The sequence below is a fragment of the Sinohyriopsis cumingii genome, chromosome 1, assembly GCF_028554795.1.
Source record: "Sinohyriopsis cumingii isolate HCF-2022 chromosome 1, ASM2855479v2, whole genome shotgun sequence".
Taxonomy (NCBI): Eukaryota; Metazoa; Mollusca; class Bivalvia; order Unionida; family Unionidae; genus Sinohyriopsis; species Sinohyriopsis cumingii.
The window spans coordinates 170,962,066-171,075,015 of record NC_142961.1 but is presented as its reverse complement, the minus strand read 5'-3'; the positions used below and the strand labels follow the sequence as shown (position 1 = coordinate 171,075,015).

Sequence of the window (112,950 nt, the reverse complement as noted above, 5' to 3'; positions counted from 1 at the left end):
TGGAGGGAAATCGTTGTTGAGTTGGCTAGCGGTAACAACTGATGCTAAAGAGGATAACGTCGCCGATACGTTTACATGGCACCTAGCATCAAAACAGGGTGTTTCAGCCCCGCGTCATATATTCATAGCGCTACAGAATAGGGAACGATTGGGTAGTCAAGAACGCAGCCATATGATATTTGATCAATTAGGAGTCAGGGATGTTTCGCTGAGAATAAACGGACAACAGGAACCATCCGAGGATATACAGCTTAATTACGGCGACAACCATATCGCACGTGTGTACCATCGATTGCTGTCGTATATGGGCCGTGATCAAAACGTCGACACTGGTTTGCAAATATCACAACTTGATTTTAAAAACCTGTATCCGATTTATTACTTTTCGCTGGAACATCTTGATTTAACGAGACAGTCCGTCGTTGATATACACTTCCGAGCTCGTATAGCCCCGGGTGGTGTTAATTATAGAGCGGTTGCTGTCATTCTCAGCGATAAATCAATGCTGTTGGAAGGTGTTGGTGGACGAATGAGAATCGTTGATGCACCAGTGGAAAACATGTAATTGAAAACATAAACGCGTTTACAATAAAAATGTCGTATAGTGTTGTCGGTGTAGAGTTGACCGATGGTCAAGTCAAGAAATTACGATCAAAGTCGGCTAAACAATGCGGGACCACAATAACGCTGAAGCCGTCGCAGATGGCAGGTGGTAATCATAAGATATCGTTGACGGCGCGTCAAATAAAACATTTCAATGATGCGATGAAGAATAAAAAGGGGGTTCAAATAGATTTTTCCGCCGCAGCAATTAAAAACATGGAAAAGACCGGTGGGATATTTCCGTGTTAGCTGCGATTCCAGCGTTGATTGCCGCGGCCGCACCAGCAGTGGCTAAGGCGGCGGCGTTAGGGGCCGTTGGTACCGCGGCGGGAATGGCATTGAAGAAGGCAACCGGGAAAGGCTACAAAAAAAAACGACCCGTGGCCGGAAAGGGTCTAAGACTACCGGGGACCCCGTATTCATGGTATTCGGGAAAGGGTCTAAGACTACCGGGAACCGTTTATTAACGCAAGAGTCAATGACTCCTGAGTCTATGACTCCAATGTCTAATTTTGATTTAATAGACGCCGCAAACGCGCTAGCGATAAAAAACTTCAGAGGTGTTTTTATGAGGGATCAATTACCGGCGGTACCAAGGAATATTGAAACCGGCATAATTAACCTCGATGGGTCCTCCGGAGCGGGAACTCATTGGGTTGCATACGCGATTGATCCGCGTGCGATCGTCTATTTTGATTCATACGGGTTAGCCCCGCCGAAAGAGTTCATGCGGTATATCCGGGCGTGTTCAGCCCGGGCGTGTTCAGCCCGGGTTTTTTATTCCACGCTGCCAACACAGCGATTAAGTGACCCGCCGATATGTGGCCGCGAGGTATTGAACGTACTCGCGGCGATTTCATCATCGCGAAAACCACCTCATGTGGTTGTAAACGAATACACTAGTGGGGTCGTAGAAGCTCAACGGATTTTAGAGAATAACATTTACAATAATAATGATTGATATCTGGGGGCGACCGGTTTCGGCGCTAAAAGAATCCACGGAAACGGTCGCCACCGATGACATAAAAAAACTAATTGAGGATGAAATCACTGATATGTTGAATCTAACAAGTATTGACCCGGGCGAAATAGTTGTATTTCAAGACCGCCAGGGTAAATTGAAATCCGGTAATGTGTCACTGAATGACGTTTTAATACGACAGCGTGATACCGCCGAGGACACTATCGCGCTGTATACCAGCGACGGACGACTCAAACCGGGTGAATCCATCTTGACGATAAATGGAAAAATAAGTACACTTGGCGACAATTATATAACCATGTCAAATTCGTTAAAGGGTTTACGTGGTGAATTTAACTTTCATGGAGAACAGTTCAAGTCGATGATAACGCACGTCGGCGAAATGCGAGACATTGTTTATAGATTTTTTCGGGGATCCACGACGGCAGACGAACCAAATCTTGTAAAAATAAAAAATGCTATTTCGGATTTTATGGAGATGTCGGCCAATTTATCCCCGTTGCGAAAAAATGTTAACAGGATCGATGACAACTTTGATAAATTCTTTGGTAAAAAAAATACCAAGCCGGATGAGATTACAATAACTATAAATGATATCACTGCGTATGGACAGGAAATAAAAACAATCAAAACTGATGTTGCAACAAACAAAAGGAGTGTAGACGCGCATGAACAGGAAATAGAAATAATCGGCGCTAATGTTGCAACGATCATAAATAATGTAGACTCGCATGGACGGAAAATAGAAACAATTAAAACTGATGTTACAACGATCATAAATAATATGGACACGCATACACAGGAAATAGGAACAATCAAAACTGATATTGAAGCGAACAAAAAAAATATAGACGCGTATTGGCGGGGAATAGGATTAATCAAAACTGATGTTGCAGCGAACAAAAAGGGTATAGACGTGCATACATATGAAATAGGAACAATCAAACTTGATGTTGCAGCAAACAAAAAAAGTATGACCGAGAATACACGGGAAATAGAAACAATCAAAACTAATGTTGCAGCGAACAAGAATAATATAGACGCGCATTGGCAGGAAGTAGGAATAATCAGAACTGATGTTGAAGCGATTAAAGACGGGCTACCGAGAGTAGCAGAGCAATTCGAAAAAATAAAAACCCCTCATGAGAACATCATCAACACAGTATACACAATTCGGCATGGATCATTCGATTGGACTCCTACACAGAATACAGTAAATATTACCGCAACTATTAAGGGTATTTATCGATTGACACTGGTTTCAATGATGCAGTTTAATATATTATCGTCGAGTTCATCCGGGTTTAACAATACAATATCAACAATTATAGACAAGAACGCAACTGAACTGTTTACAATTTATGCCGTTGATAGAAATCTAGCCGGGGCAAACATTACATGGTATGTGGAATTTGTAGCGAATCTAAGTAATTAAAAACACTAGCTCTTTTAAAATAAAAATGACCACCAAGGAAATTGAATCAGAGGTATCACCGACGTCACATCAATATCGATTCGATACCGCAAAAGAATTTTCCGCGAACTTAAAAACGCTTTCCGAACAATACCGTGCAAAAATAAAAAAATACCGTCGTAAAATAACCACCATCGACGCGGTCGTGTACTCAGTGTCGGGCATAGTAGCTGGCGCCGGTGTTATTTTATCCACGGTAACTACGATAGCCCCGATCGCTGTTCCAATCGCTGTCTCCGCGATGACAACAATTACTGGAGTCGCCAACGCAATCACTAGGAATATATCATCGTGTTTTCAGAAAAAACTCGACGAGTACACAGTAAAACATCATATAGTATCCGACGCGTACTCGAAATTATCCGGGTTGATCTCGTTATCGATTGATAATTTGTTCGTATCCGATGTTGAATTCTCCACGATGGTCCAGTTGTATAGCTCCGCGATGTCAAAAATCGAGGATTTTCAACTGGAAGCCGGAACCACCTCAATGGGCTCTGGTTATTAATATTAAACACTAAAGACAACAAATAATAATAATGTCGCTGAACCCCGAAGGGTTTCAATTACTTCAGCGGATCGCGGAGAACACCACTCCGGTACAAACAAATATGATATCAATAACGTCAACGAAACCCGAATTCAGTGTGAACTTCCCGTCGCCGGTTCCAGTGAAGGAAATAGCGCTGGCAAAATTGCGAGTATATCACAGTTGGCCTAATATTCGAGCGGACGCATTTAACGGACAACAACCTAATAACTCGCTGGTTTTTGCACGGACAAATAAACCCGATGGGACCCCAGACTGGGAGGAGGTTACAATACCAACTGGGTCATACCAAATAGAACAAATCAATAAAGAATTTCAACGCAGAATAAAATCGATCACAGGAAAAGAATCAAAAATCGCTATTACGGTTCATGAACCGACGTTATCGTCGACGATTGAAATAAGCACACCGGGGTATATGGTTGATATTTATAACAGTTCAATAAGAACCATACTAGGATGGCCTAAGGAAAACCCCGCGGACTTGCACACGAATGAGAAATCGTATCATGAAATTATTACCAGTTATCGAGATAAATTATTTATTATAAAAAGCACGTTATTACCCAGTTGGTTTATATTTCAAGACGGAAATGCCATGAAGTGGGAGTTTCATCATGACAAAACCCCTGAATCGGTCGTCACATTAACAGTTAATTTAAATGATATCACTGATATTTTTAGCGAGATTAATCGTATTTACCAATCACAACTAGAACAGCTACGGGAGACAAAAGCACAAAAACACGTTGAGGTGTTAAATCAACTTATATCAGACATGGAATATATCAATGAACGATTAGTTAAAATGATATCCGATAGAAGCGATAATGATAAACAAAAATTCCTAACCGAGTATAATATCACAGAAGCCGATTTACCCGATTTCAAGTTTCCAGGATACAACGCGCCAGAACTAAGAAAGTCTCTTAATGATTTTCTCGGTCCATCAACTTATATCCTCAAACACGATAACGGAGATGGTGGTAGGCATATTGCTCCATACAACGTAAATATTGCATCGGTGATAGCGATTAATCTAGTGTGCGATGCTATCGAAGGGAGTTACCAGGTGGATACCAAGCAATCAAATCAAGCTCAACAGGGGTATATCCTTTATTCATTTTCACCAACAGCCCCTCCGGGATTTTTAATCGTTGAGAGTCCGATTAATCCGGTCTATATGCGATGCCATGATCGGTTTTTAACGAGAATTAATTTTAGACTTACCGATCAGTCAAATAACCTAATTGATCTACAAGAGGAGGAGTTAGTGATCACTCTGTTTGTAAGATCATTGTAAATAACCACTTAGCAGCAGGGGGGGGGGGGGCGATGACATCGACGCGGTCGTCGATGTGCTTACCGGACGCTGACGACGCTGGGGATCGGCGCGCAGAAGGTGTTAATTAAACCAAATGACGTCACCATCGTGTAGGATGGACCGACGTCGTTTTTTTTTTACCAGCGCTGATTACACCGGATCCGCTGAGTGCAGAAGTAATAATTAAGCAAAATAACGATTGGACAAAATGTCCGATTCGCCCCCCCTGCTGCTCGAAGTCATTAACACAAATCTTTGGAATAATGTGCCACTTCTTTTGTCCAAGCCTCAAAAAAAAAAGACTTTTACGGTCACGTACATCTGGCCAGTGAGGGTGTATGTCACAAACTATACCCATAGCTACGTAAACATCATCAGTGACTAAAAGTTGACGAATCTTTTGTTCCCCCGTAGATGTAGAGAAAAGCATCGAGATGAAAGCACAAGGCTTTTAACAGAACGAGTCTCTCGTGCTCAGGTAAAGGAACCACCCTCAAGTTTTTATGGTAGGTACAGATCGTAATGAGCCCACAAGGAATCGGTTGGTAAACGAAATTTTAGAAAGGAAGTCAATAAGACACACACCACACGACTACCAATATTCAATGGATTCTGCTCTCGTAAAAAGTGTTTGAAATCACCCACTGTCGGAGTAGTATCATTGACTTTCTTCCACTGAATCTGTTGTATCACTACTGATAAAGTCGTGGCATGGTAGCGAGGTTTCATACCCTCTTTTGTTGAAGGTAATAAATGTACTTTTGAGCAGAAGCTGTTTTATTTCAGCACCGTACCAAAATTGTTTAGTCGCTAACTGACACACCTCACGCCGCACAGAATTTCCTCTTGAACCATGATTTGTTCGCGCAAAAGATCTTGATAATCCTCTAAGTCCTCCTCTGGAATTCGGTGTACTATGGTCACCTTTTGTAAGTAAAATGAGTAGCATCCAAATCTTTCTGAATCTCTTGTGATTCATCAATGTCTGACCATTGGAATACTTTGAAATGAATCAATCCTCTTATACCATTCAGGTACCAGTTTTTCCAACATCGGTGACGTAAAGGATGCATTTGTTCTCTGCATTTCACTTGTATTTTGACATACTCTTGGTAAATACGTTCTCTCATCTCCAGTGGTAGATTCTGAATGTACTCTTCTAAACTAGGCATTCACAACGTCTTTCTTTTGTCGAAGGTAATAAATGTACCTTTTGCAAAGAACTAATCTTACTTCAGTGGCGAATCCAAATTGTTTAGTCACTAGTTCACACACCGCACACCGTACAGAATTTTCGTCAACAGACAATATTTGTTGTTGTAAAAGATTTTGGTAATCGTCTAAGTCTTTCTCTGGAATTCGTTGTAGTATGGGCATCTTGTAAGTAGAATCAGTAGCAACCAAAGTCTTCTGGCCCTTGGGTAACTATCAATGTCTGACCATTGGAACGCTTTCAAATGAATCAGTCCTCTTATATCATTCAGGTACCAGTGGTTAAAATATTGATGACGTAAAGGATGCAATTGTTTTCTGCGTTTCACTTGTTTATTGACGAATTCTCGGTAAATGCGTTCTCCTAACTCCACAGGCAAAACACGAATGTTCTCTTGTAAAGTATCCATGAAGAGATGAAGTAATCTTCCTAAAGGTAGGTAGCGACAGTGCGGAGACCATCGAGCATGTTCCAGGTAACCTTAATCTTTCTGCTCCCATTCGTGAAGTGACACACCGCAACTGAAACAGCTGACATTATCGCCTTCGCCCAAGTAGATAAATCTGACTCGGGCTAATTCTTCGGAGGTAGGTCCTCTCTAAGATATTCAGGCCACTTTCCTTGAAAGGTTTCGAAACGAGTTTCAAATTCGCAGTATTCAGACAAACGCACAGGGAACGAATATTCTTCTTTCACAGGTTCATTTAGATGAGAGAGCGGCTAGCAGCGCTTATAAAGTTTATACCGTTACGAGATAGAGTGAGAGAGAAACTTCAAACGCGACAACAAATGCAAACTGATTTTGCTGTTGGAAGTGAACAGTTATTTGCCCCGGTAACTAAAGCGACTAAGGATGTTACGGCGGCAACTGTACCCGTTCTTGGTGCGCTTGAAAAGATAGCGGCAGAGACAAAACAAACAAAAAGGTCTTTAGAAACACTCCCTGCAAAAATAGCGGCTGCTACAACACGGAGGCCACCACCACTCGCTATAACCGAACCACAAGAACCTTATGTTACAATGGCCGACGAAGAAGAACTAGGCGCTACTGCGAAAGAACCAGAAGAAGAAATACCAGAAGAAGAAATACCAGAAGAAGAAATATCGGAAGAAAAAGAGGGGAATATACCCCGTATTGTACTCAAGAAGAGCACAATAGATCAAATTAGAGGCTTCAGCAACAGGGAAGAATTAATTAATTTTGCTGCCAACAATTTTGCTAAGAGCATACGAGATAAGAAGCATATCAATAGCGGTTACGAGAAAAATATAAAGTCGTTAAAGGACTGGGCAAGAATAGTGTATTTAGCAAGTAAACATAAAGATGCATTACCACATCGTAGTAAATCTGATTACGACACATTTCACAAGGAAGTTAAGAGTATAACACCAAAAAAAGGAAAAGGATACCCTGTTGGTAAAGAATCCTACGGCGTTACCTGCCCTAATAGTGTTCTCAGTGATATATCACGGCTAGAGGTACTAATTGGAGGAAAACGAGCCGGAAATAACTCTACGGAAATAATCAATGAGGCCGCTGATATTTGCAAGCGGTTATTTGCAGGCGGTATTATGGACATTAATGCATATCGAACGCTCATAGACGAACTCGTGGATGATTAAAAAAATTATAAAATTATAAAATTATAAAATTATCGTTTTTTGTTAATTTTTAACCGTTTTTTGACTGTTTTTGACCGTTTTTAGTCATTTTTGGTCGTTTTTTGACTGTTTTTGGCCATTTTTTGAGGGCAGAAACCCAAGGAAATCATTTAGAGAAAATCGATGTTTTTCTGAAAAATCGAGAAAAAAACGACTATAGGCAACAAAAAACGACCAAAAATGACTAGAAATCAAGAAAAAACCAGAAAAAAACCAGATTTTTATCGAGGGCAAAAACCCAAGGAAATTTTGATAAAATTTATTCCGGTTTTTGATTCGGTGGGGGGAGGTGATCACAATCACTGGTGATTACAATCACTGGTGATCACAATCACTGGTGATCACAATCACTAATTGGAAAACTAGTGTTTTTAATAAGGATGATCATACACTACAACCATGATAAACCAGTACTCGTCTACGTGGTAAACTCGCGATTGCCTGTTTACCGCGCGTACTATGGAGATGGTCTCGGTAGCACCATTGCGGGGTTATTTACAAGAATGGCTCCAAAAGTAGCGCCGTTAGCCAAACAATTAGGAATGAAGGCTATTGATGTTATTCGTGATAAGGGAATCAGCGCTATTGGAGATGTTGCCGGAAAGGCGCTTTCAGCCGCGCGGGACAAACTAATGTCATTGGTGAAATCCAAGAGATTTTCAAAAAGAAAACAGAAACCACCGGTAATGCCATCAACGACAGTGATGCCTGCGAATGTCAGTAAAGTAATAAATAACGCCGTGGAAGAAAAATTAGAGTCATTGGCGACGACTCAGTCGTTGGCGACGACTCCGTCGTTGGCGACTTCGCCATCCGCCGATGCGGCAACCAACGCGCTCATGAACGCGATAGCGGGAAGTGGTCTACGACGAAAAAATCGCAATTGAAAACACCAACATGATAAATAATAAAATGTTTGCGCGTACCGCTGATCCCGCGTTTGATATGGATGCCCCAGTGCGCAGGGATGATTCTGTCCGTGATTATCAATATTATTCTTATTATGCAGCGCAACCTGACCTACGATCGCGAATTGAACTTCAAGTCCAAGATACCAGTAAATACTTTCTGCCGTGTGAAGCGTTTATCGAAATCGAGGGAGAACTCGTGACAAATGCCGCCGATAATGCACCATACGCAGATGACCATCGTGTTCGAGTTGGCTTCGTCAACAACGGTATCATGGCGTTATTTGAGAGCGCCAGATATCTTATTGACGGTAGAGAAATTGAATCAATAGAACGCGAGGTTGATGTTGCAACGACGATAATTGGGTTGGCGAGATACTCGGATGATTATACAAGATCGGCGGGCCCATCTATAATGTTCGCAAAGGACTCCACCGATAACGCTGACCATCTTCAGTACGTTAACGTGCTGGTGGAAAGAGATACCGCAACTGACCCACAGGCTGAAGCAGCCAATCCAGACCGCAGAGCAAGACCAGGCGCTAATTTCACTGTTATAAAAAGCACCAACAATGATTACAATCTAGGATTCGCAACACGAGTAGGGATGTTGCAAGGACCACGCCGACAGTTTTCATGCGCGATTCCACTCCATCACATATTTGGATTCTGCAGAAATGTCAGGAAGGTTATCTATGGGGCTAAGCATACAATCGCGCTGACGCGAAGGGGCGATGATAACAATGCAATATGGCATGCTGCTGGCGTCGCTGCCGGTAAAGTCATTTTAACTAAAATGGCATTGTGGATGCCGGTGCTGACTCCATCAGTTACCACGGAAGCACGATTGTTAGCATTTATGGAACAGGGAGGGAAATCGTTGTTGAGTTGGCTAGCGGTAACAACTGATGCTAAAGAGGATAACGTCGCCGATACGTTTACATGGCACCTAGCATCAAAACAGGGTGTTTCAGCCCCGCGTCATATATTCATAGCGCTACAGAATAGGGAACGATTGGGTAGTCAAGAACGCAGCCATATGATATTTGATCAATTAGGAGTCAGGGATGTTTCGCTGAGAATAAACGGACAACAGGAACCATCCGAGGATATACAGCTTAATTACGGCGACAACCATATCGCACGTGTGTACCATCGATTGCTGTCGTATATGGGCCGTGATCAAAACGTCGACACTGGTTTGCAAATATCACAACTTGATTTTAAAAACCTGTATCCGATTTATTACTTTTCGCTGGAACATCTTGATTTAACGAGACAGTCCGTCGTTGATATACACTTCCGAGCTCGTATAGCCCCGGGTGGTGTTAATTATAGAGCGGTTGCTGTCATTCTCAGCGATAAATCAATGCTGTTGGAAGGTGTTGGTGGACGAATGAGAATCGTTGATGCACCAGTGGAAAACATGTAATTGAAAACATAAACGCGTTTACAATAAAAATGTCGTATAGTGTTGTCGGTGTAGAGTTGACCGATGGTCAAGTCAAGAAATTACGATCAAAGTCGGCTAAACAATGCGGGACCACAATAACGCTGAAGCCGTCGCAGATGGCAGGTGGTAATCATAAGATATCGTTGACGGCGCGTCAAATAAAACATTTCAATGATGCGATGAAGAATAAAAAGGGGGTTCAAATAGATTTTTCCGCCGCAGCAATTAAAAACATGGAAAAGACCGGTGGGATATTTCCGCTGTTAGCTGCGATTCCAGCGTTGATTGCCGCGGCCGCACCAGCAGTGGCTAAGGCGGCGGCGTTGGGGCCGTTGGTACCGCGGCGGGAATGGCATTGAAGAAGGCAACCGGGAAAGGCTACAAAAAAAAACGACCCGTGGCCGGAAAGGGTCTAAGACTACCGGGGACCCCGTATTCATGGTATTCGGGAAAGGGTCTAAGACTACCGGGAACCGTTTATTAACGCAAGAGTCAATGACTCCTGAGTCTATGACTCCAATGTCTAATTTTGATTTAATAGACGCCGCAAACGCGCTAGCGATAAAAAACTTCAGAGGTGTTTTTATGAGGGATCAATTACCGGCGGTACCAAGGAATATTGAAACCGGCATAATTAACCTCGATGGGTCCTCCGGAGCGGGAACTCATTGGGTTGCATACGCGATTGATCCGCGTGCGATCGTCTATTTTGATTCATACGGGTTAGCCCCGCCGAAAGAGTTCATGCGGTATATCCGGGCGTGTTCAGCCCGGGCGTGTTCAGCCCGGGTTTTTTATTCCACGCTGCCAACACAGCGATTAAGTGACCCGCCGATATGTGGCCGCGAGGTATTGAACGTACTCGCGGCGATTTCATCATCGCGAAAACCACCTCATGTGGTTGTAAACGAATACACTAGTGGGGTCGTAGAAGCTCAACGGATTTTAGAGAATAACATTTACAATAATAATGATTGATATCTGGGGGCGACCGGTTTCGGCGCTAAAAGAATCCACGGAAACGGCCGCCACCGATGACATAAAAAAACTAATTGAGGATGAAATCACTGATATGTTGAATCTAACAAGTATTGACCCGGGCGAAATAGTTGTATTTCAAGACCGCCAGGGTAAATTGAAATCCGGTAATGTGTCACTGAATGACGTTTTAATACGACAGCGTGATACCGCCGAGGACACTATCGCGCTGTATACCAGCGACGGACGACTCAAACCGGGTGAATCCATCTTGACGATAAATGGAAAAATAAGTACACTTGGCGACAATTATATAACCATGTCAAATTCGTTAAAGGGTTTACGTGGTGAATTTAACTTTCATGGAGAACAGTTCAAGTCGATGATAACGCACGTCGGCGAAATGCGAGACATTGTTTATAGATTTTTTCGGGGATCCACGACGGCAGACGAACCAAATCTTGTAAAAATAAAAAATGCTATTTCGGATTTTATGGAGATGTCGGCCAATTTATCCCCGTTGCGAAAAAATGTTAACAGGATCGATGACAACTTTGATAAATTCTTTGGTAAAAAAAATACCAAGCCGGATGAGATTACAATAACTATAAATGATATCACTGCGTATGGACAGGAAATAAAAACAATCAAAACTGATGTTGCAACAAACAAAAGGAGTGTAGACGCGCATGAACAGGAAATAGAAATAATCGGCGCTAATGTTGCAACGATCATAAATAATGTAGACTCGCATGGACGGAAAATAGAAACAATTAAAACTGATGTTACAACGATCATAAATAATATGGACACGCATACACAGGAAATAGGAACAATCAAAACTGATATTGAAGCGAACAAAAAAAATATAGACGCGTATTGGCGGGGAATAGGATTAATCAAAACTGATGTTGCAGCGAACAAAAAGGGTATAGACGTGCATACATATGAAATAGGAACAATCAAACTTGATGTTGCAGCAAACAAAAAAAGTATGACCGAGAATACACGGGAAATAGAAACAATCAAAACTAATGTTGCAGCGAACAAGAATAATATAGACGCGCATTGGCAGGAAGTAGGAATAATCAGAACTGATGTTGAAGCGATTAAAGACGGGCTACCGAGAGTAGCAGAGCAATTCGAAAAAATAAAAACCCCTCATGAGAACATCATCAACACAGTATACACAATTCGGCATGGATCATTCGATTGGACTCCTACACAGAATACAGTAAATATTACCGCAACTATTAAGGGTATTTATCGATTGACACTGGTTTCAATGATGCAGTTTAATATATTATCGTCGAGTTCATCCGGGTTTAACAATACAATATCAACAATTATAGACAAGAACGCAACTGAACTGTTTACAATTTATGCCGTTGATAGAAATCTAGCCGGGGCAAACATTACATGGTATGTGGAATTTGTAGCGAATCTAAGTAATTAAAAACACTAGCTCTTTTAAAATAAAAATGACCACCAAGGAAATTGAATCAGAGGTATCACCGACGTCACATCAATATCGATTCGATACCGCAAAAGAATTTTCCGCGAACTTAAAAACGCTTTCCGAACAATACCGTGCAAAAATAAAAAAATACCGTCGTAAAATAACCACCATCGACGCGGTCGTGTACTCAGTGTCGGGCATAGTAGCTGGCGCCGGTGTTATTTTATCCACGGTAACTACGATAGCCCCGATCGCTGTTCCAATCGCTGTCTCCGCGATGACAACAATTACTGGAGTCGCCAACGCAATCACTAGGAATATATCATCGTGTTTTCAGAAAAAACTCGACGAGTACACAGTAAAACATCATATAGTATCCGACGCGTACTCGAAATTATCCGGGTTGATCTCGTTATCGATTGATAATTTGTTCGTATCCGATGTTGAATTCTCCACGATGGTCCAGTTGTATAGCTCCGCGATGTCAAAAATCGAGGATTTTCAACTGGAAGCCGGAACCACCTCAATGGGCTCTGGTTATTAATATTAAACACTAAAGACAACAAATAATAATAATGTCGCTGAACCCCGAAGGGTTTCAATTACTTCAGCGGATCGCGGAGAACACCACTCCGGTACAAACAAATATGATATCAATAACGTCAACGAAACCCGAATTCAGTGTGAACTTCCCGTCGCCGGTTCCAGTGAAGGAAATAGCGCTGGCAAAATTGCGAGTATATCACAGTTGGCCTAATATTCGAGCGGACGCATTTAACGGACAACAACCTAATAACTCGCTGGTTTTTGCACGGACAAATAAACCCGATGGGACCCCAGACTGGGAGGAGGTTACAATACCAACTGGGTCATACCAAATAGAACAAATCAATAAAGAATTTCAGCGCAGAATAAAATCGATCACAGGAAAAGAATCAAAAATCGCTATTACGGTTCATGAACCGACGTTATCGTCGACGATTGAAATAAGCACACCGGGGTATATGGTTGATATTTATAACAGTTCAATAAGAACCATACTAGGATGGCCTAAGGAAAACCCCGCGGACTTGCACACGAATGAGAAATCGTATCATGAAATTATTACCAGTTATCGAGATAAATTATTTATTATAAAAAGCACGTTATTACCCAGTTGGTTTATATTTCAAGACGGAAATGCCATGAAGTGGGAGTTTCATCATGACAAAACCCCTGAATCGGTCGTCACATTAACAGTTAATTTAAATGATATCACTGATATTTTTAGCGAGATTAATCGTATTTACCAATCACAACTAGAACAGCTACGGGAGACAAAAGCACAAAAACACGTTGAGGTGTTAAATCAACTTATATCAGACATGGAATATATCAATGAACGATTAGTTAAAATGATATCCGATAGAAGCGATAATGATAAACAAAAATTCCTAACCGAGTATAATATCACAGAAGCCGATTTACCCGATTTCAAGTTTCCAGGATACAACGCGCCAGAACTAAGAAAGTCTCTTAATGATTTTCTCGGTCCATCAACTTATATCCTCAAACACGATAACGGAGATGGTGGTAGGCATATTGCTCCATACAACGTAAATATTGCATCGGTGATAGCGATTAATCTAGTGTGCGATGCTATCGAAGGGAGTTACCAGGTGGATACCAAGCAATCAAATCAAGCTCAACAGGGGTATATCCTTTATTCATTTTCACCAACAGCCCCTCCGGGATTTTTAATCGTTGAGAGTCCGATTAATCCGGTCTATATGCGATGCCATGATCGGTTTTTAACGAGAATTAATTTTAGACTTACCGATCAGTCAAATAACCTAATTGATCTACAAGAGGAGGAGTTAGTGATCACTCTGTTTGTAAGATCATTGTAAATAACCACTTAGCAGCAGGGGGGGGGGGGGCGATGACATCGACGCGGTCGTCGATGTGCTTACCGGACGCTGACGACGCTGGGGATCGGCGCGCAGAAGGTGTTAATTAAACCAAATGACGTCACCATCGTGTAGGATGGACCGACGTCGTTTTTTTTTTACCAGCGCTGATTACACCGGATCCGCTGAGTGCAGAAGTAATAATTAAGCAAAATAACGATTGGACAAAATGTCCGATTCGCCCCCCCTGCTGCTCGAAGTCATTAACACAAATCTTTGGAATAATGTGCCACTTCTTTTGTCCAAGCCTCAAAAAAAAAAGACTTTTACGGTCACGTACATCTGGCCAGTGAGGGTGTATGTCACAAACTATACCCATAGCTACGTAAACATCATCAGTGACTAAAAGTTGACGAATCTTTTGTTCCCCCGTAGATGTAGAGAAAAGCATCGAGATGAAAGCACAAGGCTTTTAACAGAACGAGTCTCTCGTGCTCAGGTAAAGGAACCACCCTCAAGTTTTTATGGTAGGTACAGATCGTAATGAGCCCACAAGGAATCGGTTGGTAAACGAAATTTTAGAAAGGAAGTCAATAAGACACACACCACACGACTACCAATATTCAATGGATTCTGCTCTCGTAAAAAGTGTTTGAAATCACCCACTGTCGGAGTAGTATCATTGACTTTCTTCCACTGAATCTGTTGTATCACTACTGATAAAGTCGTGGCATGGTAGCGAGGTTTCATACCCTCTTTTGTTGAAGGTAATAAATGTACTTTTGAGCAGAAGCTGTTTTATTTCAGCACCGTACCAAAATTGTTTAGTCGCTAACTGACACACCTCACGCCGCACAGAATTTCCTCTTGAACCATGATTTGTTCGCGCAAAAGATCTTGATAATCCTCTAAGTCCTCCTCTGGAATTCGGTGTACTATGGTCACCTTTTGTAAGTAAAATGAGTAGCATCCAAATCTTTCTGAATCTCTTGTGATTCATCAATGTCTGACCATTGGAATACTTTGAAATGAATCAATCCTCTTATACCATTCAGGTACCAGTTTTTCCAACATCGGTGACGTAAAGGATGCATTTGTTCTTTGCATTTCACTTGTATTTTGACATACTCTTGGTAAATACGTTCTCTCATCTCCAGTGGTAGATTCTGAATGTACTCTTCTAAACTAGGCATTCACAACGTCTTTCTTTTGTCGAAGGTAATAAATGTACCTTTTGCAAAGAACTAATCTTACTTCAGTGGCGAATCCAAATTGTTTAGTCACTAGTTCACACACCGCACACCGTACAGAATTTTCGTCAACAGACAATATTTGTTGTTGTAAAAGATTTTGGTAATCGTCTAAGTCTTTCTCTGGAATTCGTTGTAGTATGGGCATCTTGTAAGTAGAATCAGTAGCAACCAAAGTCTTCTGGCCCTTGGGTAACTATCAATGTCTGACCATTGGAACGCTTTCAAATGAATCAGTCCTCTTATATCATTCAGGTACCAGTGGTTAAAATATTGATGACGTAAAGGATGCAATTGTTTTCTGCGTTTCACTTGTTTATTGACGAATTCTCGGTAAATGCGTTCTCCTAACTCCACAGGCAAAACACGAATGTTCTCTTGTAAAGTATCCATGAAGAGATGAAGTAATCTTCCTAAAGGTAGGTAGCGACAGTGCGGAGACCATCGAGCATGTTCCAGGTAACCTTAATCTTTCTGCTCCCATTCGTGAAGTGACACACCGCAACTGAAACAGCTGACATTATCGCCTTCGCCCAAGTAGATAAATCTGACTCGGGCTAATTCTTCGGAGGTAGGTCCTCTCTAAGATATTCAGGCCACTTTCCTTGAAAGGTTTCGAAACGAGTTTCAAATTCGCAGTATTCAGACAAACGCACAGGGAACGAATATTCTTCTTTCACAGGTTCATTTAGATGAGAGTACGGTGAAACCTGAAGTAGTTTACGCAGGCATGGATGACATCCGTAGGGTGGTAACCACATGGTTTCACATTTAGGATGAAAACCAGTAAAGCGTCCACGATACGTAGTAGCATCGCTGTCGCATCCGTCAGGTTTGATATGCACATCATCACTTTAAATGGTAGGTGTAGTAGTAGCAGTAGTCATAGCGAAGTTCCCATGATGCCGTGCTTAATCGCTGATGTCACAGCGTAGGCACCCCTGCAATCGCAAGGCACAGCATTGCACTCGACTTGAGAATGATTGAACTCTCGTTCGACATTTGTAGTCAAAATGAACTATCGGTCTGGGACATTTTCCCTTTTTATATGATGACCAATATCGGCGTGTCCGTACGGCAAAATTAAGTGATTGGGAAGTCGCACTTGCTTCTGGTACACGATTTGATAGTTTTTCTAAGGGTCGACTGACGATTTGGTGTGTGGATGAACGTACAATCTTGTGAGGTGGTCGCTTTAAAATGTTGATCCTATCCAGATTGCAAGGTTTCTTTGAGCTCGCCAACGTTCACCACTTGATTGGTGCAATGATTTAGAGTCAATACGTTCACTTTGGACTCGGTGTGCACTTCTCCTCGTTGGTCCCTGTATTCGTAGCCATAATGTTTTGAAACGCCGCTAGCAAAACTTAGAATCTTGTTGTCGGGGTGCTCCTCAACAAACTCCAGTTCTTCTTCGTAGTTGACCAGGATCAAGGCTTCGCGAATGACGTCCACGTGTTTCATGTATTTGGTTTTGTCGTGAATCATCTGGAAGTAGCGGGAAGGTTCTGTCAAATACTCAAAACGGTAGTTGTGCAATTTTTCCCCACAAGCAATTCAACATCACTTTGGCAAACGATCGCCTTCCTTCGTTTTCTCGATGTGTTCTAAAGTGATGCCTTCCTGCTCAAAGTCTTTCTCTTTGAATTTCTTTCGGTCTTCGGGGGTTTGACACCAGAAAGGATAACCGCTGGCTTCTTGTTTCAGTTTCAAAAAGACATCCACGTAATCTGCCAAAATGCCTTTTTGTTTCTGTGTGGAATCTTGTCGATGATTTTGGAAAGTGTTAATTATGATGGACTACTAAACTCAAACGGGTGACTTCAGACTGTTGTGATAAATGGAAAGTGTCAAACGATCGTCTTCGTTGGTTCCATATTGCCGTTACAGTGTGGTTAACAAAGAATCCCACAATCGAATGTGGTAGTAGTTTTCAGTTGTTACTGATGGTGGACTTTGATTAGACTCTTTAGGTCTGTATTCTGAATCACTCATGTAATCTTCAAAATCGCTGGCATGGATTTGAGACAAGACTTCAGCTACTGTGCGAGGCGATAGATCACGTGTCTGTCTCTTAATTTCTTTTCCTTTCTCCACGAAATGATGAGATCGTTTCATCTTGATTGCCAAATGTCAAATGTCTACATTTTAAACGCCATGGTCCCTATATATAAAAGTAAGGTCAGTGTCTTCCCTACATAAAGGGTCAGTGTTTTCCCTCAAAATATTCAATTTACTCTCAATCCTACAAGAAGATGGAAGAGCCAACACAGATCGAACTTCTGATCAAAACTTTGCGATGTATTTTCCGAAGGTTTTTTTTAGAGAAGCCGACGAACTACTCCCCTTCCTTTCGAGATAAAAGTCGAGACACATGCTATATCTGTCAAAAGAAAGGGCATTTGTCTTCAGAATGTTCACAACGTCAAAGCAAGACAGGCGTTAAGAGAGACAAAGGTTAAGATATCTGTTATCATTGTCGGGAGAAAGGACATTGGTCTTCAGACTATCCTAAAAAAACCCAGAACGGATCCAAGAAACAAAAGAAGCAGAAGGAGAGGGTTTAAGAACAGGAAGAAGATATACCCCTCGAAAAGGACGAAGAACCCATACCCGTAAAGAAATAGAAGAAAAGAAGACGAGAAGAAAGTGAGAAAAAAGAGGAGGAGAAGGCAAAACCTGTGACAGTAAAGAAATTCAAATAATAAGAGAGTGATAAAAAAAGAAGGAGCTACTGAACTTTTTAAAGTGATGTGGTGTGAAAATTGATTGCAGCTTCTAAGAGAATATACCAGAAAGTAAAACGTAACTGTCTCTTGGTTTTGATTTTTATATTATTAAGGACCTACACTCACACACGTACATTATATGAAAAAAGGGATTTCAGTTTGTTTTGGTTTTGGCAAACGCTGAGCAGTTTCTTTTCTAGAGAAGTGAGTGGCCCTGAAATGGACCGTTGGATGTTTGTTTATTTAACAAACAAACTTGGGAACGGGAGGCAATGCGCTTTAACTGTCTAATCCCTTTGTTTGTACGGCCAATGCCCTCATCTTGACCCGCTACTGTCGATGATTTTGTAGAAATCACTAGGGTTGGTATCTCAGGTGTAGTGGGAGTGTTGACGGGTTTGAACTGTTTGGCCCGGGAAGGTCTTCTTTCTCTTGGGTCGTATTAAAGAAGTCTGATACATGTGTTTTATACTCTTTAACTCTGCCAAAATGTCGATGAGTACCGTTACTATTTGACTTTCACCGTCCTCCTTCTCTCCTAGACCTTGTTTCTTCTCTGCTTCTTCTTCTTCTCTGTCATTTTCTTATTGCCTCTTCTTCTTCTCGCTGTTACTGTTGAATGAGAAAGGCTTGTTCTGCTTCTTTCTGCTGTTGCAACATTTTCTCCAATTCTTCTTTCTGCTTCTGTTTAAAATACTCAATGTACGGTAAAGAAGGAGAAGGTGGCGAAGGTGCTTGTACCGGAGCAAATTCTTGTGAAGAAGAGAGAAAATCCACTAAATCCCATGTAAAATCGTTCTCTTCTGGAAGTATGACTTTGTTTGCTTTGGTATCCGCTACCATGCCATCACTTCTTGTCTCCACAGCCAGTAAACCCCAATTCATCTTCTTCGTAGTTTCCGTCATGTTCTTACTCTGCCGCACTGATTCAGTGCGCACAGATGTTAGTGCAATTATATAGGGAATGTGACGTTACAGATAGCTCTCTTTGGATTGGAAGACAGACTCCGCACTGTGACTGAACTGTATAACGCGCGTTAGGATTGGTGAAAGAACTCAATCCGTTTCGATCCGCTCTTCCACTATAAATAACCGCGGTTCACCTCATTCCATTCACCTGTTCTCGTCACAAGATGTGGACTAACGTAGAATCATCTACTCTCCTATCGTCGATGCTGTTCAACCCAAACTAGCCCATGTATGTCAGATCATCATGGGTTATCACCAATATCACCGATACGACTCTGGAAACGAAGACTTTTTGGGGGGATAGGCAAGGCTGTCTGAAGAGTCTTAATATACGGTCAAGAAGTCAAAGTCTGGGGAAGAGAAGAAAACCTGTGAAATGCACTCTATGTTAACTGAATGGTGTTAACAAAAAAACAAAGGCCCTTTCGAGTAGGGTATATGTCTCGACAAGATGTATATTATCTTTTACCTTAGTAGATTGCATAGTTGTTTGTTTGATAGATTTAGGTAGATAAATCTATGTATGTCTATTTTCTATGTCTCTATACATGTCTCTATGTCTATGTTTCTACTGTATTTGTCCCTACCTAGAGTAGCACGTATTCAGGTCAGCCTCTTGCAACACTCTTCCTCACAGATTCACCCGAATGAGGTCAGCCACTTGCAACATTGTTAGAATTGTTTCCCCAGTGTCCAGTACCATGAGTTCACCCCTATTCAATTCCTCTTGTCCCTAGACAGGCCCAATACATTGTCACTATACATTCCTTATGTTAAATTTCCATTGTCCCTATGAAGGCCCACAATGATAATTTCTCATTGTCCCCAGAGTGCCGGGGCCCTGTTTTTAATGGTAAGTCCCATTGTCGCTAGCGTGCCCCACATTACTACTTACGGATCATGTAGTCCGTTTTCCTTGGTTCGGATCTTGTAATCTGTTTTACTTGGTACGGATCTTGAAGTCTAGTCGTACTTGGTACGTATCTTTTAGTCTGTTGTACTTGGTACGGATCTTGTAATCTGTTTTACTTGGTACGGATGGTGTAGTCAGCTGTACATGGTTCTGATCTTGTAGTCTGGTTTACTTTGTACGGATCTTGAAGTCTAGTCGTACTTGGTACGGATAATGTAGTCAGTTGTACTTGGTATGGATCTTGTAGTCTGTTGTGCTTGGTACGGATAATGTAGTCTGTCGTACTTGGTACGAATCTCGTAGTCTGTTGTACCTGGTAAGGAACTTGTAGTCTAGTCGTACTTGGTACGGATCTCGTAGTCTGTTGTACTTTGTACGGATCATGAAGTCTGTTGTACCTGGTAAGTAACTTGTAGTCTAGTCGTACTTGATAGGGATCTTGTAGTCTATTGTACTTGGAACGGATTTTGTCGTACTTGGTGTTCCTTTCCATATTTATCTATTATACCACAATTTTGATTGGCTCAGTCTGGATTCTTTCTCATGTACCATCACAAAGAGTCGTTGAACGACCATTAAAAAACATGTAAGTTTTAAACCCATGGAGTATTTTGATCAACATGTATATAATACATATTGACCGAATTCCCTCCCCTACAGTGCCCCATATGGACCAAAAGCGACATCCAATACTATCCCTCGCAATCCCCCATATTCATCAAAATCATCATCCAATGCCATTCCCCCCCAATCCCCCAAACAAAAGTCCTATCCAAAGTCCCCACAATCCCCCCATATTGATCAAAAGCCAAATCCGATTTCCGTTCCCATAATCCCTCATAGTGACCGAAAACCTCATCCAATTCCCTCCCCCATAATCCCTCATATTGTTCAAAAGCCACATCCAATACTCTTCTCCACACTATCTTATAAAAATCAGGAGATCTTCTAGAAATTAAGATAAGACCCTGAACAAGCCATAACTCAGTCGATGTCGCAGATATTGATCTTGACTAATTTAGCATGATTATTTTATAATCTTATCACCGCAACAACAAAAAAGGTATCTACGTTTTTGGAGCCATCATACCAATCTATTTCAGGTGGAAATGACACCATATCAGGTTTTCAGCATGCTATGATACTTCCACACTTTAACATATTAACTTGAATCTTTTGAATGACTCCCTGTGTGGTTGCTTGCTGCATGCCTTGTTTTTACTGCAATCACTGTTTTTCACATTAAAATTGACAAGTCTGAATTTAATGATGCAGACGGGAATAAAGCTTATCTTTACTGATTTTAATGGTTATGAACCTGTGTAACTGAATCGTCATGTGTCGCTTTTAACGTGATTAAAAGAATAATTACTTACAGAAAACCCATTCAAGCAGAAAACAATAGTAAAATTCATCAAGCAATCCACTTGGAGTTTTCTTCTCGTGGGTCGGTGGTTCTTCCCGGGGTTTTCACGGGTTCTTCCTCCACCATTAATACTGGCCGCCATGCATAGTCTATCGTGTGCTGAAAAATGGCGTTAAACCCCATAACAACAACAACAACAACAGCTTGGAGTTTTCACCCTTTCAGTAATAGATGAAGAAATGTCTGTGAAACGCAGTATTCAGAGTACGACTGATCTTATTAATTTTCGTGATGATATCATATCAATCAATAGGCTGCAGATGCAGTAGAAAGTTAGGAAAAATAATTGATATTTCTTGTGAAAAACTACCCCAAAAGATCGTGGGCGTCGGGGAAATGGACAACTTCTCCCTCCCGGGGACTTTTAAAAACTCTATTGTGCACTATATATATATATATATATATATATATATATATATATATATATATATATATATATATATATATATATATATATATATATATATATATATATATATATATATATATATATATATATATGTGTGTGTGTGTGTGTGTGTGTGTGTGTGTGTGTGTGTGTGTGCAAGAACTTTAGAATATATGCAAGAATTTCGTCCCTTTCACAATGGTTACGGCTCCCTCCTCCCGACCTACACACCCATGTGTCTATGATGAATCGATGTGGGTTCTGAATCAAAGGTTCGAGATCGCGAAGCGTGCACTCGATAGGTTTCAAATTTATCCAGAATTGATCCAGCGCAAAACACCGAAAAGCCCACGATAGCCTTCCGTGAGAATTAAAGGTTGTCGGAGGAAACCGCAAGAACTAAAGGTTTCAACGCAGTTTTGACCACCTGGTTCCGTAGCATGTGCTTATACCTGTGGAATGAAGACCGAGATTATTTATGAAAACACTATGAGTCGTTATATGTCAGTTAGAAGCATACTGAAAACTTGTCGGACATGCAGGTATGATGTCCATCACTTAACATACTGTCAGAATACAACATATATTGACTCAAACGGTCATAACTTCATCACTTTCAAATAGTTTAATTAAACTTTCGGCATTTGCTAACATTGATACTGTTTATTATGCGAGTAATTGTTAGTGTACAATACTTTGATTTTGTTGATGAGTTGAGCTATTTAATGTGTGTTTGCTGATGCTTTGATATTTTTACGGTGTGATTTGCTGATGATTTGGTATTTTACGGTGTGCATTGCTGGTGAGTTGATTTCTTACGTTGTGCTTTGCTGATGAGTTGATTTTTACGGCGTGCTTTGCTGTTGACTTGAATTTTTAAGGTGTGCTTTGCTGGTGATTTGATTTGTATGGTGTGCTTTGCTGGTGAGTAATTTATATAGCGTGCTTTGCAGGTTGAGTTGATTCTTTTACGGTGTGATTTGCTGATGAGTTGTTTTTTTTAAGTTGTTTTTTTTTTTCGATGATATTTTAGTGTGCTTCGCTGATGATTTGTTTTTTAACGGTGTGCTTTGCTCATGGTTTGGTTTTTACTGCGTACTCTGCTGGTGAGTTTATTTATTATGGTGTGCTTTGCTGTTGATTTTTTCTTATTTTTTTACGATGTGCTTTGCTAGTGAGTTAATTTTGTATGGTGTGCTTTGCTGGTGAGTTGATTTTGTTTGTGGTGTGCTTTGCTGGTGAGTTAATTTTGTATCGTGTGCTTTGATGGTGAGTTTATTTTTTACGGTATGCTTTGCTGGTGAGTTGATTTTTACGGTTTGGCTTGCTATGATTTGATTATTTATTTCGGTGTGCTTTGCTGGTGAGTTGATTTTGTTTACGGTGTGCTTTGCTGGTGAGTTAATTTTGCATGGTGTGCTTTAATGGTGGGATGATTTTGTTATGGTGTGCTTTGCTGGTGAGTTGATTTTTACGGTTTGCTTTGCTGATGATTTGATTATTTTTTACGGTGTGATTTGCTGGTGAGATGATTTTGTTTACGGTGTGCTTTGCTGCTGAGTTAATTTTGTATGGTGTGCTTTAATGATGAGATGATTGTTTTATGGTGTACATTGCTGGTGAATTAATTTTTTTACGGTGTGATTTGCTGGTGAGTGGACTTTTTACGGTTTGAATTGATGACGAATTGGTTATTTTTTACTGCGAGCTTTTCTCGTGAGTAGGTGGAGTTAACACTGCTCTGTTTATAGTTTCAAGGCTGTTTCTGACAGAACATATAATAGCAGAATATAAATCGTTTACTTAAGATTACTCTCAAAGAAGCATTTATATGTTCAGAAGATTTTGGATAATAGCCAATCTTTTGATTTATAGATATCTATGATATTCTGCTCTCTTATGTTAGTTATCATGATGAACAATTTGAAGCTACTGGCGTTAATATTGTCCTGCCGTTTATTCTTCATGCATCATTTCCTGCATTCAGCTCTTTCCATTTAAATATTGGAATATGCTTGATCGGTTGCTTTGTTTGCCTCACTGTTTCTTGTCAATCCAAATTATGCACGGTGTTTTTTGATTTTATCAGTCAGCTGTGATGTGAACGTCAAATGGCTTCTCTGTAATTCAGGTTGATTTATTTTATAAATCACGTGTAATGTTGGTTAATTTCAAGATGAACACAATGGATACATCAATTTTCAATCAGTAAGCATTTAGATTATCATGCTTTTGCGCAGATGTATTGCTGGTGTACAGACTATGTGGTGTGAAACAGATTCAATGCAACCGTTTCCCCTTCCCTGTTCTTAGTGCCCTTAGAAATCATTTCTTTGCGCAAACAATGTAGATAGAGTAGAATTTGGTACGTCTGTATTCATAAAATTTAAAGTACCAACAGGAATGCATGCATTGAGTGAATTGTGTAGTAACGCGTGCATTAAATGAAATCTGTCGCAATGTAAAGCATGTTTTTTTAAACCTGAATATGAACCAAGGTAAACTTATTCCAAAAGTGTTAATACTCTTTGTGGATTTAAATTTCAAGGCGACGTCTAAACAGCAGACTTACTATGCGTTAAAGTAAACTTGCGAGAGAAACGATATGTCATCTGTTCCGTTTTCGAGTTTTCTATTTGTACTGCGCGTATTTCATTCGATTCAATCCTTTATACTGATTTATCAATGCCCTGACACAGCCTCGAGACAAAATCGGTTTACTGATGCCTTCTTCTACTTGTGTTAATAAATTCGTATTCAGTAACCTTTTAAAACATTTAAAGTAAACAACCCGTCTTTAATAAACCAACTGGACAAAGGAACACGTCCAATAATGTATATTTATTGCATACATTTATTGTGTTAAAGACGCCGATAACATGCTAAGCCGGTGCTTTGTATATCATATTAAAATTTGATTTGATATCTGATCTACCATTAATGCATGTAATTTCAACCGGCTATTCAAACATTGTATGAAGAATGGACATTTAACCTAGATCTACTTCTGGTTAAAGTTCTTGTCCCAAGCAGGCAAAATCCACATGGATTAGTACAATAATACAAGTGCGCAAAATCCACATGGTTTCGTATTAAAATACAAATGGGCAAAATCCACATGGATTAGTATTAAAATACAAATAGGCAAAGTCCACATGGAACAATATCAAAATACAAATAGGCAAAATCCACGTGGATTAGTATTAAAATACAAATGGGCAAAATCCACATGGATTAGTATTAAAATACAAATGGGCAAAATCCACATAGATTAGTATTAAAATACAAATGGGCAAAATCCACATGGATTAGCATTAAAATACAAATGGGCAAAATCCACATGGATTATCATCAAAATACAAATAGGCCGATTCTACATGGATTAGTATCAGAATACACATCGGCAAAATCAACATGGATTAGTACTAAGTACAATGGGCAAAATCCATGTGGATTAGTGCTACAAGTGGGCTAAATCCACATGGATTAGAACCAGAATACAAACTAACAAAATCTATGTGGATTAGTACTAGAATCCACATGGACAAAGTCATGTAGATTTAGTGCCAGAATGCAAATTGGGCACAATTATATAATACAATTTGTATTTAAGTCTTTTGGGTTAATGGCATTTATTTTTTAATTCTTTAATTCTGTGGCTGGACTGTGCTATAAGAAGTGTACATGTATATAATATTCCCATTCATAAATCAGGGTCGAGTTGCCGCGTTCATGTTAACAACTAATTCTGTCAAAGTTGAATGTAGGTCATGCCAACATAGTGTGAACTTGGGAGTACATTTTTACTGTGGATATATTATGCATGTCATGGTTGTTGATTAGCTCAGTAATTAAAAAATGTTAGACCATGACTGGTAAGATGTTTCATTATAAAATGATTTAAATGTTAGGGAATCTTTTCTAGTGATTCAGACTTGTTTATTTGATACGCATTAGGTGACTATATAAGATAATTAATGCAGCGCGTTATCATTTTTCAGTTATCGTCAGTTCTGTACGAGTCGTAAGAGTTAATTTGATTTATTTATAATTTGTTCATTGAAATTGTAAGAGTGGAAAATATTCTAAACAGACAGTACCTCGCTAGACTATTGAGAAAATATTCAAGGACTTTGATATTTAATTAATTTCTTCGGATTATGTGAAACATTAAAGGACTTTAGTGACATTTAACTTTCACTTGATTACCTTGAAGTAAAACTTTTTTGGAAATTAGAACAGTGTTTTATCAATGTGTTGGCATAGTACATACATACTTTAGAACCTTAATTTGGAATACCTTTGTATCATTTTCGGAATACTGTGAAATTGATAGTGCATTTATACTTTAGAACCTTAATTTGGAATACCTTTGTATCATTTTCGGAAGACTTTAAAATTGATAGTACATTTAGGATAATATTTTAGAAATTCATACAATCCTGTAAGCTATTTTCACTTTTTCACTTTGTTTGATTTTATATTTTAGGGAATAAATTTATATTTTAGAAAATTGAATGATTGTTGGGTTTTACCATATCTTGTTACATTATTTAAGCCCCTAGGACGTAACAGCATGGTGCTGTGCTCAGCTTGAATGTTGTTTTATAACATTCATATAATCTTTTTCACATCTTTTTCATAATTTATTGGTTAGTCTTTTTTTCTGATCCGAAAGGTTTTAAAGTTGAAAAATATCCCTCTCCTATCATATTTTTAGTCATTTGATATTAATGAGTCACTTCAGTAAGCATGCTTCCTTTAAAATCTTGCGCTGTTATTTACAATAAATACTGGTCCACTAATCAATTTCTTTTTTTCATTACTATAACGAATATGCAAGACATGTTTTAAAAGTTATGAAAATTTTCTGTTTTATACGAAATTTGTCGTATGCAGATGCTATAAATAGCACACAATCATAATGTTAGAAAAGTACGTGTATGTGTGTGATGGACAAGTGTATTGTTATGCAGAATCGATCTTATCCAGACTATTCTAAAGTTTATATGATGTCTGTGATTAAAGAAACGATAACGAAAATTACAATCACTTTTTAGTTGTCTCTTTTTAATGCACCAAACCATCTCAATTTAAATATAAGCCTCATGGAGGCGTAATTCAGTGAAAAATGTATTGATTATTTCAAAAGCGTAATTGTTGGTAGGCATGATTAAGACTTCAAAATGATATGGCCTGTCCGGGTTCACTGTCAACAACAACAATAATTATAATAGTAATAACCAATATAACAATAACATATTGTAATAAAATATTCACGACACACTGTAAATCACGAAACTGTAAGGACAGAATTAACTAAGAGTCAAGACATACAAAACTAGAAACCCTACCCAAGTCTTGTAAAGTCATTTAATTTGTGTAAATTGTTAAAACCAAACACTATTAACTCATTCTAAAATGCCGAATACCATGTTCGTTTTTTAAATAAAGTTACGCTCACACACACACACACACACACACACACACACAATATTTTGAAAATTTATTACCAAGTGCAAAGTCTATGTTCAACATATTTCGAGCCTAAGTGATCTGAAAATCCACAGCTTTATCATCAGTAGGAATGTATCATTTTTATCTTAGCCTTTCGACTGTTGTGTGCCTGACGATTGTATCTAAACCGTTAATATATACCTTTTTACATGCAGCCAATCCTTCTAGCTATATGTCTCTCACCGTCTATCTATAAGCTATGAAAGTTAATTGTTTTTAAACTTGCACGTCAATCTGTCCGTCAGTATATATTCGTCCATCCTTGTTTCTATATATCGATCTACGTGTCTGTACATATGTCTGGGTGAGAAAGAGTTCTGAATGTTCATGGAGATGAGTCTAAGTGAAGTTATTTTGTGGACATTTAAAATTGTTCGAAACAAAACTGCTGTTTGCGCATTTGTTCCAATCCATAAACGGTCTCACTGAATCCAATGATGACTTTCCTGTCAATTTTCTTCAGGTGAGTTCTCTTTAATGTTACGATACAATTCTTGAAATTTTGCCTTTGTAGTCGGCAATCCATGCGCATGTCATTTTTATGGAACATTGCAGCTTTTTTAGATATAGGATTTTATGTAAAGTTTGAAAATGCCTTAAAAATCGTTTAAAGAAAAACTCCAAAACAAAAGCAAGGAATAATACTGCTTTAAATACAATTAAATAAACCTGTTTTGTTTATGGGTTTTTTGTACTAAAATAGAGAAAATGCATTATCAATATTGTAAAAAGCGTAACCTCTAAACATTTTAACAGGAAACAATTTTTTAGCAAAAAAAAAGAAGTTCACGGGCCCCTAAATGAATGACCCAAAAAGTTACTCCTTACTGATTCAAACAATAGCATCAATCTGTTTGTTCTAAGCTTGCAACAAACGTAACCAAGCACAAACTGTACAATATCGTTATTAAAATGAAATCACTGATTAAATTTATAAGTCCAATCCAATCGAATTGTTTAAAAGCAGTCATGATTATTTTTCATTATGAACGGTTACAATCATGCTGATCTCCATGACACCAAATTGTTGGTTAAACAGCAAGCAAAATTTGTCCTGTATCCAATTTTGATTTCCGAATACAAACGTATTTTTTTTAGAGATCTTCGCTCTTTGGTACAGCATAAAACAATCTGATAAATATTTTGTTAGTGATATTTTATCGGGAGATAATTTTTTAAACACTAACACTTCTTGGATAGGACAAAAGTGGTCGTAAATATTTGCACAACGTTATATGCAGAACCTTTCATCTGACGTTTTGTTCTATTTCGCTGAATTGTAAAGGTCTTTTAACAGTGTTTGGTTCGAACGTCGTATTTAGAAGATGGACAAATTTTGTCTTAATATGAAAGTACTGTTTTAGTTACACAATAATCTTTGTGACTTTTATCAGGAATTATTTTATCGTCTCGATGCAGGCTATATGCAGGGTGTTCCAAAAGGTTTGGTTATTGGACTTCTTATTTTTTATTCATATCATCTCAGATAAAGTGTTATTCTAATCCACAAAATGCACATAAGATTTTGAGTACTTAGCTTTCAATCTAGAACCTTTGAGCACGAAAGTTTCCACGTAACTTCTAAACACATACAACTGGTTATTCTACAAACGGTTACAGTTTTATAATGTCGTTACCATACCATGAACACCTTGGTCGTACCTTTTCAAATGGTCATGTCAAACTGATAATTTAATTAAATTAAAATTGAACGGGATAACTATGGGATAACTGTTTGGAAAAAGAAGCAGAAAGATGTTTTAAACAAATAAACTAGATGCAGTTTATTTATTGTTTCTTTCGAGGGAGGATACTAAGAAACAGGATGTTAGGAAAGAGGTTGAGTATCAGTTGAAAACAGACGATGAGTGAAAAGGAAACAATAACGTATTTAATTTGTAATGGACAAGGACTAAGGTATTTGACAGACCCTCTGTCATACAGAAAATCTCACTTAACAAATATCAATTAAAGAATTCACTAAATATTATACTGACAATGACTCAATTATATCTTTCTAACTTATTCATTTCCTTCACAGATAGGTCATAGAATTATCTTCCTGAAGATCAGTCGAATTATTTACAAAAGTTCATTTCTTTGCTTTTAGGATAAGGGCACTGAACTTTATCAATATCTAATTAAGCCATGCATTTGGTTCATTGAACCCTAATTTTACAGGGTTTATCTTTGTCAAATTCTTCTGTGGGCCTGAACAAATATAAAGGAAAACGAGTAATTGTTTTAAAAATTATATCGCCACTTACACAACGTTTGCCGAACTGCTCTATTTTGATCCAATTTACAAATAACATCTGAAAATATTACACACCCAACTGTACTAATGGGTGTAATATATATCTATTTAAATCAGAGAAAATCATCCATTCACTGAAAATACTTAAATACATTTTTAGTATCTAACAGTGTGTGTTTAAGTATGCCCAGTTATAAGAGGTTATCAACGAGATCAATAGAGATGGTGAATCATTTCAACCAGTTATCCATTTTTTTCAGAGTAAAATAAGTTGGTAATAGTTTGCACGTCAAAGCGTAGTATTTTATATCTCTATTTTGTTTCAACTGGTTAGTTATCTTTAAAGAAAGAAATTATTTTTCTTTGTTGTGGGATTAAAAATAAAAGAGAAGGAAAACAAACAAACAGACAACAAAAATCAACAGCAACAACAACAGCAAAGCCAGTATTACTGTTACAGATTTGACTTAGCTGGTCATTACTAAGGAAAGCTATATATGTTAGACATATGTACAAAACTCAGTACAGATCATGCAAAGTCTGGGAAAACTATAGGAAGCAGAGAAATTTCAAGAATAAGTCTCTGATAGCTTACCTTTTTCCAGAAATGTGCAGTGGGCACTAGGAGCTTGTGGTAATATACTAAGCCATATTTTTCTATGTTCGGTTGGCCAAGACAAGATCATTCTTGCTGAGAGTGCAAAAAGTTGTAAACAATGACAGAAAAATATGTGAAATAATCAATAATTCTATGCAAATGTGACATCAGATATTATTAAAGATGTTCCCATCAGAGTATGAAGGCTATTAAGGAAGATAGTAAAGTGGATAATTTTTTTAAAATTTAAGCAAGTTAACTACAAAAAGTGTATCTAATGAGAAGAAGCTGAAATTTAAAAACCAAGCTACAGGTGAAGATCAAATTCCTGTTGAACTGTTAAAAGCCAGGGAACCAATCCTTGTGAGAGATATTACAGATCTAATTAACAAAATCATGCCAAAAATAATATTTTTTCTGATCGTCTGAACAAAGCTCAAGTAATTCCGATTTTCGAAGCGATTATTGACCTGTCAGCATTTTACCCATCATATCCAAACTGTCCGAGAAATCAATTGAGACCCAGTCAGCATTATTTTGGAAGAACATTTTAAACAAAGATTTGGGTCCTTTACTTAAAGGTCATAGATGCCAGACCACTCTGTTACGCTTGCTTAAGACTGGAGGAAGGAAAACAAATATGTAGCTGCAGTCCTGGTAGACTTATCCAGAGATTTTGATTGTCTTCCTCATAATATTCTTATTTGCAATTTAAGGATTTATTATATGACAAATGACTCAGTACGGCTCTTACTGAGCTATCTGTCGAATCTGTGTGTGTGTGTGTGTGTGTGTGTGTGTGTGTGAGAGAGAGAGAGAGAGAGAGAAGGGGGATGGGGAGTGTATGCAGCTGCTATTTATTTTTACATCAAATCTCGTATCGTTTGCTGTCTCAGTAGGTTTTCACAATTAAAATTCCTCTAAATATTAAATTTTATCTGGGATAAAAATCATTGTTTTGGATTCTCTAAACATGGGAAAATATAGGGAATATTAGTTGCTGTTAGTGAAGACTGGCTTGCTAAAAAAAGAATACAAATACTATTGCAGATCGATTTCGGACGAATGATGGTAAAGACGAAATTTTCTAAATATATTTCTTTAGTCTGGAACCGGTTGATAGTAGTACGACTAAATTGGCGACTTTTTTGTTTCAGTCAGGCAACATAGTTCATGAACAAAATAGTGTTCCTGCAAACCTTGTAAACCGGTTTAGGACAAAATTTTATATGACTATTTGTTTTGTCCGATGATGATATATGTGTCACCTGAATAGTGTGCCCTTTCACACATATACTCAGGGTTTATGTTCTAATCTAAATCAGAACGAGCTCGCCTCTGAAGATAATGACGCAATTTATTTTTGTAAAAACCACTTAAGTATAAACTTGATTGTAAAGATTTAATTGCATCATTTTTAAAGTTGTAAACGAGCTGCTGATAGGTTCTGAATTTCAAGTCTTCCATTTGCCATTAGTTAAGTTTCAAAGTCTTTTGTTCCATTTCCAATTAGTTAAGTTTCAAAGAGTTATGTTCCATTTCTCATTAGTTAAGTTTCAAAGTCTTTTGTTTCATTTCCCATTATTTAAATTTCAAAGTCTTATGTTCCATTTCCCATTAGTAAAATTTGCTCTCTACCATCACTGGGTTAGCAGCAATTATTCACTATGGTGCATCAGGTATTTAATCAAATATCGCGTGATTTATACAGCATCGACTCAGTATGTTATCGATGTCTTTTACGAAATTAATCTTTGCAATAAATTAAAATTTCGTGTTTCACGACCCAAACGACTTGATAGGGATGGCTGCGTAGCTTTCAATCATTTTAGATAAAGACATTAACTAATCGATATTTGCGGAATGATGTCTCAATAATAAAAATCGAATTTGTCCTGCAGCTGCGATACAATACTATTACCAGATATTGCAAATAATATATAAAATAGCTCAACGTATTTTGTTCTCTAAAGAAAACCAACAATAATACTTCATTGCGTTATGATATCTTCTTTAAGTTACTGCTAGAAAAATACTGTAATGTACAATTAATTTTTTAAACTTCAAATTATCTTTGAGTTCCCCGTTTCTTTTAAATTAAGGAAGTTGGACATTATTAGGATTTTTAAAAACGCATTTCCTACAGGTATTATACTGAGAGGATCACACTCGCCCACCGTATATAAACGTAACTCAGGATCGTTGAATCTTCTGGATTAACAACTACAGTTAAACTTCAATAACTATTGTATCAGTCACTTGAAAAATCGGTACCAAATTCGAAACAACTGATTTTTTTAAAATGTCATGCGGCACGTCAAGTTTAGAGATTCCGTTGCATGTGTAATATCATCGAGAAACATCTTAAAATAATATGCTTCAAAATTTATTCACAGTTTCTTTGAAACATAAACGTTTCAGAGCAGTGAAAGACTAATCATTGGAGGAAGTTTAGTAAAACTCCTCGTGCGCCCCCTTTTGTTCCCTTTATTGGAAGAATGAAGTTCACTGACTGATGCAAAATTTGTGCAGGATCTTTGCACATGTAGTGCTCTAATGCAAAGTTTGTGTACAATGTTTACACGTGTATGGCTCTAATGCAAAGTTTGTGTAGAATCTTTACACGTGTAGATCTCTAATGCATAGTGTCTTCACCAGGAAAAACGTCGGTCTGAAAATCTTGGTAACAATAAAAGTGAAAAACAAATGGGGTGCGTACGGGTATTAACAATATCCCATAGGTTTGTATAAATATGTCTCTTAGGGGACAAACGGACAGTTTTGTTTTAAAATTGTCTACAGGTTTGAAGTGGATGACCTTTCTTTATGTTGACGTACGGGAAATCCTATGTTAATGTTATCATTGGTTTAACATGTTGTAGACGATATGTGGACAAACGGGAGATATGTCTTAAAAAGCAGTAAAAATGTAGATTGGCATACGGAAAATTGACATGCGAAAATTGATTGTCGAAATATGAATAGTGACAAAGGGTCAACAATTTGTGATAACAGACGGGAATGGTAATGTTAAAGTTTTTAATTGCAATCGAATACACAGACCTACTATCCAAACACATATTCTTACTATCCATCAATACGCTTTTTCATTACTATCCAATCACACACAGACCCTACTATCCAACGGAGAAATGTAGGATTGTTTATACACACATTATACTTACATATATTACAATATACTATCAGACAAGTGTGGGGTAGAACATATTATCCAGCACTCTCTTTTTGTTTACTATTTAAAACCTACCGGTAATTTTTAGTACTATCCTATACTATCCAAAAATGCATGACCAAAAAGACGGAGATTAAATCAAACATGCTATCCAATACACATTTTTAGGTATACCATCCAGCACTACTTTTTGTTTATATCCAGCACAAACCCATATTATCCAACACCAATTCTTTTATTGCTATCCAACACCAACTTTTTGAATACTATGCAACACCCATAAATACTATCCAAAACGACTTTTGTAGTGTCTGAAATCCCAACAACTCCTATCCGACGAAAATGGTATGGTGTAAAAGAAGGGGGATGAAATCACAAAAACATATTATTCAAAAGCCGCTTTTATTAATATCCCACACCCCTTTTTCTTACAATCCAACGCACACCCCTCCTATCCAGCACCCGCTTTTTTAATACTCTCCAGCACCTACGTTTTGAGTGTTATATATCACCTACTTACAAAAACGTCCAAATAATAATACTAATATATTTCACGATTTAGGGAAGACAATTTACAAATGGTACTAATTCAGCTGCGTTATTACATATTGTAATCAGCAATCAGCAATAAATCAAAATAAAATTGCAATGCTCCAGCCACTTACTTTATAATTACAAAGTGTTGTGTTTATTGGCCTCATCCTGAAACTCATCATGGCTCCGAATTACAGAGAAGCGATTCTGCGTACACTCGTTTGTTAAATGTAATACCGTTGAAATTCAATTTTGCACCATAGGAGAACAATGAAATGCAAATTTGTCAATAGTTTCGGAAAGACTGCGTAAGCAGAGACTCAAATAACGCATACAGTATTGAAAAGACCCATTGCATTGTTTTCGGTGTGAAAACTTAACGTAATCTCTTTTATCATAAATTTTGCCATCAACAACAGTGAATTTGATCAGGGTTAAGTATAACACGGACTTTAAGCCTTTACATTCCAAATGAATAGAAAGACTGCTGCTGGAAGTCTCGCTGAAATATGTTTGTTTCAGATATGAAGTTATTCCGTTTTGCTGTCGAGTATAGACTGAATCACGTTGAAAATGTTCGATCTATCGATACTGTTTCTATCCGCGAGGTTAAATTCTCAGGAAGTAGTTACTTGGAAAATTTAATGTAATCAACTCATAACAAATTATATCCTATTTTTTACAAAGTGGACAATGGATCCATACTTGTACTCCTAGGGTATAGTTTCTCTAGTCCACTTCGACTGGAAGAGTTCAGTCAGTTTCTGTGCCATGCGCAAGCCTTTATAGACTTCTGCTGGTACATCATCCGCTCCAGGTGCTTTACCATATGACAGCAAATCAACTGCTTATAGTTTCAGTCAGCGTTGAATGATCAGCAAATGATGTGCTGATTTCCACTTGGTGTTGTCGATCGATGAAATGCCTCCTCACTGATAGATGATTATAGATATAAGATGTTGCTTAAGTGTTCTGTCCGTCTTTGTAAGATCTTTTCTATGTCAGTTAGTAGTGTGGTGTTGTCAATAGTAAGTATTGGAGATATTCCTGATGAATGTGGTTCGTAGATTATCTTCAAAACATCACAGAAGTTTTTTGTGTCATTCCTATTTGCGTAAGACTGAATCTCATTTGCCCTTTTGCTCAGCCATGAATCATGCAGCTCTCTCAGTTTGTATTGAGCAGTCTTCTTGACGTTGTTGACGGATGCCTTCTTTTGTAGCTGATGTATTTCAGTCAATAGTCTCTGTATGGCAAAATTGTTCTCGTTAAACCAATCTTGATGTTTACTTGTGGGATCCCCGTCAGGTACGGTATGCCGACCAGAGTTAAAAGTGAAGTAGGCAATGTTTTAGTCACCGTTACTGACACCCTCCTCATGCTACGGATGTGAGCAGTGATCCTAAAAAGGGCTGCTCAGTCGCCCAAGGGGCTGCCGAGTTCCACTGCTGCTTCGGTCCAGTGTAAAGAAATCCAATGTCATGGGCCACAGGTCTTCAGCTGAAGATCTCATTATATTTATTTGCCAATCACCAATCGAAACATGATTGGAAGATATATGGTTGTGGTGGGAATGGGTCGGGTGTGATGCCACAATTTGCACATTAGTTGGATTTAAGCGAGAGAAAGTTGTGCAGAATCACCCTCACTTGCATGTCTGAATCCAGCGGCACGACAATGTCGAGATGTCTAGAGACGAGTCCGGATGCAATGGATGGCCATCAGGTCCTACTGCACAGCTGCCTGAACCGCCACAGAGGACTTTACAGTGGGAGTTAGGTGTAGCTGCCACCTCTGAGTCAACAGTCACAGGTAATATCTTTTAGTGTTTTCAATGGATGGACCAATAAAGCAAATGTATGTTAGCGTATCGCTACTGGCTGCACACTATGAACTTTTGAACATAAATACAAACTACTAATCTCCTCTAGCTAGTCTTCATTTTATTTAAGCTGCAAAATCTGGTGTGGGTTTTTTTTATTCTGCCACATCAAATGTATATTTTACCATCGTGTCTCTCATTGCAATATAAAACAGTGAAAATACGTCATGAATATGGATTTGATTTCAATAGGATTAGCTTATTGAACGTATAAACCTTTATCTGTGGATGGCATGGTGGTTGGGTTATTTATGATCAGCAAAGTAATATATCTATGGCTATCGAAAGGATAGTTGTATCTACTTTTGGTTTTAACTAAAATGCATATTATTCTTTCTATTTGGCCCGATATAAAAATAGTGCAGATAAGACCTCCAACATAGCCACGGTGGCGGCTATCATACAACATTGCATCTTAAAACCATTGCTTTCTACCCTTTTCTTGAAGGGATTGTCGTATCGACATAGGGTTTGCAATTAAACAATTGTTAAGATACTTAGTCGGTCAGACACCCATATTGAATGGTGCCATCTTAAAAAGCTTGTGATTGCAACATCTCTTGGACCGTTGGATATATCGACTTGGCGTTTTTCACAGAAGGAAAATGATGCCGATCCATCCTTCAATCTGAAAGTGTTAATATCACACTTTCTCTTGAACTGATAGTCCTGTCGAAAAGGGGTTTTCACTTAAATAGTTCGTATTATAAATAGTTGATTCTGTTTAAAAAGTGCGTAACTGACCTTATAAATTGGTCCACACGGTAATCGCTGAAAATCTTGTTATCGTTTCTTCTTCAGCATTGATTATTATATTGACACGAGGTTTACATTAGTTTGTTGAAAATTAAAAATAGCGCTATTCGAACCTATAATGAATATAGTTCCTGCTGCGGCCGGTTTTAATATCTGGCTATTGCTTCGCCTCCTGAACAGTGAGATAGTAGTGTCATCTTGTTTTGTTTTTATTCAAACACTTCTTCCTGAATGAAAATACTGCAGACATAACCTCTGAAAAATGATACTAGAGCTGTCATTGTCAAATTCTCTTTAAATCTATTTGCCCAGAATGGTCATTCCGATATCTTTTTCTAAGCACTTCTTGCAATGTACATTTTGTCCTGAATTAAAACTAACTCGGATGTATACAAAACAGATTGTCTTGAACTCATTGTTTCCTTTCAGAATGAAGTTAACGTTGGCACAATAATTGACACACTTTGCTTATTTGAAATTATTTCACGCATGTCAAAGACACGTACTAAGATACTAAGTGTCTTTTGTTGTTGTTTTTTTTGTTGGTAGACTTCAGTGTTTTGTGGGGGCTGATGGTAAAATATAAATGGCAACCCCCGTATTTCGAAGCGGGTGGAATCATCGATTATTAATAATTTATTTATTTCGTTGCGTCTTTCTTTCTTTCTTTCTTTAGGAGATAATTCATGAGCAGAAAAGACCGCCGTTACTTAATATTTCAGGCAGCAGCAGACCTCGGGAATTCGAGTTCCAGGATAAGATTCTAAGACACAGAATTGCAAAAAGCTTTATCTTCATAACATCATTTGAATAAAATCAAAATAGAAGCTCATGTTAAAAACTTTATTATCTAAAGGCCAGGAACAAATAATACCCACTGAATTCTATTAATTAGAGAGCTCCTTTAAAAAAACTATGGTCCTCCAACTACAAATCTACCAGTAAGTGAAAAGTCTTCGTATTTCCAAGCTCATTCTTTCTCTCATAAATTCGAGATAAATGTATCCAACTGATGAAAGTAAGTTTATTTTTCCAGAATTTCATATCATAACAAGAACTGCTTTTTTTAGATTAATACATATAACACATTTGCCAAAAATATAATAGGAAAATTAAAAGATTTATGTGAAATAACCGTTAAGTACGACATTAATATACTTCGCATTCATTCAATTGCATTCAGTGGTACTTAGAAAAATTAGCACCATGGTCCTTTACACATACCCATTCTTTATCTTTAGAACCATATAAAAGAAGCGCCGTGGTAATGTTACAGTCAATATGGACAAGTTATTCGAAGATAAAATCCTTCTTTTTTTCCTCGTTTGTAACGATGATTTACACGTCACAGATTCGTCAAGGATTAACTTCAGTGGAAGTGTTAAATTAAATTCTTTCACACCTGCCGGCAAATCTCTGCACACACTTGTGATATCTGATAAATTCGTGCACAGATGAAGAATAAAAAAGATGAGAATTCAATAAAAAGAAACATCACTCCAAATTACAGCGAAATATTGAAGTTGCATCACTCAGAAAAATATGGTTGTTGATTATTTTGTTCATCTAGTATAAGGCACGAAATCGAGGACTTTAGTCTGAAATTTCCTGAAAGAGGAAGAGTCTTTACTCCGAGGGAGGCCTAAAGGGAATAGTGGTTTCCTCGTTAAACAAGAAAGGGACCAGGTGGCCGTCTTGTCAAAAGAAAAACAGGTTTTAGTGCTAGGACGCACTAGTTCTGAAAGGGAACAGCAATAAGGTACGCAATTTCAGTTTTACGTAATATTCTATTATTTGATTGTTGTTATGCAAATGTGTTTGCTATGACTCGGTTTTCATATTATGTATCGTTTATTCAGTTTCATGGAAATGTGTTGATGGTAGAGTTGTTATGCAATTTATTTTAATTCAATTTCATGGAAAGTGTTCATGCTAGAATTGTTATGCAATTTACCTTTTAATTTTACAGTTATTAGTTCATTGGATGAATTGATTGCATGCGATCCAAATGTTCATTTTTTTGTGTAGGATTTCATATGGTTACATGAAATATTTCCTTTGTTGTTATGACGGTACAAATTATCGTGAGTCGACGATACTTACCTGATTATATCTGATTTTGTAATGTTTGAATAATCTTGTACGTTAATGATTTCTGTGAGTTACAATCTGTGAATTTCATGCAGTAGTAATCGAACATGTAGTTGTATATGTAAAACAATACGGCAATATTCGTTAGACGCTCAAGTGGTAATTTAAGATCTGCCGCTGGAAGCCAGGTCAATATCCTACCGTACTAAGTCAGAATTTACGCAGTGTGTAGATAGCCAACATGCTCTGACTAACGCGAGGGAATTTTGTGTACATCTAGAGAGTGAGATATACAGAAATTTAAGGGTAATTTTGTCCTTTAAGGAACAGCTTTCCGGGAGAGATTCGGGACAGTCAAAAGACAGAAGTCCGAGGAAAATGAAGGACGAGGTCAGAATAAAAGGACCAGAATGTCCATGAAGGGACAAAGCATAGAGCTTAGGAAGGATGAACTAGGAGGACGTTGAGGAAGGTGATGCAAACCAATCGTGGACATTGCGCTCTTTTCACCTCTCGTTATGATGATGAAATAAATCCAAATTAGACACTCCTGTTAAATTCTATTAACATAATCTAATTTGAATTCGAATTGCCGTTATTAATTTGTTCTGATTAAATTTGTTATTTTCTTGTCAAAGAGGGCTCATAGTTCTTTATTTCTCCCCAGTATTCTCGCTCAGTTCTCTATTGAAATTATATTCTTCTTTCACTGCCGCTAGACTATAATAGCGAGGGGTTCATTCTCTAGATAACGCCAGCCAAATCCAATTAACCACCCCTCTTACTAAGAGGGCAACGTCACACTGACCAATCAAACGGCCGCATTTGCATATATTTCGAGCACTATTTAAAAATAGAGAGTAACATTCCGTTACTCGAAATGTTAACTAAAGTTTTGTAATAGAAGGGCATGCTTTCTACAGTGGCATTTACCCGTAATTCTCATAAAGAAAAATTGAACATAGTGCTGTTTTCCTGTGTTTTTGTTTTAAACAATCACCTTGGAAACATACAATGCCTGCCAATATGTGCTGCATGCGAAATATAATAAATGTCTGCAAAAATGCGTGAACATAATGTTATCTTTTGCTTTTTTATGGACAGTTGCATCCGAAATATACTTTTCTCGCTGAGTTTCTGTAGTGTGCGATATCTAATACGTTTATTCCAAAAGTCATAAAGACAATGTTGTCGTTTGCTATCTTTTTTAAATGAAGAATTGCGTTGAAAACATGCTGTCCACCTAGTTTCTGTATATGTGAACTCTAAAACGTTCCCTAAAAAAACTGCTCAATTTCTGTAGTTTTAGAAACCCAAAACTTCCTTTGAAAAGACAGCTAGATCCTCGGAACATAAGAAGAAGAAAGATTTTATTATGTGACTTTTTACTACTCAATGCAAAAGATCCAAACCGTACTTTTAAAATCACAATGTAGCAAATGTGTATCCGTGTTAATCATGGTAATATGTACAATAGTCTACTTCGAATGAACGTAAATGTTGCAAAATCCTGTGTAGCCATATACAACGTATAACTTATAATCTAATATTGTTAATAGCAACATATCCCCAAATGAAATGGTTTTATTGACGACAAAATATAGATTGTTATCATTTATGAAAAATCATTTAATCCTAATATTTCATTGCATCAGAAAAAGCAAAATAAAATACCCCTCCCAGTAAAACAACTCCATCCAAAGAAAAATTAAATAAACAAACAAACAAGAACAAATGCCATTGATTACATGTCTTGAGATTGATCGATCAATATTCTTCAAGACATTCTTTAAGAATAAACTACTTACCTGAATTAATTGGCCATTAATCACATTACAGCTAAAGGAAGATAGCTAGTGAAAGGTTTGAGAAACGTATAGCATCTACGCTGTATCCTCGTTTTCTTTTAATTAATTTTTTTTACAACGAGTAGCATATCATTGATATTGCGTACATACTATACATATATTCTATTTATATCAAATACAAATACACATTTGCCCATTGAACATGAGTTAAGTTGATTAAAGGCCACTGTGTATTGACCGTGTGAATGAACTCACATCGCTGTCGAGTGTGTCCGCTACAAAAAGTAGTTCTCTGCCTTTGGTGGCTATTCACAATCACCTTTACATATTGATAAGTTGATTGTATTCTTTTGGAGTTTCTATTTTTATTCACATTGGTTAAATCAAAATAAGACACACTTATGATTTAAACATGATATATAGGTTTAATGAAGAAAGTAGCACACTACAAACACTGAACGCTCGGCCATTCACGTACTGGCACATGGAAATAAGTGTGGTGTAGAAACTAAGCGAAATGACGAACCAACAAAAGGTAATTAATTTATTTAACATATTTGCAGTTGATCTAAGTCATTATTATGCTTTAATTAACATTACTACCGACGACGAAATTCTCTCTCTCTCTCTTCCTTTGGACGGTTTAACTTATCATTTACCATCATTCATAGTTCCAGAGACACCATCGTGTGACACAAGCGAAACTCCAAATAAAAATCCTCTACGCTCGTCTTTTCATGGATTTCCTCCTGTATATTGCTACGCTAGTCGAGATCGAGATCGAGATCGAGAGAGAGAGAGAGAGAGGCGTCCAAAATTTCCAAAATTTAATTAATAGTAATTGATTTTTAGAACATTACAATATGTTAAGAAACAACAGCAATAACAAAGCATTCAATAAATTACAGCATGTGTTCCTTGTCACCAAGAAATTTACCGTATATTATCGACAGGCTATTGCAACGTTATATCATTGATTACATAAACACTGGAGATAAATCCCACGGGGAGTGTACACATACCGTTACGACGAACCATACTATTGTGGGTTACTTGGGGTAAGTTCAGTTTCAAGGTTTTCATACAGCCCAAATTCTTTTTCTCTCTCAAGACTTCTGCGTATGTGTCCCTTATGCATGAGAGTGGCGGGGGGAACAGAAGCAGAAAGAAGTGCAATTAAATTGTGTACCATACTAAATTCATTTAGAAAAGTGGTATCATTAATACTTTCATAGTGATTTCATATATCACTAATGATTAATGATTGGAAATTCATCATTGATCAATATGCCTAGAATCGACAACATACATTTTTAAGTGTTTGGGGATTGCTTGGATATTTAACTATGTACAAGATCAGTTTCTAACAAATGTCGATTATTTCAATAAGCGATCATCCTTAGTAAAGTCGAAATTAATAAACGAATATTAAATACAGAGTGAATTGTTATCTAGATAGGAGAAAATCAGTTTAACGATCCACACATTGACATCCGTTGTGCAACAAACGAGATAAAATGTTGTTCCATACGAATATCGTATGGATAGATTCTCACGCTAAAAGTTACCGAAGGACGTTGCAGTAAAAGTAAAATTTGCAAGCCTCGGAAAGGAAACTCTATTTCCCCCTGATGCTGATCAACACGTAGATTCCTGGCAAATGTCATGAGGCAGAATCAATTAACAAAAGGTTGGAAATCGCCCTTTATATTTTTTAATAAGTGGTTGTGCAGTTATAATTTCGTTTTTGTTTAATATTGATATTCGAAATACCTGACGCTCTTATTTAAAAATATGATTTCTTAGTGACAATGGGGTAAAATTTCTTGCGAGGAATCGGTGTCGTACAAATTTCAATAAAAATCTTCGTGGCATCATCGCTGTCGCAGTTGGAAGTAATTAGTGAACTGGAAAAGCTAAACAACTGGTATTTACGTTTTTTTACTCACCGCATAGGGGATAGGAGAGCATTAAAACACAAAATAAAAAATTCCTAGTTCAGCCAGACTAAAGTAAAAATATTACTTGATAGTAATGTTCCGTAACTCTTTTATTCAAACAATCAGGTCCCTTTGCTATGTGTTTATTGAATCCTGTCGTTTTTTTTTCTGTATTATGCATAGTTGTGATATCATTAGATTCATTAGGATAAAGTAATTTGAACGGATAATTGCGTCTTGTATGTGACAGACTGTTAGCTATTGCTCACACAATAATTAAGCATGATTCAGCAATTCTTGCCTTTAGTTGTTTACAAAATCACGTATTTTCTCGTACGGAAGGGACAACTACGTTATTTATGAGCAAAACAAGGATACTGGTGCCAGTGTTTATATTGCATACTAGCTCGTTATGACGAAGTGTCTCTACTTTTTGATCCAATCAATAAAACATTGTCCTGTTCTTGGTAGTCTGTGCGTGTTTCTTTTATACTAAAAACATTGGATTAAAATTATCTATTAATGTCTAATGAGTAAGTAACACATTAGTTGTTTACCTCTAATGTGTAAACTGATATAGTCTTTCATTGATTCCATTTACTTCTCCATGTCATGTTCCATAGTTCTATCTCACTGTTCATGGTATATTCCATTGCTGTATATATTGCTGGTTAGGGAATAATGAGTTCACACCTGGTTTTGTTAGGTCGCATACAACAGTAGAAAAGGCTATGACTTTCTATATAAACTAATTCGGAGCATCTAAAATATTTCTTCTGCTCTCGTCGTTCTATTTTTATACATCTTTTAATTTGTTAGCTTTTTCACCACCACTATGTTCAATAGCTGCTAATTTAGTATCGACATGTTGTCTCCATGTCGTAATGGCTTTCGAATTGATATCCTCCATAGGTTTGCATATCTGAGTATCAATTCTTATTTTTACAACATTTGTATTAGCTGCATCACATTTGGATACTGGATCTTTTAGAGTGACAATATGGTTATTGGTGTGTTGTAAGTCATGTTATAATTGGTTGAGTCAGTATAAATAAATTTATGATTAAAAGATTAAGAGTTAAAAAAAGGACATGAACAGAGAAAAAGAAAGAAACATGTAAGCTACATTGCAGAAACAAGTAAAAATTGTTGAAAACATTGACCTTAAATAGTTGGACATTTAACACAGTTTGAGAGAAGTTTTAAAGATATTGAAATGATAAATGGAAAAAGGATGAGACAATAGTTACCGAATATGCAAAGAGAAATGTGCAATACATGATATGAAAGATAAACAGAAATAACAATAACTATATCTAATATCGATTTATAAATAGCAAATTTGGTGAAATGCGTTGCTTTTCCTCCTCCATCTCAAATTAAGATTCCTTCACCTCCTCTTTCACATATTTCGTCTCCTCAATCTCCACCTAGTCTAACCGATTCATGTTTTAATACAATAAAAGATAATTAATATATTTTACTCATTATTTGTTTGAATTAGCAAAATAAAGTAGCAATCGTAATGCTTGACAGTATTAGTAGTCGGATACGTTGATTGCTAGAGTGCTGGCCAAATTTTGTGTTTTAATTTACTACATCATACTACATGTTCTAGCATCAGTGGTTTGTTAACTGCATTGTTGATCTAAGGTACAAACGAAGCACCGATTATGCAGAAAGGCTAATATCCATTCCACGATTGTGCTTCTCTTTCAGGCAAAGCACGATTCATATAGTAAAAAATATTATATGAAGGAAGCTTTTGATGCAGATATTAGTATCAATATAATCTATTGTTCGTTTCATTATAAAAATACTGTCTTTGAAGTTTCTAAGTTGCCATGCGTCATTTGAACACCTGGGTATCAATTCATCTTGTTGCCAGATGTAATAGTGGGTTCGGCAAAACCTGTGCGAAGTACATGATGATGATGATGATGATGATTCTCTACATATTTGTACGCAGTTTGTATTCCGTTTAGTCTTCTACAGTTTCGTATCGTGCTGTCGCATATTGTTTAAGAGCCATTCGAATACAGTACTTTTACTTTCTACAATTGGTATTAATGGTAGAGTTAACCCCAGTTTAAAAGATTCAATATTTATAAATTGTTGTGTCCAATGATCTGTACGTAGACTGTTTAGTTAACCATTCCTTCAATTCAATGTATTTTACATTTCTTTTTGTCCCGTTTAATTGGTTCACGTAATTTATTAACTGTTTGAAAGCAACCGGACTTCAAGAATGGTAATTATGTGTTAAATAATGTATTTATAGATCATTTAAACAACATCTAACTGAATAGAAGATAATTTGTCTTTATTAGTTATTATCAAGACAATATGATGACCGTCCAAAACACTTTTTCAGCAATCTGCAACTTTTCCAGTTGTTTCAAACGTATTATTTCAATGTTAAAATTTGCCATTCCTATTGTTAAATCTATGGCTTTAAATATTGACGTCATTTACACCGTGTGTTGTTTTAAATTGTAATTCCATCTGTTTTGTTGATTTAACGTTTATTTACCTTGTACAGTTTACAAGATCATCAAGTTGCACTCTAAATCGAGACGTATATAAACTTGTATACTTTATACATAATATATTTCTTCATCATACTGTACTGATAAAACCAATACTAATATGGATGATGTTTATTTCAATGCTTTTATTATTAAATATTGAAATCAACCAATAAGCATTGATTTTCTCGTTGTATTTATATTACCACGCTTTTAATCCAAACGTCATTACAATTGCATCAGTTGATAAATGTAGGAAAGATTTCTATTTGTCAGAAGATAACCATTTGATCAGGCCCACTTGCGATTATTTCTGTATTAACTGTGCGGAGAACTACTTGATACTAACTTCTATAAATAGAGTCTCGCGCAAAATAACTAATGTAAACACTGAATCGGAATGCATACACAGTGATTGCCATTAAAACGAAATAAAAATGGTGGGTTTATTTTTTATTTAGTAAAGTCAATAAACCAATCTGACAGTCAAATAACAAATCTTCTTAGTTTTTCTGGAGATAAATAATTCTTTCTTTGACTAAATTCGAGAAAAAAGGCCAATAAACTAAAAATCAGCCAAGAAGAACTTTGATGCTATTGTGTACAGCACTTCCACTGCGGCTCGTTACAAATTAATTTTTATTACTATAGGTAATTGGAAGGATGGATTGGGAGGAGGTGGTACAAAGACTAACATTATAACAATTGGACTGACAGTCCTACAATGTAAGACGCCTACTCTGATTTTTCGATGTGCTGTGGGTGGTAGAAAAATCGCATCTGTCCGGGTCGATGTCTTGCACTGTTTGATTATTGGACCATTTACCGATAGTATTAATTTCATTTGTACCTAGCCCCTGAAGGTAGCCTAAACTGCTAATAAACACGAAAATAGATTTAAAGAAACGAAAATTGGTTACTGACATTGTCTGGATAATAACGATTCGGCGAAGTCACACGAAATCTTGAGAGCACTAAATCCACGAGTCATTCGTTTGTCAAACAAAACAGTACATCCTTTACTTTTAATGTTGATCTTGTTAGATCACATATGCCACATTAAATAAAAGATGATGTGGAATGGTCAAAATCTCCAATGCCTGCTAATGGTAGAAATATTTTTTTATATTGACGTAAGAGATAAAAGATAATGAATACATTTTACTAATTATTTTTTTTTAACTTTGATCATTATTCTTCACGAATTCCTCTATACTGAATGAATCAACAAAAAAGTAGGAGTGATCGAGCTTTCTTATTTTATCAACAACTAGTGGGAACTCTGGGTAAAGAGAGATCAGAAATTATCGTTATCCTGCAAAATATCTGAGAAAAACTGCACTGCATATTTTTTAGACACCTTCAAACCTCTGGTTGAATTTTCGGGTCTATGATGATTAGGGAGAATAAAGTCCAAATCAGATGTACGAATGGATTGTTTACTTTATATAACAAGCGTTATTTTGCCAGATAACGTTCCTCCACCTTACAGATCATGAAAACCATTCCCTTTTTCTCATATTTAAAATATTTTCTAAACATAAATTGAAGTATGGAAAATTATTCTTATGAGATTTGAACAATTTCTGTGATATTGTGTTTTCAAACTTCGTCAGTGTTCACTGATACTGAATGATAACAATACTGCATTACTTTGACAAGCTATGAAAGCTGCAGGTTGCCTACAGCGATGGCTGAGATGGTCCGTTTTACATGCGTTATTTAAGAAGCATCTGAATTTTTGTGAAAACATGAGAAAGGTTATTAAATCTGGACCTATATTAATCACAATACATTAATCTCGAAATCCACGAGATCGGATAAACTTTCAGCATAGTAAATTTAATTTTATGAGAGAAACCAGTCTCGCCAAGTGAATGTGTGAGATAGCCCAAAATTCTGAGACTTTTCTTCACACTACGAGATATTACAGGTTTCTCGTTACTGTTTCTTATGAGTGTAAATACGTCTATGTGTATTCAGCATTTTCAGCTTGTTTTCTCCATGTTTATCGTGATTTAGTTGCATTATTCTTTACACATATAACTGCAGAACAAGGCATAACAAATTTTATTTTCTTTGCAATATCTACAAATTCATCATTCTTATTTATGTAGATCAGTAGATATAAAGGTACACTGATGCAGAATACAACCGGAATTTATATGACTTTCTTTTAATCATTACCAAAGCACAATATTAGTATTTAACTTGTATTGAATCAACAATCAAAGTTGTTCAGCTGATCTCCTCTATCGGTTGGCATCAATCCCGAATTCGTAAATGGTTGTCTGCCTGTAAACCTCCCCTGGTAGTAGGACAGTACTCGGAAAATTATCCTAGAAGAAAAACCAAATGGCTAATATGTGTGTTCTTCAGAAATTGTTTATAGCAATATAATAAGAAATATTCCCTAGTCATTGTGTACAATTCTATTGTCGACATATATGCATATTTGTTCTCGTATTAGAAATACCTTTTACTCTTAGCTTCACCAACTGAGAATAATGTATTAGCAACACTTTGTCAAAAGAAAATACATGTATTTCTTATGTTCATTAACAAATGTACACATTTATTTTCCCATCATCAGGATTTCTCATGAAATCTTTACTGGTAACAGCATCCACCGTTTATACTAAAACTAAAATCTATTTTAGTATTGGCGTACAAAACAATCATCAGAATCATTTCTTTCCATCTGCCATTCCATAACCTGTAGTACTAATGATGACTAACAAATGATGTTTTGAATACTGGCTTTTTTACAATGAACTTTTCTGATAAGTTGATAATTTGACGAAGACAAACTAGCATGCATGTGTTTATACCCTTCAAAGTGATTTTAGTCAGTATCTTTCAAATGATATTTTAGTGATTTCTGCAGTCACCTATAATTATGCTTGGAACGGTATTTGTAGAAAGTGAAAACTTCCCTTTTAATAATTGCATATTTTACTGAAGAGGGGTGTTTGAAAAGTTCTGATTATTTTGGTATGACATTTTTATCTTTGAGCAGTTAAGAAAAATAATACTGGTCGACAGACCCACAAAAAGTTCTAAAAAAATTATCTGCAGCTAAATGGTCAACACATCTGACACATATTCTTGTGACTGATCATATGTAAATGGCAGTGACGTCAAATGTCGGAGAAGGGTAGCAATTCTTCTCCTGAGCAAATAGCATACTATACAATCCTGGCGCTCCTTGGGTACTCTCTGGCTGAATTCAAAGCCGACTTCGATTAAGTTTGCGGATGTAATTCTCTGTCATATCCTATAATTCTGAGGCGGTTTCATTGCGCAACCCACGGAAGATAACCTTCGTTCTGGAATACCTTTCTTTGCGATTGTTGAGCGGGAAGAGAATACCGCGAGAAGGGCAACTGATAAAGATGCCCGATACACACATTGGAATAATTTCTTTTATCACGGGCATTAACTTAACAACTCTTTTTAATATAATGAAGAATCATTTGTAGCTCAGAAATGTTTGTGCAAGTGGGGTCAGCAGTTGCTGCCGGTTGATCAAAAACAGATTTGGGTTAAAATCACCAATAGCTACTCGCCAAATGTGAAAAGAGTGGCCAAAAACGTTTGAATGAGTTTGTCAAAGGTTATTAAAAATGCGTCTTATTTTTTAGACCCACGTTGGAGAAGATAATAAAAAGATCCGGCTAAGAGAAAACTACAAGAAAACATAATTCACTGGACGTAGTCGGACTGTCAACCGAGCTTTATATGAATTCTTTTTCGATACTAAAGTTATAACCCTCCAGGTATCTTTGGCTGACTGCCAGTGTCGCTGGACATTTGTATCCCTCCAAAGTGTTGCCAAACGTTGTTGAACACTATCGGAGTGTCTGTCCGCACAATGGTTCCCGAGGTATCGATGACAACGTACCGGCTCTTAATTAGTCGAAGTAGTGACATGCTTCTTGAAGGAGCACATTATTGAAACCTCTGCCCTGATTGAACTCCGCGTGAGATTTGGTTCAATCCCGTTATCCAAAATTCGTTGATGGGCAAACCATTTGAAAGCCGCCATGCGGTTGGAAGTGTAGTTGTCTATTGCTTGAACAACATCCCAAAAAGAAGCGAATACAAAACAGCATTTAATATTTGAATAATCAGACTGAAAACGTGGATAAAGGTCATTGAGGGTTTACTGGCGTAATATTCACTAATAAAGAACTTTGCCGTTCAGCGCACTAATATTCAGAACTTTTTAAATACCCATTGTAACATCTTTTAAAAAAATGATGAGACACATATAATACATGATTACTGTGGGTCGTATTGCAAATCCTGTGGGTCATCTCAAGGATATTGTAACCTTCAAAAAATTACAACCATTGTCTCAGTTTAAGTATTGTTTAAAGAACTGTCATAGCGCATTCGTAACATACTTACATCTAACCCTTTTGTTCCGTGTTCTACTCCTGTCTTCGCCAATGGCAAAGTAAAGCATACGTTCATCTAAGTTAGGTAGTTGTTTTTCTACTGGTTCCCCAGTTTCGATAAATGGACTTGGAAATAAATTAAGTCTGAATGTAAAAATGTTAGATACCTGATTCGGACTGTTTGGGTAGTGCTGGGCTTCCAGACATATACTGGCAAATCGTTTGTATTCCGTGCCGCCCTTCCCAATCACACCTCGTAAGTTACAGCCTGTATAAAATTGCACGCCAGGCTCTGTGGTGTACATCTTCATGGTACGTCCAGATGGCGGATGGGATACTCTTAAAAGAAACCACGTAAAGGACATACATTTTTTTCTCTTTGATATTAAATTTACCAGCGCTATAAGATCATGGGAGATAAAATGCATCGCCACATACTGTAATTGCAATTTATCTCTTCTTGTGATTTAAACGCTTAAGGCCCAGAAAACTGTGATTAAGGTTAAATAAGGAAAGTTTAGCAGATTACAGAAGAAGAAAAAAAAAACATTCTGACCACCCCTGTAATTTTTAGATGAAAATATTCTTTAGATGTATGTCATCACAGTTATTAAAAGAAAATCATACATTTTATTTGCCGAAGATTTCTTCGCATAAAGAAGAAAACGCAATATATTCTGACTACCTATGCTTTTTTTCTACAACTGGAATCAGGTCACAATTAGTACTTCCAGTTCAGTACCAATGTAGTTCTAGTCTATTTTTAGAACATTTTTCCTCTCTCATTTTGGTGGTGATAGAAGAGTTATATTAATGCATTTTTGGTAGGGATTTAAAGCTAATTGTTTATTCTTGAGAATATGAGCTCAGGGTGTGGTTTTCCCTGTGTATTTCGGCGACAGTGTACAGTGAGTAATAAGGCCTTGGTCATGACCCGGAAGTGAAATCTGCGTTCTGTTTACATGCCGCTCTGCTGACAGTCCAGCTCTCAAAAAATGCAGGTCAACCTTTGAAAAGAACTTTACCCTGAAATCAGCTTTGAAGGTATTTTAGATTAACATATGATTTGTATTGATTGGCACACAGTGGAAAGGTCAGTATTCAGAAACAAATGTAGAGAACATATAGTAAAATTAATTGTGTTCTATGTCCAACTGGATAGATCTTAGGATTGACAGAGAAGTTGCAAAATGAAAAATAGTTCGATGCATTCGATCCCCGGTCGAGTCATACCAAAGACTTACAAAAATGGTACTAACAGCTGCCTCGCTTGGCGCTCAGCATTAAGAGGTTAGTGTTAGGACTGGTTGGCCTGGTGTCAGGATAATGTGACTGGGTGGGACATCATGCTAAATGTCTGCAGCATGATGCCCCAGTGCTTGACATCACTATAAACTGTCACACTGCAGACATCGTAGCGATATGACTGAAAAAATTGTTAAAAGCTACGTTAAAAATCCAAATCACACACACACACGCATTCGCAACTTCTCGGTAAATCCTTGTTTTGTAAACACCCGAACTGGTCCGAAAGGTAGCCAATGGCAGCTATCGGTACATGTATACATTCGAGGTATGATCTGTAGGACTGACCTAGAAGTTGCGAATGAGGAAGAAAGTATTGCGTTCATTGCTAGTTTTCTCGGCTTGTAACGTCTGCAGGGAGAAAAATATTGACATATAAAACGGTAACTCAGTGGCCACAAGGAAGGTAGTTTTGACACAGCAGCCTTGGTTTTGTTGGTTTTAACGCCATTTTCAGCTAATGACAGACTATAGATAGCGGCCAGTATATTTTGTGGAGGAATAACCCGGGCAATCTATCCAAGGGAAGCAACCCACGATGGCCAAGTCGAAACTCGAATCCACGTGGACGGAAGTGCAATGTGACTGATCTGAAAATTGGGTTGCCTTAAACCATTCGGTCACTCGGATGAAGTCGAGCAGAATCTGTGGAATTCAACCAGACACAAGTGTTTGAGCCGTTGTCTTTTGATTCTTTTACCATAGTTCCCCCCCTCCCCACCACCGATATCAACAGTAATCAAAAATATGTAAAGTGAAACAGAAAAGGGGCACTTAAATTCACATTTTGAAACACCTCAGAATGTCAGGTGTGAATAAGCCCACATTCCCCTGTCTTGACGTCGTTTTCATAATGTTACATTATTGTCCAAATCCATGTATTTGATATAGGCATTAAGAATCTAATACAAATTATAAAAATACAAAATACAATTTAAAAAAACCAAAAATCCCCAATATAAGAAGAATCTCTGTCAAGTTGCTGTATCAAGGCTACCGTTTATTTTTATATACAGCTTTATTGATGATTCAATGGGTTTGGGCAGTACCTATTTGAAGCTGACACAGATTCAACCCTAAAATCGATTAACAAGAAGAAGAAAAAAAGTTCAAACGTATAATGTTCAATATGTGAAAATTACATTTTAATGAGGGTTCATTTTGAGGGTAACGTTACCTTTCATAGAAAATGCTTGCTAAGTGGCGCTCGTCCTTGGCTTATTATGCCACTGAGCACAAAACATTTTTCCTGTGCATATTTTGCAAAATGCTGTCTCAGTTTGCTCAGTATTTTGTATGCATCTGCAGAATTTGCATACCTTTGATAGTGGAATTCTGATCTGACTTACCTTAACTTGCCAGCATTTTCGACAAACTGAACATAGAAAAAGAAATTACAACGTAAACAATGCAATCTGTGATGCAGTTAGCTTTTTATGAAAGAGTTGTCTACCTGGCAACGTATTTCAACTTTCCTGGATCGCCAGCACAGTAGTTCAAGTCAAAACCAAATCCACCTGGGACTTCGGGAATCCGTTCTCCGAGGTCGGTTTCCTTTGTGAGGTCTAAAGCAGTGCCCTTCACATCGGCGATTGTCCCTGGATGTTCGAAAAAAAAATATACATGGTTTTGTAAATTTCGTAATCTTTTTCTCGCAAGTGATGAAGGCTAAACTTTACATTGACAGAAGAAAGCACCACTGCAATGATCGATCTAGCATATGAAAACACATATAGTTGAGACAGCACGAGGCGCATAATGCAATGCAAGCTGATTATTCAGCAATTAATGTCCCTAACAATTATGATGATGTAAAAGAAAAGATACTCGAACTCTGAAGACTATAGCACATTATGTTTGTCATCTGCAAGTTATAAAACCTTCTGAGGGAAACGAGGCACAGTATGGCTTCCTAAAATGGCTGAACTGACCCTGTGCACGGTGCTCCTCGACTTCATCATTTTTCATCGAGTTTCCAGTAGTCTCCATGAACACATTCTAAGGACGGCTTCATGAACCATCACGGAATTTAAATTTTTAAATGTTATGGAAAAGAAACTTGTGGGATGCTTTCAAAGTGGATTTTTTGCAATGAAAAACAAAGAAAACATAGAGATGTGTGGGATGGATGGGGTAGAGTGTGTAATTCAGCTCAGTGTTAAGGCATGCCGTGTCCACTTATATCCAGCGACATTACTCTCAGCCCAGGATGTGAAACATACAAAATCCACAACATGCAATTTGCGGTCCAATATCTCACCCAGTCAGGGGTTGTGTTAATTGTATAATTCACCTATAGAAATATAAGACACTGAGATATATTGTACTGAATGATTAATGTCCTGGCACAAACAACGCCTAAAAGAACAGTAGCTTGACAGTAATGACTCCCTAACTTACAAGTGGTACGAGGCACACTTGCCATATTTCCAGAGCAGAAAATGTAAATTTCCAAGAAGGTCATAAATTAGAAATCTCCTCATAGACACAGAACACTTTGTTATAACTGTACCGCACATTATCGTACCGTAACGTTTTCAAAATTCGAAATGATGAAAGTTAAATGTTAAACGTGTAAAATATATTAATTTCTTATTGCCCTTTTCAGCTAACATCCGTCAATTAAATGTGATAATACAGTAATAATGTCAAATGTTTTCATGTTTTATTTTCTCATGCGTGGAACGTATTGTAATAAATCTGGTTATAGCGCCCTGTTTTAAGGAATTCTTAGATTGTTGTGATTACTTGTCTGATTATTGGAATTCGGTGCAATAGAGATATTCCTTTGCCCGAAATAATTAGGCAATTACTAGGAGCAAACGTCACGGAGTCAAGTGTTAGTGAGTTTCCATGATGCCATGGTTCACTAGCAGTGGATTCAGGTCCAAACCGAATGAGTGTCGATGGAATAATAAAGTCCCTAATAAAATCTAGGACCGCTCATGTGGCCTTGTGGTTAGAGCGTCCGCCTCGGATTCGGGAGATCGTGGGTTCAATCCCCGGCCAAGTCCTACGAAAAGACTTACAAAAATGATACAAACAGCTCCCTCGCTTGGCGCTCAACATTAAGATGTTAGTGTTAGGACTAGTCGGCCTGGTGTCAGGATAATGTGACTGGGTGGGACATCATGCTACATGTCTGCAGAATGATGCCCAAGTGCTTGACATCACTATAAGCTGCCACACTGCAGACATCGTAGCGATATGACTGAAAATTGTTGAAGCTACGTTAAAAATCCAAATCACACACCCACACACACTAAAATCTAGTGGTGTACATTGATGGTGTGACTCTAATGGCAGTATTTACGGTAGGAAACCGGTAAATTACACAATGAAATCAATAAGAAGCGACTCGGCAAATACCGTTTATGTCGCCATGGTGGCAAACGTAGTGCAGTTATACTGTCGAAATGTGCCTGGAAACTATGGGTTGACTGGTCTAGGGTGGCGTAGTTAAAATAGTTCCCTGTGTTAAGGGACAGTTGCATAGTTTCTAAGGCGAGAATTGACGGCGGTACGGAAAAGCAACGAAGAGAGGCAGTGAAGGTGTGCGGTTGGTGCATATTGGACAGGTTGTGAGATCTGTGGTCTTGTCTTGATTAGAGTAAAATTTAGGTATAGAATTGACACGTCGGGCTTTGTAATTTACAACTGAAGTTGTATGGAGGTCAATGGAAAGTTGGGGTAAACTTACGACTTCTAGCGAGAATCGCGCGAGGGTTTGACACCGCTCGGTCAAGTAAAGACCCTTGGCTTGTAACAGTATGTACTTATTGTGGACAGGTCAACCCATTTCCCTCATTAACATATTCTTATTAATACGCGGTATTTACAAAACAATAGCCAGTGCTCGATACGCTCATTGTGCAACACTTGCACCACATACAAATTATAACTTTTTTCTTTATTCTTGTTTCTAAGAGCTGCATATATTTATGAACTGTTTATTTTGTCCACCAGATTCCTCTTTGTTACCTGACATAACAGATAGTAGATCAAGAGTGTCGTATATAAGCCCGGGGGGTTGTGAGGGATACGGCCCGGTAGACTCATTAGCCCGGACTGCAGACCATGTCTCTTGTTCGTGTCAAATTAATATGCATACATTATTTAAAATGCATATGGCCCGAGTAAAGTACATTTTATATCAGGTCTGACCCGTCCTAGCAAATGAGTTTGACATCCCTGAACTTGACCTTAATTAAAATAAAGGGAAGAATATGACTTGGCACGCAGCAAGCGATAATTGAATGGACCTGGCACAGCAGTTCGGAAAGGTTGCTGATACCTGCTCTACATCAAAAACGTATAATCCACACATCTAGATTATACATATTGATGCACGATGTATAATGGTACCAACCACCATGAATCGTAAGAATACGTACATATCAATGTGAAAGTAACTCTGATACAAGATTATCCAGTAAGTATATATGTACTATGAACTTTGACCCTATTATATTCTGCAACGATCTGGATGAGGCTCCTTGGTTTCGGAAAATTGCGTTTGATAATGTTACTGATATGGTTGACGCCCGGGACAAATTATTTCTGCAAGTCTCGAATAAACTTAGCATTTAAAAAAAAAGAGTGACAAAATACCAGGGTGGTGGAATGAAGATAGAAATAATGCAATCAAAATCAGAGATAAACCTAAATTTCAAATCTGAACTTTTACAAAATATGGTGAAATGATAGAACTAATCTTATTAAAAAATAAAATAAATAATCCCACAGCAACAAACTGAACTAATGTATACATACACACACACGCGCGCGCTAATTTTGGAGATATTTAACGCCAAATATTTCAGACATGGCAGATAGCAAAAATATAGGAAATCTTTATAATGAAGTCTTCACTAATGGTGCAAAATAGAAAACATTAAATCATCTAAACAATCCTATTATGACTATAGCTAAAAACTTGTACCGTATATACTAGCTTAAACGTCGGGTTCATCTTCAACTAAGATCCTGATCTCTTGGTGAATAATGAGCCGGCTGATCAGGATATACGATATTTGCTTTCCTTCTAACACACTGCAAAGACCTAGATCTGCCAGCGCATTATGTCACGACAGGTTTGTGTCTATTCAGTTTGCTCTTGGGTCCGACTTACACGCATTGGTTTTGTATCTAGCGAACTGCCAGAAGTTGCAAGATTCCGCACCCAACCATACCCCACCAAAAACATCAGGTGTTCTCAAATTCCCGAAATACTGATCATAACAATCAACTGGACTTCATGAAATTAGCGTGCAAATGTTTGAAAAAGTTGTGATTACATCCAAGTGGGCATTACCTGCACTTTGAACTATGAATTCAAAACTAGATTCGTTCCAGGCCAATCGAAACCGCTATTTATTCTTTCCTGACTGTCCAAATGAAATGTCTACACTCATTTTTGTTCCATTTAATCAACATATAATTTCTTATCTAAATATTATTCAGGTTTCAAAAAACTCCACTCCTGTCCAAGGGCTTTAAGAAATATTGCTAATGCTTGGTATTAGGAAAGAGTGATTCCTACCACATTACTGTAGTGGTTCCTCAGGCACCAATTTTAGGACCCACTCTTATTTGTACTGTGTATGTATGCTATCCACTTAGTGTCTGTCCATCCTGATACGTGTATGCATACGGGTAACACAACTACTCAAGATGTACATACTAATATTTAGGAAATGTGGAGTAAGCTGAATTCTGACATGTAAAACTTTTCAACTTGGTGTACGAACAATACAATCTGCACAACATATTTATAAAAAAAAACAATGCCTAAGTTTTACTAATTGACATTTGCACAAGTTGATAACACTCTATCATGATATAAACAACTCAGCTCGATAGATAGAGCTAAATGCAATAAAAGAGCCTTCAAGTACAAAGTTTTTAATGAAAAAAAAACAGCCTGGCAGCGGAAAGACACTGAAACTTTTAAACGGAGTTTTACCTACAATGGTGTTTTAAATTCTGGATCATTGTACCTAATGATATTAAATATTGTGCAAGCCTTGCTGCTCTTCAACACAAATGTAAAGCACTTGAAAAAAATCAAATTTTATAGTTTTGAGGAACTTGCCAAAATTGTATTTCCTTCAGTTTATGATATTAATGTAGTTCACGTATTGTATGGTACAAGATGTGAATTCTCTCCATTTTAACTATAATACATGTCCATTTCAATTGGAATACTGTCTATTTGATTTGGAATACATGTCCGTTTGAATTGGAATACTGTCCACTTAAATTGAAATACTGTCCATTTGAATTGAAATACATATCTATTTCAATTGTAATACTGTCAATCTGAATTGGAATACATGTTCATTTCAATTGGAATACTGTCCATTTCAACTGGAATACTGTCCATTTTAATGCATCTCCACCTTTTGTGAGATGATCCTTTGACTCAAGAATCCGTCAAGAATAAACAGAGTTTTAAAAAATATTTTTCCACAGATAAATAGGTGATTACCATTGTCTAAAAGTAGGCAGATTCAGAGTGAAGATGGGGTGTAAAAATTAAATCAAACAAAATAGGATACCATTAGAAATAGGTTTCACTTGTGCATTATTGAATATTGGAGCTTATGTGTTCGTATTTCTTTGAGTTTTCTAGTTTCTTTCGTGAACGTTTGTGTGCTTATATATGTATATGTATTTGAGTGCGTATATTTGGGATCTGATTCACAAAACTTTAAGTTCTTGTTAAATTTTCACTTTGCATTCTAAGAAATAATATTTAACAAAACTTGGATTTTCGCTCCTTTCATTTGCTTAATTTAAGGCCATTGAGTCGTACAGTGTAAAGTGAAACCATACTAGAATTCGGAAGAAATCTAAATACAACGAAATACATCAGCTATAAATACATACCTAAGGGTATAGTGTCACTATCCCCCGGCAGGTATTGATCGACATTTATTTGAACCATGTGATCCTTAAGCGTTCCAGCATCCTACAATAAAATATTTTAGATTATAAACCAATAAAGGAACAAGGAAAGTGGGGTATTTTAGAGACATATTGTGAAAGAGCAACCTTACACATAAGGCAATGAGAATACATGAAGTATTGTATTAATCCAGATACGTAAACGTATTTATGAGGAAGACCTCTGATTTCGAAGATCAGATTTGGATATGCAATGGATCAATTTGTTGATTCGCATTAATTTACATATAGAACATAGGACAAATGTCCTACCTTCCAAATTACCGTGCAACTAAAAATAAATTCTACCATTAATTAAAGGGACCCGAGAGAAAGCAATGGCGAAATAGCTGAGATCATATTAGGGCGTATGAAAAGTAGAATACCATCATCACATACTCAGTGGAAAGAAAAATAGAACTTGAAACATCCATACCGAGCGAAAATTTATTTTTGATTCTCTCTGTTCTTTGTTTATATCTATTCAAGTGAAAAATTGTGCACATACCTGTATCTATAACCGATAATTAAAATAAGGAATTACTCCTCTGTGTGTGTGTGTGTGATATTGTTCGTCTGTGTGTGTGAGGGGTTAAATAATCGACTGGACCCTATCTCCGTTCTTTGATCACACATTAACATAGCGGCTCGGACGAGCTTCATTAACACGTTATCGGAATACAGCGATGTCTTGTAACGCCGCCAGCTGAAGTAAAGAATTCTTTAACCCACCCACCCCTTGTAACAGGTAAAATCTTCAGATTCTGCACTAAATCCATTGTAGAGAAAAGATCGCAGAAAATGCCATATAAACTGTGTGTGGTACAGTTATTAAGCGTGCGGATTTATTATTATTATTATTATTATTATTATATATATATATATATATATATATATATATATATATATATATATATATATATATATATATATAGAGAGAGAGAGAGAGAGAGAGAGAGAGAGAAGTTACTCACATGTCCTGCCAGATTGAAGTAAGCATGGTTGGTGAGGTTAAGGACCGTGGGTTGGCTGGTAGTGGCTGTGTACTCCAAAACCAGTTTGTTGTCTTCTGTCAGTTCATATGTGACAGTTGTAGTCAGTTGTCCTGGATATCCCTCCTCGCCGTCTGCACTGACATAGGTCAATACTACTTTGTTGTTTTTGACTTCCGCGTCCCAGAGTTTCTGGATAATCAAATTCGGGTTAGCGGCATTTTGAAGGAGGAAGAATTTTCACAATATAAATCATTTGGGTTAATCGATGTTTATTAATCAGTCACTCGATGATGTTCTTTGTAATTCATGGGACTGTAATTCTAACTCAAGAAAACGCGCTGACACGTCGTTTAAAAACCAATCGGACGAGGTCAAAACGTAAGAAAAAGAGAACCAGAATCACTAGAAGGGACTGACGCTATACCAGGCAAAGAATCTTCAGAATTCAAGATAAGACCATACCTTTCTTTTAACAGCTGAGTTTTGAAACCACTTCTAATATTCTTCGGCGAAAACAAGATTTTAATATTAGCTCATATGGTGGACAAGTCGGATGTCCCCTTGGCTAAATTTCATCTAGGACAAAGTAGACATCATCGAAAGCCTTTGGTGAAAACTCATTTCATAATGATCATCAATTCATCGTGAGTAGTGACAAGAAGATTTTCGAGCCAGTGGTTGTGGCAGAAACAATGTATGTGCAATTGGCACCATTTTGATTTAGGACCAACTAGGTATTATAAGAAGTCTACCGGGAAAAACCCAATGTTGAAGAAACCATCTAACGTGGAGGAGTAGAGATAATATTTTCAAAATATCCATCATGGTGGCGATTTGAGGGTTACTCATTTTCATTAAGGACCAACTAAGCACCATAACATCCCTTGTCATGAAAACCCCATGTCAACATACATTTCCATTTAAAAAGAACAACTAAAGCAAGATGTTCAAGATGGTCATATATTGGATGTCTGATCAGTTCAATTTTATTTAAGGACCAAAAACAACAACAACAATAAAAAGCATTAAAAGAAATCTTTTGGCGAAAACCCATATGATATGAGCATAAATTCAGGAGAAGTAGTGATAACAAGATTTTCAAGCTGGCCACTGTGGCAGCCTTATTAGACATCGGATCGGCATCATTTTCATTTATGACTAAGTAGATATCATAAGAAATTTCTGGCGAAAGCAACATATCAAGAGAACTTTCTGTTCAAGAACAGTATTGGTAACATTTTTCATAATTGCCGATTGTGGCGGTCATATTGGACTTACCAGTTTCATTTGGCACAGACTAGACATCGTAAAAAGTCTTTTGGTGAAAACCACATGTCAGTATGACAATCCGTTCAGAAGGAGTAGTGACACAAATATTTTCAAGATGGCAGCTGTCATATTGGATATCAGACCGGCACTATTTTGATTTATGACCAAATAGGTATAATAAAACGTTTTTTTTTTTAGTGAAATCTTGATGTGGCCATCCATTCAGGAGGAGTACCAATAACAAGAGTTTCAAGATGGATGTCCAAGCAGCACCATTTTGATTTAGGACCCAATAGATCATCTGGTGAATGTTTTAGTAAAGTTTCATGGTGATGCTCGAAATAGTTTAGGAGGAATATCGATAACAAACAAACGAACGGACAGAAGACGGCCTGCTGTATAAAGACCAACCAATAAACTCTTTCAGTAGAGTTAAAAAGCAAATATACTGGAATCATGCAATGAAATTCATTCCATATATCCTACTGCGTATATTTTCCAGTTTAAATAGCAACACAATAGTAAAATTCAGAAGTAACACAGTAATAGTTTTCAGTAGCAACACAATATTAACTTTCAATAGCTATACAACAGCAACTTTCAGTAGCAACACAATAGCAGCTTTCAGAAGCAACACGATTGCAACTTTCAGAAGCAACACAATAGTAACTTAGCCTCCAATAATTTGCTAGAAACACACGCAACGTATCGAAAGATTTATAACTTCCTGAAGGGTGTTTCAGAGATGTGTGTGTGCGTGTATGTATGTATGTGTATGCATGTATGTGTATACATCTTTCTTGGAGTGCGTGCTTTTATGGCACATCTACACTTTGAAAGGCAGGCAAAGTGCATAACGCAGGGAAATACCAAGAGAACCTATCAGGGCTGATCCGGTGGTGAGAATCGACCCTGCACTATCTGGTCACTCTAAACCATTATGGCTCCCCTCAGCGATTTGTAGACAGGCCCAGGCTATCGGTAATCGGAGAGAGAGAGAGAGATGCAGTATCGCATTTGTTTTATTGATCATAGAATGGGGTCTCTAGCACTTGAAGTTAGCACTTGAAGTTTAATCATCAAATTCTCTGAAATCAGCAAGGACAATGCAATTCCAATGTGATTTAAAGCATATTTGTTCAAGATCTTCTTCACAGAAGAGAACTAGTTTCGGTGAATTTAAAACTCGGTTCTTTTCATCGTATTTCTTCAACTCTGAATGTTTAAAACCGATAAATGCAATCAAACTATCAGAGTAGTGGTGTTACTGATAATAATTGAAAAATTTATGTTTTTAGAGTATAGAGCACAGTTCAGTTCACGATTCAAATAGCCAGATTCCTAAACATACAAGCTATTGTAGTCGCCGTAGAAAATGATACAGAAGCCATTATAAGCCTTTGCCACTACTGGGGCGACACCGAATTGTATTCGGCTATGGGAAATGCGAAGCCTCTCTGAGCCTTTGTTTGAGCAGCAGATTCGGCAGACCTTTTCATAGATACGTGGTTTGTCGAGCTTTGTTTCAGACATTATGAAATTTTCATTGTGCAGAATTGATTTCGTGCTCATCTGCAGGCTAAAGAAAGTCTCGATACCGAATGCAAACTGCTGCTTAGCGCTGTTATTTCGAATGGCGTACCCAACGGAGTTGCAGCGAATGCCAACTGCAGACAAACTCCAGCCGGACATGTGCACAGAAACACCACAGTTAATGTGGTGTCGGCACAGTCCCCTACATTTATCGCATCTACTTTTTATACATAACGCACCTTTGTTCTGATTTTGCGCGAAGATATGTTTCAACTCGCAGATCATTTTTCAGCCGAAAGTCATGCGGATCATCGATCGCAGGGTATAGTGTCATACCGATTCTCGACGAACAGTATGATATGCATGTTCAGGAGGGATCAGCGAGGGGTAAGCTCCTTTGTGGACACACACATCTAGCATGTTGCATTACTTACTGGTAAGTTGGCTTTACTGGCCGATTACTATGATGTGGCAGAACGAGTCTTACTCGGATATTAGTATGTTTCTGTTTCTGGTGAAATAGTGTCTTACATACCCCGACTGTAAGGCTATCGACAAAAACGTTTCGCCAAATACCAAACAGAGCTACTGTAGTAGCTATCGCGCCTGATACGTCCTGAGGACAGTACGTTTGGTTCAATTAACCCTGATTACTCGCGGGTTGGCTTAGGGGGTTCATGATGGTTCCAGTGCTCGATGTCGAAGTTGATAGTGTCGTTGTCTTTCACTGGATGACATCGAAGGTAACCAGACACATTTCTTGCTGTAATCCCACCGACTGACGTAGTACTGTCGTCCATTACGTCCGCGACATTCAAGGTAGAACCAGTGTAAGCTGAGGCTTGGCTTGCTACTTAACTGCGAGCTCCTGGATGCTCCCTTCACGAAGTTGATTCATAACCCACAGGAATGACTTGGAGCAGGGTGCTATTTTAACCACTGTGAACTGTATGCTGCATGTGTGCCAGCTCAATGAAACTCGAGTGATGTGAATCCAAAATAGGAGCGAGCAAGCTGAGAAACAGGTGAGAGTTTGGTTCAATACGCTTAATGCTGACCCTCACGGTCGCCTCGCTGAAGTACGTGTTCATTCCAGAAATGGCAACTTGCTTCCTTTTTGAGTGTTTCCTTGATATATTGCACGGGCATGGTGACCGTCAGGTTGGTTGGGATCAGGCTTACAACAATAAATATGTTGCTTCTAAGTACAGCCGAAATCTTGTTCCATCCTGGGCTAAACAAAATTTCCTAGAGCCCTACTCGTGTTCAAGAATATGTGTGTATCACCTGTTCTCGAACCACCTGCTTAGTTAGAGGATTAGTCTATATAACATTGTCAGAACCATGAAGCTAATGTATTGCTGCAAGTAATTCGTTTCAATACCGGCACTAATATGACATCGGTCTACAATGATACTAAGCGAGGAACCACGACGACTTTGTGAGAAATGGCGTTTCGTTCCAAGCCAAATAGTTATCGACATAACCTGTATATGCTACCGTGTGTTGAATAGAAGGAGAATTTGAACCACTGGTTTGGCATCAACTAGAGAGTAGTGGCTTTGCCAAAATCAAGTTCTGTATTGTACTCGTGGCGTCCTAAAGCAGTCATGGCACGGTCGTATTTAGGGTTGTTAAACTTCTTAACACAAGCACGGCCGCAAGTCCTTATAACGGTCACATGGCCATTTTTAGCATCGTCTTCCAAATTCAGACCAAACTTTCCCACTCCTTAAGATCTGCACGATAGTTCTCTAACCGCTTTTGGCTCCGTATATCAAAGCTCATAAAATCCATAGCATCCAAACTCAGGTAATGGTAGAAGTTGCATGGACATTTACTCAGTCTTTTCCAGTGGGACCTTTTAACAATATAACTTATAGGAAATATGACCTCACAGGACTGCTTATTCTGTGCTACCCAAAAAGACAACATGCAGGAACGGGGTGCAGGAGCTCCCAGTGGCCCCAATGGACATCGATAACACTATGGGTTTGATGGTTGGGTGACTGGGGATAGGTTAGGTGAGTGTAGGTGGGGATAGGGTGGACGTAAGTACAAATGATCCCTTTACATCTACTAGAATGAAGGTCTAACGTACACCAACTCTATAAGGAAAGAGTCCATAAGGACCAATGTTTTTTTTTTTATATCTCCGCCCATGATGTATGACCCTCAAATATCCAGATAACCGAAAAAGCATATACCTTGTCGAATCCTTCATTGCCGCCATGTAATGAAAACCTCTCCCGATTTAACGTGACACTGTATTCTTTTCCATCCAGCGTGAAACGTCCATTTTTAATTCTGTTTGCGTAGCGACCAACCAGAGCACCAAAATACGGTTTCTGCATCAGATAACCTATAAATATAAATGAATTGCTCAATGATTGGGTAAACCTTTAAATTGAACCGGCGCTCTACTTTTTGAGAACTATTTTCTTCAAACTTTATCCTCGATTTTTTTAAAATCGTAGCTACAAATCTTGCCACTTCATGATAGAGAACTAGAACTATTGCAGCGTAGCTGGATTGTTTGGTTTACTTAAAATCAACACTTAGTGAGCTTTCACTTTTTGGACAGCATCCTGCTCCTTCAAAATCTCAGCCGATGCAACCTACGAAGGCTCAAACTGACCGAACCCTGCCACCAGGTAGAGCCAGTAGGGTCATTAGCTGGACCGGTCAATATCAGTTCAAAAACACAAAAATATAAATGACTGTTGGCAGGACACAAAGTGACATTGACCTACTATTGGCTTGATTAGTGAAGGATAAGGAGAAGAAAAATGAGATGGTTATGATGGTGGTGATGATGAGAATTATAGTGGTGGTGGTGGTGGTGATAACATGGAAACATGGTTTAAAACTTTTTATTCCTAATTTTGTTTTATCATGGACAGTACAAAAAGGCATTGCCGTTAATAAAGCAGAGGATATAATATATTTGAGTAATTCAGTATTAGTAAGAAATCGGGATGAAATCAAATTAAAAGAAACAACATTTTCAAACTGATTAAGCTAATATTTTGGTGAACCCAAAGAGTCAGAGTTGAGAGAGAGAGAGAGAGAGAGAGAGATGAATGATGAATGATGTACCCTCAATGGTATCAAAGCCTAGGTTCACGTCGACCGTTTGACCAGATTTATCCGGCAGGAACATATGGGTTATTATACCTCCAAAGGAAATGACGTGAATCTCGATCTGATTGTCATTCTTCAAAATGAATCTGGAAAATAACGTAGTAAAACTCTGACTCGTGTGGACGAATTTAAGTTAAAAACGAAATAAAATTTGCTTTAAGCACACAAACATTTAGAAGCAGAATTTTATACATCTCTTTGTTATACATGAATTAGTAACAAAATATATGTCAACCAGAGTGCATACCCTGCCTGCATTGAATGAAGTGGAACGCTTTCTTACGGATCATGGCTGTAAATTGTTATCCGATTTTGTCACATTTTTGTGCTGTAACTATCGAGTCCTAGGAAAATATACCATCGCTCAGGAACACAAACGACAGATTTTAAAAAGAGAAAGTAGTGTGCGACCGCCAAAACGCGATTACCATAACAGCCTCCATGCACGAAGAAATACAATAGTCCCATGAAGATACTATTGGCTTTACATATGGGTTTTATTTCTCATGAAGGAAAGGTAACTCTAACCGAAGAACTGATAATTTGTCTTGAGATTGAGGACAATACACCTGTAAAACGACGGATGTCCAGATCATCAGAAGAGCACTTAATAGGTAACCTTGTGACCGATAGATTGTAATAACTGGGCAGAGAAGTCTATCCGATTATCCCTAGCACAGATACGACTAAAATTGGGGACGTATATGGGAGTGGAGGTATGGAAAGAAGCTTGTTTTTCGCAAAAAGTACTGGGCTGACAATGAGAGAAACAGACTCATAACTGCCGACAAACCATATACAACATTTATCTATAGACAAGGCATGAAACTATATATTTCTTCTCATACTCGCAAAAGGACAGCATGAACAGTTTACGGTAAGGTAGCTTTACCCAATGGTTCATAAGGGAGTTACAAAGAGACCACAGCACGCACTGGAGATTTCGTCGAGGCATTACTGGGACAGATTTCGGTCTCTGACGTCTCAAAATACGCGATAAAATTGGAAAGATGAGGTTCTGAACCATTGGCCATCTTAAGTATGTTGGAGAAGGCTGTCCAATAGCATTTAATAGTAGAAACCGAGCGTTCTCTTTCTTCGAACAGAATGAGAAGAAAGTCTGCCACTGCGGTCAGAGAGGGACACCTAGGATTAACGCGTTTCTAGCTGATCCAGTCTCAAAAGATTCTCCACTTTGCGTCGTAGACCTTAGACGTGGTCTGCCTCCCGAGATGAACAATGCATGTTGAAGCCTTGTTGTAAAATTTGTACGGTGGTTAAATTGCTTGAGATGAGTGGAGCTGGAAAATGGGGGCTGTTTGGAGAAGATACGACCTGTGCTGCTACGTTTGTCCCATCCTGAGGTACTATCATATGCTGGTCTACACCTTAGACGTGGTCTGCCTCCCGAGATGAACAATGCATGTTGAAGCCTTGTTGTAAAATTTGTACGGTGGTTAAATTGCTTGAGATGAGTGGCGCTGGAAAATGGGGGCTGTTTGGAGAAGATACGACCTGTGCTGCTACGTTTGTCCCATCCTGAGGTACTATCATATGCTGGTCTACACAAAGGTCTTGATGATCGCATAACTGCAGTCATTTGGGCCAGAGAGGAGCATTAGGAATGAGCTGAGAAGTGGAGGTCCTGACTATATGGAATACTTGTGGAATCATACTGAACGGTGGGAATCCGTAAGCGAACAGACGATGCCACCTTAAACTGAAAGTGTCAATGCCTAAAGAGGAGCACGTGGGCCTCCTTGTCGTTCGAGGTAACTAATGGCAGAGGTTTTGTCTGATGAGAGAATCACAATTCTGTACTTGTAGGGCTAAAACTACCTCCCTCAGTTTCACATTTATGGGGAGGGTATCTCCTTCCCGGGACCACAAACACTTCTGGTTCCAACAGAGCGCCCCAGCCCAAATATTACCTGATCCACAACAGATTGGAGTGGGGTTCGAGGACGTGAACTGAGACTTCGGCTCCAAGTAACCCACCAACTTAAGTGGTGGTGAAATTCTGAACCCAGAGAATTCAGAGTAGTTCCGTTATCTTATGCGTAGTTTCTGAATCGTCAGAACGTTAAACTGGAGAGGGCACACGTACAGTTCACACATATACAGTTTGTACAAGCTAAACATATGAAGTGCGGAACCTTTTTGTACCCATATTTCCTCACATTTTGAGACATTCCTGAAGGAAAAATATGTCATTACTAAAGCTAGCACTCTGAAAGAGACAATATTATGCATGCATTTAACTGAGAAAATTATACTGCCGAGTCGGTACAATAATGTTGTTTAATATATAGATACCATACTCTCCTTGGATTGAGGAGTTGTAGATTACAAAATTGCAATGCAATAAATTTATATGCAACAATTAAATGCACTACTGCCCACGTACTGCCCAAGCGAGTATTTAACAAACGCAGTGCCATAGACTTGTTACTGCAGTAAAAACAAAGATCAGTACTTCTTGAACAAGTAGTTATTTGAAAATATGCTGACGAAGCAGACCATTAATATTATTAATTGCCAAAAATAAGTGGACTGCCTAAGCAAGTACCAGTATTTGATAAATTCCACTGTTCATAAACAAAGGGATTTTAAATTCCGGAATCACAATTGGGTAGTGATATTTTACCCGAAGACGGTAGAATATAATAGAGTACTGTCAAAATAAGTAATAAAAATAAAATCAGGAACACAGATGGAAATACTTACCCTAATCTCCGGGTAAGCATAAAATTGGAAGTTTACAAAAGGACACCGCCAATTAAACGGTGCTATAAAGCCTATGTAATTTAAGAAGAAAGTAATAAAACCAACGAATTTTACAAGGACAGATAGAATAATTACCTAGTCAACACGTACATTTAGAACAATATGCCCCAAAAAGTATTCATACAAATAAACGAAGGCAAATTTTTCGAAAGTGATTTTTGCATTTCTTGACATGGTGGTCAGAGTGGTTATTGATTTTCTCTGTTCTAGACTTCTAGCACGTCCTATCAAGACTTCTTGCACGTGAGGTTAAACGAGGGGACTCGTCTCAGCAGAGGCGCAAGGTAATATTGACAACTAATGTGTTACCTGCTATTAAATTTAATAGTATGCCTTCTCTGTACTGCATTTTGAACATTCCGTACACCTGAAGGTTGCATTCTGTAACAATCACATTCCGTTTTACAATATGATCATCAAACTGTGTAATTTGTTGATATACAGTATCAATTTTATTTTCAAAAAAGATCTCACATTATGCATGATGCATTCTTTAATATTCACATTTAATTGTTACATATACTCATTATATTGCGAGACCTGCTTTTAAGTTAACTTTTAATATCATTATCTCTATTATGTAGTTTGCATATTGCATACGCTACTGCATAAACAGGCAACGTGCTCATATTCAATGTATACATGTATACACTTATCTAACATAAACTTGTGAAAAATTAGTAAACTTTGGTAACAGGTTCATAATGTGTAGCAGCATCATATTTTGAAAGATAGTCAGAGGCAGGTGCAGCTACTATAGTATGCGCTTCCACGTTGCGCAAGATGAATATCACATTTTGAATTGTCTTATCATGAAAAAGAGGGCGCTCCAGTTACCTATGATAGAATTGTATATTACTTCCCTTGGATAAGACAATGGTAACGCTCTATCGTAACTAAGTGCTTCCTAAAATGCTGCATAGATGTAGAGCGCAGTCGTATCAATTTGCTAAAGGCTGAATGGAGAGTATGTTGTAATACATCTTTGCTACTTTCATGTGCTATGACTGCAATTTCTTTATATACGATATTAGGGTTTTAAAAAAGACACGCTGCGTGTAGCAGATAGCCGATTGAAATGACTGTTTCCACGTCCTCGAGAAATGAACTTGAACTAGTCAAAGAGTACACTAAATTAGGCAGTTTTTAAAATAGGGTAAATGAATTTTGCCAGAATAGACAATATTAAGTTCTGAAAGGAGAATAAACATTGGAAACATTTCTTTTGCATATTATCATGGTTGTTTTGTTAAATATACTTAGCATCGGCAATGTGTGACATAATAGATATAAGTTATAATCTCATCATTAAACGAAACTCATTTTAGATTATTTATATATTATTGTCAAATTTAGCAAGTATATTGGTAGCACTTTCTGCAAAAGCAAATTGTATCAGAAGTCATACGATGGATTGGTGACATTTTAAGAAATAAATCTTTTAGCAGAAACAGATGGAAAAGATCATACCTCTGGACGTTTCTTCCATCGGCCGTCTTTCCCCACGTATCTTTAGTAATGGGCATTTCCAGATGCTGTAAAACGTTAACACAATTAGTTTCATCTCCTTCACGAAATTTAGTTTCTCTGAAAGATTCGTTTTGAGATCTAGGAATTGTATAACCTGAAAAAACTAAAGGTAAAAAAGAAGCCTCCCTATAGTTTTGCAGTGTGAAATATAACATCAGCAGTGTCACGTAAAACAAAATAAAAATAGATAACCGTACCTAACCCGATATCGTAAGCAATATGACACAAATCTTACTTTACATTTGTTTTAAATGATTGCTGAACCGTTTGAATATATTCAATCATTGTGGCTAATTTGATAGCGAAAGGGAAAATAATTTTCATGTAAAAACTATTTACATTCTGAGAATAATATAATTTCTTGTACGTATTCTCTGGTTTACGACAAGATCCTTTTTTGACGTCTTTCATAAAGTTGGTTTCTTACTGTTTCAGGTGGTTTGAAAGACTCAACTGCTTTCTGAACAAAGTTTGGATGGAATTAGTTCTCTGCTTGTAGTTTGTTATCTTCTAATTCATTCTCAACGCCTGTTGTAATCCATCACCAAACATTTAATAGCCACGTTTGAAGAACGAAACGCGATAGGCCATGCATGGGTTTGTAATTATGTTTCAGGATTAGATGATACGTAGTCCTTTGATTTGACTTGCCTTTTCCTTTGGGTTGAGTAAAAATGTTATTATCATTTGCAAAATTAACGAGCTCAGACATTCTATTTCTTTTGTAAAATTCATTCAACTTTCAGTTTATCACGAATTCAATCCAAATTTTCTTCTTTATTTAAATACATGTATGATTAATGCACTGTACTTCATGATCTGGAATATCACTAACTGTATACAAACCTTGACGTGAATCTCCTTCACGATCTGGAACTACACAAACTGTATACATACCTTGACGCGAGTCTCCTTCAGGATCTGGAACTACACAAACTGTATAAAAACCTTGACGTGAATCTCCTTCACGATCTGGGACTACACAAACTGTATACATACATTGACGTGAATCTCCTTCAGGATCTGGAACTACACAAACTGTATACATACCTTGACGTGAATCTCCTTCAGGATCTGGAACTACACAAACTGTATACATACCTTGACGTGAATCTCCTTCAGGATCGGGAACTACACAAACTGTATATATACCTTGGCGCGAGTCTCTTTCAGGATCTGAAACTACACAAACTGTACACATACCTTGACATGAATCTCCTTCAGAATCTGGAACTACACAAACTACAGCAGGTTCATTACTAATTACTTGACTTCCTTCCATTTCTTATTTTTGTTGATGTGCCTTATTTCCTCATATCGAAATGGTGATAGACCGTCGTACTCTTTCATAACTTTAAAGTTGTCACAGAATTGTATAAATCCCTTTATCTATTAAATACATGTACTCGGGTTTTGTTTTTTGTGTAAAAGGATACCCGAGGGTACTTTATGTATATTGTACAATATTTCTAAACAGTGAGTTCGGTTCATCCTATACAGCACGTGCGAAGTGCTTTCGATGGGAAAAACCGAATACTTCCAGCGCACAGACGATGTATGGCTGCATCGTCTGTGTATAAATTCCTCACCGTAAGACTAAAATCTTCACATTACGGAACGTCTTGTCAGTGAGCGGTCTACTTAAGGACTTGCACATCTTCAGCTGTAGAGGTATGTGAGTTATTTATTAATTTCTTGTGTATAAGTTATAACTATTGTACTACCACGTTTATTTTTGTATATTTTCTATGTAGCTTCGGCTTATGTAGTATAATGCAAATATTTTCTATTCTTGTTTGTGACTTAGCAAGAGATTTTATTAGCAATATAAAGTTTCATTTTTAAGAAACGTTTAGTACCGTAGGATTCTTATCTGGCACGGGTAGGTTCACTTCTGAACCTGTTTATTGTTTTATAATTATTGTGCCGATAATGTAATCTGTATAGCTTACCATATATAACGTCATTACGTTTTATCGTATATACCCGTGTCTTGCATAGTACACGGTGTTATATGTATTTTCAGCTGATCGGAGTCGACATGGTACCAGCTGTAGAGATAACCGTAGAAGTTGAGAAGCTGACCATAGCAGCTGTAAAGCTGAACCATAGGAGCCGTAGAGCTGAGTGAACAATGTTGCTGGTCGAGTAGTAGGTGATCGGACGTTGCTGACCGATTGGTGGGCGCTGATTGCTTGATTGACCACAGAATTGAATGGTGATCGGTGACTACCTGCAATACTGACTGTTTGATTGACCAGTGTGACTGGTTGCCAAGTGTGCTGGTGACGGAGTGTGTAACTCCATACCTGTAATCTTTTAGCCGTGGGCTAATTTTGGTGTTTGTAATACCCAGTGCTTTTGGAATGTACAGATATTTTGTATATATGTCCCTTTGTTTTCATCATTTTACTATTTGAGTAAAATACCTCATTTTTCACTATTTTAGTGAATTAATTTTTACTATTTAAGTAAAACTCATAATTTTTTTCGTCGTATGAAATTAGTGAATCATTCAGCTTGTCCTTGTACTGTGTAAGGTCACTTATTTGTATTTTCATTTGTTGCCTTATTAGGTTCGTGCGGATTATGTTAATTTGTCCAATATTTAGATCTTCTACACGCACGTATTATTCATATTTCTTTTCTCATTCAATTCATTCGTCATTAAACACTGTATTTGTAATACCATCAAAAGGGTTCTGTTATAAATCAGAATTCCAACCCAGTTATCTTGTTACAAAAGTAAACGTTTCTATTAATATTTTGACAAAGCTCTTCGTCACTTTCGGTCATTTTCAAACCTGAAAATACCTTTAGCACTGATGATAATTTGACATTTTCAGTTTCGTCTCTTGCTTTTGTGATTTTACACATACCAGTCCACAGGGGCGTACCTGAAGTATTTGGTACGTGGGGCGCATCCTTCCTTTGGCACCCCCACAAATAATTTTAAAATGTAAACAAACAAAAATATATTATGTTTGCAAGTAGATTTGTAAACTGTACAATGCTGTCATATGAAAATTGGAAATGACTTTTACTTCGGCGGCTTCTTAATTTGGTTTGAAAATATGTACTGGTATTTCAACTCTCCCGACGACACGCCCACCCCTTCTGGCTGTCACCCGGGGCGGACCGCCCACCCCATCGCATTTCCCTTAGTACGCCACTGCCAGTTCAACACATATTCACAACAGGTAAATCTAGTATTTGCCATGTTTTATTTATTGATTTTAAAGACATTTGTTTTAAAATGACATTTTTGTAAGAGCAAGCTGTGTGCGGCTAATCCGTTAGAACCAAAGATTCGCACGCTTGGTTATAAATAACAATAAGGTGACGTATTCACACGGTCATCTAAACAACACTAAGGTAACGTATTCCCACTGTCAGCTAAATAGTGTTTATCATAGCACAAGATGGCACCACTTGACTCATTTAAATCGTATTCGTAGCATGATTGTATGACCTGAGTAATGTTTTTTGTTGGTAGTTATCCTTACGGCTGAAAAAGGATTCATTGTCGAATCTCACATTTTGTTTAATAGCGCATTGCTTTATAGGCTTTTCGACCCTTTAACATTGGTTTTCAGTGAACAGAGTTTCTCTTTGAAACCAACAAACTCTTTTAATGATCTACCGTTTAATTCATATTTTTAGAATAATAATCCAACAACTTTATTGTTTACTTGAGTTTGTTATTGATGCTGTCCCTTTTGATATTCGCTTATGCCGTAAAAGTGTATTGTCCATTTAATGTCCTGAAACTAATTATGTGCACAAATTCTTCAATGATATCGCATGCTATCGAGGTGTACGTCTTTACAGAATGGTAGTGAAAGTCTCGTAATGTATTTAGTTTGATTCATCACATCTTATACGTATTGATGTCATTATCTTAATTACTTGAATTTTGAATATAATTTATAAATGGTACGTAGTGTTCTTTCATCAAATCAATCACATAAATCGTAGGAACTCGTAAGGCAAATGCATTTTCATAGGAATCAAGTACGCATGTTTTAAAAATGTTTGTAATATATTTACATCATTTATTGGATAATTCCTAACAAGAACCTCGATAAATATGCGTTTGCCATAACCTGGCAGTTATAAATTAGGAGTGGGTGACTTTAGGATATTTTAAATTTAAATTGTAATGGTTATGAGGTACACTACTATACAATACGGTTACGTGGTCATGATCTCGGCCCTTATTTCTTTTTTTTTTAATATAAAAATTTGGCTGATCTATCAAGTGTTTGCTGAATCAAAATGCTTTTTTGTCCTCTTCTTTGCATTTATGTTCTCCGTTCGTTGTACACAGTTTTTGCGACTATACTTAACCACTTGCAAAACAACTGAATACAATCAGTAACTCTGTACAAAAATATGTGTTCACTGTTTGTGAAATGCTTTCAGGTACATGCAAAATCTAGCTGACATATGCTTTGAAGAATTTTTCTATCTAACTTTGGAATATGCAATCTGTTACTTCTTTTCGGTTAAATCCGGAAAGGTGTGTCAACGGTACTTCTTTAGTTGTAACCAATACACTTCAAAATCGCTATGCATTGTACTTCGGTAGCCAAATGGAAGCTTAGCCAAACAGAGTGTTTAGAGTGGACTCGATTCCACAATGGAAGCAACTGGTGTCAGTACTTTTAACGTGTATGCATGCTTTTATTCTCTACCAACCAGGGAAATCTATGTAAGTTCCACCCTTGAACGGCTTAAACTCTTCAATATTCCAACAAAGATAATCGATTTTATCACTTCGTATTCACGGTGATCGTTGTCTAGTCCGAGTGTTTAGCTCATAAAATAGATCATCTAATATATTTTCAACTTTTCAGGCTATGACATATTTCTCTAAATTTGGTTAAGCTCTTTATGGGTAGAAATAGAGTTAGTTAGATGCAAGCTGAATAATTCCTAATAATGAGGAGAAAGCAGAATAAATTTGGAAACTTTAATGAATTGTGTTTGAGTGGGATGATGGAGCTGTTCATGTGTATAATTCAGTTTTTGATATAATTATAAATCGAGACAGTGATTGTTAATATGCACAGACCACTGTTGTATAAAAATAAATTTGTAAAGGTTCCTTTTATGTGTACAGGTGTATGTTGTTACGAATATTACGAATATATGGTCTTAAACAAAGCAACAGAAAAGAGAGAAAACCAACAAGTTTTGTAAATTCAAGAAATGATTAATTTCCCAAGAATACCAATTGAAAATTTAGTATTGTGATTTAAATTCGAAATAGTATTAAAGGTTCTATCACACGTCCAAAAGTACAGAGTATTCTGAAAGAACTACAGTGATGTTCCGAATAAAATTATAGTAGATAATGTGCTGATGTGCCAGTAGTCTCGAATGCGTTTGTGTACAAGAATATATGCATAAAACTGATTGCAGATCTTGCATGGAAATGTATGGCGTCGCATGCTGTTGATTAGCATGTCTTACTTTATTTTGCTTTTAAAAAGAACAGTGTGCAAGCATACATTAGTGCTATGCACGCTTTCTATGTTTTAACTACGTGAATTAAAGTTTCATAAATAAACAGTTGACATAAAGCAAATGTACTCTGTTTAATGATGGGGACAGAAAACACTAAGGACGTGATTATATAGTGAAATGTGGTTTATATAACACGATATAACGTTATCCTTGACATCAAATGGAAGATGGTGCTATTTCAATTCGGTCTAAAACGAACATCCTTTTCAACAGATAATGTCCAAGCACAAACGATCCATCAATTCCAAACTCCGACAACGTTTGATTTTCTTTTATCAGCTGTTAAATCCATGATTGTGATGTGTGTCAGCATCACCAATCAACTGTGTCATTGAGCTTGCATAGCGTTCCGGCTTTCCACAGCACAAAAGCACAGAAGTGTGTTCTTGTCCTTTCTTACATAAGTAAATAAATTCTTTACGTAGCCTTGGTAAAGGTAAGTGACCATGTTGTTCAGGTACAAGTCCATCTCACTGAACAAGGAATGCATGCGCTTGTAGACAGGAGCCACCCTAGCATCTTTGGCTGGATTCGTACTGACATTTTAGAGGACTTTCACTTTGAGATACAAGTAACTGTTATTGATGTAGTAGTAGTCGTCGGATTGCTCCTTGTAATAGACGAAACTGGATGGTATTCAGCTCACTGGCATTATTGCATCCTCTTCATTGTGGGTGGTGTGGCATAGGGATCGAGTTGTATCTTGGAGCATTAGCAAGAGTGTTGTTGCATCGTCTTTGCTTTCTTTCTTTAGCATAAAATATAAATGTCTCTGACTGCACTTCATCTCTTCTTCGCCCCGTATTCGTGTTGAGTTAATGCTTTTCTTTATTTCTTGTTGCCATGTCCATGGTGCTACATGAGTGTCGGAGCAATCGCTTCCACCGTGGTGCGGTTTTATAGATGGTCCTAACTGCTATATTTGTCTCTGCATCAGTACAATTTCCCAGCATCCAGTAAAGCCTGTATAACAATCTATCTATCAACCATCATATTTTGGATTGGTTTATTTTCCATGTGCAATGGCACTGCGTTTCAAAGTATGCAGTCTTTGGCGGCCAAACGGTGTAAACAACGGTACAACATTACGAACAACCAAGTCTGACATGTGTTGTCACTTGGATTATTGATCACTGTCTGAAGTTAATTACAGGAAACCCTCCCTGGGTTTCTCTAGATAGTGAATTTATTGTATCAGTAGCACCACGGGGACTCGTCTAGTTGCTTACTATTTACGAATAAATATTATATGTACTATTCAATTCGGTCTAAAACGAACATCCTTTTCAACAGATAATGTCCAAGCACAAACGATCCATCAATTCCAAACTCCGACAACGTTTGATTTTCTTTTATCAGTTGTTAAATCCATGATTGTAATGTGTGTCAGCATCACCAATCAGCTGTGTCATTAAGCTTGCATAGCGTTCCGGCTTTCCACAGCACAAAAGCACAGAAGTGTGTTCTTGTACTTACTTACATAAGTAAATAAATTCTTCACGTAGCCTTGGTAAAGGTAAGTGACCATGTTGTTCAGGTACAAATCCACCTCACTGAACAAGGAATTCATGCACATGTAGACAGGAGCCACCCTAGCATCTTTGGCTGGATTCGTACTGAAATTTTGGAGAACTTTCACTTTGAGATACAAGTAACTGTTATCAATATAGTAGTAGTCGTCGGTTTGCTCCATGTAATAGACGAAACTGGATGGTATTCAGCTCACATGGATTATTGCATCCTCTTGATTGTGGGTGGCGTGGCAAAGGGATCGAGTTGTTTCTTGGAGCATTAGCAATATTATTGGTGCATCGTCTTTGCTTTCTTTCTTTAGCATAAAATATAAATGTCTCTGACTGCACTTCATCTCTACTTCGTCCCGTATCCGTGTTGAATTAATGCTTTTCTGCATTTCTTTTTGCCTTGTCCATGGTGCTACATGAGTGTCGGAGCAATCGCTTCCATGGTGTGGTTTTATAGACGGTCCAAACTGCTATTTTTCTGTCTGCATCAGTACAATTTTCCCAGCATCCAGTAAAGCCTGTATAAGAATCTGTCTATAGACCATCACGTTTTGGACTGGTTTATTTTCCTTGTGCAATGGCACAGCGTTTCAAAGTATGCAGTCTTTGGCGGCCAAACCGTGTAAACAACGGTACAACATTACGAACAACCAAGTCTGACATGTGTTGTCACTTGGATTATTGATCACGGTCTGAAGTTAATTACAGGAAACCCTCCCTGGGTTTCTCTAGATAGTGAATTTATTGTATCAGTAGCACCACAGGGACTCGTCTAGTTGCTTACTATTCACCAATAAATATTATATGTACTATTCAATAACGCAAGGCAAGACACTTCTCAAATTTTTCCTGCTATTTATTTATTAATCGACAATGATATCTCAGGCTACAATTTGCTTAGCGTAATAACTTTAGCATTGATATTAGCTCAGAGATTCGACTTTAAAAAATGACAGCTTGTTTTCCAACATTTGCGCAATGGATCTGACCTTGCCCTAACTCGCTCAGAGGAATACTACCTTCTCATTGGTCGAATGAAAATGATTTTATCAATAGGCACTAGACGTCATTTTCGGCTGACGAATGAGATGAAATTTTGCTATTCAGCGCGTTATAGCTGCATATTAAGCACACGAATTGCGACACAATAATTAACCCTCATTTACATATACACTCAATCCGGATACCCGTGACAGAAAACAAGGCATTACAAATGTAAAGTATGTTACAAATTTGTTACTAGACAGAGTGGGAAGTATTATTATCCATGGATTGTAACTGAGAGGGGTGGGACGTCTGCTGAAAAATGGTGGGAGACAGGTCCGCTGTAATTGGCCATGTATTCTCAGAAGTTCATAATATCTGTAGGACGCCCGCTTTTGGATTGACTTAAGGACTGAGCGAGATGTTACAAAGAAAGGAACAGTTTGATCATTCATGACATATCGATCAGTTCTTGTTTCGTAAATAGCCGAAGTGGTCCGAATGGCGGCTCTCGTAATACATTCGAGGTATGATCCGTAAGATTGACCTCGAAGTTGCGAATTCATAGTTTCATGACTAGTCAGAATGCTTTGTTGTTGGCGACATAGTTATGATCAATATGTTTGACTTGGATGTTACGAACAGGTTTGAATAATAACCGGAACTTTTGAATTTTTCTGTTTTGCCTGAAAATGCAACACGGCAGCCGACATTTTGACGTACATGTCCATATAAACACAAAACTAAAGGACTTGTTTTCGGGTTATTATATTATACTTGTGTTAAGTATATTTAATTTGCATTGTTTGTTAGTTTTTTCCCCCCTGATTATATATTAAATATAATTTATTAAGTACTTGATCTTGCCAAAAATCAAGTTCATGCTGTACCTGACCAGTAACATTTGTTTTATGGACAACCGAATACATGGTTAATATGTTTCCTATGATTGTGGATTAAGTATTCAGATTCTTATTATGTAAACATATTTATTTTAGTCTGAGTCTAGGATTTTGGAATTCCCCCAACAGAATAATTATGTAAACATATTTATTTTAGTCTGAGTCTAGGATTTTGGAATTCCCCCAACAGAATAAATTATGTAAACATATTTATTTTAGTCTGAGTCTAGGATTTTGGAATTCCCCCAACAGAATAAATTATGTAAACATATTTATTTTAGTCTGAGTCTAGGATTTTGGAATTCCCACAACAAAATAACCTGGTCTACCTGATATTTACCACATTCTTTATGATAATTTTAGTAACAGATTTTATCTTGTTGACAACTTAGAAAGTTCTAGATTAGAGAGTTCCGTTTAGAGACAGAGTATTTTCAGAAAATGATAATTGCGACTAGGTCAAGTAGAGGTCATTATAATCTTGTTTATCTAAAAATCACTCATTCTTGCCTTAACATCTGGGGCAGAATCAGTCTTATTGTTGTGTTCAGTATTTCCTTTGGATGGAATTATTTATTCTAATTATTATTAGCTGGGAAGACAAATTGCTCATGTATACTATTATTGTACTTGAACATTAACTTGGATTTTATAGTAAATTCAGATAAGGATATCTTGGATTATATTATTGTGAGTCATCAAATGACTATTGACACGTCTCCATGTCACTAGCCACTGCGGACACATCAACACATTCGGAGTTGGAGCTTTTTAGGAACAGCGATGGAATTTAATTAGAACTTTATTCATTGGAAATGGTGATATAACGTTTTTGACTAACTAGGATTTAATTCACAATACTGTTAGTTCTTTTTAAATATTCACTTCGTATTCTTGGGAAATAAATTATTTTTAGAATTTTAAAAAAACTTGTTGGTTTTCACTCTTTTCCTGTTACTTAGTTTAAGACTATAGAGTCATAGTACTTGATAAAATGATGACTAACTTCATACTATGCGATTCATAAAAAAAACCAACAAAAAAAAAAAATTCTCTTCTCAGGAGCAGCTTAGTTCAAATTAACGCGATAAATCAAATGTAAAGTTGGTTCTGGACCTCTTCGACACACAATCCCACACAACTTAGGATTACATCAAGCTGACAAAAAACTCCCGTGAATAATTCCCCAGTTCAAACGTATAACGAGCTATATGACAACTAATACTTGAACACTTACGGTACAAATGATATGGAAAAATGGGAACCAATCTAGAAATGGGTGAATATAAAATAGAGTATATATGGGTTTGGCTGACCTGGCTTCGTTGATAATAAGAGTAACATTTTAAGACAAATAATCTTTTGAGAGCTTATCGTATATGGATCTGAAAAAGCAAATATATTGGTTTTATTGATAGAATTATAGTATGGATACGAGTTTGAAAGACTCGTTGCTGAAATTAGCACCCGACTCTTTGGGGCGGCCTTAAAAGCACATGTTTCAAGCAGATGTAGACCCAGAAACTGCCACGTATCAAATGTTTTGTATACAGCAACAATGACAATAACAACACCAGTAACAACAATCATAATTTATACTCTTAGGAGGTATCGGTCTGAATGTGATATCGACCTTGACCCATATAATACCATGTTCTATGGAACATTATAAAACAAAACATACTAAAATATATACTATAGGGTAAAAACCGACACAATATTAACTTTTAGGGGCAGAGTGGAATTATTTACATGTTATGATAATGGGGTTAAGGGTGGTCATTTCTGGCACTTGCCAATACCGGCAATATAACAGCAGGCAGGGTTTGTGAATGCGCTAAACTGGTTGGATCAACATCCTTTGAACTGTAAGTGAACTGAATATAAATGATCTCTTCAGAAGAAAAAAAAAATGGAAATGAAACTTAATATTTACTAACAATACATTCAAGCACTAAGTACGTGTTTTTCTTCACGAGAAAGGCAAATACTCACGTTGTGATGTATAGGTGTATATCTATCTAGGTCAGCTTCTCAGCTAATATCCTTATGCATGTAAACTAGTCTAGTGCAAATTATCACTAACAGTGTAGCTTGATTTGAGCAAACGACCTGATTATCAACTAAAGCTGATTACAATGACGGGTTCTATCTACAAATGACAACTGGAGCTCCTCCGGTGGCTCGCTATTGGAAAGTTCCCACGCTTTTTTTTTTTGTAAGACCTACATGCGCAAGTCCTATGACCCATACATAAACTGACCCTAAGGTCGTAAATTAAAATTATTCCAGTTGTATCTGTCTTTTCTTTCCATGACTGCACGTACAAAAGTTTCATTAAAATAAAAATAGTTTAAACTGATACTTTAACTGAATATTTAGTACATTTGACCTTATGACAAATATATGGAAATCCAAGGAAGGTAGACAAAACTGTCATCTCTATCGCAGATTGTAACAATAAAACAGGTAAAATTATCAAGTTTGGCGGAACTTCACCCAACGGTTGAGAAGGCGATATTATAATGAACATTCGTTCAAACTTACAGACGGAAGCTATCACAAAATTCATGTATTTGTCAAAAAAAGTAGTTGAATGGAGATGGAATATTATACTTTTCTGTATTAAATAAGTTTGGTTTCGAACACAACTTGCTGGCGATAAACTTTGTGAAAAGATATTGTAGAATACGTTGACTTAAGTAGCAGTAGATTGGACAATGATTCCATATTTCGCAGTTAGTCTCCTATCCATGCCTTCTTCTCGTTCTTAGGGGAAAATCGTTATTGAAACACAAGTGCCCCAAATGTTAACAGAATGAATAAATAGACGTTCATCGGAAAAACTCGGATTTCATCTACAAGAGATAGATGTTATTATGATAGGCCGAAATATGGAATCATATGTATATGACAATGGCTTCTATTTTTTTTATTTCAGCACTTCTATCAAATAACGGAAGTTTGCATGGTCGATACACCAACACGTTAAATTTTCGCATCACAGAAATGTTTTCTTAGTTAACCTGCTTTGGCAAATATTACTAATGCACTGTATGGCATCTATTCTTGGCATCTTTATCAATTTTGATAAAGCTCAAAAACCCCTACTTTCTCCAATCACCATTATAGTTGGAATGATTCCTCGTCTCTTTTATGGAGTACTTTTTTTCTGTATCGTTTTGGGGCGGTACGTGGTTTAGATGTATGAATTATTAGCATCAGTTGAAAGGAAATCGTTTATTCTTTAGAATATGACCATTATGGTGTGGTTGCCTATGTGTTTTGACCACCGTACACAGAGAGTAACCAGGTATTGATGGTGGCCAAGAAGTGAAATTTGTGACCCATGGCAACGTTGCTTTGTTTACATTACAGTCTCTCCAAAAGATGCACGATAACCTATGACAAGAACTGAATTGAACGTTTACCTAGGCATATACATTTGATTAATGTATGATTCAGTTGGATATATTGGAAAGTTCATTACAGCAACTGTAGAGTACACTTAGGTAAAATAACCGTGTTAAGAATTGTTGCGAGTTGAAACCTTATGTATGTAGTCAACACCACCGTAATGCTTGTGGAAAATTATGTTTTCTTACTCAGTTCTAATTTTATTCCATTTAAATGACCCCCAGAGAAACGGGCATAGCTCCGTCTACTCATTTGCGTATTCATGTCTTCAAAACTGGCGTTTTTCGCATTAAAATGTCCAGTGATTGAAACATGATTTTGTAGTCCACTGTGACAACGGCATTAAAATGTTGAAGTTATAAAGAACTCAATGTGTATGTCATACAGAAAGTTCATTCCTTTGGTCCAGCTTGGATGGACAAGTTACTGTCTGGCCATCCATTTATTTAATCATTCACACCAAGGTGACGATCGAATTGGCAACCTGCCCACCGGAAGCTCATCAGTGTGATCGTTGTCCGACAGATGTCACCCTCCTTGGAGAAGTCAGTTCTCATGATTAGTGAGGATTCATGGCAATACACGAATCAGTATGTCTATGTCATTACTGAATGTTCTACACACACACACACACACACACACCCCACAACTGACGATTATTCCGCAAAGCGCTGAATAATGTGGTGTTGAAGGTAAAATTAATATTTTTGCAGATTTTCTAACATCTGTGCTGGCAGCTTTACGGACACCAAAACTTTTCCAGCGAAGCTTCAGGTATTTTTTAATGCATGTGATTTTACTAAACAGTTTTTTATTTTATGCTAGGCCGTGAATTAATGGATTTTCCAAGTAAAATAATTGTAATAAATTCACTGGAGTGAATCACCATAAATAATTTCAATGCCGCGTCCATAACAAGAACTGAAATTCCAAGTTATTCTTACAGTGAAATACATGTCAAGTAAGCGTTCAGAACCGGCTATTTCAATAACGATTGTCGTGTTGTTGGCTTTTTTAATATTACTTATTCAACTATGAGTAACTTTTCAACTATGGCAATTATTCAATTTATTTGGATCCTCATACATCCATATTCCATTATTGACATGACCCGAGAAGTACACAAAGCAAAATCAATGTTAAATTACGTGCACATGTTTGGACGAGGTCAACCGAAAGGTGTGATCCAGTACAAAATGCATTGAATATCGCGCGCAATGATGTCAGCAGCGTGTGTTGAAAACAAATGTGTACTACCCTGTTATTTGGCATGATAGGTCCAATGTCATCTTTTGCTGACCAGGTTTAGTACATGGCTAACACTGTAAACTTCCATAGCGATCAATAATTTTCGTCCAGAAGTTTTTTGATCACATTTAAGGTACACAGCATTCAATTATCAGGTTTTAATAGATTTTGGTTAAACTATTTTATTACTAAGTTTTTGATCAACAATGGCTATTTAATTTAATTTAAATAAATGTACAAGCATAACCACATTTACATACACTTTAGATGTTTACGTGGCCGAGTGGTAAATGTGTCCGCTTCCCATTAAAAATTACTCGAGTTCAAATCCAGCAACACGGAAATTATTTTTTCTGAATGTGCTATTTTACCTTGAACTGGGAAAGATAATTACGTTGCTGTTAATATTTTCTATGTGAATAATCACAAAACACAGCAGCACATAAATGGTAAACTGTAGAAATAGTGCGAGATCCAGTAAGAAATCTGCTACTTCAATCAGTTATGCAGTTCATCTTGCTATCAAATACAATTTGACCATAAAAAAATGAAGATTTACTTTTTTTAAGACTGAGTCCTTAAGAAATGTATACAATAAAAATCCGAATTTACGTTGCAGGCAAACAATACAGTTAGGAGAATCATAATATTTTCCCATCAAAAAGTTCAATTTATAACGACGAATATTTCATATTAGAAGGGTGTCCTTTGAAAATGGCAGTTAAATGTGGAGTTCTTTTGATGACTACTGAAAGTTTCCTCTACGGACAGGTGTTGGTGGTTACTGAAAGTTTCCTCTATGGACAGGTGTCGTCCATATGGAGGTGTCATTTGAGGTAGCTTTTACTATAAGAGACATAGTTATGTTGATGCTGGGATTTCATAGCGATCTAAATTAAAAACTTATAAAAACATTTTATGGCTTTCATAAAAACGTAAACCCAAAACCTCAATGTCACTTACATCTGAACTATTCAGTATTTTGATTTATGCAATATTTGAACATTCTGACTGATGTGATGAACGGATACTGGGATATTTAATTTTAAATGTGCGAGTTAAGATATCACCACCATCCTATGTTCAACATCGGCAGTTTCAGTGACTCAAGTCCACGTGACATAGCTGGAGATCACACACACACCACCGTATTACAATTCAAAATTGCTCCACCTTTGTTCAGTGTGGAGTTTCCCTGTTTTGTGCTTGTGTTCACTACTCAGCACGAGTGTGGCGTGGGTGGCTGAGCAGTACTAGTGTGTCCATGCCATCTCAACATCAAGAAAATATCAACTGCTGTGTACATTGGATGAGGAAATGTTATATGCAGCAGCTATTTAAAAGAAATGAGTTATCAAATTCAAATTCTTTAAGTAAAACATATTGTTCTTCATAATTAAGTCTTTGTAAAACAGTTCTCTTCTCAAGGATGTCTGAAGCGGATGCATCGGTATTAAATTTCCATTGTTGGTGAGATGTTCTTTGATACACTTGTATTGATATATTTACATGTATATTAAACAAAACCAAACAAACATTGTTTAAAATCACAATATGGAGAGGAGACGGAGAGCAGGTGGTGAGTGGTCACTGAAAAATGCCCCAGAGAACAGAGAGAGAGAGAGAGAGAGAGGAGAGGAGAGGAGAGGAGAGAGCGCAAGAAAAAGGTTGTGAGTGGTCACTGAAAAATGCCCCCCTCCCACAGAGTACTGGTAGGTTGTGAGCAGTCAATGAAAAATGCCCCAAAGAACTTCGACAGAGAAAGAGTAGGTTGTCAGCTGTCATTGAAAAAGGCCCCAAAGTACAGGTTGTTTGTGTGTGTGTGTGTGTGTGTGAGAGAGAGAGAGAGAGAGAGAGAGAGAGAGAGAGTGTGTGTGTGTGTGTGATTTGTATTTTTAACGTAGGTTTAAAATAAAACAATCATATCAATACGATGTCTGCAGTGTGGCAGTTTATATTGATATCTAGCACTCGGGTATCATGTCGCAGTGTAAGGATGCAAATTTATGTCGATCTATGAAGAGCATATTAACTTGGGCAAGAGAACAATTAATTAGATTTATGGGGACAGGTGCTTGTTAAATCGCCATACTGCAATGATTTCTGATGTCTGTGTCGGGAGAGGAAGTGATTCTTAATTAAGCCTTCGTTTATGTAACCGTCAGACAAACTGGAAGTAAGAGGCTAACTTCGATCTTTGTATAAAAAATGTCAGATTTGAAATTGACCAGAATCAATTGTTTGAAAATCCAGAAGTTAGGATGACCGCAATTTGTCCGCCTAGTTATAAAAGCGGTAGAATTATTAAATCCTGATTGATTACGCTAAATAAGGGGCGTGGTTCCCACACAAAATTATTTGGTCAGTCTGCATTTTTCCTGCAAGATTAAAAAAATGTAGGAGACTCCGAGATTGAATTTGGAAGAAATTCTGTCGTTAAACATTTGTCAAAGGGACCAGATGTCTGGAAAGTCAATGGACACAATTCTGGCCGTAGAAGCAAACAAAGCTTGAAAGTACAAGGTATTTGTGTCAATCTCATGTAATTCCTTGATACCAATATAATGATTTACTTGAATTTGTTTGCTTATATTTGCATGAATTTATTTGTTTAAATCCGTAGATCAATTCTCTTGATACGAGTATAACTGTGTTGAGTTCATCTATCTGAATTTGTACAATGATCTTCTTTATATAAGTTTGACAAATTGTTTGAATTTGTCGTCTTGATTGTTATAGGAATCAAAGAATTTCATGCATTACTTTAGTTGATATGAGTTACGAGAATCCGTGTGAATTCTCTGATCTAAGATGATTTCACGTATGATAAAGACTTGAATGTGTGTATTTGCTGAAAATAACGTAGTTAAGCATGTAATGAATTTCATTCATTCCTTTGCGTAATTGAGACGAGAATGGAACTGTTATGTCTCGTGTGATGTTAATGCAAGTCAGTGATTAAATAGCTGTTAGGAAGTACATTAATCTTATGAAACGAGGTTTGTTTATGGTCTGCAATGTTTAGCTTGACCAGATAGCCTTTGGCATCTGTTTGAATTCCGATAGGACGACATCTGACATAATGAGAGGGAAGTAATGATCTATTCCCAGTAGGATATCTGACAGATGATTTAGGTTGCTTCTCTGTTTATTTTGAATGTGGAAATAGCTCCACTGACATATCCATGTACCTACTGATCCAAGTATCTATGTACTTAAGTATCCACCTACCCACATAAAGTTTGAGGGCCTAAAAGAGGTGAGACAGTAGGGAGGTCGGAGAAGGAAAAAGTGAAAGAACCAAGAAGAACAGACACAGAGAAGTTGGAGTGAACCGGAAATAAGCAGGTTATGAAGTTGTACAAGGCAATGACTTCGATCGTTCACTCGATTCTATGATGAACCAATTCTATCATTTAAAACAGATCGGCTATTTATATAAACATATTTGTGTTTTAAATTTGCTGAATGATTTATTTCATAGAGAAGTGTATCTTTCTAATTTAATGTTTTATCACAGTTGTTTATGTAATTGATAAAATCGTTGGTTTTCATGTACGGGGGCTTGTGTCATTCTGTTCTATATATCTGCTCAAATCTCTGTTTATTCCATCTATAAGTTCCACACTTTATTTTAATATTTACTCGATCCAGGCAACAATACAGAGGGTGATCACCCTCTAGATAACGATAGCCAAATAAAGCAGACACCTTGTAAGAAGGTACAACCTCACAACACTGCTACACACAGACATATAGCATGATGTCCCACCCAGTCACATTATCCTGACACCAGGCTGACCAGTCCTAACACCAACCTCTTAATGCTGAGCACCAAGCGAGGCAGCTGTTAGTACCTTTTCATAAGTCTTTGGTATGACTCGGTCAGGGTTCGAACCCATGACCTGCCACATTCGAGGCAGACGCTCTAACCACTTAGGCCACCTGAAGCGGTCTGAGAGAGGGAGAGAGAGAGAGAGTAGGTTGTGAGCTGTCCCTTAAAATGCCACAAAGAATGGAGAGTTAGAGCTAGAAATAAATTTTATTTTTTTACATTAACCCTCCTGGGAAATGATGTAGAAAAGAGGGAATACATAGTGATAGAGAAAGTCTAATGTAGGGCACTGAACGCGGCTTAAATTCACAGTTTTAACATCATGAAAATTTAAAATATTAAACTCTAGATTTCATTATCACCTAAAAGTCAAGTGAAAATACAATGTACAGGTCCGTCATATTCCTGAGAGAGAGAGAGAGAGTGGGAGGGATGAGTGGATGGAGAGAGAGAAAGGGATGAGCGGATTGAGAGAGAGAGAGAAACAGAGAGAGAGGCAGAGACAGAGAGAGAGAGAGAGAGAGCAGTATGCAAAACTGTACATCAGATAACTACAGCAACATCTGATTCCATCTTACCCCTCAAAATTACTGACAATTTCAGGTACTGGGGGCCCCACAGACCTGAAGGAGTTCCGCAATGAATTTAAGTCAGTCTTTCCTCCAGTGATGTCACAAGCTTACACATGCATTTCAGGTTGTTTATCCCGCCTCCCAAAAAAACTACACTCAAAGAGGTCACAGTTTGGTCGTCATTAAAGGCCCATAGCTCATGATACAATGAGTGATTGTTCATCAGGTCTTCATAGTGCACATGAAATGTCTGTGATGTGTGATGTAATTTGGATTTCTAACGTAGCTTTAACAATTTTTCAGTCACATCGCTACAATGTCTGCAATGTGGCAGTTTATAGTGATGTCTAGCACTGGGGCATCATGCTGCAGACATTTAGCATGATGTCCCACCCAGTCATATTATCCTGACACCAGGCCGACCAGTCCTAACACTATCCTCTTAATGCTGAGCACCAAGCAAGGCAGCTGTTAGCACCATTTTTGTAAGTCTCTAGTATGACTTGGCCGGGGATCAAAACCATGACCTCCCGCATCAGAGGTGGACGCTCTAACCATGTGGCCACCGGAGTGGTCATGAAATGTCTAACAAATTAAGATTCACGATTGTAGCATATAGCATTAACTTTAAATATTGACAGGTTTTAAAGTACAAAAGTATGGAAGTAATAAAAATACAGTATAACCACAAAAAACCAGGTGAATCTTTACAATAAGAATGTCTTTACAAGACAATAAAATAGAATGCAACACTTATTTATTATACCCTAGGATTACTAATTCTCCTAGATTACATTCAGTTCATATTCATCAAAATCAATAACACTCTACTCAGTCATAATAATTTCCTCCAAAAATGAACTGGAAAAAAGTGAACACATTTATGGTAAGAATCTGTATAAATCAAAAAATATGGGATAAAACACTCTTTTATTATGCACTGATATTTCTCAAACTACAAGTGATTTTTCATTTATGATTACAGTCATGTCAAATCCATCAAAAGTTAATCGTCGCATTGCCTAACACTAACATTCATCTTTTTCAAGACTGTTTTAAAAAGCTCATTTGACAAAAAGCCAAGACACTCAGAATGTCCAACGAACTGACCTGACACAATTTTAAAAAGTAAAAGCAGGAAGCACATGTTCCATAAAGCATCATCTTCATAAACAACATGAAGAAAAATAATATTTACCACTTTTTAATTATTTGCTTCCAACTCAGCAAGCATAATACAGTGTATTGCATACACAGTGGCAGAGAAGTTTCTTTTCCATATATTAGGGATAGTTTTCAAAAGAATTGAATTTCAAGCATTATCACTGGACACCAAAATGGTAGACTGTCGTCTGCTTATATGTCTCTCCTGGTCGGAGGACTGTCGTTGGAAAATTAGGCTGAAAAGAAAAGACAAGAAAACAATTATAAATGAAGGTTTACAAAACCACTTCATAAGTAGAAAAACTTTCAATGTGCTCAGTTACTAGAAATCGCATTCTCTCCATGTAAAGATACATAATTGGAGAACAAAAAAGTTAGAAACATAATTATCAATATTTTCTTCTAGTTTGGTTATAGCAATTATAATTCACACAAGTTGCAAAATCTACTGCACAAATGAAACACCAAGTTTCATCCAAAAGAAACATTTAGCATCACTACATCTTTGTTGGGGGTAGATGGATGATGCAAATTCATACATATTTTGCACGATTCCTGCAACCTTGCAGCATCTCTGAAAGTGTGAATTCCAATCAGATCAAACATTGCATATGCACATTAATGTGTCTTGGAATAGTACGGTTTTTCTATGCTCAAGAATTAAGATAGGACCTAATCTTTTATTAATGCATATCGCAAATGTTAATCACCATCCTACTGGTTGAAAGTTGATAAAATGGTAGCATGCATACCATTATTCTAATTTTGGAGATTATGTCCAGCCCATTTTAGTGGATGATGGCACATCACGCAAGTAAATTGGCAGGGGATGTAGAGAGTGAATGAACAAAGAGATCCTCCAATGCAATAATTAGGAAAGCTACTAATCAACAGTAAACTATCTGTGAGCATGGAATGCCCTCAGGACAGGATGAGGCCCATTGGGTTGATATGGCTTTTGCCTTTGGTTTAGGCCATATCAACCCACTAGTCCAGGCCCTGTATCAAGTGCAGTCCATACCCACAAACATGCCCTCTTTATAAGCAACTATTGCTTAAATATAAAACAGGCAAATGTAAGATGAGTACAGGTGACTGAGTTATTGCATCATATCAAATTGACTAACATTGCACAATGCAACCTGTGAGCATTCTTAGCTTGTGCACTTCATTGTGTGAAATATTTTGGGTTTTGTTTATTTAATTTCATTTTCAGTTACATCCAGTTTTTTATAAGTCAAATATAAATATTTGTTTAATGCAAACTGTATGACTGGTTTGCAACATGTTATACAATATTGCTTTTGTAACTTGTGTTCCCCTTTCTCTTGTCTGAGATGATGTATCATTTTCACTGTGGCATCTGGCAAATACAGCTGATGAATTTGTTTAGTGCATGGCATAAAATATCCAAGCGAAGCATACTCATTGGATTTAACAGAGACAAGCATGGAAATAGCATGGAAACAACATGGCAAGGAAGAATTATTTGCTGATATGATTCTACAGAAGAGAAACAAAGCTGGCAGCTGTATTATCTTGTTTTTTTTTTTAAATACAGGGTATGATCCTGAAAATAATTGTAAACACTAACTAATGTCAATCTCATGTGAATATAAAATCTTTCTCAAGTTTAAATCTGCGAGAAACTTGCAGAAAGGCTTTTTCTCCAATAATCTGAGACAATAATCAACTGACTGTAAGAGTGTTAACAGCATGTCTTAATGATTTTAGATAGGGTACAAGGCCTGTCTTAATGATTTTGAATAGGGTACAAGGCCTGTCTTAATGATTTTAAATAGGGTACAAGGCCTGTCTTAATGATTTTGAATAGGGTACAAGGCCTGTCTTAATGATTTTAAATAGGGTACAAGGCCTGTCTTAATGATTTTAAATAGGGTACAAGGCCTGTCTTAATGATTTTGAATAGGGTACAAAGCCTGTCTTAATGATTTTAAATAGGGTACAAGGCCTGTCTTAATGATTTTGAATAGGGTACAAAGCCTGTCTTAATGATTTTAAATAGGGTATAAAGCCTGTTTTGATGATTTTAAATAGGGTACAAGGCCTGTCTTAATGATTTTAAATAGGGTACAAGGCCTGTCTTAATGACTTTGAATAGGGTACAAAGCCTGTCTTAATGATTTTAAATAAGGTACAAGGTCTGTCTTAATGATTTTGAATAGGGTACAAAGCCTGTCTTAATGATTTTAAATAGGGTACAAAGCCTGTCTTAATGATTTTAAATAGGGTACAAGGCCTGTCTTAATGATTTAAAATAGGGTACAAGGCCTGTCTTAATGATTTTAAATAGGGTACAAAGCCTGTCTTAATGATTTTAAATAGGGTACAAGGCCTGTCTTAATGATTTTAAATAGGGTACAAAGCCTGTCTTAATGATTTTAAATAGGGTACAAGGCCTGAAGTAGATGGGTGAATATAATGATGTCATCCCACTTTTATTAATCCAGTTCAAAGGTGCAACAAACCTGATTGGGACTATCTGGGTAGTGTTGTGCCTCAAGACAAAATCCTCCATACTGGTGGTAGACAACACCTCCTTTGCCTGCCACATTATTAAGGTAATACGATGTGTAGAACTGAACACCTGGTTCGGTAGTGTAGAAATTCAATGTACGACCTGATTCTGGATGAAGAACCCTGTGGCAAGATAAGTCTTGAAAAGGCATCAAAACTTTAGATTTAGATATTAACAACAGTAATAAGAGTAATTACAATGTTGGTATTATTTCCTGTTTTTATATTATGAAGATATTTCCATACAAAGATTAGGATGCAATGCCTTATAATTTCAATAAAATGAAATCTTTCTTATTTTGTATTAATTTTCTGCACCTTTTTTGTTAAGGGTTACAAATTAAAGTGAAAAGAAATACAAAACAGATTCATGTAATTTGTACTAGACAACATCGATCATTTGATAATTATTTGCTCTTATTGTATATATTGGATATAAGTTAGTTTCTTAATTAGCTGTGTGATCACAAAAGTTATTGCCTTGACTTTATATCCATCTTTACTACTGTTATCAATATCTGGGACCTGAAAAAAGCCACAAGTAGGATAGTATATATGTATCTATTTGTGTGCATTTATGTCTGTATGTACATATATATAAACAACTTACCAGGCACCATGCTTCATCCAGTTAGGTTTGCCCAAACAGAAGTTGTGATCAAATCCTATCCCGCCCGTGACTTGTGGCAGACGATCTCCTAGTCTGGTTTCATTGGTCAGGTCAAAAGGAGTGCCATGTACAGGAGCGATAAATCCTACAAAAGTGATAACAACAGTGCATTTTCTTTTTTTTTTTGTTACAATTTTTTTTATTTAGAGTATACAAGACTATTCCATGTTAGCCAAAAATAGTTGTCAAAATCTAAATCCAGAGTGAAGAAGAACCTGAACTAGGCACATAAAGGTCATCATTTCAGTATTAAAATACATTTATGAAGAAAAGAAAAACCTGAGAGAGAGAGAAAGAAAGAGAGACTTCCTAATGTTTACAACCTGTCGGGATGGATGTATTGTCCACAGGCAAGTAATGATCTGCCTCAAACCTTACAACATGGTCAGCAATACTTCCTGTCTCCTGAAGAGAAACAAAAAATGTTTTGGCCAAATGCTTTCAGTGTCCAGGAAATGCAAACTTGGGTGAAAAAATCTGGTCCATAACAATAATCTAGTTTGAAGGAAATTGCTATATTTGTACATTGTTACATATATAAGTATCAGATGAAACATTCAGACAAAGTAAAGTCACCCATAAGAACCCTGCTGGCATTGACCAGCCTAATTCAGCTTGCACTGACCAGCCTAATTCAGCTTGCATTGACCAGCCTAACTAAGCTTACATTGACCAGCCTAACTAAGCTTGCATTGACCAGCCTAACTAAGCTTGTATTGATCAGCCTAACTAAGCTTACATTGACCAGCCTAACTAAGCTTGTATTGACCAGCCTAACTAAGCTTGCATTGACCAGCCTAACTAAGCTTGCATTGACCAGCCTAACTAAGCTTACATTGACCAGCCTAACTAAGCTTGCATTGACCAGCCTAACTAAGCTTGCATTGACCAGCCTAACTAAGCTTGCATTGACCAGCCTAACTAAGCTTAAATTGGAGGTTAAAATCTGCTGCTCTGCTTATACATATTTTCTGCCTCCATAAAAAGAAAGGAGGAAGCAATGAAAAAAAATCTGTTATTTACTGTGAAGATGGTATGGAACCTGGCACCAAAATGTTGATTTACAGGCTGATTATTTTATATAAAAGTCAGAACAAACATCTAGTCCGATCATTTAAGTTGCCATTGTAGGTTAAAGTGAGAGATTGTCATCTATCTCATTGGTTTACTGGACAGAACAAGAGTCCCAATAAGAGACATAACTCACTTTGCCAGAAATAATTTCCAGGAATTCATGTTAAGTCTTCTTTATCTGCTCTTCGATTCTTTTGAACAACTGAGCATTGAAACTAAGATACTCTTAGAAACTCCAACATAGCAAATTTGGGAGTCAAAATATTTTCTTCTATGTTCAAATCAGCATGTTAACAAAATAAGTTCAGTAGAAAATTCTTTGTGACTTTTGACCTTGAACCTGGTAGAATGGTTAGAATATCATCCAACCTGTCCTGATACCATCAAGATATATAAATATATAGATGCCATCAAAAGATACCCAAATACTAAGTTTGGATAAATTCATAATTAATTTTAAAAAATTAAAAACAACACAATATTTTTTTTTTACTGAAGTGGCATTAATCAATGTGTTTTTCATATACATCTGCAAACTGACTCTGATATAAAAAAGAACTCTGATTATACTTGATTATTAGATTTTTTCCTTCCTCTGAGTATAAATATCCTAAATATATTAGAGTTCAACATTTTCAGCAATATCAAACTGCCTTCATCGGCCACAGCTGCTGATCATGTGACTTATAATGGTCACATGATATGAGGAGACTGGTGTAGTTGGATGGTAATTCAAGCCTCTTTTCCCTGTTTAGTGTTGACCTCTGCTGTTGTATTTCCATTCCTTTTTTCACCTTCCTTTTCTAAGTGGTGTCCTAAGATGCAATAATCTTGGTCTGATTGTGAATGACAGATTGTCCCATGTTGCTACAATGTTCATGTACTACAGATCTGTTCCTTAAGTCATGTGATCAAAAGAAGTCATTGATGAAGGTAACGTGATACTGCCAAAAATGTTGAACCCTAAGATATCTAGATAATTTTTTAAAAATACAATACTAATTACATGTACCTATTGCAAAAGGTGTTTATAAAACCAATATCAATATAACCATTTACTCAGGAAAGGCAGCTTTAATTCGATTTTCATGATAACAATTGTTTTTGTCCATTTTCTAAAGTCATATTGGCATCATGGCAACCATATTGCAATATTTCAGTGCAAACATCATGTCAATATGACTGATCTGCAGAAGCAGTAAAAAGAATTTTCAAGATGGCAACAGTGGCAATGATTCTGTGCAGTCAGGTCATCAGTGTCTTAACTGTGGACAAAGTAAAAACTCTTTCAGTGGAAATCCCATATCAATGCAACCATCTGCTCTGAAGGAAAAACATGTTTTTCAAGATGACCTTGGTGACCATTTTGTTAGGTCATCCATTTTCCAACTGAACCAGCAAGATACAGCAATTGTGTTTCAGCCAAAATCCCCATGAAAATAAAACCACCCTTTCCTAAGTAGCAACAATATTATCAAGATGGCTGAACAGTGACCATGTTGGAGCTCTGATATGTACTATTTTTATTGGAGATTAACTAGATATCATAAAAAGTCTTGAAATGAAAACCCCGTCTTGATATGATATAACCATCTCTGTTTAGATGAGTAGTGATAACAAGATTTTGTGATGGCCGTTATGGTGGCTACATTGTATTCAGAACCATGTACATATAATATAATATTCTAGTACAAACCTTACGTGAGATGATCATCCGCTCTGGTTCAGAATGAATAGTGACAATATTTTCAAGATGGCATGGAGGCAATAACTGAAGTCCACTGAGCACAATGTTCATTAAGGGCTTACTAGACCTCATGATAGGCCCCGAGTGGCCGAGTGGTCTAAAGCGCTCACCGTTACGGATCACTGCCATCTCACATCTGTCTGCGTGGGTTCACGTCTCGGATTCAGCCAATGTGGGTATGTGAGAAAGCTTGCCAGTTGCTTCTCGTGGTTTGTGGTTCTTTCTGGGGTTTTCCCAGGTTCTTCCTCCACCATTAATACTGGCTGCCATGTATAGCCTATCATGTGCTGAAAAATGGCGTTAAACCCTACAACAACAACAACAACAACAACAAGAAGAAGACCTCATAATAAAACTCTAAGCAAAGTTTCATGACTTTCCTCTGAGTATTTTGAAGCAGGTGGTTATAAGACACAACTGCTAACAGACAGACGACAATCGCAATAAGAGCTAAAAATGTACAATTCACACAGCAACACAGTTCACAAAAAGCATAGGACAAAATTATGAGTAATTATTACATTTCAACCAAACCTTTATATTTAGTTTTATTTAATCATCTATACCTGAAAAATCCCTGTTCATTATTATTCTACATTATATTGTATCGTTTTTCATTAGAACAAAGAACCTATGTGGAATTTATTGTGCAGGAAAGTGGCAGGTTATTAAATGGACAGTATCCCTGTAGAAATTGAATGAATTAAATGACTAACAGAACACCTATAGTCAATATGGTCAACGATAGATTGAGATAAATGAAAAAAGAAAACAGATGACAATTATTGAAGAATACTATTCATTCAAACTCAAATTGCTATCTGTGTTTTTTACATGCCATATGGATAAAAGAAATACATTAGATCCCTATTTTTAGCAAAAATTATAGACAATAAATTTTCAATAATAAAATTCAATTATTTGAAATGACTCGGGGGGATTCTGAACTCTTTAGCTGTAATCAATTATAACCTAACATAATATTTCACCATTGTCTAGTTAACATTTGCAACTCATTTTTCTCTCTCACAAATCTATAAAGCAAAGCTCTCAAAGACACTTATTTGCAGTTCACATTTTAGTACCCTCTTCAAGAAGACAATTTATTTTTCAACATCTCATTTTCTGTCTGTCTTTCAAGAGAGAGAGAGAGAGAGAGAGAGAGAGGGTGAGAGTTCCCCTGATGAATCTCCAAATGATATAGTTCAATATTTTTCCATGTTCATAAGAACTGATTTGATTGCTTGTAATATCCCTGTAAAAAATGAGAATAAACTTTATGGTCAAGCCATAAACTTTTTCCCCATTTGACGCAGTACAACTGGTAGATCCCCATTTTGTGCATCTTTCTTCATTTACAAATAATAAGAAGGAAATCAGTAGCTGTTAGATTATTTTTATCACAATTTGAGACAGTTTACTGCATATGATATCATTTTTACTTGAAATGACTGTGCAGTCAACATACTGGTTCATTAGTGACTGGCTGGAGCATTCTAGAATAAGGTCACATATGACAGCTAACTGAGCCGTAGTCAAGGAATGCAGTTATTCTGTTGGACAATTTAACTTTTCATTGATTTTAACTGAAAATTTCATGAATTCGGTTGAAATAAATTTTACCAGAGATGTTTAAGCTACACATAATGTTTTAAAAAGCATTCAGATTTATGGTTGCATGGTTTTTGGCATAATTTTTTTTAACCTTAAATACGATTTTCAGGTACATATATCTTTCAGCAAACAAATTGTTAATAATTTAATTGCTCCACATACATTCAAGGCATTAACTCAAACCTTGTAGGTAGTGGCTGTGATGTGAAGAGGTGAAAAACAAAGCTTTGCTTGATTTTGATGTCAGAAGTCATGCAATAGATCTAGCAAGTAATTTAGCTGTTACCTGACCACCAAGGTTAAAGTAGGCATGGTTGGTGAGGTTGATGACAGTTGGCTTGGTGGTATTGGCAGTGTAGTCAATGATAAGTCGGTTGTCAGAGGTCAATTCATAGGTCACGGTCACAGTCACCTTCCCAGGGTACCCTTCTTCACCATCCTGACTCGTGTATGTCAAGATCAAACGGTTTTCCACAATGTCATCCACCCATATTCTCTACAAGCAAGAAAATTAAGGTCATTAATACTGACATTCTTTCTGTTCATATCTACTGTGTGAATGCAAGTGTTCATATTTTGAAGTGTTGCAACCCCAAATCAATAGAATTTACATGTTTACTACCATATGCTGGTATATTTCAATGGTGTATGAAAGCAAAGGGTTGTTCATTGTTTTTGTGGTCAGGGGAATAAAGCTTGTGAGAAAAATTATAATGATGTGGAATTGAAGTGCAAGGTTACAAGATAACATTTATGCTAACAATTATCAAGTGGACAGTCTCTGGTTGAAGTGCTTGCGAGTGATAAATAGAGTGTGTACATTTCATTCTTGTTTCCCCTCACAGAATTGCTGACTGGAACTTTTTCTTTTTATCAGGAAGACTCCCTATATATTCTTCATCGATTAAAACAATATAAACTTGATCAATTAAAACAGAATATAGTACATGTCACATGGGTCATGTATGCACATTTAATCATTTTAGATTAAATATAAATTGTTCTTTTAAAATTTAACACAAAATTTTCTTTAACTCAAAGTCTATTCAATCCTGATTATTGAATACTCTGCATCTTAACTGTCATCAAGAAACTTCCAGATGAAAATTATCGATCTCTGTGGTCTTTCACAATGGTGGCTATGTGCTAAACATGTGTCAAGAAAAGGGCACTTCGAGTGGAATAATCACAATATAGAGTAGTACTGATCTGTTTATCAATATGCGTAGCTTTCGTTGTGACATCATAGCAAGTGACATTCAATCCAGATTGTACTGGATCGTACCTTTAGTTTCATTTCGTCAAAAAATGTCTATGTAGGTTAACATTGATTCTGCCATATGCACTTCTTGGGGTATAAATAACAACTTTCCAAAGGAATGTGGATGTATAAGGATCCAAATGAAGTGAATATTTGCCACTTGAAGATATGTAGAATCAAATTCTAAAAAATGACACCCATTACTGAAATAGTCACTGTTGAATGCCTACATGACCTGTTTGTGACTTTTACTATTAAAAAAGGAAAATTATTATGCATTTAAACATACTCTGTTACTAATGGTGGTTTCACTTGATTGAATGAGTATCACAATGTTTACATGAAAATATTTTTAATTGTTGCAATTATTTAACACTATTACAACTATGCTTCTAAGGAAAAGTTGCCATTATTACAGGAATACGTAGGAGATAGAAATGCATGTATGAGATGTGTGAGCAAAGCACAAGCAAGTAACTACAACTCTATGGAAAATAAGACTATTTAAATAATTTTTAGTTCAAATTTTAATAAATTCTGTGATTAAATTCCATTTTTCAAAACTTGCATTTCTTCTTCTCTATATTTATTGCCAATTAAAAATCTTTTCTGAAAAAAAGTGAAAGGAAACAAATAACAACTTTATCTTCATTTAATCTGACCAACCAAACAACTTTTATAAATATAGTTTATAGAAAACTACAATGACATTTAAATTTATTATTTTGGACAAAACATAATTACGATATTTATTATAGTCAAGTTTTCTTGAAAATGAATTGACAAAGAAATTGTTTCTATACCTTGTCGAAGCCTTTGAGACCACCATGTAAAGCATTTGGTGGATTGTTGATAGCAAGTGTGTAATTCACCCCATCAAGCGTGAATTTACCCCTGGCAATCCTGTTGGCATACCGACCAATTAATCCACCAAAATATGGGTCATTTCTGGTTTTATATGCTGAAAATTGAATTTATTTAACTTAATTTCAGAAATCATATTTATTTAAGTTATGAATGTACACTCACTCTCTAGATCATCCATCCGATTCACCGTTACAATTATATGGCTTGAGAAAGCAATACTTGACAAATCAAGGACTAGTAAAGATGCTGAGCCTAAAGTAAGAGCCAATTTCAAATGTTGTACAATATTAAATATGCTTATTCTACACATACTTAGAAGAATATTTGATTCTGTAAGTCATCTTTGTTTTATGTGAATATTATTTGCCAAAATTTTTAAATAACAGTAAAACCTACATTGAAAAAGTTTTTGATGAAGGTGGAATTTAATGGTGATAGATTTTTGAACTCTTGATGGAATTTTTGCTGACAAAATTCCCCAAAATGTGATTTCTCTCATTCAAAGAAAATTATCAAGTATTTATTTTTATGTGTGTGTATGTGTGTGTGTGTTTAAATCATTAAGAATAAACTTTAGTTAAGATTTTTTTTAAACAGTTCTGAGAGAGCTGTGTGTCATTTAGGTGCATTTTAGTAATTTATTGTCCACATGAAAATGAAAGTTGACCTACCTTCAAAGTCATCAAAGCCAAGAGTAATATCAGAAAGCTTGCCATTTTTGTCAGGAGTGAATAAGTTGGTGATGATGCCACCGTAATTTAGAATTCGGACCACCATGTTCTTCTTGTTTTTAAGCGTAAACCTGAAACATTGAGACATGTAACTGAAACAATGCTGTTTTCATTCAGGGTATATATAAACTATACAATTAGTTTACAATTATACAAATTTCAAGAAACTGATTATTTGTTTGAGTAGTAAAAGTTATGAACTTTAAAATGACCAATTGTTGACATTACATACTTACGTATGATCTCATGTTCTCAACACTGACAAGTGATTACTTTTAGTATTTCTCTTCATCAATATTCAAATTAATGAGAAAAATATGGAAACAGTAAAATATACAACAGGATGATGACTTCAATTGCGGTATATACTAGCTTTTAATGTGCCAGCAGATCTGGGTCTGTGCAGTTAGAAGTAATCAGCAACAAACAACACAGACCCTGATATGCATGTGCACTATGCTATGACAGGTCTGGATTTTTGTTGTTTGCAGTTGCACTTGACTTATAAGTGAGTACATATGGTAGGAAGTGTTAAATTAAGGCACAAAACAGCCTTAATAATATATAATATATTTATTTACAAGTTCTCTTACAAACACTATAAAATGGCATGTAACTTCAAAGTAATGAAGTTCTCTTACAAACACTATAAAATGGCGTGTAAATTCAAAGTAATGAAGTTCTCTTACAAACACTATAAAATGGCGTGCAAATTCAAAGTAATGGATGATTCATGCACAAAACTACTCAAAATGTTTTACAAAGTGAAAATGGACACTATATGTACATGTATTAAAATACACAATCTTCCAATGCAACCTTCTAAAAGTTTAAAACAATGTACCAAATGTACTCACTTATAAAAATAGTCAAACTGCAAATGACAAAAGATCCTGATCTGCCATAGTCATGTGGACACTATATGTACATGTATTAAAATACACAATCTTCCAATGCAACCTTCTAAAAGTTTAAAACAATGTACCAAATGTACTCACTTATAAAAATAGTCAAACTGCAAATGACAAAAGATCCTGATCTGCCATAGTCATGTGGACACTATATGTACATGTATTAAAATACACAATCTTCCAATGCAACCTTCTAAAAGTTTAAAACAATGTACCAAATGTAATCACTTATAAAAATAGTCAAACTGCAAATGACAAAAGATCCTGATCTGCCATAGTGATGTGGACACTATATGTACATGTGTTAAAATACACAATCTTCCTATGCAACCTTCTAAAAGTTTAAAACAATGTACCAAATGTACTCACTTATAAAAATAGTCAAACTGCAAATGACAAAAGATCCTGATCTGCCATAGTGATGTGGACACTATATGTACATGTGTTAAAATACACAATCTTCCTATGCAACCTTCTAAAAGTTTAAAACAATGTACCAAATGTACTCACTTATAAAAATAGTCAAACTGCAAATGACAAAAGATCCTGATCTGCCATTGCAATATGGACCTGCAGATCAGGATCAATGCTGTTTGTTATACAGATTACTCATAACAAACTGCACAGACCCAGATCTGCTGGCACATTATGCTATGGCAAAACTGCATTTGTGTAGTCTGCAGTTGGGCTCGCCTTATAAGCAAGTACATGCTGTAATGTTTAAGCTATATAAGATTCTGACAGTTTCCTACTAGAGAGAGTAAGAACCTTGATTAAATTAATTTAAACACAGATTTAATTTGTAGCTGTAGATGCTTATTCACCTGTAGACAGCTTCCCCATCATCCGTGTTGCCAAACTTCTCCTTGGTAATAGACATACCTTCAGAATCATCAGGCTCTATCAACGATAAAAGATGACATGATGAACTTTCTTGGCAAAAAGGGTCCATATTATGTTTTTGTGTGTGTGTGTGTGTCTCTCTCTCTGTGTTTGTGTCTCACAAGATGTATTGTTTATTATATAAGAAAACTAGTATGACTAGGCTAATACTTGGAATATGGGTTTCAAATTTCACAAGTTCCAGTCTTTTTCAAAACTGATTTTTTTTCCATGTAGACATGTATTATAATAATGGGAGTAAGAGACTGTCTTACCATTTATCAGTTTTTCCCACATTTTCCCCAGTGAGGATTTATGCACACATGTGTGCCTCTTTCTGTGTATTCCATGTGATAGCTTGCCATGGATTGGACAGCGGCAGCAATGTAAACTCGCAGATTGATACACACTGGCAATCATATACTCAATTTATACTGCCCATAATTCAGTTATCTGTTCTGGGTTGCTAGCACTCTGGTTCTGTATATGTATGCAGAGTGTTATGTATATTTAATTTAATTGTTTGTCTGTTAGTGTTTTTAAAAATGTATTCCATTACATGCAATTGTAATGAAACATTGGTTTTGACATTGTCCAGAATATTTTAAATACATTTTTGATGCAAACAAATAACAAAGAAACATTGTATCTAGTTGCTGACCTTGTTCCAAAATCAGTGACAATTTTGGTAAACAACTTTTAATTTTTTATTTTAAGATCTTTCTCAGAGTAAGAATCATTAAGTTGAGTCAAGGTCATACCTGGACTATGTGATATCAATCATGAGTCTATTGGTAAACAAACTTCTATTTTTTCCAGAAGTATGAACTTTTCCCCTCATCTGGGAATCTGTTTTATGTCTTAGTTGTATAACAGGTGTATTGATAATAGCTAGTCAGTATTGCTTTAACATCTGACATATTACATTGTATTGTGTTGTGACCAGTTTGGGCTTAATTTTATTTTTATTCAAATTATTGAATTCAAGTAATTGTTTTCCCTGGAAATACAAAAGTGCTCTAACAAAATTCTTGGACAAAGATATTCATTGGAATTTATGTGGAATTAAAAGCTGGAACAATATTTTCTCTGATTCACAAGAGATTGTTGACACATCAGTACAATGCTGAGTTTTACAGACGTCATCACCTTCCGTCTTGAATTTCATCATGATTTGATCTGAGATTCACTCAGAACTTTTCATTCATAGGACTTATGTTTTTATTCTTGAACTACAATTTGGATTTAATTCGTAAAACCAAAAGTTCTTTTTTCTCGTATTTCACTTTGAATTCTAGGGAAATAAATTATTTGTTAAATTTTACAAATCTTCTTGTCTTCACTCTTTTCTGTTACTTATTTTATGAACATAAACTCATAACAAGAGACATCAGCAGTTTTCCATTTTGACCAAGATGTTCTTGAACTCCACAATGCTGTTTTATTTTCAATAGCCACAGAGCAAAGTTTAATAACTGTGCTGAGATTATTTTGTGCTGCTACAAAAGATTCTGAATAGACACCTTTTTGTGAATGGAGCCATAATTGAGTCCTTTGCCAGGATCGCCAGTGACACCATTTACTAATAATATAGATCCTACAGCAAATCTGACATGTGCTGATGATAGTTCTGTAGTGACCAAGGCCAGTGGTGCTCATGGTGGTGAGACCAAAAATAGCATCTTCAACCACATGCATGCATTTATATTTTGCAAGTAAAATGGTTTTCTTCGAGATATCATTCCATAAGTCATGTTCTGCTTTGACTATTTTCTCGTATAACTTTGAGGTTCCATCACAGTTCTTATTGTCATTGTGGAGATTAACTGCATGGCAAGCTGGTCTTTATCAGCTGCAGCATGCACATGTACTTCCAACCAAGAATTTCTCTTTACTGGAATAATGCCATACAATAAAAAAAATATCATTTGGCAGATATTTAAGTCTCTGGTGACTGTGGGTACTTGGGGCCTGGCACCACATTCATATAAAACCATACTGATTTCGCCTTTACTTTGTGCTTCAAACAATCATTTTTTGTCCAGGAACTTTTATGCAGACAAGTGTGTCCTTGTTGAATAACAATTGGAATGTAAATGGATTGGATTCAGCAGTAAATTTCACTTCATCGTTGTGAAAAGCCTTTTTTCATGACCTATCTTTTTGCCTGGTGTTCTGGTGAGATGAGTACAAGCTGGTCTTGAGTTGATAGTGGCATACGAGGCAGGTGGTCATACGAGCACATTTCTGTCTTACCATCACACAGATAACACGAGGGTCTGGTAGCAGATATTCATTGACAAGTGGAACAAAATTACCATCGATGTTATAAACATCCAATGTTATCAAACACTTCACTGGAAAATTCCACATCATCACTGCATTCAGAATCCATCATATATATGTGATGACAAATTTTAAACAGATCAACAAAAACAGTCAAATACACATTTTGGATACACACTCGAGTCCTTCAAATTTAATTTAATCTACAGTGACTAATCATATTGATATTGTATATGTGAAATATTCTGGAGCAAAACTGTATGTGTTCTTGATACATGATATTGGCGGCATCAAAATAAAGATGCTGTTGATTATTTATCGTCATTACCATTTGATCCCACCCAACATTACTTCCAGTTACGATAAGCAAGTATGACTTGTGCATCTTTAAGATGTGATGTTTAGATATACAAAAAATATATTGGTCTGGGAATTTTAATGCCTTTTTCAAAAATATATTATGTGGACTATTCGTTTATACATATTAAATCTATATACAAAGACAATAAGCACAGTAAGTGATTTTCATTAGTTGAATTTATAATGTATTATTGAACTGTATGCATATTATTATTGAAATTCGATACTGTACAAGAGCAAAGATAACAAAATATAATATTATTATTTAAAATATTTTTATTTATGTAATATAGCAATGGAGAAACTAGCATGGTCCATAAATGCTGTCATGTAACCTCAGTAGCTGACTGATGGAGGTCCGTTTCTCAGCACAGGACTTCCACAGTGTCATCAATCATATCGGGCATTTCCTTGTTTATGTTCGCATTTCCCCAAGTTTACCCTCCGATGCCATCTAAAGTTAAATTATCACCGTTTTTTTTATTAGTTTGTTTGATCATTGCATCACTGATTAATTAAAATGTAAGCACTAATAGTGGGATTATCTAACCATGAATTGGCAAAACCCCTTTTGATCAATGCCACTATAACAAAAGTGCTTTTAATTCCATTTGCCAATTTACTGAATTTAATACCATTCTAGAATAGAAAATATGATGCTGACTTGCAATAACACTGCAATCATTGGTTATATAGTAGTGTTATTATATTTTACATGCAATATTACAATTGTATTAATGTACAAAAATTATGTTCAGAAATCATTATTTAATGGATTTAATATGTACTTTGACTGAAATATTTTCAAACATTTTAAAGGCTAAAATGATAATAAGTTGGTCTACTGGTTCAAGATTTCACTTAAATGATAATAATTCAAAGATAACAGTAGATAAAAATCTAATGATAACAGTGAAGTATGTTATACTATCATTGTACTCATCAATAACTCTGTACAATTTGTGTAGTTGTAAATATAATCCAAAGAAGACACAGTTTGCATGAGAAATCAAAAAATACATTGGGTCAATTTATATGCAATAGTGTTTTATAGTGCTGATACTAGCCTGATTTATGAAAAGTTAACATTATATTTTCTTTATTGAAACACAAAATATGGTGGTTATTTTACTTTAAAAAATCTAAATACCATAGCTAATTTCTATTTTGTTCTGATTTCCACTATCAATGTGCTATTAAACTTGTATGTAAATTTATGAGCTGAATATCAGCCGTTTACATGATATTACTATACATGCGGAACAAATCATGTACGTGGGTCTCATTGTTTTTCTTTTAATATTTCACATGGTCAACCTGGCCTTGTCCGAATCAGCTAGCATCCATCACATGACACCTCAGAAATGTTGGACTGACTTTGTCATTGTGAGTAAATCAAAACTGGTGAATGAACACAAAAGGTTTTGCTCCCATGGCTGTCAACGGCAAGACCATTAAGAGAAGACTGCTCCCAATTGGCAACCTTTGGTCCCGACTGGACAGTCAAAGACCTTTTCCATCTTTATTTGTCTATGAGATGCTATACAGGAACCAACTGCCCTTTTCAAACCATTCTGGATACATTTTGTATGGCCCATCCTGTATGGCCCATCCTGTATGACCCATCCTGCAGCTGCATTTGCAAATTTGGGAGCTGCAGCAGCCAACAATGCTTGAATTTCAGGGAAACATGGAAATATTCCACAGGTCTTTTGCATTCATGTCACCTATGAGAACTTTAATGTCAATGAAGTGTTCTTTTGTTGGCTGAATGTAATTTATTAAGTTGTGTTCATGATATCCACACGGGGATATTTGCAGCTAACTTTGTTGGATTCAAAGCCTCAATGTGAGCCTGTAATCATTTCTTACTGCGCTTAATTTTTAAAGCCTGTTTTCATTTAAGTCCAACATTAACTATGTCATATATTATTATATTATTTGAAAATAAAACAGGTTGAATTAATTCATCACCAACATGTCTATGTCAAATGAGGCATCATGTACTTTTTTGATTTTTGCCATCACTTATATATTATCAATTCCGTCTAATACCTTTTTGTGAGATGGCACTCACATCCAGGGTCAGTCCACAACCATAATCCACTTCATATTGCTGCATTTGCAATAACCAAATTGGTTATGTGTTGTACAGCAGCTTCATTGATTATTTTACTGACCGGGAATGGCATTGTTGGCATTGATAGCAGTGCCACTCGCATAAGCACTCCACATATATGTTGTACTGGAGATCCTTGTGCAAAACCATGTTTTGGATTCCTATTGCCTCTTTGTTGTTTTTAGAGCCACCAGTTCCTACCAGAACTGAGTACATTTTGTGGCACAGTCCCACATATTGCTCACTGGGCTTGGACGTGTACTTGTCTTATAATTTCCTCTCTTATGACTCTCTTACTGGCACTGGTAAAGAGCGGATAGTCCTCTGGGTACTCACTGGCGTCAGACTAGTTTACCAGCAATACAGGAGCCCAGGTCTGCATAGATGTCATGTTTATAACCAGTCTGTATCTGTGTACAGTATTTTAGTGTGGTCACCAAACTGTGACTTGATTAATTAATAGTATAACTTGTACATCAGAAGCTTTGAAAAGTCCAGCACTGCGACACCAACACAGCTCGATTTCATTAGCTTCAGTTTTGACTATTTTTACTGTGCAGGCAATGAGTTCGCAATCAGAAAGCTTCCTCGACTCAAAGGCCAAGCCTGCAAACAACCTGTTGAGTTTGTCTTATTCACTGTCCTGAACAAGATCAATGTGGATTGTCTTCCACTGGTTCTCCATGGTTTCCCCAAACACAGGATGGATCACGAGTTTAAAAGATTATTTCTAAAACTTGTTTCTTGTGACTGTGCACAGATCTATTTATTTACATGGTGCCATCCAGATAACCTAGCGAACTGTAATACTCATTGGACTAGCAGCACATCCATCCCCAATTACAGATGCAACTGTATATTGTACATGTGGCTTTTATAATTAGTTTCTTGCAGGTTCGGTATAAGCTTAACGCATTCTGTATGCTTGTGTCCAGCATAATCCCCCATTTCACAATGATATATGGGGCTAGACACTTGAGGAGCACTGACAGCACTTTTGTGGCCAGTGGATAATCATTATGGGTGTTTTGCAATGGATACTCTAGGCCCACTCCAAAGAAGTATCTATGGTTGCTATTATGATCATTCTCATGGTTTTGTATACCTACATCCATGTGATCATTGAAGCCAATGCAATTCCTTATATATTGTTTTAATCTAGGTCTTAAACTGTGTAACAGAAGGAAGTAAAACCAGTAAGTTCAGTAAAATCAGCAAACTCCCTTCTCAAACACACAAGTAAAAATTAAAGAAACACTTCAGTATTGCAATTAAATCCCCCAAAATATCTTAAATGTCAAATCACAAGTAGAAAAGTATGAGATGCTTCAAATGAATTCTGATAGTCTTGAATATCTTAATATACCACAATGCTATATCCAAAATGTCTTTGAATGAAATCTCAATATTCCTAAAATAGTGTTTTAGTCTAAAATGTGAATGAGCACTTTGTAATTCGAACAAATAATTTAAATAATAATTCCTCTCAAATTATATATGAACTTAAAACAAGAATGAATAATTGTTTACCAATCCTCTATTTATACACTGTTCTCTGGACCAACAACACAACAGAATGTTCTGGAAAACTAATCATTTCCAGGAACAATTCCACTAATCAGTGAATTAAAATTCTTCAAGCAAGCATCTTTTTACCACTAATAATCAAAACTAAAGTCAGGTATACAAAATCAATCCACAATCCTCCATCACTGACAAAAGGCAAGCACACAAAATAAATATATATATATATATGCATTGTTTCATTCATTTGCTTTTATAGCCTTTGTCTTATTTTCTGCTTTACATACCATGGTAAATGTATATTACTCCATAACCCAGAGTACTAATTTACCGACAAAATTCATGAGATACCCATCTGATATGGTAATTTTTAACCTCACATCAGGCTCTGGGAGATAAACAGGTTCATCTTCCCAATCACAACGATGTTATAGTATGGATACAATTTCCTCCATACTGGGATGAACAAAAATGACTCGTAATCTGTTATGAAATTTAACATCAACTAAATTGCCCTTGTTTCTACATTTGTAACCAATGTCAAACGTCTAGCTCCACTTATATGCTTTCTTAATTTTATGCTTGGATATATCATTGGCAAACTTGTCACATCAGGCCAGCTGCTTGGCAGGTAGTCGAGTGTGGATGTCATATTAATGCCAAAGACATTTCTTTAACTGTGATGATCTTCACTGTCTTTGATAGATGCTTCAATACCTTTGATGTCTTCACTGGATGTTTCGCTGTTGATGCTGGATGTTTCACTGTCTTATAATGATGACTCAGTTAATGTCAGTAACTTATAAGATTTCTTGTAAAATATCATACAATGACTTTTCTGGCATTCTGTTGTACTCTTCTCGAAGTTTTCATTGTGCTCGCTCCAATTCAATCATCAGCCAGGTTAATTTATCTAGTTGGCCGAGATACGCTTTGGAAAAATTATGTAGCATTTTTGGAGTCTCTTTAACAAATCAATATGACACATTCAAGCTAGATAGTGATTTAATCTTTTTTGTACCATAAGAAACACACCATTGGCCTGGTAATGTAATTCTCGCATTAGCCGTAGATGTAAATTCTTTCATTATGTTATATGCGTCAAACTGTGGTCTTTCTAATGACATTATATAATATCCATCTGCAATTCTTTAATAGTTAATCACTTATGTGTTGCCTGTGTATATTGGTCTGCCTGCAAGCTCACAGCACTACAAATCCCAACCCATGTCAAGATTCTTTGTCAATACATGTGGGCTACAATCACAGATGCACATGTGTGAAAATCCTCTGTGTCGAAAAAGTCATGCAGAATATAGAAGGGAGTTTGGCCTGGAAACCCCAAATTGGTAAGACAGTCTTGATCCCCATTATCATACTACCAGGCATTATGCGATTGCAGACAACATGCATGATTTCCTGACCTCTGAAATCTGAAAGCTTGACAACTTGCAAAAGCTATGTACCTCCAAAACTTAAGATCTGACAATGGAAACCAAAATTTTTGTCACAACAGGAATATTGCATTATATCATCATGAGTTTGAGCAATTTCTAAAGTAAGCAGACTCCACACATATTAATAAGATGATAAGATGGCAACTGGCCAAGCTTGCTATCTTGCTTGCTGCCACTCCTGAGGCCATAGTTTTCAACCTGTTTTATTTATTATCATCAAGATCCAGTGTCAATGATTTCAATTATGAGCAAGAGACTACATGCAAATTATGTCTTTAATTTTTGAAAGAATTTAAATCAGGATCTAATATAAAGTTTGGGAGATGGTTTAAATTGGATGTGTTCTCACAATATTATATAAACTTGGTTAGTGAAATGGTTAACTCTTTTGTACACGGTCCACTTCGGACTTCTGTTGAGAAAAGGTCAATTTCTGTGCTTTGAAGTTTAAATAAAGAGTAATATATACTTTATCTTTACATACTGCCAAAAAAACACAAAGCCTTTTGTAAGACCTCCCTGCCGATGAGTATCTTTTGACTAAAAATGCAACATTTATGCTAAAAAATAGACACTTCACCTGCCATGACAAAGAATATTGCTTTTTATGCTGTTGTTGTTGTTGTTGTTGTTGCTGTAGGGTTTAACACCATTTTTCAGCACATGATAGGCTATACGTGGCAGCCAGTATTAATGGTGGTGGAAGAACCCGGGAAAACCTCCGGAAAGAACACCTGACCCACGAGAAGCTACAGGCAGGCTTTCTCACATCCCCACATTGGCCGAATCTGAGACTCGAACCCAAGCAGACAGAGGTGAGATGGCAGTGATCCGTAAAGGAGAGCGCTTTAGACCACCTGGCCACTTGGGGCCCCGCTTTTTATGCATTGAAGAGCTTCAAATATTAGAGAGGGGGGTCAGACTATTTAACAGAACAAATTGGAATAAGCTGGAACAAATGAAATGACAGAACAAAAATAGATAATCCCAGAACATAGGTTAAAATGCAAATCCTACTTACTTCTTTAACTTGCTTTACTTTTAGTTTAATCAATTTCAAATAAATTTATACTGAATGGTTATGTTACTTTGTTTTTCATTTTCTTTTTTTGGGATGGACATTTTGATGGAAGGGGTATGATTATTTAGAAGGCAATAAATCTAAGTATTTCAAAGTATTTGTACCTAAATTATATTATACTATAAATATTAAAATATGTTTATTATAAACATTGAACTTTTGTTAGCAGGATATCTGTGTAAATAAAGTTCTGGCAAGTAGCGGCAAGTAGTCAGACAGTATCAGTTGGTATATTTTGATTGTTTGCAATGGTGCTCATAAATGGTTTAACCACACTGCTCATTTTCTGTGTATGACTAAAAACACATTCTTTTAAAATAATCAGATTCATACTTTATTGCTCTGCATGTCAAAATTTAAGACAAGCAAAACAACACCAATGAATATTCAAGAATTATACATACAACATAGAAAATGATGAAATATGAAGGAATACAAAATAAAAGCTACTAGGTCATTAGTGTCTTAAAAATAAGATTTGATTACTGTAATTCAAAGTTTAAATATGTTACCTGGTGCAGACATCAAGTGAATACAGCACATAAAAAGAGCCTGCAAGAAGTTAAGTTTCTCTTTTGATCTGAGTAACCTGTTTATTTTACAGATGAAATTTTCTTAACAGCAATCATTACTTCATTTGCAAAAAATGATAAAAAAGACAAAAAAGGATAAAAAGTGCTTGCTTCCATGGACAATTCTACACCACTTGTTTGTTGATGTTTCATCTGTTTTACTTTATTTTGGAAAATTATTTTAACAAGATACACCGCACAAACATTCTGTTAAATCAATTACATTTAATACAATTAACCAATTACTGTTATTCGCTTGTACCAATTAGCCCTGCATTTTTTAAATATTGTATTCTCATGTTGTTTACCTTTGATTTAAATTTACTGCTATTCAGCATTATCTCACATGCAAGTATATTTATATCGTTAGTGTGAGTGTCGCCTGATGAATAAATTGTTGTTTTGAAAGGCATTGTTCAGACAGTGCCTATAAATTTTTTTATTTTTCTTATCCAAAGTTGCTGAAAACTGATATTCGTCATATCATATCGATTTATCTATCTCCATATGCCACTTATAAAGAATAAAGAGAGATAGATAGAAAAGTTGTTGTTGTAGGGTTTAACGCCATTTTTCAGCACACGATAGGCTATACATGGTGGCCAATATTAATGGTGGAGGAAGAACCCGGCAAAACCCCGGAAAGAACCACCGACCCATGAGAAGCTAATGGCAAGCTTTCTCACATACCCACATTGGCTGAATCCGAGACGCCAACCCACGCAGACAGAGGTGAGATGGCAGTGATCCGTAACGGATAGCACTTTAGACCACTCAGCCACTCTGGGCCCCAGATGGAAAAGTATGTTCCATAGGAACCCATCACATTCTTGCAAAAAGAAGAGGAAGAAAAAGTGGTTCATTAATAAAACAATCACTTTAACTGACTTTTGTTCCTTTCCTCTGGTAAATTATAATTCAGGTACAAGACCAGTTGATCTATAAAAAGATTGAAAATAAAATGTTTTTTTTATTTTGTCTCATCTGCTTTATGTAATATAAAAGCATCAGGCAAGATGTTTATTACAAAATACAAAGAAATAGTCTGTTAAATATACAGTATTGTATTTGATGCAAACAATAAATTTCCAGTATCAATCTTCTGGAGAAAAAAAATGAAGAAAGAAATAATAAGCTAACAAAACACAAGAATATACTGAATACTTAAAATGTTGATAGTAGTTGATGCTGAAAACAACGATTATTTAGATGAATCTTGTGACTATTTCATTTGATACATACAGAAAACAAAACTACAAAACTTGTGTGTACAGGCTGTTGCTTAAGCAAATTCATGGCATATGTTTACTTTGCAATGTCACTAAAAAGGACAACTTGCTTGGAACTGTTGCTGGGATAATTTACCCACTTTCATTTATAAACTAATGCTCTATAAACAGCTCAGTACATAAAATTCTATTTTTATTGAAAACAAAATCTCACGTCCCTGTGGGAAGTTTTATTGTGAACATATACTTGTTTCGATAAATCAAAATATATAATATAAAAAAAAACATCACTCCAAACTACTTTGCGATTAAATATAATTAATATATACGTCTGAAAACAATAAAATAGTGAGTATTTTCGATTATTTATCTATTTTTGTTCCGGTATTATTTTTATTTATTTTTTGTTCCGGAATTTTGGTTTCTACCGAGTTGGTCCCGTAATAGTTGGGATGGTTAGTGGACAATCAGAATAAACTTAGTCCTACAATGTACGATGCCTACCCGGATATTTTTTTTTTTTTTTATCTCTTAGGTTTCATTCGGCGACCTAAAAAAGACAAGGGAGGCGTCTTACACTGTAGGACTAAGTAAAACGGTGTCCGTATAGGCAACATTTAGACAACTACAAGCCGGAACAATGCAGTTTTTAGGTATGTTATATAAATGTTTATGCCTACTGTAAACCGGCACAGAATTCTTAAATTTTGGGTGTTTAAAAATGCCTTTTTATTACAACTTTGAATTAACACCTTACGAAGCATTTACCTTACGAAAAATGTAGATAGATCTTTTAAATTATGAATTTTATTCATAATTTAGGGCAGGTTCCATATTCTGCGCTATCGGATTATTTACAGCAGAACCGAAGGTCTGGTCTATTGTGTTGGTAATGTATCTAATATACGTAGCACGCATAAGATCTGTGACGTGTAATAAAGACTTGTATATTAAACAAAGATTACTAATTTTCGTTTCCTCAATTACCTCATACAAGATAAAGAAATTGTGATCAAAATCACCACAGACCTTTACACGCGCTCTCTCTGGTCGCTAAATAGATGACAACCGCAAGCAGAGCTACAATGATAAGACTTAATGCAAGTAGAATCAAACAAATATTCCTATTCCCGGTTTTCTTCAACGGCGCCATTATATCATCTGCCCAGGTGCGGCTCACATGTTTCAATCCAAAACTGCAAACAATACCTTTTGAAATCAGCTGTATAGCGACTCAAATGACCCTGTAGCGTCGGTCCCCGAATATTGAAATTTTTTCTTTAATGTCGCACTAGCTCACTAATATGCATGCGAAGGTAAATACTCTAAAAATTGAGTGCTGTATGATAACCGTAATGATGAGAAAATGTCAAAGATCTCAACAAAATCCTGGACTTTTCTGTATCTCCATCTTTGAATTATAATAAAGATAATTCCAACTCGCCCCAACGTTAAATGTGACATTTAAATTTGTTTTTAAAGATGATTTTCTCATTATGTCCCAAGTACGTCGAGCGGGAAACTCGCCCTGGACGAACTCGACCCAACGTATCTGGAGAAGTCGCCCAGAGTGGTTGGAGAAGTCTCCACAATCGGTTGGAGAAGTCAACCCAAAACTTGTCACCCAGATAACCTGTTTATAACAGAATTAAGTCATCTTTT

The 112,950-nt window shown here is 36.6% G+C and overlaps 3 protein-coding genes across 5 annotated transcripts in view; 1 reads left to right on the top strand and 2 right to left on the bottom strand.

Moving 5' to 3' along the window:
- The window catches only part of LOC149808382 (uncharacterized), a 425,114-nt gene extending 419,658 nt beyond the window's left edge, over nucleotides 1-5,456 (top strand). The window contains exon 8 of the mRNA XM_089968015.1: nucleotides 5,348-5,456. Within this exon, the coding sequence (XP_089824141.1) occupies nucleotides 5,348-5,456 (109 nt within the window). The remainder of the gene's footprint in view (nucleotides 1-5,347) is intronic.
- A 41,873-nt stretch (nucleotides 5,457-47,329) lies between these two features.
- Nucleotides 47,330-80,270, bottom strand: LOC149808381 (galactose mutarotase-like). The gene is made up of 9 exons (XM_089976465.1): nucleotides 80,125-80,270; nucleotides 69,129-69,193; nucleotides 64,827-64,957; nucleotides 63,935-64,089; nucleotides 58,905-59,114; nucleotides 57,874-57,955; nucleotides 52,436-52,580; nucleotides 49,845-50,016; nucleotides 47,330-47,613 (listed from the first exon to the last, which is right to left on the bottom strand). Exons 2-9 carry the CDS (start codon nucleotides 69,182-69,184, stop codon nucleotides 47,527-47,529), a joined length of 1,038 nt encoding a protein of 345 aa, XP_089832591.1. The 5' UTR covers nucleotides 69,185-69,193; nucleotides 80,125-80,270; the 3' UTR covers nucleotides 47,330-47,526.
- Nucleotides 80,271-88,112: 7,842 nt separating this feature from the next.
- LOC149808380 (galactose mutarotase-like) lies at nucleotides 88,113-112,625 on the bottom strand. Of its 3 annotated transcripts, none has more exons than XM_089976448.1 (9): nucleotides 112,498-112,625; nucleotides 100,603-100,678; nucleotides 98,808-98,938; nucleotides 98,073-98,230; nucleotides 96,295-96,504; nucleotides 91,897-91,978; nucleotides 91,514-91,658; nucleotides 90,855-91,026; nucleotides 88,113-88,601 (listed from the first exon to the last, which is right to left on the bottom strand). In XM_089976448.1, the coding sequence occupies exons 2-9, from the start codon at nucleotides 100,656-100,658 to the stop codon at nucleotides 88,524-88,526; spliced, it is 1,032 nt and encodes a 343-aa protein (XP_089832574.1). In that variant the 5' UTR covers nucleotides 100,659-100,678; nucleotides 112,498-112,625; the 3' UTR covers nucleotides 88,113-88,523. The 3 variants fall into 3 exon arrangements, with proteins under 3 accessions (XP_089832574.1, XP_089832564.1, XP_089832578.1); XM_089976438.1 differs by having other exon boundaries at nucleotides 112,318-112,600; XM_089976452.1 differs by lacking the exon at nucleotides 112,498-112,625 and adding an exon at nucleotides 112,057-112,129.
- Nucleotides 112,626-112,950: the final 325 nt, after the last annotated feature.

Bases quoted from the DNA above. Each gene is read 5' to 3' on its own strand.
- LOC149808380 (XM_089976438.1), bottom strand. From the start codon at position 112,441: ATGGCGCCGTTGAAGAAAACCGGGAATAGGAATATTTGTTTGATTCTA. The intron at 96,505-98,072 runs GTATAGAAACAA...TCTTGCTTGTAG, and splicing joins GTCTCAAAGGCTTCGACAAG to AGAATATGGGTGGATGACAT. The intron at 91,979-96,294 runs GTAACAGCTAAA...GTTTCTCTTCAG, and splicing joins ACTTTAACCTTGGTGGTCAG to GAGACAGGAAGTATTGCTGA.
- LOC149808381 (XM_089976465.1), bottom strand. From the start codon at position 69,184: ATGCCCATTACTAAAGATACGTGGGGAAAGACGGCCGATGGAAGAAAC. The intron at 57,956-58,904 runs GTGAGTAACTTC...ATTTTATTGTAG, and splicing joins ACTTCAATCTGGCAGGACAT to GATGCTGGAACGCTTAAGGA. The intron at 47,614-49,844 runs GTATCTAACATT...TTTTTCTTCTAG, and splicing joins ACCCAAACAGTCCGAATCAG to GATAATTTTCCGAGTACTGT.